The 144,179-nt window shown below is 39.6% G+C and overlaps 3 protein-coding genes and 1 pseudogene across 4 annotated transcripts; 2 read left to right on the forward strand and 2 right to left on the reverse strand.

The window, feature by feature from the left end:
* The first annotated feature begins 13,509 nt into the window (after window positions 1-13,509).
* On the forward strand, window positions 13,510-22,391 carry LOC131244400 (uncharacterized mitochondrial protein AtMg00370-like; annotated as a pseudogene).
* Window positions 22,392-24,697: 2,306 nt separating this feature from the next.
* On the forward strand, window positions 24,698-44,598 carry LOC131242728 (uncharacterized). Of its 2 annotated transcripts, none has more exons than XM_058241558.1 (8): window positions 24,698-24,932; window positions 30,322-30,390; window positions 31,052-31,174; window positions 34,163-34,245; window positions 34,330-34,405; window positions 37,335-37,520; window positions 40,910-41,038; window positions 43,921-44,075. In XM_058241558.1, the coding sequence occupies exons 1-8, from the start codon at window positions 24,858-24,860 to the stop codon at window positions 43,954-43,956; spliced, it is 777 nt and encodes a 258-aa protein (XP_058097541.1). In that variant the 5' UTR covers window positions 24,698-24,857; the 3' UTR covers window positions 43,957-44,075. The 2 variants fall into 2 exon arrangements, with proteins under 2 accessions (XP_058097541.1, XP_058097540.1); XM_058241557.1 differs by lacking the exon at window positions 43,921-44,075 and adding an exon at window positions 44,165-44,598 and having other exon boundaries at window positions 24,703-24,932.
* A 1,893-nt stretch (window positions 44,599-46,491) lies between these two features.
* On the reverse strand, window positions 46,492-64,342 carry LOC131244401 (probable beta-1,3-galactosyltransferase 8). The gene is made up of 9 exons (XM_058244012.1): window positions 64,244-64,342; window positions 51,438-51,722; window positions 50,859-50,923; window positions 50,520-50,722; window positions 49,510-49,767; window positions 48,727-48,814; window positions 48,320-48,445; window positions 47,490-47,599; window positions 46,492-46,990 (listed from the first exon to the last, which is right to left on the reverse strand). The coding sequence occupies exons 2-9, from the start codon at window positions 51,615-51,617 to the stop codon at window positions 46,842-46,844; spliced, it is 1,179 nt and encodes a 392-aa protein (XP_058099995.1). The 5' UTR covers window positions 51,618-51,722; window positions 64,244-64,342; the 3' UTR covers window positions 46,492-46,841.
* A 10,153-nt stretch (window positions 64,343-74,495) lies between these two features.
* On the reverse strand, window positions 74,496-80,218 carry LOC131242729 (protein NRT1/ PTR FAMILY 4.4-like). Its single transcript, XM_058241559.1, has 5 exons — window positions 79,840-80,218; window positions 79,028-79,245; window positions 78,015-78,455; window positions 76,455-76,609; window positions 74,496-75,629 (listed from the first exon to the last, which is right to left on the reverse strand). Exons 1-5 carry the CDS (start codon window positions 79,964-79,966, stop codon window positions 74,735-74,737), a joined length of 1,836 nt encoding a protein of 611 aa, XP_058097542.1. The 5' UTR covers window positions 79,967-80,218; the 3' UTR covers window positions 74,496-74,734.
* Window positions 80,219-144,179: the final 63,961 nt, after the last annotated feature.

A 144,179-nucleotide genomic window follows, 5' to 3' on the forward strand; every position in this document is an offset into this window, starting at 1 on the left:
AATTTATATATTTTAGGTGTAATTGTTTTTAGTATGCCCCATTAAAGTTCTGAATCAAACTGATTTTTGGAATGAAGAAACAAAAAGAAGGGATGTAGACGGAGTGGATTACATTCATGTTAAGTAGTTTCTCCCAAGTTGGTGAAAATAACCACAGCAGCCAACCAGCGCGAGGTACCCAAGTGTCTTCCCGGCTTTAAGCTGTGTCCGAGATTTTTGACGGTGCCTAGCCATGATTCGGTAATCCAAACCACTGATCTCGCCCGCATCAGGTAGAATATATTAAATTCGCTTTGGTAGGACAGTATCAAAGCTTTTTGTTTGTGGCCCACAGATGGACGGCTAAGAGTAGATATATACCGACGGTGCACATTTAACTGAAAATTCGTTGATATCGACGCGCATGATTTTCCAATTTCGAAGAATTTTTGCCACCGATGGTTTGGGTTAATGAATCACGGGCCCACTCTGAGAAATTAAAAAAATAAGTGTACTATACAAGGACATGAGACACGTGCTGTCTGAATTATATATCAGCGAGAGGTATGGCACGTGCTTGCACGTGGACAAAACAAGAAAGAGAGAGGAGTTCCGTAGCGAAGCGTGCTCCAGGCCTAATGCGCGTGGTCAGACAGAAGACAAAACGCGTGAGGGAGAAAGTGGATGAGATCCAGGCCGTCCATCTTACGTGGTGCCTAATTTTCACCATGAATACCAAAAATCGGGTCGGTTCAAAGCTCTTGAGTGGGCCGCACCATAAGGAAAGAATAAGATGTGATGCACAACATTAGTTGCGGATGTCTCACAGCCGTTGTTACATGTCTTCTAATGCTTTCATATGATTCTTCTTACCAAGACCAAGATACTCTCCGAAAATTACGCTATTCATTTCTAGCAGTGGACCGCTATATATTCTAGAACTGAGTTGGACTACAGTATGTAAAATTTAGAGGTTTTGGACCGACTATACACCGTTTACTACTGCAAGGCCTACCAAAGTTTTGAATCGAGATGCTCGCGATTAAGGGCTGACATGGTGGCATACATAATGAACGGAATGGATCTCATCCATCCATCCACCTCAGCGACTAATCAGGTCCTTCATATGGTTATGTGTAGCTGCACACCATTCGAAGGAAGTACACTGGCATTACTTAACGAATTTCATGATTGTGGGCTACCGCAGAAATCTAAGCTATAACTATTTTAAAATAAAAATAAAACAGTAGCATGGATAATGATTGTATTTTTCACTTTCTAGTATACCCAAGATTTTATTTAAAATATATTTCCATTGCATTTAAATATTCAAAGTTCTTCTTTCTACGGAAACTAATTCTGACGTAAAAGTATCCATCGTAGCCGTGTTATACGTGGGTAATTTTATTCCCGCAGTTTATCCTCAGAGAGTTGAACTTTGGGTTTTAAAATGTCACGGGAAAGTATTTAAGATAATATGAACAGTAATTGGGCCCATCTTAGAGGTGTGTGGTTGGTTAACAAGCGGTCCGTATTTTACCTGCGAAAAAGTTACGCAGTGGATTAGATATCATCGTGATACATTCGTGAAACCATTAGGTAACTATTGGAAATTTGGCAGCAGGGCTAAAATAACAGGTAGATTCTCTTGATTTAGCCGAAGGTTTTAATGGTGAAAATTATACCCATACTTTATTTATGTGGGTCAAACCGAATGACCAAGTTCACCATCTAAACTGTGTCATTTAGTTTGGCCCACATAAATCAAGCATGGGTATAACTGTTATATCCCCATGTATGAATTTTCTTAATGATGCTAATGGTTGCAGTGGATTTTACATAAAAAGTAAGATGTATTGTGTAAAAATACAATAATATGCATCCATTCTTCCATTATTTCCTTTAGTGTGGCTCACTTTAATCATAAATCTACCTATCATCTTAGCCTAACAGCTAAATTTCCAACAATTACCTAATGGTCAGAGTAGATTTCACGTACACATCACTATAGGGCCCACCTATCTAAGTTCAAAGGATGGGGAGGTGGATTGTACAAAGGACGCGGAATAGATACTGTTGAGTAGTGAGACTCGCTACGAGAGTTACGTCACCAAGTTCTATGAACCCCATTATAATGTATGTGTTATATTCACAATGTTCATCCATTTGGAGATATTATTTTAAGCCATGAGCCAAAGAATGAGGTGGATCCAAAGCTTTAGTGGACCCCACCACAAAAAGCAGCCAAAACATTGATGCCCATCCTTGAAACCTTTCCAAGGCCCCACTATGATGCTTTTTCGAAATCTAAGCTTGATCGAAAACTTTTTGTGGCCTTTAGAAGTTTTTAACAGTGGCACCACTCTTCCCACTGTTTTCTGTGGCGGGGTCCACTAGAGCTTTGGACGCAACTCATTCTTTGGATATTACTCTAAAATGATCTCTCCAGATTGATGGACAGCGTGGATACAAAACAAATATCATGGTGGGGCCACAAATTCAATAGCAGTATTGCTATTCAACCCATCTGCTGCGCCCATACAAAGGTCTCTTGTGGTGGGAATTGGACCGCACTAAGGTATCCTGTGGGATTATTCGCAGGGGACCATCTCTCTCTCTCTCTCTCTCTCTCTCTCTCTCTCTCTCTCTCTCTCTCTCTCTCTCTCTCTCTCTCTCTCTCTATATATATATATATATATATATGGAAATGTTAATATGAGTTCAACGTTGGGGAAGCTTCTCATGTGACCGAACCGTGTGGTCCCATGTTGTGCATTTGGTGGATCTCCTTTAACTAAAGGATATCTAAAAAACAGCCTTATCTGCCACTCAAGTAGGACATATCATTTGGAAGGGTGTAAAATCATGCCTAAAATATCTAAAAGCACTTCATGTGGCTCACTTAAGTGTTGAATACAACTTAAACTTGGTGTGACCTCTTATCCAAGTGGGACACAATACATGAGTTGGATATGTGTACCAGGTATCAGTGGACTATGTAAATGATTATAAAGGTTTTAATGGTGGGTGTTCACTCTCAAATGTTGTGTATAATGTGGCACACCTAAGTTGTGATTGGCCAGAATGTTACGCCCATGGCCTACCATAAAAGAGTGCATATAACTGATGGGGGTGGATGTTCTATGCACATCATGATAGGGCCCGCACAACCTGATCTCGTCGGAAGCTTCGCATGAGGTTGACCTCGCGTGTGTGTGTAGAGAGAGAGAGAGAGAGAGGTCAACCTCATGGGAACTTCCCACGAGGTCGAGCTATGTGGGCCCACCGTGATGTGTGTTGAAGATCAACGCCATTAGTCAGATGCACCATTGAATGGTTGGCCATGGGCTTAAAAATCAAGTCAGGCCATAATTTGGGTGAGCCACACCACATACAACAGTTGAGAGGGGTTATCTTTCCATTAAAACATTCATAATTATTTATTAGGCCCATTGAGCTGTGGTTCACAAATCCAGACCATCCATTGTGTGTGTCCTACTTGGATGAGGGGTCAGACCAAGCTTCAGCTGCATCCAAAACTCAAGTAGCCCCAACCAAGTGTTTGTATATGTTTTAAGCATGTCATCACATGGTATTAGATGGTATGGCCCACCTGATTTTTGTACATGGCTGATTTTTGGCATATCTGGCCCGTAGCCTAAAGGGGACCCATCTAATTCACGGTGTTGATCTTCAACACACATCCTGGTGGGGCCCACATAGCTCGACTTCACGGGAGTTCCCATGAGTTCGATGTAGATAGCGTGTGATGAGTTCCGACGTCAGTGAGAATTCCCTTATGTGTGTGTACAGGAATGCTCACCGCACCTTAAGTGAGCACCGTGTGCACCTTTGCACATGTGTCATGAGCACATAATCTAAATGGTCCACGTGATGTGGCACTATTTAAAACCTTACAAGCCCAACTTTCAGCCTGGTAGAAAACTTTGGTGGTCCATTGAAAAAGGAAACAGTTTCCTCCCTTTATTTGCATTTCTCTTTTCTATGAACCGCTAGAGTTTGAATTAGGCTGAAATTCAGGCTTATAAGATTTCAAGGGGTGCCGCATCACGTGGACCATTCAGATTATGTGCTTGTGACACATATGCAAATGTGTACACGTGAGCAACCAGAGTTTGGATTAAGCTGAAATTTGGGTTCCCGAGGTTTCAAGGGTGTCGCATCACATTGACCATTTAGATCATGTGCCCATGACACGTACAAAGGTGTGCACAGGTGCTCATGCAAGAAGATGCGCAGGTGTGTATGTGTGTGCGCATATATATATATATATATATATATGGAAAAGGTACTTAGCATTCCGTAAGGCAAAGCACAGTCAGATTGCTGGTCATCGGCTGGAGCAATTTTGAAATAAATGGAAATGCACTAAAGGGGAGTTCAAGGAATGAAACGGTAGTTCCAGTTTTTGTTCTGTTTTTCTAACCTGGTACGGAAAGATATAACTGCCAAAAAATTAAGTACCAGTTAATCATTTGCAGCATAAAAGACAACACAAAAAAAATTAAAAATAAATCCATTTTTATAGCTGTAACTACTATGTATCAATTAAAGACAAAATAATAACAACAATAGCAACAAAACTTAACATCATCCCAATGAGAATTACTAAGACGTTGTTCAAACTTTCTATTCCAGCAAAATTTCCAATCTGGCCATTAAAACACTAAACACAATTTAACTATTTGAGAACATAAATATCCATTTCAAAAAATAAAAATAAAAATGATTGCGTTGCTCAAATGCTACTTGCACAATGTTACCAATCCAACACTTTTTTTTTAGGGGGTGGTGACAGCCATGGAAACTTTTTAACTTATGATTTAATTTTCAATTCCAAAACCAATAGATTTTCTTCTTATCTGCTCACCAAAGAAGGAAAATGTAGTCAATTCGACGGACCAAATAACATTGAAGCTGAAAGAATAACGTAAAAGACAGACAAGAATATTCAAAGCAAAATGAACAATGATATCTGCACAAGAGGCCCCACTTGGTAGAGCTCAAGGTTTTCACCGAAATCCTTTTTCTTTGATAGGTGTTTACCTTAAGGCAGCAATTCAAGATCCCAGAAATTGATGATCTATAGCGTTTATGCTTCTCTCTCATCCATTCAACATAATTGTCCAAAACCAAGGGCCAGGCATGGTCTGGATCATAGTTGTCAAGGCTTGGGAATTTTATCTCATTGCAGAATCGGAAAAAGCCCATCCACTGGTCATATTAATTACATGGTAGTCATTTTGCTTCTTTAAATAGTCAATCAGCGAATCAACCTGAGGATGGTATTGGAACCCTAAAACAAGATCCAGCAATACACAGATCCACTCCAAAACTATGCTTTCCATCGGAAGCAAGGGTCCAGCTTTCCCGTTGGGCTTTCTTTAATGCTATAGCCCATTTAGTAACTAGGCTCTACAAATCTCTACACATGCCAATACATGCAAGGTTGTTCATCAGATGGACCCACCTTACATGTTCCGTGAGCCAAGACGTAAAGCTCTGCTTGGGCATTTTCTCAAACAAATGGTAAGTATTGTCCACTGAACCACATTTGGAGTACATATCTAAGTTCTTGTTATAAACCCAGACTTCAACTCTCTTTTTTTTTTCCTTTACAAGAGAATCTTTTATTCTTCTTTTTTTAAAAAAAAAAATGGCTACATCATATTTTCTACCTAGGAATCAAATTACTTTCAACTAAAATATCGTGAAAACCACAATGAAGATGAGTGTGTTGAATTTTCGATTTTCTTTGTAAACCAATAAATAAAAATATCAAATCAATAGAATATCTAATTTTTTTTGTAAATGAAACAACAGAAAATATCATATGAATGGAGGTGGAGGCGGTTGCGGCTGGTGGTACGGATTGAGGGAGGGATTGAGGGGGAGAGAGAGAGGGTAGGACGGCTAGGTTTCCAAAAAAGAGTAAATTCCTATATTTAAGGGCCGTGTGTATGCTCGGCCTCAATAAAACCAGAACGACCGGTTTCATTCCTTAACTCCCGGTTAGTGCATCTCCATTGATTTCAAAATTGCTCCATCCGACGGCCAGCAATCTGACAGCACTCGACCTTATAGAATGCTACGGTAAGGTCGAGCACGTAGTACCTTTTCTCATGTGTGTGTGTGTGTGTGTGTGTGTGTGTGTACACATGTAGCTTGCTACCTCTCCATTTCTCTGCATGGATCCCTTACCCTTCTCGTCTCAATCTCTCTTCCCCTTCCTCTCTCCCCTTCTTCATCTTTTAGATGTGAAGACTCCTTATGAATTTAGCACCACTTAAAATTTTTACCTATCTTAAGACTTTCTAGATCACTTACGATGGAGCATGATGCAAGATTTGTGCTGAAAATATCGTAACCACCACCTTTTTTTTCACTTGGATAAATAGATGATATGCCCCTTTAAATTCTTACTAGTCGCAATTTTAATTTTGATTTTAACTATCCATTTTGATAGCCATTGATCAAGTGAGTAAAATTGTTTGATCAATGTTATCTCATAGATATATTTTTATCTACATTGGGATTTGCTAACAAAGTGGGTGTACTTCAATGAGATGAATTTATCTTATGTTGGGAGATGTGGAAGCAAGCTCTGGATTCGAATCACACAAACAAAAGATAAATGCAAATAAAATAAATAGAGAACCTACGATTTTACGTGAAAAACTGCTCGCAATAAAAAACCATGACACAAAGCGACAAGCAATCCACTAGGAAAACAGAAGTACAAGAGATAAATCAAGTTATCATTTCAAAACCCTATAAATGATTTAACTCTCTTTGTTCTACCTAAATCCTGTATTACAAGTATATATATAATGTTACACATGAAAATAAAAAATAAAAAAATGCATAAGTAAGCAAAACCGCATGCGCCATCGATCAAGCTCTCATGTTTGATCAATCGAACATGCTCAAAAGTGTCCAGAAAGTTAATATGTATTTTTCAAATTATCTTGATCACTCAAACCTCCAAGGTTGTTTGATCAAACATGTCCAAAACTATCCAAAGACCAATTTGTTTAATTTGAGGTTCTTTCGATTGATCGAACAGCCTGTTCGATCGATCAAAACCCCCTTATTTTTGCACAAATTGAATAAATCCAATCAACAATCTCTACAATGGCTTCAATTATCATGATCCACAACTCCAGGCTCTATCTCTAATTATCTCCATCATAGTTCAACCATTATATCTTTTCGTGCACACTCCGTCTTCATTAAACCTTTGTCAATCCTATAAAAGTTGAACAAAATATGAACTACCATGCAAGAACCACCTTCATAAGCATATCCGTCGAATTTACGCTCATGTTGATATTCTCAAGAGTAACATCATCTTCCTCAAATACCTATTGAATAAAATAATTATGAGTATTAATATGTTTAGTTTCATAATGGTAAACTAAGTTCTTGGCCATCTTGAGAGCATTTTCATTGTCACAATTCACAAGCACGGCCTTCTGCTGAAGACCCAACTCATTCATCATTTTTTTCAATCAAATGCCTTATTTGAATGCCTCTATTACTGCCATATACTCATATTCGATTGTGGAAGAGAGACCATAAAATGAAGTTTCAACATTCAAACAATCGCTCCACCCGCTAACACAAACGAATAAGCAGAAGTCGACCTTCTATTGTCCATATTCCCTACATAATCCGGATTCACATAGCTTATAAGTTTTCCCTATGATTTTTCAAATATCAAGACGTGGTCCATCATACCTCATAGATATCGAAGTACCCATTCCATTGCCTCCCAATGTTGCTTTCGAGATTTGACATGTATTTGCTTGCAACATCAACTGCATGTGAAATATCCAGTCTCGTAGAGATCATGGCATAATCAAATTGTTAACCGCGCTCGAGTAAGGTACACAAGACAAATTATTTTTTCTTTATCTATAGTGGGGCATTACTTTGAAGGAAGCTAAAAGTTAGCAGCACAGGGTGTACTAACCAGTTTAGCATTGTCTAACCCAAACTTGACCAACACCTTCTCAAGATATTCTGCTTGAGACAACTGTAACATGCTCCTCTCCTTATCTATGTGTATATCAATGCCAAGAATGTTCTTTGTAGTTCCCAATATTTCATCTCGAATGTCCTTGATGATTGAGTCTTCAATATATTAATATTAGACATGTTATGCTTGGGGATAAAGGACGCTGCATCCTAACCCTGCTCGGATGCTTAAAGAGACGAGCGGGTCATGTTCACTTCCTATTGACTGAAAGTGTAGGGCCCACAAAACTAATATTTAAGAGGAGTTGACGCCATCGTTGCAAGTCGTTAGGCCGTGTAGAATTTGACCAAAATAATAATAATAATATATATATATATACATATATATATATATATATAACCCTCATTCAGTGGGGCTTTCTCTCTCTAATGAAAAGAAAGCACTACCATTTTGAAGATGTTCGATCTCGCCTCCTCCCTCTCAGATCTCTCTCCCCTTCCCTCTCATAATTCTTTCTCCTTCTCATATTTATCTCCTTCCCGCCCTACCCCTCTATGAGAAATGCCGCATTGAATCATCCCGGAGAAACGCCGACCAAATCATTTCTCTCACTCCACAAAAAAAAAAAAAAAAAAATCCCTCAAAAGGTAATATACAAGGTTTTTGATATCAAAAAATTTAGGATTTGTGAAATCTACGGGTTTAGGGATTTTAAAATTTGAGGGTTTGGGGATTTAAGGAATTGGGGGTTTATGGATTTAGGGATTTGAATGTGTTGGAAGAGGCTAGCTATAATTTTTTTTATAGATATGTTTGCCTTATCCGAATTACTTTTCAAGTGCATATTTTTCATCTCTTAAAATAAATGGAACTCAGTGACACCCTGATTTCTTTCCTTAAATCCAGATAGTAAATCCATCACTTTAATGCTTAAACGTGATCTTTTAATGAAAGTATAGTTTTTCCCTTTAATATGTTTATCTTTGAAGATAACATTTTGTAAATTTTCATTTAATCATGGACCTCCTGGATCCTTTCAAGGACAACTCAATAGAAAGATGCTTTAACTTTAACGTTGGCCTCATTACTCCAAATGTGGTTTTTAGTGTTTTTTATTTCATCCAAACGTTTTATGATACATAATACTTAATCCTAGTTTATTTTTATTTGAATAGATTTTTTGCTCATTCATGCAAGACATATCGACTATGAAATAGAGATATTTATTAAGACTTTTTCCTAAGACATCGTAGATTGGGTTACATGGAAGACAAAGTCAAGTTTATGTATATGTATTATAACTTCACTCTTAAGAGTAGAACCTCAAAACTTAGATCATGACTATTGCAGTTTCTTTATACCCTCCCAGCATTAATGATATACACTAAAAAAAAAAGTATACATCTTTTCACACCCATGAACAAAGGTAGGAGCAGGTTAAACATTAGTTACCTGATGAGATTTTATCAATATACTTAATGAAAAATAATGATACGAGATTGCATCTTTCACATTTGCCAACTTTTTACAAATTATATCATGGTAAATCTTGATGCTTATATCATTGCAATGTTGACTCAGATAACAATATATTGATGAATATTGTAATCCTAATTTTATTATTTATGGTTTAAATCTATTATATCCATACACTTCGAGCCTATGTTTAACACTTCAAGGCACATGTCCCTGCTATGCTATTCAAGTAGTTGGGTTGGCACAAGTACATGATGTGCATAGTACTAAAGCTTCCATACTATCGAAGTGCATTTTTGACACCCTTTTGGAAGCATGAACATAAAATAATGTCTGGGTGACACCACTTGATCACCTTATAGCATGTATGTATTGCACTTTGAAAATGAATATATTTAAATATATATATATATATGTGAATAATGTCTGGGTGACACTAGTCGAGAGTGTGAACATAGAATGCGTGTGTGTGTGTGTAATTCTTCTTCTGTTTTATATGATTGAGGGAGTAGAAATTTTTATATTAATATAATTTATTGTATGCATTGTAATATAACTTCTTTGCATTGTTGTATTACAATTTACATGTAGGTTGGTTTTAGATTATGATAACGACATCATCTCGTGAAAGTGCTTCTGTAGTGGAATGACGGCCAATTATTTGTGATTGCGGATCAATGGTACCGAGGCCTTGCTGAGAGAGGAAATCACGCGCCCTGTTTGTTTCACCAAGGGAGGAGTTGTGTACTTGGTTGGTCCAATTGAGAGAGAAGTTGTGTATGGCGTCGGTTCAATTGAGGGAAGAGTTGTGTACTGAGTTGGTTCAACTGAGGGAGCACACAACAAATACATTTTTTAGAGGAATTCCCACAGGCGAATATCCATATTGTACTTTATATGTTTGTCATCATAGTTGTAGCCGTTGTGAAAATCAATTGAAAAAAAAATTTAGAAGAAATGAAATTAATTTTAATACACTCGAATTTGATGCGAATGTTCAAATGAACATGATTTTATGAAATGCTATTTTGTGCAGATTTTTATTTCTTTTTCTTGTTAATTACCTAGAAATGATTTTGTAAGTCTCACAGAATATAACTCTCATTTGTTTTGGCCTTCTTACAATTCACAATTAACAATCGGATTCACTTTGGAAAACATTATTTTAAAGCTTAAGCTTATCAGAAAGCTTATGTTTCTCCTTATTCCAATGTTTTTACAAGTGATTTGCCATGTCACTGTTAGAGGGGACAAATCTATGCAACTTATTGAGAGTAGGTTGAATGTGAAAGAATATGAGCTGTTGAGAAGGAACCTCAATGCCATTCGGCGCTTTAGCTTTGGTATCCAAGAGCTCAGAAGCTCATTGATCCTGGAATCAAGTATTATCCATCAATGGGCATTTACAACATGGACTTCTATGTAGTATTGGAATCTTCCACAATTTCTTTAACAAGTCGCAAAACACAATTTCCTATAAATAATTTTTAAAAAATATAATTGCAAGTTACGCTTGTATGATTCCGACAAGGAGATGCAACTCTTTCTTTTTCTCTTCTTCTCTTCTTCTTCTTCTTCTTCTTCTTGCTTTTTTTTTTTTGGTGTGTGTGTGTTTGTTCTTTGCGGATATTTAAATAAGGCAGAGCTGTTTTGTAGTTGCTCAGTTGGAATTAGTTTTATTTTCCTAATGATTTTGTTTGTGTTGATGGTAAAAATAAAATCCTATCTGGAACACGAAATCAGTAGGGCGGTGCTATCCTTAACAAGTCACAAAACACCAGAGCTTACTAGAAAATAATCCATTTATTTTGATTTTTTCAAGTTATGCTTGCATGATGCCAACAAGGAGATGAAACACTTTCAATAGGCAAGTAGTCAGAACATGACCAATCAACCAACAAATTGCCGACCACCCTCCACGACTTGCCGACCACCCTCCATGACCACTTCGAGTTTGTTAATTGTGTTAGGTTGGCCTAGCCTGGCTAGTACGTTGTGTTTAGTTCTAATGAGCGAGTGATTCATATTCATGTGAGAGCTTGGGTTAGGCACTATTGATTTTTGCATTGGAGAACCGTCTAATGTGGAAAATTCACACGAGAGAGCCTGGGTTAGGCACCATTGAATTTAGCAGAGGAGAATATCCTGATGTGGAAAATTGAAAAGTGAAGGTGACTTAAAGGGGCCATACCATAGATGTGGCAATCAAATGCTTACATTCTTATCTTACCTTTTATAGATGTATTTTAAGTGCTACACCCAATACCATTTACATGCGACACATCTGAGCCATGCAATAGCTTGAAATCCCACGGGAAGTAGAAAGAAAATCAACTATGCACATCAATTCTCAACTTGTTCCCTATGTTGTTGCCAATGCCCTAATGAAAAAAAGAAGAAGAAGAAGAAGAAGAAGAAGAAGAAGAAAGAAAAAATGTTGCTGATGCCTCATTGAAAAATAGAGAAAAAAAAAAAAGGATCAGGCATTTCTTTGTAATTTTGTTTATTTGAATTCTTAATATACAAGCATTTGGTTAGGCACTACAAAAAGATCACATCTCACCATCATATATCGCAAAATATTAAAGTTTCCATGTATATAGGATTAAAAAAAGTTGTTGTCATCCCAACAAAGACCTTTATAAATCTCGTCTACAAGAAAAAAATATTTTTCTCTACAACCAAACAAATAGGCCATTGCCAAAAAAAAGGGGGGGGCCCACACCTAATCAAGAATCATTCAATTCGGGCCCTTGGCAAAAAGAGGAGGGCCACACCTAATCAAGAACTACTTAAATCGTTCAAATATACAACTTGCTCGACAACCGCAGCTCACAAAAGATCTCTAAGACATTCACCTAAACTAAACAACCATAGAAACAACTGCAATGCCAACAATCTGAAACATTCACCTGAGCCAAACAACCATAGAAACATCCTCGACGCTAACTGTATAAAACATTTACCTGAGCCATAAAGTGGAAACCACATTTACTTGAATTTATTTGCATTTCATATATGTGATTGAAATTAAACTATCTAAATTATTACATTGTGGGAAAAAGGAATATACATTGAAATTAAATTATTTATAACTGTCATATTTTTTTTCATTCCTTTCTAAAACTCTAATATTAATTTAGGTAGAAAAACCATCTGGTGTGCCTGCCTTGGAAAATCCAAATAAACTCATCGATAGACCTTTTTCATAAATGCTTGCAAAGCTATAATTGATTTGGAGGGATATGGCTGTTGGAAATGAAGTAATATATTACATAACGGAAGATAGAAAAAGTAGTAACAAGACAATCGGATCTATTAGGTTCAAGGCTCGACTTGAATAGTCAATTTCTTAAGACAAATTTGCTTCCCTTTTTCTGGTAATTCTAGCAATTGCAAATAACGAAAATTTACAAATTGTCTTCAGAATACAATGAACTCTTAATCCGAATTTTAACACAAAAAATTGCACATTTAAGTGTTAAATAGATCTCTAGTTTTGACACCGATATGCCTTAAAATGTTTAGAAAAAATATAGCAAGAGGTTAGATTGGAGAATATAGCACAACAGATATTTCATGAAGAATGAAGAGTAGTTACTTCTAAATTCTAGTATCTAGGATTTATAGCAATCGAAAGGTCATGGAGATCATCCTGAAGAGATGCTCATGTGCCTCTTCAAGACATCCATACCCATTCATAGCAAATAATTTTATTCCATGAAAAGACATGACCATTTGTCTTATGACAATTATTTTTGTACTCTTTCAGATAGAGAGAATTATCTAATAGTATAAAACTGTAGCCACATGTCCTAATCATCCTAACTGTTGCCACATGAGTGACACATGTCATAGGTGTCACATGTACAATCATGTCACAGTCACTCTCAATTAATACTGAGGTTAAAATACTTTGTCATTAAATTAAAGAAGATGGTATCATTGACATAAGAGATGTCATTTCTAGTTTATCTGTTTCTATATATGGAAAGTTAAGAAATCATTATATAATAATAGAGAAATTGCAATAGAAAAAAGGGAGGTTTGTGATGATTTAGAAATCTTTTCTACTAGGTAATCTATTATCTTTATGCATGAAGATAATAAATTTAGTCATTGTGGTCGGACTCTATTATGGATTTCTAACTACATTCTCCATAGGGCCCTCTTATCTCTTCCTTCTTGGTGCTCGAGTTATGGAAGAACGAACTGAGAAGGAGGCATCAACAATAACTAGTTTTATTACGGGACAGCTCATGATGTTCATATTGATCTATTATGCACCTTTGCATCTAGCATTAGACAGGCCTCATACAATAATTGTCCTAGTTCTACCGTATCTTTTGTTTCATTTCCGGAACAATCACAAACACTTTTTTTTTTTGAATGGATGTTCTACCAGAAATTTAATGTGTAATCTCAACGCTTAATGTGTATTCCTGAATAATCTTATTTTTCGATTATTCAACCATTTTATTTTACCAAGTTCAATGTTAGCCGGATTAGTCAACATTTATATGTTTCAATGCAACAACAAGATGTTATTTGTAACAAGAGGTTTTGTCGGTTGGTTAATTAGTCACCATTTCTTCATGAAATGGGTTGGATTGGTAATATTCTGGATACGACAAAATAATTCTATTAGATCTAATGTACTTATTCGATCTAATAAGTACATTACGTCTGAATTGAGAAATTCTATGGCTCGAATCTTTAGTATTCTTTTCTTTATCACCAGTGTCTACTATTTAAGCAGAACGTCATCGCCTATTGTCACTAAGAAACTAAAAGAAACCTCATATATGGAAAAATGAGGGAAAAGTGTGGAAGAAACAATTGTATAAATAGAAAAAACTTCCGAAACGAATGAGACTAAACAGGAACAAGAGGCATCCATCGAGGAAGACCATTCCCTTTGCTAGGAAAGAAAGGAGGATCTGGACAAACTAGATGGGAATCAATGGTATTAAGAAAATTGGAAGTTGGAAATACTCAAAGATAAAGAGGATAAATACCTCATTTGGTTTGAAAAACCTCTTGTGACTCTTCTTTTCGATTATAAATGATGGAATCGTCCATTGCGATATATAAAAAACGATCGCTTTGAAAAAACAGTAAGAAATGAAATGTCACAATATTTTTTCACACATGTCCAAGTGATGTAAAAAAAAAAGAATATCTTTTACATATCCCCTTAGTTTGTCGACTTTTGGGGAAATGATAAAAAGAAAGATGTTTTTGCGTACGACGGATAAATTATTACCTTCAAAGGATCTGTATAATCTTGGGTTTATATCAATGAACAAAAAAGGAACAACTTGAGCAATGTAAGTATTACTTTATACCCTAGTTTAATTCAAGTTGCACCATGGCTAAAAAAGGTTTAAACCAGTGCCAAAAAGACTAAAACTCTTCTGGCTCCATGCGACGATGCGCACGCGCAAAGTGCTAAGTGCGCCTAATAAAGCACCAAAAAGTCCTACAGCCCACGTCGCACACGAACAACGCCATCCTATAGGAGATTTGAACCCTGGTTGCAGAAGCAAAAATTCTTTCACTTACCATCAAGCTATATACACTATTTATTGAAAGTTTTAATAATCAATATATTTATTTACTTATTAAAAATAAACTTTTATTTTTGATTTTTTTTTTTTTTATTATAAAAATACAACAATGACATGGATTGACATTGAGTATCATGTCCACTATACAGATGTAACAACTATTGAATGGTCCTGAGCCTAATAGACTGGACATATCTTTAATTGACGATGATGCCCTTTCATTTTCACATGCCACCAGCTCTATGGTTTGGATCATTTGATTGGCATGCTTTTGTTAAGGTAGCCCATGAAGAATGGACTGGACCTAATGAGCCAATAGGTGATGTGGATGCCACCGTTTTAACTTTGGAGGGGTTTGAATGCCCATGAAATTCATGACCATTTTGAAAATAGTGAACCTTCAACTAGCATATTTGTGTATATGCTTATCTAGACCCACTTTCTCCCTGACCCATTTGTGGATGGGGTAGTTTCCATCCAAGAACCAATTTACCATATTCAAATTCAATAGTTTTAACTTAAACCTAAATCTAAAATCATCATTTGAAACTTTTATCAATGTTAAAGGTCATTTATCATAAGGGAATTGAAAATAAAACATACAACTATCATTGTGGAAACCTATCACAATCCATTATATATAGTAAAAAACCCATGCTGAGATGATAAGTACATGTGCCCTTCAATCTGCTCGCACCAATGTTCGATGATCTTCAACTACAACTTAACCACAAAAAAAAAAAAAAAGGGTACAATAGTGAGAAAAGAAAAGGTGTTGGGTCTATATGCAAATATTTTTATCTAAAAGCTGATCAAGATAATAGATAAATATATTAAAGGGAAAAACTATACTTCCATTGAAAGAGCACATTTGAGCATTGAAGTGGCGGATGTACCATGTGAATTTAAGGGAATAAATCAGGGTGTCACTAAGTTCTATTTATTTTAAGAGATGAAAAACATGCACTTGAAAGGTAATTCAGGTAAGACAAATATATCCATAAAAAAATTATAGCTAGCCTCTTCCAATACCTTCAAATACCTAAACCACCAATTCCTTAAATTCCCAAACCCCCAAATTTTAAAATCCCAAAACCTCTATATTTCACAAATCTTAAATCTTCTTATTTCAAAAACCTTGTATATTACATTTTGAGATTTTCTGCAAAGTGAGAGAAATGACTCAATCAACGTTTCTGTGGGATGATTTGGTGTGACATTTCTTGGACAGAGGTAGGGAGGGAATGAGAGAGAGATCTGAGAGTGAGGAGGCGAAATCGAGCACCACTAAAATGGTGGTGCTTTCTTTTTGCCAGAGAGAGAGAGAGAGCCCCACCGAATGAGTTTGTTTGTTTTTTTTTTTGTCTAGGCTGAGTTCTGCATAGGCTGGCAGCTTACAATGGTGCCGTCAACTCCCCTTGAATATTAGTTTTGTAAGCCTTATGTTGTCAGCCAGTAGGAAGTGAACACGACCCGCCCATCTCTTTAAGCATCCAGACGAGGTTAGGATGCAATCCACGTCCGATGATAAGAATGTCATTAACATATAATACCGGTACAATGAATTATCCATCACTTAGTGTCTGAAGTAGACACAGTGATCATATTCACTTCTAGTAAATCGTTAATTTACTGTGAAATAATCAAATCTTTTATACAACTGCTTAAGTGACTGTTTCAGGTCGTACAATGACCTCCTCAACCTGCAAACCTTATTCTCTGATCCACATATCTCGATCCCTTCTAATTGCTTTATGTAGATTTGTCATTCTAATTCTCCATATAAGAAACAAACTTCACATCCATTTGTTCGAGTTCCAGATTGTATTGAGCAACCAACGCTAAAACAAATTTGATAGATACGTGGTTGAACACGTATGTAAAAATCTCACCAAAGTTGATGCCCTTATTATACGTGTAACCATTCGCTATCAGTTTGGCCTTGTATCTATATTATTTTTCTTGTAAATCCACCTATATTTGATCTCTTCACACCCATCAGGAAGCTCCACTAACTCTCACATCCGGTTATTGTACAAAGAATCCATCTCATCTTACATCATTGTCATCCACTTCTCAGCATCTGTGGCATCCAATACTTCCCGAAAGGTAGGAGGATCTGCCTCATCCGCAATGAGAACGAATGCAGCATTCGAGTCATCTTTATATATTGCCGGTAATTTACAATATCTCGATGGTGTCACAAGTGGTTGCTCCACTTGCTCTTGTACCTCTTCCCGTAGCTTGCCTTCTATCTGTCTCTCACATCTTTTCAATTTCAACATCAATTATCACTGACTTTTTCATTTTCCTGTACTCATCCACACGGAACAAGGAATCCTCATCAAACTTGATGTCATGGCTCCTTATGATCTTTTGTGAGACCCGGTCATTCAACTTGTATCATTTTACACTATCACCATAGCCCATAAATGTATACTTATTTGCCCATTTGGTCTAACTATCTCTCTTAATATATGAGTAAGCATTACAACAAAATACTTGCAACCTTGAATAGCCTACATTATGACCACTCTACACTTCTTCTATAATTTTACAATCTATGTTGTTGATGAAGACTAATTCACTAAGTAACAAGCCATATTGATGGCCCCAGTCCATGGCTGCTTACCCAATGTAGCATTGCTCAACATGCTTTGGGCTCTCTCAAGGAGTGTCTGATTTATTCGTTATACTACACAATTCTATTATGGTGTACGCCTTCTTGTATCGTGCTTCATAATCCCTCCTCAATCTTTACAAAATTGATTGAATTAATTTAAAGTGAGTTGTCTACCATTGTCTATTCTCAATACTTTTAACTTCCGCCCTGATTATTTTTTTTTTATCATCGGCTTCCATATATTAAAAGTGACGAAAACATCATATTTATTTTTTAGAAAATAAACTCACACTTTTATAAAGAAATCGTAAATGAATGTGATAAAGAATGACGATCATCTCTCAAAAACCACGAGTGACGGTCCCATATCTCCAACTGCATATAATCAATCACGCCTTTACTTACATGTTTTCTAGACTAAAAATACAATCATGATTGTTTACCATATATGCAATCCTCACATGTATTAAAATCAACACTTTTAAATATAAGATTCAAACAACAATAAGAAAGTACTTTCATAACGCACTCACTCATATGACCCAATCATGCATGTCACACACGTGTTAATATGGATTTCTCCACTGATGTTGCATCTTCACCCATTTCGGTATTCTCGATCAACTTGTAAATGTTACTGCTCCATTGTGCCTTCATAACAATGAGTGCCTCTTTTGAAACTTTTACAACACAATAAAACTCGGTGAACTTGCACCAAGTGTCTCGATAGCCCCCAAAGATATCATATTCTTTTTTAGATTATGAATGTATCTCATGTCCACCATGATACATCCCATCCCCTCAAGTATCATGATGCGCATTGATCCGATACAATGCTATTAATATGTATGTTTAGTCGAGTATTTATTAAGTCCTGTTCATCTAGTATTTTTTGGAAGTTAGAATACCTCCATTTTATCATCAGTCTCAATCAGATCACCAGGCTCGAAATGACCGTAACAATTCCTTACATGTGTCCCTTTATCCATTTTGGGTTCGTTACTCCCAATCAAACACATACGATAGACAAATTGTTAATAATCTTCTTTAACGAACACTACGGGGAGGCTCGTCACCTCAACATAGGCTGACAATACGAACATGGTGTCCTATACCACCATGCTTGACTTATGAGTCATGTGGATCGTATCGCTAATAATTATAAGTACACTCGTTCAATGGGAATAAAGTATCCTATATATAATCATTTGGTCACTGGCATACATTGTAAATATACACGATTAGTCGGCCATTAGACTAATTTGATTGATCTGAGAGAACCCCGGTGCAATCGGAATTGGGTGCAAGCATCCCGTGTAGTCCATCTATTATCGGTCATCTGTGTTCGACCCGGGTCGATCGAACAAACTTAGGGTTGTCGACCTTACTTGGTCCACTCCTTAATTCGGGCGATTTGCTCATTGACCTAACATCATAAGCAGTTTTAATAATCCATTGATGACTAGGTAATCGTTAGACAATCATAATGAGATTGTGCACAAACCCTAAATTTAGTAACTTATTCATCCAAGCATTTCATCGAACATGTGAGTATTAATAAGCGTGCAATAGCACGATTTGCAATTGTAATCGAAATGTAGACATATCATCTTACATCAAGCCATTCGTAACAAGTAATCATTAACTGAGACCTCCCAATGATTGATATTATTGTTGATAATTAAAACACTACAATCACGTGCTTACAATTTTTTTTAATAAATAGATTTCTGGTGATATCAATACATTGGTGAAAATACTGTCGATATATTGGTGATATAAGTGACACCTGAAATTTACATAGTTGAAAATATCAACAACGTAGATACGTTGGCAATACAAGCAATACTTAGAATTTATATAATAAAAATTATTAGCGATACATTGGCGAAATCAATATAGTGGCGATACTTAGCTATTCATCTTCGATACATAGAGTTTTGAGTCAACTAGTATTATCGGTGTCGGTTCTAATGTTATTGGTACCGCAAAGTTAGAGATAGGGATAATATCGGGGATACTATGAACAATGCTCACAATATAATCTTTTCATTGTCTAAGTCATTTACCATAAATCTACATCTTATGTTGATCAAATATGTGGACTAATTAGATATGGGCTTTCGGATCACTATCACTTACAAAGAAGCAAGATTTTAATAACTGAAAACTTTTTTAAAGTCGAATAAGTTTTTTTTAAGTGCTAACTCAATTACAAAAGCCACTTGACAGGTCATTAATTTTATCGGAGCTAGATATAAACATTTCCCTAGGTAAACCTAATCGATCCCATGTTGGCCACATGCAAGAACCAACTAATCTTGATAGACACACATAACACTACTCACTTTTAATAACCATTATTAAGCTCAATAAGATGAGCCAAAGCTTCTCAATTAAGATCCAAGACTTATATATACCCTTAGGATTAAATATTGATCATCTTTCATATACCATCGAGTCATCCATCGCATGATCATATCCTAAGTTAATAAATTGCTAGGCCATTCTCTCAAATGGGTTATCCAATACAAGTGGATCATACTCATGTGAATTTAAAGTAAAGGCGTGATTGATTTCAATGATAAATATTTTATGTCGAAGCCTAAGCTACTCCTCATGACTGTTCACTCCCCAAGTATATGGTTGTGATGTAGTAATAAACTCGGTGAGACCGAGGTCGAATCCCAAGGGACTGAAACTTGTACGTAATCTAAAACTAAGTAGAAATAGAACTAGACTAAGATGAAATCTATATATATTGAATTTAAGGAATAATGTCGAAATATTTATCTAAAATTTAAAATTCAAAGGTAGGAAACTAGGGATTCAGAGGATCCACTTGTAGAGATCGGGGAGATCTTATGCCTGCATCAAAAACTCAACTGGACTTAGAGTCTATCTTCATCTAGTTGAAGGGTGTAACCATAAAAATCATGACTGAACTTCCTTTGATGTAGTTTTCAAGAAATGAAAGGTATATGAATTAGAATGGATTCCATCACCAAACCATGCCCAGGAGACAAAGTAAACAACAAAATTAAACTAATTAAAAACCAATCAACATGATATGAAGGTTAGGAAGGGTACCATCATCCAGCCATGCCCAGGAGACGATGGTGAAAAATAGGGCTTCCTGACGTCATAAATATAAAAAGGAAAGGAACATGCTCAAAGCTATCGCAGATCCATTGTAATTTTAGTCACAACAGACCATTAAAAACTAAAAAAATATTCCCTTAATTAAACTAAAATCAACGTCAGTTCAGTCTAAACAAAAGGCACAAGCAAAAAGTTCTCCTATCATGCTACAAGCTTCACCTCTTAGCCCCAGTTAAGAGGTTTAGCCCAACATGATTAGGCTATCCTCAAATATCATAAAGAAATTAAACAGAAAACTAAGAAAACAAAATTCCGTAGAAACTGCTTCACGTTCAGGCTTCTCTGCTCCACGCTCAGCACAAAATTCGATGATTTTCTCTATCCTTTTCTTTTCCTTTTATAGAGCAAGGAGTCGGTGGCAGCTTGCGTGCGTACCCCTTACACATAGCAGACAAAGGTGCGAAAGTTTCACGTACTATAACAAAACGTGTAATAGAGCTTACGCTGGTTGTTTGGTGGACCCCATTCCTGACGATCATCAAGAAATCCAGTCCATTCATTGGATTGCCCTTGAAAATTCAGTAGAACTGGATGATTTCTAGACCGAATTTGGTGTGTCCCACCCGCCTCGTTCGTTGTACCGTCAGTCTCTGTTTGGACGAATGGGGATTGATCTCTGCGGTTTCCTAAAATGAGTTACCTAGGTTAGGGAGAGAGAACCCGTGGGCTCCTGATGGACGATCTAGATTAGACCTATGGGCCCTGATGGGTGAGGGGTGGGCCCCACCGCACAAAACCAACGTCTGATTGCGAAACAGAGCCGCCGCAAGTCGCTGTCATGTTTGGTGGAGCTCACGATCGATGTCAGGTGGAAAATCCACGTCGTCCATTGAGGTCTACTCGAAAAACCATTTGGATATGGTCGTTTTTGGATTGAATTCGGTGTGGCCCATGAGATTATCTACTCCGCCGTCCATCTTGTGTTTGAACGGTAATCTGCCTGTCCGTACGTTCATGGGTCGAAAAGGACACCTAGGTGAGGGTTACTTCTACTCAAGAGATTCAATGGACGGTTTGGATCATCCATTTGGATGATGAGTGGGCCCTACTACTGAAAAACGGATGGATAACGTCCGTCCGCTGTTACTTCGCAAGAAGAGGACGGGTCAGCCCGTCTTTGACTGGGCTGACTGTCCGGTGGACGCGCACCTACGCACTGTGCACACTCAAGTGCAGGTGCGGTCCACTATGATATTCTCGAGAAATCCGTACCGTCCATCCTTTTCCCCATCTAATTTAAGATGTTGAGTCCAAAATTGAAGCGTATCCAGAGATCAGGTGGGCCCCAAATCAAGGATTTATGGGTTGATCTGTCCGTTGGGACACTTGCACAGGGATTGAACGAATGAAATTCGACGTGTACGGTTAATTTATGGTCCTCAGGCAATGTATGAATTTTCGAGCTGAACGGATAGTTGGACCCCTGTGATCTTGCATTCTGGATGTCTTTCGGGCCACTTGAGCTTCAGTTTCTTGATTTTCTTGGATCCCTAGTGTGCAAATCTGTCGATCTTGGTCTCATGGGGTCCGTCGCTTGCCTTGGTGACTTCAGAGCGTTAAATCCATGCTTTTAGTACCCTTTTCCAGTCCAGGCTCGTAAATACGCCTTGCATCACAAACACGATTAAATCGGGCCGTTAAACAGTACCATGTTTGTAAAACCAGGCAATAACTGGGGTCTGATATGCAATATTTGACCCTCAACACAACCCTCAACCAGCATCTTGCTAGTCCCGAGCAAGGTATGCGGAAAATAAATTGACAATTACAGGACAATTTCTTTAAACTCAAGTGATTTATGAAAAACAATTCAGATACTAGAATTCTAAGATTCATGAATGTTGGCATTACTTTTTCCTAAAATCAAGCTCACGGTAAACTTCATAATCAAGTTCAAATATTAATCCATTAATTAGAACAATTCTAAACATTGAGTTCCATGAGTGTATAGTGTAATCTCGGCTTAACACTATTAAAATTCACTTCTCTATTTCAGGATATCATTGGTAATCACAAGAGAATTCATGAAAACCAAAACCTAAATCAAAACTTGATTCATTCTTCCAGCTTTTGATATTTTCACACTATGTCAACTTTTTAAGAGTAAAGCCAAGGGGGGAAACGAATCCTCACCTATAGGGAGCAGACCCATGGTGAAGACTAGTCGCCCAACTTTTCCCAAATGTCAACCATGGGGAATCGAATCTATACTTATAGAGAGCAAACCTATGGTGAAGTTCGTTTGCCCAACCCTTTCTGCAGGCAGCTATCTTGTAGCTGAGTATTTTCTTCTTTTTTTTTTCATTCTTCTTATTGAACATGATGGACAAATTCCCAGGTTAGTTCCTTCCATGCTTAATGATCACTAAGTTACACTTTAATATTGAACTGAAACCGTAATGTGCAAGCGAGATGTGTCTTGTGAAATCATGACTCAATCAATGTTTAAAAACCTCTAAATATGGATTAATAGTTCGAACATAACTGTGAAATCTAACAAATAGCTGAATCCAAGAGTCATAAATTTCTAACATCACTTATCTTGTAATTCTAATTCCAAGATGGCCGTCAAAATCACTTCGAATTCACAAAAATTCCTAAAAATAAAAATAAAATTTTCACAATTTTTCGCTTAAGACTAAGAAAGCACTGATTAGGTAACCTAATCTCCCACCCCCAATCTAAAATCTACATTGTCCTCAATGTAAAAGAAATAAGCATGCAATGCACATGAGACAACGTAAGTAAAGGAAAAGTGATGGAAAGATAAAACTTAAATGAAGAAATCATGAGACTTTCCAAAGATATCTACGTAAGGGCGGGTTAGCACAAGAGAGAAACCAACAGAAATAGAACAAAAATAACAAAAATAAAATCCTACCTACACCACTTCCGCAGGTGTTCTCGATTGTATTTGGATAATGAGTGGGCCCTACTACTGAAAACGGACGGACAACGTCCGTCCGCTGTTACTTCGCAAGAAGAAGACGGGTCAGCCCGTCTTTGACCGGGCTGATCGTCCGGTGCGCGTCCAGCATACCTACACTATGCACACTCAAGTGCAGGTGCGGTCCACTATGATATTCTCGAGAAATCCGTACCGTCCATCCTTTTCCCCATCTAATTTAAGATGTTGAGTCCAAAATTAAAGCGTATCCAGAGATCAGGTGGGCTCCAAATCAAGGGTTTATGGGTTGATCTATCCGTTGGGACACTTGTACAGGGATTGAACGGATGAAATTCGACGTGTACGGTTAATTTATGGTCCTCAGGCAATGTATGAATTTTCGAGCTGAACAGATGGTGGGAACTCTGTGATCTTGTATTCTGGATGTCTTTCGGGTCACTTGAGCTTCAGTTTCTCGATTTTCTTGGATCCCTGGCGTGCAAATCTGTCGATGTTGGTCTCCTGGGGTCCGTCACTTGCCTTGGTGACTTCAGAGCGTTAAATCCATGCTTTTAGTACCATTTTCCAGTCCAGGCTCGTAAATACGCCCTGTATCACAAACACGATTAAATCGGGCCGTTAAACAGTACCATGTTTATAAATCCAGGTAATAACTGAACTCTGATATGTAATATTTGACTCTTAACAATGACCATACATATAAAAGGGTGATATCCACTTATGTGTTATGAGCACATGCATTTAGATATGCTACGGTGAAGAGATGATTTGGAGGGCGGGCATCACCGTACACTTATTTTTATTCCAATTGTGCCGTCCACCTGAATTAAGTATGAGTTTGATATTTGGGCCATCGACATAACATTGGTTGACACATAATGATCGGATTGGATTGCACGTACGCCAAGGTGGTGGGGTCCACCCAAGCCGTCGACCCCTTTGCTCGCACAGACTATCTCCCTCTGCAGTGCTTGCAGGACTCGGAACTCGCTATAATCTCTCCCCTGTAATCCCGTTTTATTTTCGCACACAAGAATTTCTCCTCGCAGTTTTTGTACTTATTCTCGCGCTCAGGCTTCAAAGTTTCCTCCCTGGAAAAAGGAAAACAGCAAAAGAAAAAAAGAAAAAGAAAAAAGAATGCAAGGAGGCGAAGAGCTTAGCATCGAAGAACTCGCTTCGAATCTCGACACTTATAAGGACCAGCTTCATCAGGTATGTTATTATAATAATAATAATAATAATTATTATTTTAGGGTTTTTGGTTTCTGTCTCCTTCATTTCTAGGGTTTTATTTCTTTCCTGAGCTATGAAATTAGGGTTTTGTTTTTCTCTCTTCCGCGGAATCCACCTGTCTCTTAATTTAGGGCTTTTCCCCTCCCATTCATTCACTTGACTCTCTCTGCTGTAAATTAGTTTTTTGGTTTCTCTTTTCATTTTAATCTCACTCCAACTTTGGCTTTTTCTTTATTTGGTCAAGAAAGTAGGGTTTGTTTTCTGAAAATCTTGCTACGAGATTTTCGTTTTTTTGAAGTTGAGATCTTTCTTTCCTTCTTTCGATTCTTTTTCGTTTCTTTAAGTTTTCTTTTGGCTGTTCTGCATTTTTTCTGAAATTTTCTTTAACGAATTCAGTTCTCAGTGGCTTTTATTTTGAGTTATTATACAATTCTCGTATGGAGAGATGTACAGTGCTGTTGGAGCTTTCAGTTTGTATGAATGGGGCCTGTTGTCTGGTTCTCGAAACTGTTGATGTTTTGGGCCCCAATGTTTGTGGTCCATGCAGCAAACATCTTGGTGGAAAAATGCCAGGCCTTTAAATAAGTGTCCAGCAAAGAAATAGTTAAGGAGAATGGCAATGGTTTCTATTCAACCAATAAAAGGCAAAATATTCCATAGATAGAGTCTTCAGATGTGGAGTTTTTTTTTTTTTTATTCCACAGATGAACCATTACAAGGCCCACCATACCAACGTTTTAGATCACTTAACCATTTGCGCCACATTTACAAACTGAAGGTGCGAAGGTACTGGATTGCTTGATCATGCTAGCAGTTTTGTGGAACATTTGGAAGGAATGATATAGGTGTTTCCAAAACAGTAGAGGATGGTGGGACGGGGTAGTCTGGAAGAGATGTGCTAGAGTAAACAGTTAACAGTAGTCTCATATCCCCCAAGCTGAGACGTATTGAATAAAAAGATGGCCTGCAGTTTGGCACATGGTACAATTAACCCATACTGCAATTCCTTTTCTCAAGGTCAACCTGACTTCCTCTACGGCCATCGTATCATTGTAAACATGATAGCCACCTCCATGGCATTCATAATTGGATGAGGTTTGACGACCCTTTTCTATATCATTTGTCATCACGTGCAACTCCTGTTTTGTGATAACAAGCAATACCATCTTCACTGTTGTCGTAGCCATCATCACCCTCTCCGCTGTCATCATAATATCCCCATCAATGCTATCAGCATCCACGTCATCACTGTCATCATCTGCACTATCGCGGTATCGCTGGGTGCCTGGGTCTCATACTCAATTTTATAACAAGCTTTGGAGTCTTATAGTTTGTGAGATATATCTCAATCTCCATCGGACGTTGGATTGAATCATTCATTTCCAACCATTCCTTGTCATTCCACACCAGCCCCATGGAGTCTTTTAACTCTACCCCAAATATTCTAGAATTGATTGTGATTGTTGCATCCTTGCCATCACCACATGCCTCTATCAGATCATTCGGCAAAGATATGGATGATGACATATCTATATTCAAGTCAATAAGCATAGACTTCTCACCCACATACTTGCATGTATTCTTGATGGATGGACCTACCACCATAATATATTATGATTGGTCTCAAAAAATATCATCCTAAGCATAAAAGCAAATACGACCTTACCACACACACACACACACACACACACACAAAAGGATACACAGCAGCTAATTCAAATACAAACCCATCCTCCCATTCAAGGACAAGCCTACTCTACTATTGGGTGCATAACTCAACAAAATATAAGCCCATCCATCATGGTATACTATACATAACAACAAGTTTAACAGTAATTGATTATTACTGTTGGAATCACTGAACTAGTTCAATAGTAATTGGAACCACCAACAGTTCATCTACAGCAATTGTAACTACTGAAGGTTCATCAACAGAAATGCTACTAAACAAGTTCAACTCCAACCAACCAAAAGCTCAAACATACTAAATAATAATTGAAGCTACTTGAAATTGCTTGAGACCTAAACGAATGGAGTTTGAAATTGGTTTGAAGCATGCTTTAAATCTAATGATAAAATTACATGATTTCTAGAAGAAAATACAAGTCCCAGTTGCAGATGCAATCAAATAACTGTAGAGAGTAGCAAAATTGGTAAGATTAGTACCCTTGAACCTGAGTTTGTACTTGGTAAGAGTATCCAGCCTATAAAAAATTCTAATACTGGAACACCCTCATTTGAGGCAAGCCCATCAGATCAATGTGTGAAAAGTTGAAACGTGTGCTCATGTTAAACAAACACAGGGTTCCATTCAGATTGTCCAAACCATTAATCTGATGAGCCCAATTGTGAATGGGAGCTCCTTATGTCTTTGCCCTAAATTTTATTCAAAGACCCCAAATCACATGGGCTAACATTTTACCCTGGTTACAAGATTTCCGATTCTAATGAAAAGGTTAACAAGCTTGCTGATTAGAAGAGGGTGTAGTAATCAGTTCCCTGATAAAATCATACTGTTTGATAAAATCATACTGTTTTAAATAGCTTATGCTATGTAGTGTGTAGCTTACGCTAATAGCGTAGCTTAGCCTTAATGCAATGCAGCTCATGAAATAAGCTCAAGTCGCATATAGCCTATGCTACATGATAATTTGTATGCACCATTTGCTACATGGACTATGCTACACGCTTCGTAGCTCACATTATAAGCTATTTTTCACTACAACATTAAAATCTATTAATGTTTTCAATGATTTGTTACATTTTTCCATTTTCAATAAAAATCAGTTCATTTTTCAATGCTTGTAGTAAATAATATAAGTAAACAGTCTTAAATAAATTCTGTTGTTCTTTACCTTTATACTTAATCATCGCCCTTTCTTATTACTTTAGGTTGCACCAAATATCATGAAAGCTCATTAAATTCCATTATTAATCAGTCTAATTTGGTGCAAAATATCATGAAATTGGTGCAATCAAGCACAACCCTGATTAAAAACGTGGAAGTAGCGTGTAGCTTAAGTTCCACGCTATGTAGCTCAAGCCTCATGCTTCAGAGGGGTGAACACTATGCTACATGGTATTTGCTATTTAAAACACCATAAAATAGGGAAGTGAGAGGGTGCTGGGTTGGCTTAGCCATTCTACAAGTTGGCACGGGCCACAAATCCCATCCATCAAATACCGAAACCTACCATAGATAGAAGAGAAATGTATTAAAGTTAGTAATGAGTGGTTCCATCTAATCAGGCCACACATTTCAATAAAAAAAATAATTCTAATTGGTCCATAATGCAGGTGTCTGTACATAAAACCCACTTTTTCTGTCTACTTTTTTTTTAGAGGACCAGGAGCATATATCCCAGAGCCAGAAGTGTCTGAAATTCCGCTTCACAGGATCCTGGTGCGCTCGTAATATGGTAATCAGAACTGGTCAAGTAGGCTTCTCAATGGATAAGCCATGGGGCAAGAATCATCGATTTGGATGATCCTAATTGTTCAAAAGAATCAAAGTTAGAAAAAGGCAATAGTACATTTGACAACAAAAACCCACTGGTTGAATGATAATCCAAAATGTGATTTTCCATCTGTTGACCATCAACTTTGGGGCCCGTGTATGGTTTTTAATGTAGGTGGATGATGCACTAAGGACTTCTCCGTGTATAGGGCCTTGGCAAAAGGGATTGTTTCTGCGAAGCCATGCTTTAGCGAAGGGGTTGGTTTTGTGATTGGGGATGGGGAGAAGATTCGATATTGGGAAGATGTGTGGATTTCAGAGGCAATCGCTATTCCTGAGAATTGCTCGAATATCTGTGGACCAAAATATTTTGGCAGCACTCTATTTCTCAATATTCAGCTACTCTGTGGTGTGGTCCCCCTCGTGTCATTTATTTCTTTCAGATGATGAGGTGGTAGAATTGGCTTCATGACTAAACTGCATTCACTTATGCTGCTTGGTTAGTGGGGAAAGGGAAGTGATGACATGGTGAAGGGATAAATTTGGTTGTTTCTCCGTGCGATCATTTTATAAGATGCTCCATAAGCAAGGGATGGGCTGGGAATTCAAAAAATACTAACCATGTTTGGTCCTACGGTGCTTTCCCGAAGATTGCAGACTTTGCTTGGCTAATGGCTAGTTAGAAGGGAAGTGGATGGATGATTGTACTTTTCTTTTGTAATTTGTTGGGGTGCATGGCTGTCCCCTTTCCTCTGTATAGTGTTTTGCGCCAGCTCTGCACTCCTTTGCTTTATTGAAGTTACCGTTACCTTTCAAAAAAAAGAAAGAAAGAAAAACTTTGGGGCCCACCTTATCACTAATTCTGTCTATGATCCTGCTGAGAACAAATTTTGGCACTCAGGTCTACCTGCCTTATCCCTTTAATTTCATTTTATTGGTTTGACAGAAATTAAGAATAATTTCCTGGTGGAATTGGTGAATTCGATGATCAATTAAAAATGTGGAATTATACAATGCTCATCCCACCATTAATAAAGGAAAATAAAAAATATTAAAAAAAACATATTGCTGATCTCAAATTAGTGGCATTGTTCATTTGGGCCAACATATCATGGAGCCCACGTTTCATTGATCCTGTTGGTGGACTCTCCATGGATGGATGCTGGACCCTCCATTTATCTCGGTCATCTAATTGGTAGACTTCTTCTAGTTGCATATGGGCCATTCATTGATCATCCATTTGCAGGCCAAGCAATTGGATGCTGATGATTTTTTGAAGGAGCATTTTACAGGATTGTCCATCCATGGTAAGGACCACCAGATGTATGACTTGTATAACTGAAAGGTGGTCCCACTTGTATGAAATACTGGCCAAAAGACATCCCACTAGTCCAGACCGAGCAGTGTATGCTTCCTAAAACTAGCCCATCTAGGAAAATGAAGACTGTAAAATTGGGGCTGGTTAAATTTTCTTGAGTTTTTCTTTACTTTTTTCCTTCTTGTCCCTCCTTTGGTGTTGTGATTCTGATTTTGAACTTGTTTCTCCTTAGATTTTGTTTTGTAGATGTTAAAAATAAGGCTATCTTTCTTCAAATGTTTAACTTGTCTAGATTTTTTTTTTTTTTTTTTAAAACTCTTTATTTTTATTTTTTATGATATGGGGTATTCTCATCATGCTTTTCAACATTTGCTTTCCCCTTTTACTGGTTCAGGACTTGGGCAATCAGTGCAGCATATGACCAATCATTCATTTGTTTGGTGCTTTATGCATTTCATCTCTTAGTCTTTGCTTTTTAGTTTTTCATTATGAACAATAAGCCTTTTTTATCCTTCAAAAAAAAAAAAAAGAAAAAAAAAGAAAAAAAATGAAAAAATGACAAACCCTTTTGTTTTTTGGTTTCCTGTGAATAGGTTCGCAAACTCTTGGTTGACGATCCTGGGAATTCTGAATATGCAGACATGGAAAAGGAACTTGCGGAGGTGAGGAAGCAGTTGTAATAGTTTGTTTCTTCTTTTTTCTTTTAATATTTTCTTTTTCTTGTTTTCATTTTTTGTCTAGTGTTGGCGTATTATGTATAATTGATCTCCCATTACATATCTCAATTGAATTTTTTCAAAATCCAAATTTACAAACAAAGAAGAATTGTTATTTGGTGAAGAGAAGATTGCAAAACCCTTTTGTAGATATCATTATTGGAGTTTCTGGATATTGGAGTGTCTTGTTTCTGTTTCCTTTTTAAAGAAGTCATCAATGTTGTTCGAGCAGGGCAGCGTGATTCGGCTGCATAATGGCAGAGGATTCTCATGGAGTTTTTTGTTTTTCTTTTTACTTTGAAAAGGTGAGGGTGCTTTTATTAAATCATAGCTCTTACATACAGACAGTGAGAGCTATATGGAGTTGAAAGAGCTATATCTGGAAATCACGGTTTTATCGAGATGCCCATCACTCCTATCTTGGTTCCTGTGCAGGTGCTATGTCTCGTGATGGCCTGCCTGCTTGCCCCCTCTCCTGATTTCAGATGTTCACGCTGAGATTCTAAGTTTGAAATTCGAATCCGATGTTCAGGGATTTTTAATGAGAAATGGATTGATTCATTTTTGGTTGTTTAGTCTGATTCTGGTGAAATTTGTTGGGTTGCAGGTGATTGCTTTGACGGAGGAACTCTTGTCAACAGCAAAGCAAACTGAGCTTTCTGGATTGGGTACAGATGCAGATGTTTCTCCTGATCAACGTCAGCCTGATGAGTCATCCATACATGAGATGGTAAATCTTATGCTACAATGTTTCCTTTTCAAATCTGCATCTTATCAAGGATTGCAGAATCTTGCAATTGTTCGTCTATCTCTAGAGAGTGATAACTTGTCATTAGAGTTGTTTGGAACATTACTCTGTGAATTGGTAAGAAAATAGGAGGTACGGAACAATATGGAACAAAAATTTCCCTACAGACAGATGAATATTGATGAGATGGAGCATAAATAAGAGGTTCCTTTTGGATGCTCACTAAGTTGTGCTCCGCCCAAGCTTTCCTGCACATATTGTCTTGGGCAAGCTATGTAGGTCATGCAATGTTGGACTAGCTGTACTGTACCTTATTTGTCAGACACCTTGAACAGGGATTGGTGGGACGTGGGGAGCTTAAGATGGTTGGTGGCACCAATGTTTTCAATATTGTTATGTATCGCAAATCACATTAAGGGTTGGATTGTATCAAATTGTAAATTGTAAGATTTTTCCTGATTCCTTAAAAAACATCAAAAACATCTGAAAAATTATAAGAAAATAAGAAAAAAGATACCAAAAAAGTAATGCATATCATGATATTATCAATTGAGAACATGTACATGGTATACCTATCATGATAGTAAAGGATTCTTGTTTTTTTTTGTTTTTTTTTTCTTTTTTCCTTTGTTGTCTTTTAGAAAATTTACCTTAAAAAAAATACAAGAGTCCTTTAATAATTTTGTTCTTTTGTAAATTTCTTGAGCATAGAATCCTTTTAGAAGAAATGGCATTTGCTTCCATCAAGTGAATAAAAAGATATCTTGATTTCTTTGTTCTGGTTTTTTGAATATCAAAATCCTCAAAGCTCATTTCTGCTCGTTAGATGAGCTGATGGAGACACTGTAGTTTGTGTGAGTTGTTCAATCCCTAGTAGTGTTACCTTTCATCACAAAAAAAACCAAAATTCCTCTTTCTGCTCTCTTTCTCTCTCTCAAAAGAGAAAATGAGGATATTTTTAATAGGGGAGTGCCTTTCTCATGTTTTATAAGCAAAAAAGGTAAAAAGAAAGAAGGAAAAATTGAATAAAAATGATCTTAAGTAATTTTTGGGCCCATTAACGCAATCTACGATTATCATACGATTCATACGATTACTGTACGATTCAATACTACTAGCATACGATTTGATAGGATTATTTTAGATTTGCAATTTGGTGTATGATTCAAATCTAGTACAAATCATATCATGAATCGTACGATTCTAAAAGCCCTAGGTGGCACATAACAACATTTAATAGTACATGTGCACACTAACATGTGCTACATGTGAGACACTTGAAGATCGATGGCAGTGGATGTGGGTGCTCGAACATGAGTGGTTACATATGTGGAACATTTGGCATATGTGATGCATGTGTATGGAATATTATATTCTTGCATGTGCCATAGTAGGAATAAGCTATACGACGCTTTAGCAAGTATGGACTATCGTTGCATAACGGTCATATTTTGATTACAGGGTGTACCTTGGACCTCCGTCCATGTGCAAAAATGAGTTTGAAAAACCACATACAATCTGTTTAGCCGAAACAACTTGTGCAGTACATGATTATGTGATCATCCAAATGACCCCAAAGAAACGATGCTATTTGCCGTTGCATCTCCACAATCAACAGATACACTGAAAACATGCATCATATATTAAGGGGCTGTTTGGATGGGAGTAAATTCATGGAAATGAGCCTACAAATGGCAATAGATGGGGTGAAATGCCTTTTTGTGCTCCCTTGGAGAGTCACACGACTAAACAAAGGCGTTGCTACGCACGTGTCCTCCATACACGTGACATGCTTATGATATTCCGAAACTATCCAATTATCGACTAAATTACTAAAATCACACCAATAGAATGATCCAAAGCGTCCAAAGGTTGGCCATCTATATCGATGGTTAAATAACGTCAGCAAGTTGCTTGCTTGTGATCCTTACGTTTGTGGCCTACCGGAGGCTAGAAATTTTGTCATTTTTGGCAAAAGTATATATTTCAATGGGCTTATTACAATCATTTTGTTAAATATCACATATGTACACTAATTTGGGATATTAAAGCTGATTTGCGATATTACATATGTTCCTATGAATATATGGAAAAATTATAATGTATTATAATTCCTCCCATTTACTCCCATCCAAATAGAATATTTGGATTTCAAATGCATTTCATTTACTCACATCCAAACACAACTAAGTAAGCCATTTACTCCCAATTCATTTACCTCCAATTCCATTTCCCATTTACCTCCATTTACAAGCTCCCAAAAGAGTCCTTATGGGAAATAGCTTAATACAACTTGTTGTATGGTAGGCCATAGGCCTATGATACAACTAGTTGCTTTGGATGCCTGGACAATCCAATCATTGATTTGGACTGTTCATTCATTCAAGCTGAGTAGTGGCAGCTGATGATGCAAGTATCCCATTATTTGGATGATCCTAATGACCAATCAATAGCATGCAAATGTCCTTAAAAAAAAACAATAGTTGAATGGAGAAAATAGGTACACTCAGAAACATGGAGCGTCTATTCTATGGGATCCGCCTTGGATTGCACTTTGAATTGACTGTACAGGTGCTGACCACTCAGTCCATGACCTGTAACAATTGATAGCTATAACAAATTGACCAGCATTTAAGGGGCCAAGATCGTCCAATTGGTATCGCTCTCCGCATGGTGATCTGCCAATGCTGGGTAAATGGATGGATAGTCCGGATAGTCTGGATTGATGATTGAATGGTCCCACTATCCAATGCAACTAGTTGTATTGTAAGCCTATGTTACAATTAGCTGTATAAATTCACTTCCATTTATCATTCACATGCTTGAATGTCTACTCCCAGTGCAGATCCGTTGGATATTTACTCTTGATTTGATTGCATTTATGAACTACTTTCCAGTTTTACCTCTAGTTATATGTTCCCAGTCCGGATATTCTCTTCCAATGCTCACTTGTCTGAAATTCTTGTTTAGGAATCGAGCAAACTTTCAGAACCATATGAGAGGTTTTCCGTTGGTACAAAGGTTCAAGCTGTCTGGAGTGAAGATGGGGAGTGGTATGTCTAAAAAAAGGAAAATCGCTTTATTCATTTTACATGTTGAATCAATTTTCACTTGTTGTACCTTTTCTTCGTTTTCAGGTATGATGCAACCATCGAGGGTCTCACTCCAAATGGATATCATGTCTCCTACGATGGATGGGGGAATAAGGAGGAGGTATTATTTCTATGACCACCACACTTTTAAATAATGTAGTTTGGTGTATTTAAATGCTATTTCTTGAAAGGTTTATCACGTTGCCATGGGCATTTAGTGCGACTCACGACTCACGAGTGATTAATAAACACGGTTTAATATGAACCAAGGCAGGTGTATTAGAGTTTGGTCAGTCTCAGGCCTTGGGTCTTTTAGTGTTGGGCCATACCTGGCCAAGCTGGCCCATTGCATCCCCTGTTTGAGAGCCATAGTCATGTTGCATCCTAACACTTTTTTCTTAAAAGAGTTGTTAGATTAGCTGGTAGAGTATAATAGAGATACACATGCAGTTGGCCATCATGCATGTTTCATACACGCAATTAAATCCAAAATGCCCAAATAGGAACATCTCCCAACACTGTAGATGGGGCATACTCCCAACATCAGATGATTAGATGATCACGACCTTTGATATACGAACATCTGCTTCTTGAATTTGTACGTTGGTCTACTTCTCATTTTAACCATCCATCATGTTTGATGAGATATCAAGAAAGCCATCCATCATGTCCACCAACCAGTCATTTATGATTGTACATTTTTTTTTGGGATTACGCTAAAGCATACCATCTTGAATGCACTGGGTACCTGTATAATACGTTTACAACTGCTGGTTTCATGTCTACGGATTCATCACACTCACTCAAGAGTATTACAGTTATTCTTTTCTTCAATATAATTTGAACACTGAAGAGGAGAGAAGCTTTCGGAAATTTCATTTATGGCTAATTGTTTGTCATGAAATCTGACTGTACGACTTAGAACTACGTCCCTTTTGAAATCAATTCCTAACTTTTGGAGTATTTCTAGTTATGCTATCACAAGAAATTTAGTTTGTTCACTATTAAATTGGTTTTCTTAATAGTTCTAAGATCCATCCAGAGGCATTCTTTAGGCTTTCAGCTCTGTAAACTGGGCATGCTTTGTGGTGCACTTTCTTCATTATGCCTAAGGCCTGCAGTGGATATTTTCACCAATGCATGGCATAGAAGTAAAATATCACTCACCTCTGCAACGGCCTTGTTGCTTCTATTTGGATCCTAGAGAAGATGACTTTTGGTTTGTTATCTAAACAGTACCAATGCATGACAAAAGCATGGCATTTGCCAAGTTGCTTGCATTTGGAACTTGTGCCCAAGGCCAAAACATTTGTACCTAAATTCATGAGCTATGGATGGTTAGATTATTGGGCCCGGATGCCTGTTTTTCAGATGGTAGTCTACAGATATTGGCTCAACCCTTTCAGACATTTATTGATTTTTATGGCAGTTTAATTAAATTAAGCTGCAAAGATTTGCAATGAAATGGATGGCTAAGATAAGGTTGAATGTAGGCTTGAGATGCTTTAGAGTTTCAGGTTCAGTATAAATGTGTTTGCTTGAGGTATTGTCAGGAGTCTTTTGGTTATTCCCTTTTGAGCTGAGTGCAGGTTGATCTTGGAGGGGTTACGATCCCTTGAAACTGTTATATAGGGCCTCTCCAATGGCTATGGAAGTCAGAAAAAAAATGAATACCTAAAGAACATGCTTTTATGGTATGATAAGCTCCCAATTTATGATGCCTGGATACTGTATAAGTGGGCAAACTTTGAGAATTGATTTTAAAATTAGGATGGAATATATTGGTAATATGTAATATGGATTTTATACCAAAATGTGTACCTTCAATCTCTCTGTATAGGTTAGGGATGTTCATGTGTCGTTCTAAAGAATGTGCTTTTATAGGATTTTATATTCTCAATCTATGATGCCCGAGGAGGGTTGTCATATGCCCTGGGTGTGGATTTTAGAACTTAAAATGATGGATCATACTCTGACTGAACTTCGGGGATGCATCTTCCTTGAAATATCTTGAAATATCTGTTTTTTCTTGTTCTTTTTTTTTATTTCCTCATTTTTTCCCTTTCTTGTGCCCCAAGTGATTTTGGAGGCAAGTGCTTTATGGGTTTCTTACTTTCGGCAGTTTCATCTCCATGAGTTGTGTAGATTCTTGAGTTTCAGTTACTCATATATAACCAATTGGTGAACAAAAGCCTATTTTGTTTGTTAGGGGAGTTTCCTATTGACATGAGGAAGAAAGGGGAAGTTGTGAAGCTTACTATGAGAATTACATTTGGGTTTGTAATCCAATTGACCCATTATGTCCATAACTTCAAGAGTTGAAGTTTCAATCTTATTTGTAAAAGAAAAAAGAAAAGAACCCATCAAAATAGAGATTCTGTGTTTGCGTTTCTGTAAGTATGTTATGTTTGAAACCTTCAGGTTTTCCTTCTGTTTTTTCTTTTTTTCTTCCAGCAGGCACATAATATTTGTTTTATTTATTTATTTATTTATTTATTATTATTATTATTTATTTTTAAAAATCAAATGTCCATGATCCTAATCTTCTTTCTCATGTATTCATGTCCACCTTGTATGGGTGAATGATTGTTTTGGGGTTGAGAAATAAATGTTATCCCAGTGCTTTTTATTTATCAGAGCACGACCTCAATGTGCCTAGAGAGCAGCTACAGTTGGTATGCACGTTGTCTTCCACCCACCATTTAAAGATGATTGGAGGGATGCTATAAGCATTCCAAAGTTTGAAATTATCAGCAGTCCACTTTGAAATGCATGTTAAAATTCCAACCTGTGATTGTTCAATGGTGGGAGATGTGGGGACTGACTTTCTGTGCACACAGAGCATACACAATCCTTTCCCCATTTTTAGTATCTAGAATTTAGAATGTTGTTGTTGTATTTGTGTTTTTTTTTTAATTATTATTTTTTATAAGCAAGGACTTCATTAAAGAGACCCATGGGCTTGGGTGGTGTGGTCCTGCTTCAATTTCATTATTAATTTTACTCAAGATCAGACAATCGATGTGAATTTCACAGTGGTTGCTTTTCAGGTGGATCCTGGAAATGTAAGGCCAGTCCAAGAGGGAGCGGTCAATGCATTGCTGAAAGCTGAAAGAGAAGCTGAAGCTACCAAGCAAGCCATTAAAAGGAAAATTGCACAAGCAGCCAGTGCTGATTTCCAATCACGAAATCTACCTGCAAAGCTTCGTATAGAACCTGATGACCCTGAGGATGTGGTGAGTCACATTAGTATGCAAAATCTCTCTCTCTCTCTCTCTCTCTCTCTCTCTCTCTCTCTCTCCAAAAGAACTAGACCACTCTGATTCCGATACTCAGAGGGGATAACTGATCTCCCTTCATCAATTTTGAACTTTTGACGTACCTGGTTTTGTAATCCCCAGACATCTGGTTACTTAGATTTAGAGTGAACCACACCAATCGGGCTACAAGCACAATTGCGAATTATCATTGCCACGGGGATCGCCTTAGGAACCCTGTTTCACCAGTCGTTTCTAAGGCCATATCCTTGGTTAGTGAACAAGCCTTTATAGCTCTTGTCACCACCTCAATCATAGACCTTTTTGGTCTTCCTCTTATCCTCTTTTCAGGCCCTTCAACCCCAATAAAAAAAATCTCCTCGAGCATCATAGCTGTTGTACTTTAACACACAATCTCAAATACAGTGTCCATTGTTCTCTTGCTTACTCGGACCACTCCTAGGCTGCTTCAGATGATCTCATTCAAAGCCTGCCCTTCATGTCTTCCTGCACATCATTCTCAACATCCTCCATACCAGTCATCCTCTACTAATGTTTCCTTCTAACTGCCCAAACAGGCAAGCACTTCCCCCAATAGCATAGCTGGTTACATAGATGTCTTCTAAACTTCTTCCTTAGTCTTTCTTCTTTTTTGAGTTCTAATTTTCTCTCAACTTTTGCAAGCCCAATTTGTTGATATTGTTTGGAGGATACTTTAGATGTACTTATGTTTCTGGGTATCACTAACAATTAACAACCAATCTTCACCATACCCTTACATACAAAATTTGGGGTTTAGAGGATCCCCTTTTCTACTCTATCCTTGTCATATATGATATGCATACCCAATCCTTATTATATATGATATGCATACGCATACTCCAGTCAACTACCTTTTCCTCTTCGTCTTTTTTCGTAGTCGAAATTGATATAACTTATTGGTCATAGAATTAGGGGAAAAAAATCCAGGACTATGGGGACATTACAGGTGACCTTCTATAAAATTTATAATAGTACGTATCAAGAGCCAAATGGTGTCTTTTTTATTATTATTATTTATTCTGGGCATGGTAAATAGGCTAGGCAATGAATTTGATCTTTATTGAAACTAACAGTCTAACAGCACTGGGGAGCACTGTTTTTCTCCTCTCTCTCTAATTCTGTTTCTGGGTCCTTACTCATGGCGCAGTGGTAGGCTCTTTTGAGTGTCAACACTGAGGTCATGGGCTCGAGTGCCCATTGTGGTGTGTGTGGGTGTGAGCATGTGTGTTAAGAAAAAAAAAGGGAAGAAAGGTGTGAGCATGTGTGTGTTATAAAAAAGGAAAAAAAGAAACGAAAAGAAAAAAAAAAGCACCACGGAGCAGCAATGAGGAAAAGAAGACTTTGAAGGGAAATGTGGAGCTGAATCTAGGAATTGTTGGGGTTGGTTGACTTCTTATTATCCCATCCATTCTGAATTGTAATTTTGCCGTGCAGCTCCTTTTTGGGGTACTATTATAACTCCATTACTGATAAAAAGTCCCGCACTAGAGATTTGCAGTCGTGAAATGAAAATTGGATCAAACTATTGTGAGGACCGGCTCAAATTGAACTGTGAAATCAGATTAAGGTCAGCATTTTTTTGTTCTTACATAACTAACTAGGCGGTATGGCACATGCAACACACCTGGAGAGTAGGGGAGAGAAAAGAGGTTTGCAAGAATACACCCTGACATATTGTAATACAATACATCGGGACTTTAGCAGTTGGACTTCCGTTCTTTTCAAGACCCAAACCCTTTTTTAAGTTATAGAGATCCATTGCGATGGGTTATTACCAACAAAAACTCTCAGATTGAATATTTCAACCTTCAATTATACTAAGGTTTTGGTGACTGTCTAATTCAGAACAAAAGAGCCAAATCATCAAAAGGTTGAATAAATGTAATAACTTTCATTTGTTTTATATCCACCATTAAAATGAGGCTCACCATATAAACTGTTTGGATCATTGGAATATGACCCAGGTTTACAGGCTGAACTCCTGATGTATTGTATTGCAATTTGTCAGAATGTATCCTAGCAAACCTTGAGGTGAAAAAGGAGAGACAAGGTATTCCATAATGGTAACTGTTACTGTTACGATATGGGTTGTTATGGCCCCCCCCCCCCCCCCCGCTGAAAATAAATAAAAAATGTTTTGGCCCCATACTGGCTGTTACGGGGCATTTTTCTGTAATGGCCGTTACAACCCCATAATATGTTACGGTTACCGCCATTACCATAGCTGCCATTACGGCTGTTACGTAACCATTTTGGAATACCTTGGAAGGTTGCGGCTCCACAGAGAGAGAAAGATGAGCAACTAGAATGGTATCGATGGTGGGTGACCCGTCCCTACTTCCTTTGCTGTGGCGCACTCTAGTTTTAGATCCGCCTCTTTTTTGGGCTGACATCCTAATGCGTGGCAGCGCAACAACTCTACGGAGTAGATGTCACATAGTCGTTACGGTGGGCCCTGCACAACCTCTGTTAAATTGGCTCCCTAATAATACCATTAGTGCAGGCTACACGCAAATAGGAGGAGATGGGGGAGCGGGCTACTCTCATGAAATAGTTGAAAGGAAAAAATGGCCTCAGTTGAAGAACCAGACATCCATTTTTAAAGGAGTTTATGCCCCTCTAATGACTGATTGCAGGGGTAAAATTGGCCAAATGATATTCACATTATATATGGCAGAGATAATTTTTTTTTTTCAAAGACCCAAATTAATTAATTTTTTTTTTCCTGGGAACGATGCGAAACCCAAACTTCTATCCTTCAACAAAAAAAAAACCCAAACTTATGGAAGGCAAATATATCAAGACCAAACATTTCTTTTCAAGTTTCAGGCAACTGTTGCATCCATTATGTAGCAGTGACCATACCGCAAAAGTAGAACATTTAGAACATTCAGACGGTGGAAAGAAGTCGGACTGAAAAAGCCACCTGCTGTGCAGTTCCATCTCTATTCAGTTGATGATGTTAAACCAACTCACTCTATTAACAAGCATAAAAACTTCTGTAAGTACACAACTGATTTTTTTTCCCCCCCTACATGATTCATGAATAGTTTTGTGTGGGATTTGAATTGAATGATAGGATTCCGCCCCCGCTGCTTCCCTCTTATTGTCTTTGCAAATTTATCCAAGTGCATAAATTCTTTTCTTTTCATTAACTTCTGACATTAGTGGTTTGTGCCTTTTTAGAGCTGTTCCTTGTCTTCTTCTTCTTTTTTTTTTTTTAAATTTTTTTTAAATTTTTTTTTATTTTTTTTATAAAATTTATTTATTTATTATAAATGTGGAAAAATCAGGTGCTAATGCTTGATTAACCATTCCGTTTTTAGAAAACTGCTAAACGAAAGAAGATACACGCTTTCAAGTCAAAAATGCGGTTTGAGCAACTCGAAGTCACACAAAATAAGCGGCAAAATGCCTGGCAGCAGTTTCAATCAGCCAAAGGCAAAACTAAGAAGGTAATTGTTTATTTTCTTTCCTTTTGTTTTATTTATTTTTCCTTTTTTTTTTTTGAACAATTTTAAGTGCCCTTATTGTTAATCCCAACATTTTCAGACAGATTTTGTTTTGAAAGATATTTTCAGACAGTCGACAATTTAGAATTCTCTTTTTGCTTGTTATCTGTGGCTGCAATCCCATATTTTTGGGTTTCACACTTGTAGGAGTTCCAGACTGTTCTTTGAGCAAGCTCATCATGGTTGGGTCACTAATCAAAAGTTGTACTGATCAAATATCCTAACTGTTCCATCTGAGGGGCGACAAAGGGATGGTGAAAGAAGAAATTTGATTGACAGTTCACATTAAACTGGTAGAAGGCCCCCAATTGGGGGGCTTGGATTATGCTACTGATGTTTAATGGATATAAAAAATTAGCTGATAACAAAAATGAAAAGGTGTTTCACATAGTACACTTCTGCATATGTATATTCTTATTTATTAAAAGGTGAATGACGAATGGTACCATTTTGCATGTCAAGAAAAGTGTTCATGTGGGTTCACCTTTTTTTTTCCCAAAGAAAATCCTTTTTTTCTCATGTTAATATTTCCGATTTTCCCTTCTTACCAACATGCTGGCGGTGATTGGACCCCGTATGTTGTTTTTGTCTTCCTTAAGGGTTGCAAGGCTAATCTGGGACAGCTCAAATTTTCCAGGTTATCTTGAATTTCGGACTTCTTCAGTCGTCATGCTTACGTACAGTATGCCGCAATAGTCTTTTTGATGGGGACATCACGCGCACGCACACCGCCCCCTATGCACGTACGCAAGGAGAGGGAGGGCCCCACCATCGATCTGGCTCGATGACGACGTCCAGGGAGGGCCTCCTAGTTAGAAGACGGTGTTTTGGTTCATTGGAGTGGGCCCGTTAATTAAGTAAAGCCCATCATGGGATCTCATGATCGGGGCCCACTAGTCGGATTAAGTTCATATTTTAGGTTTTGCTTATTTATGTTATTTAGAACATCATGAATGCTTTAGATTTCTTTGATTAGTTTTTATTTTAGTTTACTTCATTGCCAAGTAATAAGTCACAAGGCGCGAGTTTTTGGGTATAGGGTTTTCTTATAAATAAGCACCCCTTGTAGTTCTTTTGATTCATTGAAGTTTAATAAAAAAATTCCTGCAAGTTTTTTTTCTATTATCCGAGTTTTTGAGTTATGGAAAAATTCAAGTGGGTGCGAAGCCCTCCCTTTTCGAAGGGCTAACTACTGTGATGCGAAGCCACATCTATCCCCATCCGCCCCTACCCTCTTCCATCAATATCTCTCATTTTCTACAATCATCTTTGTTTCGAATCCACCAGTTTTTTCAGTCGTTCTTCTTCCTACAGCCAGTTTTCAGAATCTGGCCATGTAGGAGGGCCGAAACTTCGATGGAGTACGGCACACAGACCGTACGTTGGATCGCCACAAAACTTGGAGCTTTTGAAGACCCCCCCTTGGCCGATCAGAGCCAAGGAGTCCGTTTTGGAAATCGGGCCTCGCTCGTACGTGCGGCCAGGCTCGTGCGCCTGGCCTTGCCACTGTCCGCACGCGTGGACTTTCTTCGGTTCAAGTTTTTCTTCTCATTTTCTCCATTTTCATACCTATTTTCATAAACCCTAACCCTAGATTGCATTATCCTTAGGGGTCGTTTGACACCGTGGATTGGAGGGGATTGGAGGGGGTTTCAAATCCCCTTGGTTGTTTGGCAGCATAAAGTAACTGGGGATTGCCAATCCAGGGGGTTTCCAATCCCCTCTTTGAGGGGGTTTGTAATCCACGGTGAGAGCTTGGATTACACCTAAAATCATTTCAATAGTTGCAGGTGTAACATGTATGTCACTGTACACTATCATTCTATTGGGCACATGGCCCACTAATGATGATCAGCATCGTCCAAACATTGTCCATGTAAATCAGCACCGTCTAAACATTGTCCATATTAATCAACGATTAAAAATCGTTGGTTAGTCACTCAGACATGATCTTGTGCTTGCGGTCCATCCGAGCCTTGGAATTTCATTATTTTCAGGCAAAACATATATTTCAGCGGGCTTATCACAATCATAGTGTCAAAAATTATATATCTCACTAATTAGGGATATTAAAGTTGACTTAGTAATTAAATTCAAACCCCTGTAAATATACCATGCATAGGTATTTTTGAATTAAAGTTGATTCACACTCCAGGGTGCCAAACACACCGGGAGGATTGCCAATCCAGGGGGTTTCCAATCCTGGGGGTTGCGAATCCAGGGGGTTCCAAATCCATGCTCCCAAACATGCCCTTAATTTATTTGCCCTTTTTCTCACCATAGGGTTCCTTAAATTGAAATTGGTAAATCCCTTGGATTAGGGACTGGTTACTGTGCATGTGTGGATGATTTCTATTTTCTTTTGAGCATCGTTTGATCCATAATTTTACTAATCCAGTCCTAGCTTTGTAGGCCTGGACCCGCATAGATTCCCCTTGCTTGAATGTTTGAACTTTTGTGTGGGATGTGAAATTTTTATGTTATTGTTTCTGAATTAGTGTGATCTAAGCTTGAAATCTTGCATATCATATTTAAATTTCATGTCCTGCATCACTTTTTTTTCCTTTGCTCTGCGATGTCCTGTTTCATCTTTTGAATAAAATCAACCATTCATCAAGGGGGCCCACATTGCTTCTAACGAAGTATGCTTAAGTGGTTTTTGTTGAGGCACTAGGGTTTCATAAGAAGGTGAAAAGGAGTAGACAGATTTGGGCATCCTCATTCCTAAGAGGAAACCAAGGCGGGAGAGTTATCTCTCTCTCTCTCTCTCTCTCTCTCTCTCTCTCTCTCTCTGTTTTGTTTTTTTTTTTGTTGTTTTTTTGCAGGTGACAAATATGCCTCTAGCAATTATAAGTGATTAGGACAGAGTTGGAGTGTATTTTTGTTGGAAAATTTGGCAAATTATTGCCAGATGTTAACTGACGTGGAAGTTAGCAAAATCCATACATAGCATGCAAAATCCCTAGTGCGTTTTTAAATTTATATTTATATTTTTTTGAAATCCCGTCTACTTTTTAGAGATATTCTCCTTACATGAATGATTTAATCACTTTCTTTGGTTTGTTGCAGGTAGGGTTTTTCTCGGGGCGCAAGCGGGAAAGCATCTTCAAGTCCCCAGATGATCCTAAGGGAAAGGTTGGTGTGACTGGGAGTGGGAAGGGATTGACGGAGTTCCAAAAGAGGGAGAAGTACCTTCAACTCAAGGCGGGAGGGGCTGAAACAGAAGAGTAGAGATGTTGGGCATCGCAGCTCTCTCCCCAGCTGCTGTTTCTATCCCTATTGCCTGCTGCCATTTGCCCGAGGTGTAAATCCTTGACTAACGGACAGTATGTCGGGCATGGAAATCTGGCACCAACCTGCATGCTTGCATGAACATGCATGCGGTTTATGTAATTTTCATTTGAATGGAGGCAGGAGACTGCAAATCTCAGAGAATGTTAATGTTCTGAAAATGCCTAGTTCTCATGTTTCTACATATAGTTATATTCGCCTCAGTTCCATTACCCTTGTGTATCAGTTCATGTGATTTTGATTGTCCAGACCCACGCAGTAAATTACCAAGTTCCTCGTTGAACAAAATGATTAATCCAGGGCTAAGCTTCGCAGCCAACATTCGGTGAAATTGAGACAGACATCGTGTTAGTGAGTGGTGGGCCTTACCACCTGAAACACGGTGGGTCCCGATGGGGCGATATAGATTGGTTTGTTTGAGCCAGTCTCTCTCTTTCACGACAGAAGGTGGCTCTCTGCACTCTTCCGACATTGAAGTGTAGGGTTCAGTTCCACCTTTTGCACACAACAAGAGAAGGATAATGACCGGGTGCAGAAGTTCTGGAGTCTACGAGAAAGCTATTTTTTTTTTTCCGTGTTGATGTCACCAAGCTCTGTGGGCCCCACCATGAGGTAAGTGTTATATCCAAATGTCCGTCCATTTTATTCTAAGCGTTGAGTCCAAAAATAAGACAGATCCAAAGATCAAGTGGACTACACTGCAGAAAGAAGTGGGAGATTGAATGTTGAACTTCTCAGGGTCATAGAAGTTTTTGATCAATTTGATATTTGTTTTTTCTCGGACGGAGAAAAAACATCATGGTGGGGACCTATCTTGGGAATCATTGTCACCCCTGGCTATTTGTGATGTGGTTCACTTGGGCTTTGGATATGACTATTTTTTGGGCGCATGCCCTAAAATGATCTCACCAAATGGATGGACGGTGTAGATATAATAAATATCATAATGGAGGCGGATTGCGTCCTACCCCGCCCTGATCCGTCCGGGCAGGGATCTGTGGGGCCTGCCGTGATGTAAGTGTTTTATCCATGCCGTTAATCGTTTTTCTCAGATCATTTTAAGGTATTAGCAAAAAAATGAGGTTAAGTATATGGCTTAAGTGAACCACAAAGTGGGGATTTAACGTCCACCATTAAAAATTTCTTGAAAGCTAGAGAAGTTTCAGATCAAGCTGATATTTGTTTTTTCACTTCATCCACGTCTAAATGACCTTTTTAATATGTTGGATGGTAAAAAAACATCACTGTGGCCCTTAGAAAGGTTTCAACAGTGGTTGTCATTATCACTGCAGCTTCCTTTGGTGTGGTCCACTGGAGCTGTAGACCTGCTTAATTTTAATAATAAACTCTTAAAATGATCTGAGAAAAACGATTAACGGCGTGGATAAAACACTTACATCACGGTGGGCCCCACAGATCCCCGCCCGGACGGATTACGGGGGTAGGACGCAATCCGCGTCCATAAAACTTTGATCTTCTTCCCGTCGTTTGCACAGTTACAGGGCTCAGACTGCCGGGCTCTTCTACATTCGCCATGTTACGATTGACCCTTTGGAATCTTTAATGGCGAGACACTCAATTACAACTCTTTCCTGTGGTGTGCTACACCTGAGATTTGGATCTACATAATTTTAGGACCCATCCTAAAATGGGCTGGAGAAATGGATGGACGGTGGGGATATGCAAAAAAATAAAAATAAAATCATCAAGGAAGCCCCACGGTAGGGAGCCATCTTACTTCCTGGGCCTTCTAGTTACCGTTTGATCTCTGCCATTGGTTAGCCAGGTAATGGAGATACGAGAAGCGTGGTTTCCATCCCCGGCTGGTAGAGTTGTGAAATTTCCGGCCCTGGGGTTGGCAGAGTAAATATCTCAACAGGTCTGGCCTGATCGCTTCAAACTTTGGCCGTTTACCGATGCAACTTGGACCTTATCCACGTTATGGTTTGCATTGTGGCGAGATCATAAAGTTCAATATGTTAGGTGGCCATCACAGCCATACGCGTGGGACGCGAATTGCCTGCCAAAGCCTTGCGCAAGAACTTTCTGCCACGGGAAGCTAGGTGGGGCCCACCGTGATGTCTGTGAGAAATACACACCGTCAAATCAGGAAACAGTGAAGATTGAACGTCCACCATTGAAATATTCAAAGGACCTCATAAGTTTTAGATCAGGCTAATATTTTTGTATTTTCAGTTCACCCTAAGTAGGAACGACATTATGAACGGTATGGATGGCATATAAACATAGTCCCATTATTGAGAGAGATGATATAGTATTTGATGATATTCCCATACTCTTCATTTTTGACTTTTGAGATGTTGATATCAAATGCCAACTTCTCCTTTCCTTTTCTTTTTCCCACCTAAAACCCCATGTGAACCAACCAATACATATTTGCCTAATCCTACCATGTCATTTTTTTTTTTTTAAATTTATAAATATCAACGTCTCTCTAGAGAAGAGCATTCCAAACAGCTCCATCTCCTTCCCCACATGCATTATGCACTGCCTTCATTCTCTCCACTGACTTACATATCCCACTGCACGACCAATCAAACGACGCCACGCATACATTCCCTTGGTGTGTTTTCCACTCGCAGTCTGCAGCACCAACATTCCATCTTTTCATTTTCAACCAATCCAATCACTAATACTCATGTACACGACACCCCACGTACCAAAATCACCGGGTACTTGTTCTTGCCCTATTATGGATCTGGTCCACTCACTAGGTGGGCCCTGATATTAGAAACAGGTGGACTGGATGCAAGTCTTCGCCAAGCTTTTCACCACTCTACGTTTGTTTTATATACTGTGGCCCACCTGACCAGCGGACCAACCTGATTCTTTCGGCAGGGCATCCTCATGGTGGTGTCCCTAGGATGAATGGTTTGGATCTCGCACCCATGTGCCATTCTGACACACGTGTGGCGTGTACATGTAGTAGTAGAAGAATATACATTTACACCACTCCTATTTAAAAGAAACAACCCTCTTTCTATCCTGCTCAGTATAAGTGGAGAAAAGGTTGTATCTATCAAAGGGAGGGTGCAAATAGTGAATCTCCAAGTATTTGACACGTGTAAATCATCCAACGTACCTGGAGGGGTCCCACAGCACATGGTACGTTCGTCCACGTGTTGGACCTCCAAGCCAATGAACCATGAACCCAGTGATACATCCTCATTAGCATATCTGTGCAATATGGGCCTGTAAATATATACCAAAAAAGGTTACATTTTAATGAGGAGAAGAAATACCATCCACCCACTTTTATTTATTAAAAATTTACATGCATTTATCGTCCATTTTGTGAAAGTGTACCATTACAATTCTCACAGTGGCAAACGGGTGTATGTAAATTAAATGGGATGGGTGTGAATATAAAAACCCAAAAACATATGGAGAAGGTCTCAAGTCCAACCAGTTGGACCATATGTTACCGTCCGCCCTTCAAAAACCTTCCCACCTATCATATGAATGCCACATCCAACCGTTCAATAGGTTGGTTCCTTCATGAGGATCAACTCCTCATGTGAACATCACCGATTTTTCCACCAGGCGATCCTCATGATGAGAACAACCTATTGGACGGGTTAGATGCCTCATGCACATGAAAATTTGAAAATTTATTGGTTGGGTGGACGATAACTTATGGTCCAACTGATTGTACGGGAGACCTTCTCTTAAAGATAACACGTTTACGTAAATCGTGACAGTTCCTGGGCGTAGCTGGGCCCATCCAAACATGGCGGGTAGGAATGTCAACATTGCATTCCAAAATGGGTTTTGGAAATTCGAAATTTGATATGTTGCTAGATCGACGCTAACCATCTTTAAACGGTGAGAGATGATGGGCACACAGCTCTCGGTGAACTCGACTTGCATTGAGGGTCGTATGTATAAGAAACAAACGTGTGGCAAACTCACGCGTTAATGGCGATGTAGGTAGCGAGATCCTTAGAAATGGCGTAGATTTGGCCAGTGGCATGTCTGAAATATCTGTTCCCTTCTTCCCCGAATTTCCAAAATTCAGGCTCGTGATATTTCACCCCCCTGCGTTTTTATACAACACACGTATTTCTCAGATGCGATATATCTGCATTTATTTAGTGCAATTTAGAAACGAATTTTAGTGATCCAGACCGTTGATAGGAGCTGGGCCATCATGGATGGATAATAAACGCCTCCCCCCAAAATTTTTTCAGATTGGATAATCCCAGCCGTTTATTTTTTGGACCACTAATCCAAAGGTTATAATCATTTGATCAGGACTCCCCATACTAAATGGGTTCCTTCAAATCAACGGTTTGGATGCTCGTTCTTAAATAACTCACTTTTGGGAAAGCACCGGTCCGGACTTCATGCACCCAATGTATGTCCGCGGTTTGGATCGATACCGCGCGAGTGTAGTCGCAAGCATACCTGCACGGGAAAAAACAAATCCACGTCAGTTTTTAGAAGGCACGCTCGCTGCACGTGACAACTATGAAAAACAAATACCTTGCATGCTTGGAAACGGATTGGCTACTCCCCCTACCACCAGCCAATGGCTGATGGTAGGTGCTCTGTGGGACCCACCATGATGTATGTGTTTCATCCATACCATTCATTTATTTTTCGAGCTCATTTTATGACATGAAACCAAAATTTAGATGAATAAAACACTCAGGTAGGCCACACAAGAGGAAATAGTGGGAATTCAACGAGCACCGTTGAAGCATTCTTATAGCCATAAAAGTTTTGTATCAGCCTATCTTTCTGGTGTTTTGACTTCATCTCATTAGGAATGACCTTATAAACAGTTTGGATAGCATATAAACATCAAGGTGGAGCCCAGGAAGGTTTCAACGTAGGAATTTCTTTCCCCAAATTTCCCTCTTGTGTGATCTGAGTTTTGTATCCACCTCATTTTTGGAATCAAGCCCTAAAATGATCCGTAAAAATGGATGAAATACATACATCATGGTGGGGCCCACAGAGAATCGACCATCACCCACCGGGCTGATGGCAGGGGGAGTAGCCAATCCGTTTCCCGCTTGCATGTGCCTTTTGTACACGTGGCATACATTGCCTTGAAGAATGGAAGGGCATAATGGTAAAAAAAGAGAAAAGCTGACCCAAGTTAAGATGCACATCATCGTCGACCTTGACGTAGAAATCAGCATCCCACATGGCTACTGCCGTAGAGAAGTAGATTCGGGTCTTTGAAGACAGCTCATGGTATCCTTCCACGTGTTCGAGCCTCAGGAAATCCTTCGTCTTTGAATCCTCAGCGTCGATCGCGCGGTCCAGAACGCCACCTGGCGTTGCACTGTGGCCAATCACAAACCGAATAACGATACCTTTCTCTTTCTCCAGCTTCTTAAGCTTAGCTTCTGAGGAGTTACGTGCATGGCTATTAGGAGTAATAGATAGAGGGGCATTTCTGTCTTTTTATTACTAAAAAGCTTAAAGAAATATCCGCTGTTTTTTCGGAGGAATTATGTATATAGTCCATTCATTTGGTGGGCCCACACTTGGATGAGAAAATGTACGGATTTTAACTTTAAAAGATGACTAACAAGTCTACCTGATGAATTGACGGTCCTGATTTTGTAACGAGGGCATGTTCGCAGTGCACTCCACTTGATGAGTGGGCCTGCTCTCGCACACGTGTGGCACGTGACACTCGTTCCAAGAAGGCCTATGTCAATTTAGACGAGTGCACTGTGGGAGATCAGGGCCGTCCATTCATCTAGTGGGCCACACGTGTACATCAACGGCCAACCATTGTCATGTTTAAAACAGTTCATTGTCACTGTACATGTGTGGTGCACTTGATGAGTAGATCAGCCTTATTTTTCCGAGAAAATCATCTAAACAGATCATACACGGCTCCAATGTCCAACACGTACCAAGTTGGCACGTGTACCAGTGCCTGGAGGTGTTTGATTTTGATAACTTATTACTAAGGATGTGTTTGTTTGCACCAAATTCATGAAGAGTTGCACCAAATTAGACTAATCAATACTGGAAATCATGATATTTGGTGCAACCAAACGCGCCCCAAATTAATCACTAATCATATTTGTTGAGAGATTAACAGCAATTAAAAGAGAGAAAAATGGTAAAAGAAAAAGAAAAAGACCTTTAGGCATCCAAGTTTCTCGAAGAGATTCCCGGCGTTTCTTGCTACTGAAAGCGGTATTGATTCCGATCACGACAAATGCCTTCTGTCTACCGTGATTTGAACCTTTGGAGGTCCTTACGATAGAAGGTGGGCTGCCCATCCGGCTCATTCGGGCAGCCGCTAGTTCCATCTCCACCATTGAAATTGTTTTATCAAGTGACCTGAATAAAAATAAAAGAGAAAGAAAATGAGTCACACGTGTAATAAATCGTGTGCACAATATATTATTTATGTGCATTGCACGTGCCATTTACACGTGTGAATGAATAAAACAAAGGGACCAGAATGCAAGCTTACTGAATAGCTTGATGGGTCTTTGTGACTTCTCCCATTATATCTCCCGGTTTTCCTTCAGCCAATTTCTGTCAGCTAACATAATCTATTAGAAACTAATTAAAATTGAAAATTTTTAAAAGAGTGCGCATGGCTTCGGTGCGCACACCGAGTGTGTTGGAAAACTAACTCCTGCCATTGAAAAACAGCTGGTGGGAATCTTCCAATCCCTTTAAAATACGAATTTCCAAACACCCAATTCGAAATTTACGTTGAAATTCCCGCCTAGTGCCTACTACTTTCGGATGGTGGGAGATGTGCGCACCAAACCTCCATACACACTGTGCTCACAGTCTTTTTATTTATTTATTTTTATTTTTTGCATTTTTAATTTTCTTATATGGCATGCAATTTCCATATGCTTTAGATGGTTAGAAAAACTATTTACTATACAAAATAGATAATTAATTGAAGTATTTTTATGTGCAATGACACGTTTTTTTTTAAGTGGGCCCATTTTAAAGTGCACGTGTGACAAAATGGGCCCACTCAAGGCCCATACAAGCCACAAGTGCACACGAATATGAAAATCATGCCACTTACACGCTTATGTTCGCAATCTCTCATCATGGGCACCATTTTATTTTCTTCATGGCCTGAAATTATCCGAATCCCATTATCCGATTGCCCGCTCCATGTCCGATTAGTAAACAACGAGCCCACGAAGAAACATGCCATGCAGAGTCCAACGATGGCTTTGCCCGATAGAGTACGGCCACGCATTTTCTTCGGCTCGATATCAGGTCGCCACGGCCACAAGTTCGCTATCGATGGACGGACCACGTTCGCCGGCTTCTTTTCGGACAGCACCGGCCTTTCGGAGAATGTCTGCATGAGAAAAACACAGAGGGTTGTGTTTACAGTGTAAGTAGAGCAAAAAAATATAAGTTCTGGTGTAACTAAGTTGTGATACACAGGTGTTTAACGTTATTGTTGTATTTATACCATCATATTCTGTGTGGTATTTGATGTGACTTGGGTCCCTGAAAAAACAAATGTGATGAACGGTTGAGATTTTACAATGAATGTTTCTAAGATTAGAAATTAATGCCATTTTATCACCTTCTTTCTAGAGGGTTGAAGTATTCGTTAGGGGTGGCTTTCAGGCCCCTGTCAAACTCCACGCATTGAATCGTCGTGAAATACTTTGATATTCTGGCAGAGTGCGATGGACGATACGCAGGCATTTAAAAATCACTCATAAAAGGATTACGTGGCATAAAATAATTTAAAATAAACCGTCCAAATTATAGAATTCATCTTAGATTTATCATGAACAAAAATATAATATTTTTAGATTATCAAAATATTAGATTTCTTGACATTTATTGAGCGGTTACAAATGAATGATCTTATTTAAAAAATAAGTGTCCATGAATCAAACGTTACAATTTTTAGAAAACCTTATTTTTATGATGTAACTTAAGGAAAGTTATTGACTCAATTTAACCTGTTTATTTTGGATGATGTGTACACATCACGTGTACCAAATTTAAGTGCCTGTGTATCAAGCGTCCCACGCAGCCGGAGCATACAAAAACTCTCCCTAGCGTCTGTTAGAACTATATGATACGTGGCCCTGCACTTTTACACGGTGTACGTGAGTTTGAAATTCTAGAAAGTTGGCTCATGATGTAGTAATCCAGACCATTAATTTTCTCTGTCCTACATGGATGGACTATATTTGATTTTTTTTTTCCTGTATGGAATATTGTTAGATTTTCCATAGCCTAAAAATATATGGTTAGGAAGAAATATGCAAACGGTTAACAATCAACTGTAAATAGTTGAATGTTGGTCGCTAGGGTCTTCTAGTCTAGGGGAATTCGAGATATGCTCCATCCACCGTTGGAAGCAACAGATGAACGCCCTGGATTAACTAAACATGGCCCCCCCTTTTCAGAACCGAAAACCCGTTTGCACCGTCCAAAGAAGTGGGCCGGGTATCGTATAATTCTTCTAAGATCGAATTTGAAAACGTGGGACATTGCACGTGATGTGATATGGGACGTTTGAGTAGGAAAACCCAACACCTTACCTGAGTTGCTAATTCCACATACCTGTGGATCCGTACACATAAACACGTGGGCACATGTGTCACAATTTGACACGTGTACGAGATCTGAGCTTTCCATCCGACGATCTTAACTTTTGAGATCTTCTGGCGTAAAAATCAGACAATTTCAGAGCTTGGGTGGGCCATAGAATAACAAAACAAATGATAGCTAGAAAAAAATAAAATTTTAACCGTCAATTTATATTGTGGTTGTGGCCCAGGTAAAGATTGAGATTGCCTGATTCTTTAAGCGGAAGATCTAACCATTATTTTCAGCCTTATGAAAAGCTCAAATCTCACACAAGTGTTTCATATTTGCACGTGCACCCGTGTGTGGGGCGTATATCTCTCTACATGGGCGTGGGTACGGAACCAGCGAACTACGTGGGAGTCTTTTCCTAACCTTGGTTGCATTTCGTTATCGGCCATTTCTGGCCCGAAAATATCGTGGACGATTTTCAGATCTTGAAGGTTTTGGGAAAGCCTAATTTTAGATTTAATTAATATTAATAAATGTTAGGAATAAAGGTTTATCTTAGGTTACTTTGAAAATGTATTGCCGTTGGGGTGGTCCACATGCACTGTTGCGTTAATATAAAATCCACCTCCACCATCTGCATCACCCCATGTTAGACCTTGTATTTGAATGTTAGCTCTGTGTGTGGTTCAGGTGAACCACACGTTTGGAATGAGTGATAAGAAAAAATTTCACCCTCCAAACCATTTTCCTTTATATAGCTTGAATTACTTGTGGACTTTAAAGTTAGATCTCTTGCTCTGGTGGTAGACTCTTAGGAGTTTCAACATCGGGTCAAGGGTTCCAGTACCCATAGGTGGTGAAATTCCACTACAGCGTGAGTGCGTTGGGGTATGTGTGTGTGTAAGCCATGAGATGTGAGGCCTGGGCTACGAGATAAAAGGATTAATTCACCATACTTTAACAGTTTGAGTTTTTTTAGAGTAAGTGGTTAATTATCCTGCATTAAATTGGTATCAGAGCGAGAGGTCTCGTGTTCGAGACTCCTCGTCAGGGATGATTAAAAATTCATTCGACAATCACCTAATGCAAAAATCAATAAATTTCAGTAACTCAACTTGAAGCCCAACTCATGGGAACTTCCCACGAGGTCGAGCTGTGTGGGCCCCACTGTAATGGGTGTCAAACATCTACCCCATCAGTCAGATGCACTATTCCATAGTGGGCCTGGGGCCTAAAAATCAAGTCAATCCGTGCCTTATGTGGGCCACACCATATACAAAAGTTGAGAGGGGTTACCCTCCATTCAAACATTCATAATCATTTTTTGGGCCCACCGAGATGAGGTTCACAAATCCGGCCCATCCATTACGTGTGTCGCACTTGGATGAGGGGTCAGACCAAGTTTCAGACGCATCTAAATTTCATGGGCCCCACCAAGTACTTTTATATATTTAAGCCATGTCTTCACATGATGTTAAATGGTATGGCCCACCTGAGTTCCATATACGGCTGATTTTTGGGATATCCCATAATTTAAAGGGGGCCCGTAAAATGCACCGTGTTCATGTTTGACATACATCATGGTGGGGCCCACACATCTCGACCTCATTGGGAGTTCCCATGAGCTCGACCTTATAGAACCTTTTCCCTATATGTGTGTGTGTGTGTGTGTGTGTGTGGGAAATGGTTCTATGCAGTCGACCTCATGGGAACTTTCCATGAGGTTGAGCTGTGCGGGCCCCACCGTGATGCTATATATATATATGTGGGAAATGGCTCTATGCGGTCGTCCTCATGGGAACTTCCCATGAGGTTGAGCTGTGCAGGCCCCACTGTGATGCGTGTCGAACATCAACACCGTCCATTTGATGGGTCCCCTTTAAATTATGGGATATCCCAAAAATCAGCTCTATACGGAACTTAGGTGGGCCATACCATCTAAAATCATGTGAAGACATGCCTAAAACATATAAAAGCACTTGGTGGGGCCCACCTAAAATTTTAATGCATCTGAAAGTTATAGGGAGGGAAGGTGTTAGGCACCTACTCTGTCCTTACGGAGGTACGATCTTTACTTGATAAGATCCGACTAATTTATGAAGAATAATAGTTGTTCTCGTATGCTAAAAATGTAATGCAATGCAATGGTAATAGTGTTTGATTGATTCAGATTTCTAACGGGTAAGATCCGACTATATCGGCAAGCCGCATAGCATACGTTTGAAACGATCAAGTATAGAGTGCGAGTATGTATGTATGGATGCTTAATGCTGTATGGATGCTTATGATAAAACGATGGCCAATTGGCTAAGGTTTCTGGTGGACCTACTGCGATTATATCGGCAGGTCTCAGAGCATACATTCGCTAGTCAGATACGATGGAAACGATGCAAATGCACTATAATGCTGATGTATATGAGGAGTAGGGGGTTGAGAAGGGAATAAATGTTGCACGATGCTGATGCATTGGTTTGATAAAATTGCTATAGGCTTGAATTGATGGATGAACGGTAGTGTCGCAAGGTTAGATTGAGTGGTTCAGATTTGAACTTAGGTGGCTCAGGAGACTTGGACTCTGACTAAGCTAGGCTAAAACAAGGTTGGACTCTCTCTTTCTCTCACTCTCATGCTCCTTAGTGGAGCGATGCTAATGCTAAGGTTAAGGGATGCTTGGGTGTGTATCTCTTGAAACGAGAAAAGTTGTTTGAAATGAGAAGGGGAAGCGACTAGTTATAGTCTACCAACTCAGTTTTCTAGTAATTTTTGGTGATCCTAGGGGTAAAATGTGTTTGAATGGCTATGATTTGAGATTGTCATATGACATCATTTCATGGGTTGAATGAGTTGGTAAAATGGTGATTTTGGGTAAGGAGATATGCATAAGAGTAAATGCACCTCAACTGCACACTTAAGGTTAAAAAAAAGGAGCAACCCACATGCTCAAGGGATGTTGCCTGAAAGAGGGGAAGTGCCACATAGCCGGCGGCAACTTGGCTACGGCCGGTCTCTACTTGGACTCCCTGTTTTGACAGGCAACATCCTCCAAGCATGTGAAGGCTCTGCTATGAGGGTTAGTGCTTTAAAGTTTCGACCATTTCTTCGATTGAGTTTGATTTTGGGCTTGGGTTCGGGCTTAGTTTTGGGCCTGACTAGGTGAGTTGATTGGGTTAGGGGCTTGGGTAGGTTGACCGGGTGAGTTAAATCAGTGAGTTGATTCAAGGCTCTAGGGTTTTGGGTTAGGCTGACTAGGTTAGATGGGCTGAGTTTAGGGTTTAGGACTAAGTTTCCTACGGTTTGGACTTCTAGGGTTGGGGTTTAGGATCATGGTGTGGTTGTCTATCCATCCATTTAGACTTTATCAACTTATCAGCCTAAGGTGGGGTGTCTATGGTGCCCCACTTGGATGAGGCTAAGTTTCAACCTTATCAAAAACTTAGGTAGGCCCCACCAAATTGTTTTAGATGTTATAGGTATAATTTTACATGGTTTCAAATGATATGGCCCACTCGAGTTCTAGATGTTGTTGAGTTTTGGGATATCTCATAACCTAGGGCTAACCCACCAAATGCACGGTGTGGATGTCTGGCACACATCACAATGGGCCCAGCAAGATCAACCTCATATATATATATATATATATATATATATATATATATATATATATATATATATATATATATATATATATATATATAGCCAAATGCTCAGTTGCGCACCAGTTTGTACGGAACTTGTGAGAACTTTTTTGAGAACTCATCATACGTGATGTGATTCCAAAATCTAACCGGTCCAAGTGATGTAGCACCCCATGAAACCCCAGGGCCTAACTTTTACTTTGATCCAAAACTTTGGTGGGCCTTGGAAAAAGTAAACAATTTCCTCCCTTGATTTACATCTTTCTTTTCTATGGCCCACCAGAGTTTTAAATCAGGGTAAAAATTGGTACCTTAGGGTTTCATGGGATGTCGCATCACATGGACCATTCAGATCAGATGCCCATGACACCTGTGCGCAGGTGCGTAGGTGAACATGCCTTACACACACACACACACACACACACACACACACACACACGGTCGAGCTCATGCGAACCCATGAGGTCAAGCTGTGTGAGCCCCACCATGATGTATGTCAAACATCAATCCTGTGTATTTGATGGGTCCCCTTTAAATTATGGGATATCCTAAAAATTAGTCATATATGGAACTCAGGTGTGCCATACCATCAAAATCATGTGAAGACATGGCTAAAATATATAAAAACACTTGGTGGGGCCCACCTAAAATTTGGATGCGTTTGAAACTTGGTCTAACCCCTCATCCAAGTAGGACACACATAATGGATAGGCTGGATTTGTGAACCACATCTCGGTGGGCCCAAAAAATGATTATGAATGTTTTAATGGAGGGTAATCCCTCTCAACTTTTGTATGTGGTGTGGCCTGCACAAGTCACGGATTGACTTGATTTTTAAGCCCTAGGCCCACTATGGAATGGTGCATCTGATTGATGGGGTAGATGTTCAACATACATCATGGTGGGGTCCACACAGCTCGACCTCATGGGGAGTTCCCATGAGCTCAACCATGTAGAACCTTTTCCCTATATGTGTGTGTGCGTGTGTGTGTGTGTGTGTGTGTGGGAAATGGTTTTGTACGGTCGACCTCATGGGAACTTCCCATGAGGTCGAGCTGTGCAGGCCCCACCGTGATGCATGTCGAACATTAACACCATGCATTTGATGGGTCCCCTTTAAATTATGGGATATCTAAAAAATCAGCAGTATACAGAACTCAGGTGGGCCATACCATCTAAAATCATGTGAAGATATGCCTAAAACATATAAAAACACTTGGTGGGGCCCACCTAAAATTTTGATGCGTCTGAAACTTGGTCTAACACCTCATTCAAGTGGGACACACATAATGGATGGGCTAGATTTGTGAACCACATCTTAATGGGCCCAACAAATGATTATGAATGTTTTAATGGGAGGGTAACCCCTCTCAACTTTTGTATGTTGTGTGGCACATATATATATATTTATTTATTTATATATGGGAAATGGTACTATGAGGTCGAGCTGTGTGGGCTCCACTGTGATGTTTGTCGTACATCTACCCTATCAGTTAGATGCACCATTCCATGATGGGCCATAGGATTAAAAATTAAGTTAATATATAACTTGGGTGGGCCACACCATATACAATAGTTGAGAGGGGTTATCTCCCATTAAAACATTCATAATTATTTATTTGGCCAACTGAGATGTGGTTCACAAATCCAGCCCATCCATTGTGTGTCCCACTTGGATGAGGGGTTAGACCAAGTTTCAACCGCTTCCAAAACTCAAGTGGGCCCCACCAAGTGTTTTTATATGTTTTAGGCATGTCTTCACATGGTTTTAGATGGTATGGCCCACCTGATTTTCGTATACGGCTGATTTTTGGGATATCCCATAACCTAAAGGGGACCCATCAATTGCAGGGTTTTGATGTTAGACACACATCACGGTGAAGTCCACACAACTCGACCTCATAGTACCATTTCCATTTCCGTGTGTGTGTGTGTGTGTGTGTGTGTGTGTGTGTGTATATATATATATATATATATATATATATATATATATATATATATATATATAGAGAGAGAGAGAGAGAGAGAGAGAGAGAGAGAGAGAGAGAGAGTGCCACATTGGCTCAAGCTAGCTTGAGCTACTGACCAAACTGAGCAAGGCTGGCCAATCAGGCTCGAAGATCAAATGAGTTGAGTTCAAGATGGGGTTGGTTGCTGATCAAGTCAAGCCGAGCTATGCTAAGCTCAACTTGGTTCGACTCGTATATAACTCTCTCTCTCTCTCTCTCTATATATATATATATACATACATCCTTTGGCAGGATTATTTGTTCGAGCAAAGGGTATATAGCATCAGGCTAGCGATCATTAGAGGTGGGCATGTTGGACCTAATCCATTGGATCCGACCCGACTCGGTACTGTTCTGAATAGAATCGACGGCCTAGATCGGCCCGATCGAGTTTGTTAATCCAAATTCGGTCGTTTTTCGGGTTGGGTTCGGATAGAGGTGTATCTGAACAGAACTGATCCAAAAACTCGAACCAAAATGGTCCGAACCAACCCGACCCGGGATGTAAATATATCTCTAAACAAAAGTTTCACCACCCAGGCTTTTCGTTCGGCGCCAAAAAATCCCGCCCAATGTACACCCGAGCCCCCCAACTCTATCTCTATATTTCTCTGTCTCTCTCTATATTTGTCTATCTCTCTCTCTATTTCTGTTGAAGAAGAAGGCAAGAAGAAGGTTAGATAGATGTACTGTGATAGATCAAATCCTTCTTTTTCTGCCGTTGGGTTTTGGAGCTTCATGGGATTTCTCTGTTGGAGAGAAATATATACTGAGAAATGGTGTATAGTTGTGTACGAAAGAGAGAGGGAAAGAGAGAGAGAGAGAGTTGTAGCTGAAGAATGGTCAGCATACAGCTGTTTACAGGCTGTCGTCTTGACAGTTACACCGAAGTTGACGGAAGCAGATTGGTTGGTGTACGAAGCGGATCAGCTGGTATAACGGGTCTGATCACGAGGTATGTGTTATATCCAAACCGTCCATCCATTTGGCGAGCTCATTTTAAGGCTTGAGACAAAAAAATAAGACAGATCTAACCATCAACTGGACCACACTTCAAAAACTAGTGGGAGATTGAACGTCTACCATTGAAACCCTTTTTAGGTTCATAGAAGTTTTGGATCAATATGAAATTTATTTTTCCTCTTCATTCAAGTACTTATGACCTTATGAAATTTATTTTTCCTATTCATTCAGTTACTTGTGACCTTATAAACAGATTGGATGTAAAATAAACGTTATAGTAGGCCCTACAAATTTTTTAAAGGTGAAAATCATTATCTCTACTGCTATTTATGGTGTGGTCCAGATGATCTTTGGATATGATCCATTTTTTTGGATAATGCTCTAAAATGATCTTTAAAAATAGATGAACGATGTAGATATAATAAATACATTACTGTGGAGCCCATGTAAGATGTAACTTTGATCTCCTTTGAACCGTTCTCACAACTCGGAGATCGAGGAGCATCAGTGCTGTCTTCACACGACACGTACTAAGAGTAGCTATATAGGCTAGCTGGTGCTGGCTACAGACATATAAAGCTTCTTCAAGAAGCTATATATATCAATGGTGTAAAGCTTCTTCAAGAAGCTATATACCTTTATGTTTTTATCCTACTGAGTAAATTATGTGGGGCCATCTTGAATTTTTTTAGTTTATCCACACCGTCCATCAGTTTTTTCAGATCATTTTAGGGGTTGATACTAAATTTTAAGTAAATTCAATAATTAAGTAGATCACACCATACGAAATATTGATAATAATGATTTCTACACCGTTGAAAGAAATGAACGATCCAAACCTTGCCCAATCCGATTCGACTTGGTTCCTGACCGAGTCGGACTCGTATCGATTCAGGCCAGCAAGAGTTCAGATCTATTCGAGTTAGATGACTTGGACTCAATCCCGGATCAGATCGAGTTTGGGTCAGGCCCTGCAAATTTCGATCTGAGTCGGGTTGGACCTAATCCTATCCGACTCGGTTCGATGCTTAGCTCTAGCGATCGTGATGTGTTTTAGAAATCCACTCTCACCATAAGGTGCATGACCCCTTGTTATGCATAGGAAGGGGATGCCGAACATGTATCACTTGTGACAACCTGCCACATGAAGTTCCTATGCTCAGAAGCTAGGTGGGGCCCATTGTAATGTTCACGAGAAATACACCCTGTCAATCCATTTTGCTAGCTCAAGTTAAGACTGTGAACGCTGGGAAATCGGCGCCCACGTTGGTTTGGCGTTTTATGGCAGGGGTGATTGGGCTGACTTGGATTGTTGATGTGATAGTCTTGGAGTTGCCACCAGCCACTTAATTCAAAATTCCATGGTTAGTTAGAACCTGCAGAATGTGTAAAGTCAGAGAATCGAAGGACTTCTTGCTTTAAGTTGACTCCTGATTTGCGATTAGAGATTCTGAGTAAGGGACCTCGGTTATAAAGAGGGAAAGTATTAAGTACACTCTCTGCCCGTACGAATGTACGGTGTCTACTTCGTATAGTAAAATAGCCTTAATGGATAAGATGACAAGATCGAAATGAGACTAGGCAGGCTTATATTTCTTATGTGGCAAGGTCCGGGATTTCGGCAAGCCACAGAGCATACGTTCAAAGAATGTCTAGAGGAGTTTTTGAAATAAATGTGATGATGCTAAAATATCATTAAAAGAGGACTAGGCTACTATGAGTTTCTGATGTGATAGGATCCAATGTTTGGCAAGTCATAGAGCATACATTCAATGGCAACTTAGAGAAGCAGGGGAGTAGAGAAGGGAAATAATGATGCGTTGAATGCTAGTGATGATAGTGTGATCTTTGGCTTGCACTTGAAATAGCTAGGATGTTGGATGCACTATGGTTGGAAGTGATTGACTCAAGTAGGATTATAAGAGCTGAGGGTTTCTTGAAAGAGGCTAGGGGGAGGCTAAAAGGATGGGGCTTGAGAATTCAAATGCTCCCTCCCACTCTCACTCTCTTGCTTTCTCTCACTCTCACTCCTCTTTTGATTTTGGTATGTTGTGTTGTGTTGGTGGTGTTTCTTGGGTGTTTGAAATGAAGAGAAGTGAAGGCTATTTATAGCTTTTTGGGATGACATTTTGGTAATTTTAGGGTTTATAGAGGGTAAATGTTGACATGGTGGCTTGTGATTGACCGATGGGAGAGTAATGCCACGTGACACTTTCTTATTGGTCTTTAGGCTTTGGTAAGATGGTAAATAGAGTGAAACTTAGGGGTAATTCTTTGAGAGAGTTGACTTTTGGAGGGGAGATAGCTGTGTGCTCAAAAGATACACCTGTTGGGAGAGGGCAATAATCTGATTACTGCCAGCAGTAGTCAGACTACCATTCGTGGTAATTAGACAACTGCTCGGGTATGGTTGTTCCTATGGTTTGGGCCGGTGGTCCTATTTCGGGCCCTGTGAGCGGCCTAAAGCCTATTTTTGAATATTTGGCTTAAAATGGTTCGAAATTGGCTTGAAAATAGCTCGGAAATGGTTCGAGAAATGGATTGACTTTTGGACACCTTCTAGCTCGGATGATGGTTCGAGTTAGGGTTTATGGTAATGTAATGGCTTAGGTTTAGTTAGGGTTTGGATTAGGTTTGAGAAATAACTGCAGTTGAGGTTTAGGATCAGCTCCTAAAGGTCATCTATGCTTTATCAAGTTGCTAGTTTGGGTGGGGTGTCTATAAAGACATGAGCAAAAAATAAGTCAAATCTAAAACTCAAGTGGGCTACATGATAGAAAAGGTAGGTGAATGATCATCACCATTGAAACATTCATGGAGCAATAGAAATTTTGGATCACACTAATAATTTCATGTTTTCAGCTCATTCAGGTAGGAATGATCTTACGAACTGTCGGGATGATATATAAACATCAGGGTGGGCCTCAAGGAGGTTTCAACAGTAGGAATTTTCCTACCCACTTTTTCTTGTCATGCGACCACTTGAATTTTGGATTTTCCTCATTTTTGAGCTCGTATCCTAACATGATTTGCCAAAATGGATGGATGGGTGGATTTCTCACAAAATTCACAGTAAACCTTTTGACCAAACTTCTTACGATAGGGTGTTACAAGCAATCTGCACGGGGATGTCCACCCTTGATTTTTGATGGGCCCACCATAATGTGTATGCGAAATTCACTCTAGCCATTAGATCATCCCAATTCTCAAATTAGGCCCATGGCAAAAAAATCAGGCCGACCTATGATTCTCGTGGGCCAAACCATAGGTTTGAAGAGACACATCCTCCATAGATTTTTTTATAGGGCCCACAATGTAAAGAGTGTGTGAAATTCACTCCAACAATTAAATGTCATACAAAAATTAGGCCTGCGGGCCAAAAATAAACCCACCTGAGTTCCATATGAATTAAGGATGGGTCTAGTTTTGAGCCCTAAGTCTAATATATGATGACATACCTAATGGTTGGAGTTGATTCTACATACACCTCATGATAAAGCCCACCCAATGCTCCATGCGTAAGTCATTGTGCTCCTGGTTGCATTCGTTTGCATGGACAATTCGATCCATCGATCCCAACTGTCCATTAAATTGTATACATTTCTCAGGATATCATACAAAATTCATATTTATCATGCAATCCAATCTATCTTTACTTTGGTTTTATTTTCTACGGTCATCTTTATTGAAAGCCATATATGGGATGGTTACGATTGTCTAAAAAGGTCATCCTTATTGAAAACCATAGATGGGATGGTTACAATTGTCTCAAAAAAATGATGCTTTGAAATCATAAGCATTTCATGAAAAGCTCTAACATATGGACGGATCAAATTGTCAGTTAGACTTATTTATCTGTAATTGACATTACCCGTCCATATTAAATATCATTGATCAAATGGTTGATACATGTCAGATTGGTGCCATGTTTGTATAAGAGCTCTTCAAATTCCTATTGAACCCAATGAACAGTATAGATCAATGGACCAGACAATCAGTTATCTCAATGCAAATAAGAGCACTATAACTTATAGTTCTCTGAGAGCACATAACCATCTCTTAAAATGAAAATACCATGATATTCTAACGATATTATCATTTTAAGTATTTTTTTCATAATCATTCAATATTTTCAAATTTTAACAAAATTTGTTGTAATACATGATACATTTATAAAATATATTTTTACTGGTCCACATCAGACTTACAAAGTATTTATATAATATTAGCTTGAAAAAACATCTACTAAGTAAGTAGATGGACCACATGCCCAATGAGCACCGCTTTGGACCATTGTTATGGTATGATTGATGGGACTTTGAGAAATGGACCCTCCATGATCCACCTGATAACTATATGGTATTTTCATTGTGCCTCACAAGCACTTTTTCTTTTTTGCTTCCCCCCTCTTAAACGGTCATTTTCTTGTAATTATTTCAAAAGCCTAGCATGGGATGCTATAAATTCCACATTAAATCAATATCTATAAAAAACAGTAAAACTAAATCCATAAATAAAGACAAAACCCACTTTCTTTTTCCATAAATTACAATGATAGAAAATGATTATATTATCATTTTTTAATAAATTTTTAATCAATAAATTGATTTTGAATGATAAAATTAACACCTCAAGTCATTATCTTAGTGAAAAAAAAGTATGGTAAATTACTAAAATTTGCAAAGAGATTAAGTTTGTGATGATACCTTCTTTCAGGCACAAGCCAGCAACAAATCGCCTCCGAAAATGAGATGATATTGACTGTAAACGGGTCGAAAAATTCAAATTTGTTAAGATTTTTCTATAATAATAAGGTTCTCTTAGTTTATATTAATTTGGAAATCTCTCTCACTTTCTATTTAACGAACGGCTCTGATGCAGTTAACTCATGTAGACAGCATGGGCTAACGACGTTAATTGTAGGAGAAAAAGAGTCCATTGATTAGTCGGGCACGAAAATAAGAAAAAAGAAAAGCTAAAATTACTACTTGCACTCGCTCAAGTTCACTTTCGAATTGCACCCAAGACACTCAAGGAAACGACTCGTGTGTAAGATCAGAGCCGGTCGTTAAGCGATCCTCACTTGATAGACTCTACCCATCTAACATAAAGCCAATACGATCATCAGGTGGGCCCCACATGAATAATGATAGTTTGGTGAATTTCTCTCGAGTTTTATTTGTTTTGTACAGGCGTGGCCCACCTGATGATCATACAGGCACACTACATTGTCGGGACCGACTGACAAGCTGATCAGATCTCCCGAACGTGTGCCTTTCTTACACGTATGAGGTGAGTGCATTTAAAACTGCTCTGCCGAGCGAGTGAGATTACCATCTCTCTATCTAAACGGGGCGGCTTTCGCATGAAGTTTTTGCGCTGGCAACATAGGTGGGGCCCACCGTGATGTTTGTGAGAAATCCACCCCGTCCATCCATTTTTTGAAATCATTTTAGTGCATGGGGACAAAAACGATCTGGATCGAATACTCAGGTGGGCCCGAAAACGTGAGGATTGAATTTCCACAGTTGAAATATTCCTAGGGCCACATAAGTTTTGGAATCAGGCTAATATTTATGTTTTCAGTTCATCTCAGTAGGAATGACGTTACGAACGGTATGGATGGCATGTTAACATCACTTTCGACCCCAGGAGGGTTTCAACTGTAGTAATTTCGTTACCCACCTTTTCCTTTAGTGCGGCCGACTTGAGTCTTGGATCCTTCTCGTTTTTAGTCTTATAAACTAAAATGAGTTCACAAAACGGATGAACGGGGTAGATTTATCACAAACATCACGGTGGGCCCCACCTAGGTTTCCAGCGCAGGAACCTCTTATGCAGAAAATCCGCGTACATCTACACGTGCGTGTCCTCGTTGCTCGCACGCTACCAAAGAGAAATGATATAGTGGGCAAAGTGCATAGAAACCTTCGTGTGCACCTAGCTGCATTTGGACTCTTAACTCATACAAATCACCTATCCGGTCCATCAATTCGGTCCGACCCACTCTTAATATACTTCATTATAAAAATAAAACAAGTCGGATGATCATACACACCAATGAATAGGCCTATATTCTAATGATCTTGTCCATCCATTATTTCATGCCATTCAATAGAGGGTTTAGGTCATCCGATCAGGTCAATTTCTATATCTCAGCCTATGAAGAGGGGACAGGACCTAATGGACGGTCTCAGATAGGCGATATTGTATTAACAAGGCCAAATGCAACTAAGGTGTATGCGAAGTTTTCCGTACATACGGCCACGTAGATAATTTGTCAGGAATAGAAGTGCAGATGTGGTAATGGCATATGATTAAAGTCATGGCGAAGGCATGACCTAACTACATTAAGTATACACTTACGTGTTTGTCATTTTGTCATAAATAGGCTTCTAGGGCCTTTTTCAGGAAGGTTAGCCAAATCACGCTAAGGTGGGGAGATTCACAACACACGTGTTGACTTTGGACACGTGCATGAGATCCTTGCCGTTTATTTGGATCCGATGTGGGCCTTTAAATTTCACATATATGGTAAATGGGATCGCTTATCCCTAGTTCTTTTTTTTAGAATGGTGGCCCGCTTGATGAATGGTTCGGGCCATTTTTCATTGGATTGAAGGCAGGTACTGGCCGGGAAACGGATTGGCTACTCCCCGCTGCCACCAGCCAATGGCTCATGATCGGTTCTCTATGGGCTCTAGCATGATGTATGTGTTTCATCCATGCCGTCCATCTATTTTTCTAGATCATTTTATAATATGAGACAAAATGAGATATATCCAAATCTCAAGTGGATCACGTTACAGGAAACAATGTTGAATGGACGTTGACCATTAAACACTTTTTGGGGGTCATAAGAGTTTTGGATCGAGCTGATCTTTGTTTTTTTTACCTTTATCTGGGTCTGTATGACCTAATCAACAGATTGGATGTCAAATAAACAGTATAGTGGTCCTTAGGAGGATTTTAATGGTGGATATCCAATAAATATTGTTTTCCTGTGGTGTGGTTTACCTGAGATTTATTTCCCACTCATTTTTGGGACCAAACCAAAAATGATCTGTAAAAATGGATGAATGGATTGGATGAAACACATACATCATGGTGGGGTCCACAGAGCATAGACCATCAGCCACCGGGCTGATGGCAGCGGGAGTAGCCAGTCCGTTTCCCAAGTTTAGGGGTTCAGGGTGGTGGCCGTGCAGGGAGCCACGTGAATGCTTTGTTGCCTCTTTTGTACATTTCTTCAAGTACGTGTGCGGTTCATTGGATGCTCCGGTGGGTCTTCATGTTCTGTGCAGGGTCTGTTCATGAATGGCCCAGATCTCGCACAAGTGTACAACGATGGCACATGGACTGGACATATGATCCTTGATCCGAGCTTATGCCCATTGCATGGTATACTTGAGTCGTGCCTGTACAAGTGGGCTTATGAACGGGTGGCCCACACCGTTGATGAGTAGGACCCTAAAGCTCCACCTGGCAGCCCTCAAATGTGATGTAGAGTGGGCCACTGACACCTTCATAGCAAAGATGGCCCAGAGAATCCAGACTGTCAAAATCTTAAATCACTTGTATCTTGTATATTGGGATAAGTTTTTCGACATGTTATATATGATTTGAGGGTAAGATGACTTACTTAAGCCAACCAACCCGTTATGCTGAGTTATCCTTGTAGGATTTGCTATATTCTATCAGATCAATTGTCAAAAACACCATTCAGTTTCATTTTTATTATAAATAATAAGTTTTAGTTCAACGTGTAATTTTTGATTCTTTGAGTTGAAGAAGTCGTGTACGAACATGAAAATGGTTAAGAGAATAATGCCATGAAGTCTAATAACAGGAATACAAGTCCTCCATAGTAAATTTGCAATTTATAATAAGTTTACTATTTATAGAAATTTATGTTTTTAAGATGTTAGAGTTGGAGTCTAAGTTTAAAATTTTATCCTATTTTTGAGTTCCTTATTTAAAGAGTTATATTTATTATTATTATTATTTTAAAATCATCAAACAAGTTATTTGGAATTTATTAAGAATTATTCGTGCTTTTATCCCTTGCTCGCTTAAGGAATCTAGAGGCCTCCGGAGATTCAGAGTAGTCTTCCACAAGGAAGATGGGCCCCACTTGCACAAACTAAAGCCCATGTGATACTATGCATATCTTGGGTGGAAAGTTATGAATCCTCTTTCGTAGGGCTATTTGGCCATCCTGACAACAAAGATCCTCGTTGGACTCCGAGTAGGATTGTCAATGGGCCTGACCTGAGCCTAGCAGACAAAATCAGGTTTTGCAATGGGTAGGGTCGGTCCACAGGTCAACTGGTCCGGCCCATTTCCAATGGGTTCGGGCCAAGCTAAATGGATAGCAGTTCGGGCTTGTTCTGGAAAAGGTGGCCCATTCTAGTTCATGAGTCGTGCTTGGGTTGCCGTATAGGCTATCAACGGGCTGGACCATTGACCTGAACCACCCCAAAATCCGAAGTTAAGTGCAGAACATATATCAGGATCGGACAGCTTTTGGCCCATATTCCCCTCTTAAACATGAGTTTGGGTATGGGGTAGGGTCGAGAAGGATTGGTTAAGTCCAATCCGATTACAATTGAATGAGTTAGGTGGGTCGGGCTTGGGCTGAGTGGGTTTTAAGTGGGCGGGTTCGGGGTCTGTGTCAGTTCCAGCCAGAATTTTGGCCCCTGCAGTAAACGGGTCTGGTTTGGGTTGACCGCGACCTGACGCAAACCCACCCGTAATTCCAAGATGTCATTATCCGCGGACTAACCGCTCAAACGTGCCAACTTGGCATACATGATGATAGATCTGCGATCCTCATGTGGTGGGCCCTACTAAATAGACGTCCTGATCAATGATCCTCAATAGATTTAGAGGCGTGGTCCACCAGATGAAATGGAGTAGCATAACATTTTGCCTTTGGCATCCAGCAATGCGGCGCCTATTTAACGGTTTGGATCTAGCACATATGTACTTAATAGAGCCACGTGTTTTTGTTCCAACTTAATCTAAACCGCTGGTAGATGCGGCTCGAGCAGAGGTTTTAGGCAAGTTGGTGTGCTGACCTGGCCAATTCCAAATCGGTTGGTACACCCACATGAGATATCAGATGAGTGTGATCTGTAGCAGGTAGCCATGTAATGGTGGGACCTTATAAATGTACGGTCTGGATCATGATTTGGTGGTGTGAGCAGCCTGGTAGCGCTTGTACCGTCCATTTTGGTTTGTCATTTCATAAAATGGGCGCGGCTTTGGTGGATCCGGTTGAGACCCCTGACTGTGGGGCTCACAGTGATGTATATGCCTTAAATCCACACCGTCCAACCATTTTGAAAGCTCATTTTAGTAAATTATCCCAAAAATGAAGCTGACCCAAATCTCAGGTGTACCACACCACATGAAACAATAGTGATTGAATCCTCGCCATTAAAAAATTCATGGATTCTACTGGAATGTTTATTTGCCATCCAACCTGTTGATAATGTCAAAAAGACCCAGATGAAGAGACCACACATATATTATGTTGGTTCAAAGCTGTTGTGGCCCACAAGAAGTTTTTAATGGTCAATTATTACTGTTTCTGTACTATGGTCCATCTGAGATTTAAATCTTCTTAATTTTTTGGATGATGCCGTAGAATGAGATTTCAATATGGATGGACGGCGTGGATGTAGTTACATACATCACGGTAGGCTCCATAGTCAGGGGTCCCACCTGCCTTGGTGGATCCGATCCGAAGCCGCGCCCTCATAACCATGCTGATCTAAACCATTGAAACGATGGGGCTCACGTTAGATGGTCTATGCATCAAAAAATTCCCAATTGGAATATTTGGCCTTTTCTGGGTTTAATGTGAGCCGTTGCCGTATTTTCTTTCTTAACTCTCTATTTTTCGAGCCACCTAACGGAGGGTTAAGATCGTTAGGTCCAGGACATTATTTGATGCATGGTCTATCCTCTGTAGGTTCTGTAGTATCAACGGTTTGGATCGCAGGGTCCTTGATGCGAGTGCATATGTTAAAAAAAACAACGGTTTGGATCCCTGAACCAGGGTCCCACTTGTACAAACTGAAAGCCAACCGATGCTAGATGATGATCTGAACCGCTCATGTTTTCGTCACTGCCTTACGGAAACAATGACTTTACAATTATGCTTTTGTGATGATCCTAACCTTTGATTCTTTCATTGGAATGTGAGCCGTTCAATTAGTTTTCTGTGTTCCAATTTCATCTTCCTACACAATCATCGGTCAACAAATGTTTGTTAGGATGCCCCCTGTAGCATAAAATCCATAATATGAACGGCTCAGATGATCAGTTAAGATGCAACTCGGGCGGTGAAAGCCCAACCCAAACAACAGCTGTGGTACGGCAGGCCTATTCCGCCAACGTACCATTGTCTAGTACATCAATACCACGAAAACTGTAGGCCCTACGTGAATATCACTTCTGGAAAAATACAGCTGTTCCATTCATTCGGTAGGCCACACCGTTTGGAATCAACAGAAAACCGTAGATCTGACTCAACCTACACTTGTGGCCCACCTAGTGAGTGGATCAGCCTGAATTTCGAGAAGGTTGATATTCATAGTGGGGCCAGCTGTTTTACTGATACGGATGTTCTACACGTGATCAATTCTCTTCTAATGACATGTATAAGACATCTCAGCCATCCAAAAAGAAGTTGGGCCCCGTGAAGAGCATCTGCCTCCAGGATACGGCAGATCCACTCATTAAGTGGGCCACACCTTTTTTAGGCCTGGCAATGGGCGGACCCAAGGGTCGATTTTGAGCTGGTCGGGTCGAGCTTTGACTTTGCTGGAGACAGGCCTAGCCAATTGCCAGCCTTGTTGGGTCAGCCGTCCATTTAGAGAAAATTACCACTGTAGACCCCACGTTTTATCCAGCGTGTTTTATGAAAATCCAAAACTTACCTTCTCAGCTTAGACATTGCATGTACGGACAGACCATTTGAAGCTGGATATACTACGGCTACGCAACCTATTGCTGCGGTATAATCCGTAGCTATAGGTCTACAGAAACGAAAACTCACTTTGAAAAGCAGGGGTATTTTCGCCCTCAAATGCTCTGTCCGTACGTGCAAGGTCTAAGTTAGGAAGGTAAGTTTTGGATCCTTCATAAAATACGCTGGATAAAAGGTGGGGTGTACAGTGGTAATTTTCTCATTTATTTTGATCCCACAGCTTGCCTGATGAGTTGACCGCTGTGGTTCTTTTTCGCTGCAGATGATCTTCATGGTGGGACCCACCATCTCTATGGCTCGGGTTGAGTGGTATCATGAACCCAGAAAGTATATGCTCATTTCATTCCCTGACTATTAGATTGGTGAACTGTTAAAAAAGAGAATATCCAACGGTCCTATTTCAACAAACAAATGTCCACGAATCATTTGTTCATGTTGTTCGAACAATCTGATTTTGCAACTGTGACTCACATAATTTTAGTGAATGCATGCCTCATGCACCATTTCTAAGTGCCTGTGTATCAAGCATGGTAGGCAGCCAGAGTATCAAATAACTCCTCAGGTGGAAAGTAGTGCTGTCACTGAGTCACACTAGTCCGTCCGGCCTTTGGGCCCTGTCACGTACTCGATTTGGATACGAATTTTAAGCCCATTTGGTCAATCTCTCTCTCTCTCTCTCTCTCTCTCTCTCTCTCTCTCTTTCTCTCTCATTTATTTTTTATTTTTATTATATATATTTTAAAGATGTCCTCCGTCCATAACAAGTCCCAATCATATCAATGGTTTCGATCATTGAAACATGACCCCAAGGGCCAACAGGTGCCTTTAAACTACACCTGTAAGTTGGATGAAAACTGCTAACAAAAGACTCTAAACCAACCATACTTTGTGTACAATAGTGGTCCGCTTGGTGATAGAACTGGGGCCATTCATCGTTACCCGGGCCGAGTAATGTAGAGGTCGCCGATATTTTCATGGCAAAGATAGACTAGAGAAGGCCCGATTGGAGGTGGAAGTGACCGGGACCATTGGAACCTTAAAATAATCGTATCTCACAAACTGGGATGAGTTTTTCAAAGAATCATATATGATTTTGGGGTAGGAGAAGCTACTTTAGCCAACCAACTTAACTATGCGGGGTTGCTTGTGTTTGCGAGAATCCATTAGATTGACGGTCAAAAGCGCATTTTATTTTTGTTTTTACTATTAATGGTAAGTTTTAATTTGATCGTAACTTTTGATCCTTTCAATTTTAGAAGACGTGCCTAACATGAAAAAGACTTAGAAAAATTATGAGAGTAATGTGGTTAGGCCAAATTGGACACTTACTATTTTTGGCTGAAAACCATGTAGTCTAGTAAGAATCATGACCGTCTGTAAATAATAAGTTGCTTGTTTAGGGAGTTTTGAGTCTAAAACTCCATCCTAAGTTTGAGTTCAGTATTTAAATGATTGTAATTTCATTTTTTAAAAATTTATTAGAAATTATTTCTATTTTCATACAGTGGATTCGAGGAATCTTCATAAGGAGTCTAGAGAGCTCCGTAGATTTGCAGTAGTTATCCCTAAGGAAGACAGTGATTGACCTCATCAGGTCCTTCCCTGCATCACCGAACGAGGCTGCTCAGTCCATCCTTCCCCCACCGGCTTTACATCAGGTGGGCCACAACGTATAAAACATATGGATGTCTATAGCAAGTTTTCTTGCCATACATTTGTGTTGTAAACTGTAGCTTGGCTGATAAGTGGGCCGTCCTATATTTTGGCCAAATTATCTACAAGCATTCATTGTTGGTGAGGATTGAAATTGCAATCAAATCACAATTACCTTCTCCCCTCTCAAGATTTGAAATTGCAATCCAATTTGTTTGTGCATCCAAACACAGCCTAGATGTGAAACCAGTGTGAACTTCGAGGCCTTGAAAGACGGTTCAAGATTCAAATGTATGTACCTCGGCCCATGATAAAAATATAGGTGATAATGGGTCTCCCTGTCTTTGGTCGATAAAAAAACGACGGTCCGTACGCGTCGATGAAATTAAGATTTAAGTGAACAAAGGTCATATGGAAGTACTTTTGGAAGCAGGCTAAGCCAGAAGCTTTTTGATAAACATCTCATAACTAAGTACATGTGGCATATATTAACTAAAATTAAACCACCCAAATTGCATAATTTACAATGGATAGGTAAGAGCTTCAAAATCCGACTCACTGAGTGATGCTAGTATCTGATTAATGGAAAACTGTTGAATTTGGACTATTGACTATTTCAATTTTTTAATTTTCTATTGTCCAGTAAAAGTCAAACCAATGTAGCTTTTGGTTTGTGATCTATCTAAATGGGTCATGGTTTAGGATGATTTAATTTGAGTTACTTATATGCTGAAAATAATTTATTTATTTATTTTTTTGTGTGCCTGCGTATCAACCAGCACACTTTGCCAGAGTATCAAAAGTTTTTCTCTTACCACCTGAAAAGAACAAAATATTATTTCGAGGGCCTAAACATGCATTTGGCAGAGAAAAAGAAAGAAGCATCCATGGGCCAATATATAATGAGTGGAAAAGGGATATATGATATTCGGAGCTTTTGCTTCCAATGCAGTGTTTGGACACGTTGAATACTTTGGAAGTGAATAGAATTTCCATGAAATCAATTTCCATTTATAACATTATAAAACCCAAAAAAGGTGGAAATATGCTAATTGCTAAGGCCATGTTAAACAACTTTTCATTCTAATATCAATGTTTTAACATTTTCATGCAAAAATATTATCTAAGCCAAACAACAAAATTTCTGTTGGAATTCACAATATTTCATTTCCCAAGGATATTATGTTAGTTTTCTATCTCCATGTTTTGGATTCCTCTATCCAAACACACCAAACTACATAACTTGAGTTAGATGCGGCCTGAAAGGATAATAATATTAGATGAGAAATCTTTTCTTGGGTACACTAAAGTTGCATCGAAGTTCACCGTCGGGTCGATCTATGACCGGGTCCTCACTGTAATTATGATTTCACTGAGTCACCGACAAGCAAATTGCCCATGGGCCCATCTTCCATGGTAATGGCAAACACATTGGCAGCCAGAGGTAATGGGAGGATATCAATGGTGAGGAATGTTGCAGGGGTGGACCTGGCGCCGGATGAGACATGTATGGGACATGTTTCTTTGGAAAGGGGAGTTTGATAGAGAGAGGAAAGAGAACATAGGGACCTTTTATTTTGCCTAGGAGTCTACAATCCTAAACTAATTTCTTTTGTTACTTTTATACAAGTGGCTTCATTCATTCTTCCCTATCCTCTTATCACATCACAATACACTGGCATTTGCTTTGGGGAGAGTCCTTCCTTTCTTAACTAACTAAAGGGGAGAATAAAAGGACTATCATCCCACCACACCCATTTTTCTTTTATTATTTAAATTAGTAACATGGGATAAGGTGCTTTCACGTTATGAGGGGAGGAATCATCTGATCCTTGATACAAGGATACAAGTGGGAACATTTTTGGGTGATCCAGACCATTGATTCTATGAGCCCTACCTTGGATGGACCATGCCTCTAAAATATCTAAGATTGGAGATCCTAACCATCCAACCTTTGTCCTTTTTCTCTTATTCAATGGGACCAGGCACTGAATTTGGTTTCCTACCCGTCTATTTGTGGGATCGCATGGCAAGGGATAGGATTGTTCTGCCAGTCTGGATGGCCATACCGTGGGACCCACTTGTTCAAATTGACAACCTGAAATATGATACAAATCCTATGGTCAAGGGCAATGACATGGGTACATATAAAAAAAGATAAAAAAGGAATAAATGCATTGAATCTTGTAGCTGGAATTAGACCTAACATCCTCTTAGACTTCTGCAATACACACACACACCACACACACACACACACACACACACCGATCAAGATCCTTAGAATCAAATCAAAACCCTCATGACCCTTTGAAAAACCCTCCCTTGAGATAGTCAATTATTAAAGAAAGGACCCCAAAAAAAAGAAGGAAACTACAAAGGTTATATAAACCTGGCATTGCCACTAAAGTGGGCCCCACACAAGACCAACATGGTATTTCTTTCTTTCTTTACTTTACTTTTCTTTCTTTCTATCTTTTCTTTTATAGTTACAAAGTAGTCAAGATAAGTTGAGGGGAAAAATCATCAAAAGACAAGATAATGTTTTCTAAGGTATATTGTCAGCTCCAACATGCTTTGAAGAGGTGAAGCTGTAGTGGGATTCTCCTTCCCCCTGAGAATCATGTGGTGGTGGTGGTGGAGTTGGTGTCAGAGATGGATTGTGAGAATACCATCTAGACCAAAACAGATAGTTGAAGAAATTCAGGAGGCTGAGGCCTGCTAGCAACCAGTAGAAAAGGTCTAGTCTATCCTTGTTCAGGTCATTGTCACTCAGCCAACCTCCACCCTTTGAATTCGACGTGATACTGTTCACTACAGAGACCAGAAGGGAGCTCAGGAAGAACCCAAATGAGTATGAGCAATAGGTCATGGCTGTTAGGAAGGATTGCATCCCAGCCATTGACTGTGTGTAGAAGAACTCGATGAGGCCTACCGCAGTGAACATCTCCGATAGCCCGAAAATTAGGAACTGTGGTGCAATCCAGAAGATGGAGAGTGTTTCTTTGCTTGGGGATGTGGCCATTTCCCTTCTCTTGGTCTCTACCAGTGCCGCTGAGACCATGGAGAATGTGACGATGAAGAGGCCGACGCCTATCCGTTGGAGGGGTGAGATGCCAGAGTTGGTGCCGGTGACCTTCCGGGCAAGGGGGACAAAGATGGTCTCGTAGAGTGGGACTAGGAAGATGAGCATGATGTATGGGATGGATTGGAGGGAAGCAGGTGGGATTTGGAAATTGGATGTGAGTTGGGTGTTCATGGCACTTCCTTGTTGGACAGAGAATGTCTGGAGCTGGGCAAGGATGGTGTTGAAGATGATCGTGCAGGCGAAGATTGGGATGACGGAGAGGATTATCTTGACCTGCTCAACTTGGGCTACGGTGCATAGCCTCCACGGGGTTTCCTTGCCGTCTTGGAGTTTGATGCAGGCCTTATCCAAGAACCTGAAATTTTGTAGAAATCATTGGAAAGGAAAATGCATGAGAAGAATTCAGTCTACAATTAGTAGCATTGTCTATGTAACTTAAGACATGGATATGGATGTCTGATGTTGGCAACTTAAAGAAGAAGAAGAAGAAGAAGAAAAACAACAATTCCTATAATCATCCATATATATGAATTATGATAAAGATTCTAATATGAGTAGGAAAGATTTTCAGGAGATGGTCAGTCCTTTTTTTAAAGCAACTTGGCTTGAATCGATTAAGAGAGAAAAATGAAGTAAAATACAAAAGAATTTTAAGGGCTCGTTTGGGAGCTAGTAAATGGAGGTAAATGAGAAATGAAATTCGAGTTGAATGAATTGTGAGTAAATGGCTTACTCAGTTGTGTTTGAATGGGAGTAAATGAAATGCATATGAAATCCAAGAATACTCTGTGATCTGCTTTACTCTGATTGAACTATAGGATTATAAAATTTCCCAACATTAATTGAACCCATGATCTGTTTTACTTGCGCATCTGTTCATTAAATTGAAAGAGCGAGGTTATGGTGAATTTAAACAGAATCTTAAGAACCCATGATTTCCTATTTTGTGGACAGGCAATAAAAAAATCATTAGAACACTGCTGAGTTTGTTTTTGTTTTTTTTTTCTTTTTGTTTTTTTTGAATTTTAAGAACCCATGGCTAGTCCAAATATGGCAATTTGTTTCCTAAATCATTAAAAAATTTGACATTGTTGATTTTTCGAAAATTCCAGAAACACACAACATTTCCTGCTTTGGCGACTGATTGTCACAGTCACTATACAGGCAAACACGTACGCACCTGAACTTTTCGTTGTGAAGGAGGTTTCCACCATGAGAAGATGAATCGATGCCGCTGGCAAAAACGCGGTTGGCAGCATTGTTCCGGCTTCCATGAAGCATCTGTGCATTAGATGGGCAAACCTGCTTTCTCTTTGTAATTGCAGCAACAAAAACCTACAACACAACAAAGCAAAAAGAAAGAGAGAGAAATACAATCCAGTTAGATATTACAGAAGCTAAGTGTAAGCGTGATGTAACATCTAAAAATTCGTAGACTGAAAGGAATAAAGTTTGCAAAAGGCAACAGTACATTAAAAATCCACTTTCAACAGCAATTGAAGACTTTCATGTTAAAAAGAAAGGAAAAAAAAGAAGAGAGAGAAGCACATACAGATATTCCAAGAGCCATGTTTCAATAAAGATAAACTTGACCCAAGAAACCATTCTGGATTAGAGTACACATAACCCCCAAAAGTGAAAAAAGCTATTTCAACAAAAGATAACCAAAAGCCAAAAAGCTATTCTTCCATCAGGATAAAATAATCCAATTAAAATCCCTCATTTTCATTCAAAAGGAGATGTTTGCAATCAGGACTAAAACAACATATTAACTGCCCTTATTTAACATTAACAAAAACCCATATTCTAATCCTAATTAACACAACAAAAACCCAAGAAAAAGATAGCTTTATAAGTTCTTTAAGTTCTCAGAAAAGTACATATAAAGAAAATGTTATTTAATCTATATAGAATAGGGAAGAAAACTGTTTCTTATTATCACAAAATAACCCAAAAAAATGACCTTAATCACCATTATCATACCCAAGAAACACTCCTAAACAGTGTAAGCAGAAACCTGAGAAACTAATCTTTTCATGATATTTGAATGATTCAAGTAGAAGGAAGTTCTTTAACTTGTAAGAATAAAATAAAAGAAGGAAAGATCAATTCTCATAAAAATAACCAAACACAATTCTCCAATCAGCTTAAAATAACTGAGGATTAGAAACCCGAGAACAGTTCTCATAAAGAAAGAAGAAAAGGGCAATTCTCATAAAAACAACTAAACAAAATTCTCCAAACAGCTTAAAATAACTGAAAATTAGAAACCCAAGAACAGTTCCCAATCAGCATAAAAATAGCTCAAGGAAAAAGCTGATCTCAATCAGCATAATCACAATCCCAAAAGGCTACTTTTCATAGAACTGAAATGAAAGAAAGTCATCTAAGAGAAAGGAAATGCTACTTGTAAACCAAGCGTGTTCCGACGTGGCACATAAATGAGATCCAGTACATGCATCGAGTGGGCCCAACGGAGAATGTGCCCTAGTCAAATGAACATGTTAGTCCACTCCTCGGCTGGGCCACAGGTGCAAACAAACAATGAACACCTAAAAAGATTAATCAACACTCCACATTGAATATACACAAGTGGACCATCCTGATTTTTGGGCCAGAACATATTCACCATGGGCTTTACTGATGAATGTATCCAACACATATGAGCCACGTCAGCACATGTGGAGCACTTGGCGCTTGCAAAGCATCATTTAAGGAGAAGATAATGAGTCCATCTTACTTGTGCAATTGGGGTGAGGATGCTGCCTTGAGGAGGCTTGTTCCTGTAAACAAGTGTACCAGAAATCAAGCTGATCAATCCCATGGCCATGGCAGCAGCCGACACTCCAAACCCCACATCCATCCCCGATCGCGTCTGGACCCACACAAGGACGGTGAGGGCGATGAGCTCTCCAACACAGAAGCTGAAGTAGGCAGCATTGAAGTAGGTGGAGAGCTTCCTTGATTGCTGTGGATCTTCCTTTCTGAACTGATCAGCCCCATGAGAGATCATATTAGGCTTAAGACAGCCACTCCCTAAGGCCACCAGGTAGAGAGCTACAAAGAAAATCAAGGCCTTAATGCCTTTGGCTTCAATACAGTTCTGTCCTTCAGTTGCTATGTTGCATTTTGGTGGTCTTAGTTGAGGGAGATGGGCTTGGACTGATAGTAGTATGAAGCCCTGAAAGAAAAGCCCACCAAATACATTACACATGCAAGTAGTATCTCTTTCTTTTTCTCTGTAATCTTGTCTTTTCTCCTCACAATTTTTTTCAAGTAGTTTGTTTGGTTTGGTATTCTGATTATGTCATGTTCTACAAATGTTTTTTTTTTTTTTTTTCATTTTTTGTATTGATCAAAATTTCAGATTTTTTTTTTCCTTATTTATTTATTTATTATTTTATTTTTACGAATTCAACCCTCTCTCACACTCTCAATAGCATTGTCACTATCATTTGTCCTTTTTTTTTTTTTTTTTTTGTTTTTTCTCTTTCTCTTTTTATGCATGAGTTTTCGATTGATTACAAGTTCTAGTCTCATTGTCAGAGAAAGGGAGGGTTGGAGCTGTCATTTTCTTTCATAACTTCTATGTCATCCTTACGTTTATAAATCGACCCTGTTAGTAAAATAAAAGATTTTAAGTAAGACATTAATCTAAATATGAAAATAATAAAAAAGGATGCTATAGAAATTGAAATCTTGGAATTTGAAAGAGAAGACTAGTAGTAGAAAAAGGGAGAAAAGAAAACTTACTGAGAGCTCCACAAAGCCAAAGATGAGCATAGTCCAAAAGCTCCCAAGATAAGAATCAGAGAGGAACCCACCAACCAGAGACAAGAGAAAGACAGTCCCTATAAAGTTCGTGACTACGTTTGCAGATTTTGCCAGAGAGAAGTGCATATCATTGAATACATAGGTTATGAGATTGTTTCCAACTGCAGCAATTGCCATGATTTCGAATGCTTGAATGCCTGGAAAAACCAACCAGTCACAAAAAAAAAATTAAAAAATAAAATCAAAACCCAATTCATATCTTCCAATCTAAGAAAAATAAATAAATAAAATTCATCTTCCTATCTTCCTTCAAAAAGCTGCTACTTCCCCGTTTCAAAAACTGAAAGCCAGAAATAACCGCGAAACCAAAAAAATAAAAATAAAAACCCATCTGAATTTTCACTATTAAATTAAAGAAAAACCAAATTCACAACAATAACTCTCCTCAATCCACTGATTCTTTAAAACCCTTCTTAATAAAGAAGAAAATTCAGTAGGGAACTGAATCAGATCTTTGTAGGACTGAGAAAATTAATTGCCATAAAGCTAACAATTGAAAGTCACTAAATTGAAAATTACATAGAGAAACCAATCTGTAAATTGCAGCACAATGGCCTCTTATTGACGTCTTGATGACATCATTAATACTAAGTACACTGAAGGATCCAATACTTCATAAACAGGAAGTTTTCAAGAAAATTTTGAAATCAAAATAGCACTTCAAGCAGACATTTGAATGAGAGAGAGAGAGAGAGAGAGAGAGAGAGAGAGAGAGAGAGAGAGAGAGAGACCCAATACAAAGACAGCAGCTCTCATGCCTCCATGCCTATTGGGCTTGCAGGCTCTGCCTCTCCAATCAACTGAGACCTCAAGGGGAATGGATTCTCCTTTGAAATTCTGTCTTGTCTCCACATCCATCTCCTTCTCTTGGATCTTCTCTCTCTCTCTCTAGTGAAAGAATCTCTTGAAAGACTCAAAACCCAAGTAGAGAACAGAACCCAGTTCTCCTCCCAAGAAGACCTCTTTGCTGAATACCATACAAGTTGATGTACTTATATATAATAACACCTTAGACAGAGAGAAAGAGTGTGATGATGGGGTTTTGGAACTGTTATGGATAGTGCAGCTTACTGTGGACGGGTCAGAATCTGTTGTGCTTTTAAGCAAACACTAACACACGCTCACAGAGAGAGAGAGAGAGAGAGAGAGAGAGAGAGAGAGAGTTTTTTAAGAGTTTTTTTAATTTGTGTATCTTTATTTATTTAATATTTGATTCAATTGCTCAACAATTGTAGCCATTGTTAATGCTTTCAGCTATATTTACAATGGACGCGGATTAGGTGGTTTTGCCAACACCACCCCCACATTGGTGTGTGATGTGTTGGCCATTGTGGGGCCACCATGGTGTATCTGTTTTATATCCACGCTGTCCATCCGTTTTTCCAGCTTCGTTTAGGACATATATAAAAAATTGAATCAGATCCAAAGCTAAACTGGTCCACACCGCAGGAAACAGTGGGGATAGTGGCACCCACCGTTCAGATCTTCTTAGGGCATGCTATAATGCTTTTTTTCCATCCAAACCTGTTGATAAGGTCACACAGACCTGGATGAAGGTAAAACAAAAATATCAGCTTGATCCAAAACTTTTGTGGCAGCTAAGAAGTTTTTAATGGTAGATTTAATCACCACTGTTTCCATTGGTGTGGTCAATGAATTGAAAAAATGGATGAACGGTGTGGATAAAAAACATACATCATGGTGGAGCCCACATAACTTTTTTACCAGCTACCTGACTGGTGTAAGGTCACCGGCCATTCCACATATCCCGTTTTAGTTTGTCTTTATCTAATTTAAAATTTGATTACATTGCCTAACAATAGTAACCAATGTTAATGCTTTCAGTTCCATTCACTACAAACAATCATAAAATGACACGTGTCTTTCACACCTTTGGCTACGGTCCCACCTTATTCATATCCAACGCCGATATGAGGCCCACCATTTTTTTACTTGATGATCGTATTTGATTAGTAATTGTTTCTTGTGGTGTGACCCACCTGAGCTATGCATCCGGACGAGAGAAAGGTGCGCATGACAGAGTGGATGTCTCACAGAAAACATTGTGGGTGAACAGACGATCCATCAACTTCAGTGCCCAAAAATCTCTCACTCGTGAAGTGGCCCACTTGAGTTTTGGACCGACCTTTGGTATCATGGAGTGAATGTTTACCGTTGAAAACTTTTTTGGGACCCTAGAAATATTTATTTTCCATCCACCCTGTTCATGAAATCATGTAACACTGTACGAAGGTCAAAGACAAATATCAGCTTGATCTAAAACTTTAGCTGCAGCATGCAGGTGTTCAATTCCTGAAGCGGATTGCGTGGAGTGTAACTCCCTGCGCTAATTTGAGGTCTACCATGATTTATGTATTTTATCCAGTTCGTCCATCCATTTTACCATATAATTTTAGTGATGGAACCAAAATTGAAGCATATAAAATCTTCAAATGGACCACACCACAGGAAACAGTTGAATTGAATTTCTACTGTTGAAAATTTCTTGGGGGCCACAGAAGTTTTGGATCAAGCTTATATTTGTTCTTTCTGTTCATCCATGTATGTATTATCTTATGAATAGGTTGGATGACAAATAAAAATCACTGTGGGGCCTAGAAAGGTTTCAACGGTGGAAATCATTATCCCCACTGTTTCTGGTGTTATGATCCATTTGATCTTTGGATATGCTTCAATTTTGGGCTCAACCACTTAAATTAGATGGAAAAACGGATGGACTGCGTGGATAGACCATATAAATTCAAGGTGGGCCCAATTGAGTTTACTCAGTACGGTAATAGCGTACTGACGCAATCCGATTTCTTCAATTCCTTCTGCTTTCTGTGCTGTGGTCTGCTTGAGCTTCGTGCTCTAAAATAGCTAGCAAAATGGGGGCAGACCGCGTTGGTAAGACACATATATCATGGTAGGGCTCACGGAACTTTTCCACCGGCCACCTAGCTAGTGTACGGATTACCTGCTAATTACCAACGCGTTTTTGTTTGTTTGTATTTGACAGATTTCATTGCTCAACAATAATAATAATCAATGTTAACGCTTTTAGCTATATTAACTCCTAGCAATCACAGAATGACACTTGTGTCTTTCACATCGCTGGTCAGCTTATTCATCTCTCAACCCTGTGTCTTTAATCTATTTGAAATAAAGTACGTTGATGGCATCGACGGATCACTCGATCAATCCCATCGACCGTCTACTTAATCCTGTTGAGAAAATATGAAATTCTTTTAGTTATTTGTTGGATGGTTTATAGAGTGCTACTTGATCTATTGAAGGTGGCTTTGATTCCATTGGCAAACTCTTAACGGCTGTTAATCTTATCGAAGGTTCTATCAACCGACGTGCATGATTTTGTTGAAGTTCATTTTTTGTTTTCTAATTCAGTTGTAACTTTATATACAGGGTTATATACGGGGAATTAGGGTGAATCATATACAAGAAGTTTCTAGAGCAAGAGGGAGAGTAAAGTTAGGGTTTTGTGAAGAAATCTTGGGGTTGTACGAATCAATAAGTATATATATCCATCTCTTGTAATTTCACTTTCATAGTGGATTCGCCGTCACTTTGTGCCATGATTTTTTCCCCAAGGATTTTTTCATGAAAAAACTGTGTGATCTCTGTGTGTTTGTGTTGCATTTGATTGTCTTATTTGATTGAATTCGTGTTTGCTTTCGTGCAATCCCAACAAGTGGAATCAAAGTAAATGTTGGGGTTTCGAGTTCTAATATGAAATATGTTGACAAAAGAGTTCAACGTGAAGTACGAAACAGAGAAATTCACTGGTAGAAACATTTTTAAACTATGAAATGTTAAGATGAGAGGATTTATAGTTAAGGAAGGATTGCAACATGCTCTCCTTGGTAAGGCGAAGCGTCTTATATTTATGAGTGATGAAGAATGGGATGAACTTGATGTGTGGACTACAAGCTCGATCTAATTGTGTTTAGCGGACAATTTTGTTTACAATGCCCTGTATCAAAACACCTCCACAGGAAGATGGACGAAACTAGATAGTTTGTACTTGAAGGAATTCTTAGGCAGTCGTTTATATCTTAAGAAACAATTCTATAATTTTAAAATGACAGATGTGTCTGATATCAAAGAACACATGGGCATATTTAACGAATTGCTTTAATTATAAACTGATGAATGAGGATGTTAAGATCGGAGAAGAAGATCAAACCATAATTCTGTTGAATTCGCATCCGCCGTCTTATGAAATCTTGTAGACACTTTGATTGATGGTAGCGATACCATCGATGTTAAAACTACTATCTTAGCCCTTCATGAGAAGTAGTTGAGAAGGAAAGATAGTGGTAATAGTACTTCTACAAATGCGCTGATTGTTAGGGAAATGAATTTTTAATGGGATGAAGGGGAATTTTCAGTCTAACTGTAAATCGAAAGGGAATGATAAGATGAAGTGCTGGAATTGTGGAATGACAGGGCACATAAAGAAGGATTATTGGAATCCTAAGACACAAAAGGGAGAGAAATATGATAATATGCCGAAGGAAGCTAACATAGTAGAATCCAATGAGGAAGCCGATGGTGGTGATGTTCTAACCGCATTAAAATCCGAGTATCTCAGCAACGAGTGAGTTTTGAATACAGAGCCCTCATATCACATGGCTTTTCAGTGAGATTGGTTCATTAGTATAACAACGAGTGAGATGGTGGACATGTGTTTATGGGCAATAATTTTACTTGTAAAATTGTTGGTGTTAGTTCAGTGCGCCTTAAGATGTTTGATGGGGTAAAGCTTATCCTAACAAAGTTGAAACACGTTTCAGACCTCAGGAAGAACATGATCTCTCGTGGGTCATTAGAGACACTTGGGGTACAAATTCATAGGTTTTGATAAAGTCTTTAAAGTTTCTGAATGACACTCATAGTAATGAAAGCACAGTGGAGCAGCAACCTTTACAAGTTGATCGAGAATACAGTATCGGGTGGAGCTGCAACGTCTGTTGTGGAGTCTACATTGACACATTCGTGGCATGCACGTCTGAGCCACATGAGCTTTGATTCTTGTATTTGAAAGTGTTGATTTTAATATATGCGAGCATTATATATATGGTAAACAATCATCATTAACTTTCGAGATTGGAAATGATCATGTTTATAAGGGTGTAGTAGAGTATGTACATTCAGACTTATAGGGCTCATCGCCCATTGTTTCTGCTGGGGGTCATTGTTTTTTGTCTCATTCATAGATGACTACTTTATGAAAGTATGTATTTATTTTTTGAAAATAAATCTGATGTGTTTGCCACATTTAAAGTGTGGAATTGAATGGTTGAGACATAATACAGTGAAGCACACACCAGAGTAGAATAGTGTGGTAGAATGAATGAAACTCTCTTAGAAAGAGCCCGAAGCATATTAAGCAATGCTGGATTGGACAATGAGTTATGTATTAAGTCCGTTAACATGACTTATTATTTGGTAAATCGATCCTCGTCTACACTGATAGACTGTAAGATTCCAGAAGAGATATGGAGTGGTCATGATGTTGACTAATCATAGTTGTGGGTTTTTGGTTGCGATGCTTACTCTCATGTACCATCAGTTGAGAAATGTAAGCTCAATTAAAGGGCAAAGAAGTGTACTTTTGTAGGCGATAGTGATGGAGTGAAGGAATACATGTTGTATAACCGGGTCACTAGAAAAATCATAATTAGTTGAGATGTCAATTTTGATGAAGATTTCTTGTTCTACAAGGATGAATACAATGAACTGGAGAAATTAGTAGTCATTGATGTGAAGATTGAAAAAGTTGATATACATGCAAAGCCTGAGCCATAGGTAAAAGTACATGAGCAGATGGAGCAACCACCTCCCAGAAGGAATCCGTTAAGAGGTCGCAAATTACCAATCAAATACAGAGATGACTTGAATATTACATTCACCTTCATTTTGGATGAAGGGGATCCGTTTACCCTCCAAGAAGCACTGAATGACCCAAATACTGATAAGTGGATGACGACCATGCATAACTAGTTGAATTTTTGCATAAGAATGAGATATGGAGCTGGTGGAGCTTCCACTGGAGTGTAAAATAATCGGTTGTAAGCAAATTTACATCAAGCAGTAAGAGTGGTTCAAAGTAAAGGGGTTAAAGAATAAAATTTGTGGATTAAGGAGGCCATTATACAGCCTAAAACAGTCACCTAGATTATGGTACAAAAGGTTTGATATTTTTATTATGGGTTAGCAATTTACTAGAAGTGAATATGATCATTATGTAGGGGTGCACACGGGTCTGTTCGGTCCGGTTCTGGGGTGAAACCGAAACCGAACCGTTCTTAATGGTTCTACAAATTATGGAACCGGAACTGGACCGTTAGACCGTGAAAAACGGTTCAGTTCCGGATCGGTTCCACGGTTCTAATGTCGGCGTAAACACTTGTGGAAGAATTTTATTACAACACAAGGATATGATTGTCCCATCACTTTGATATTGGTCTTTTGTTACACCTTCATGGTTATATCTGATGAATGAACATTACATATCATCGTACATATGTCACATGTACGGTATAAACCAAGGAGAATAAATGACCAAAATAGAGGTGATTCTTATCTATTTGCTACAACAACCAAGCCCCAGACTGCAATCCTGCACATTTCATGTAGGACCTTAAACAATGAAAATCACAAATTAGGGGATCTTCTCATGTTGCAAAAGTAACAGGGCCCTTTTGGGTCATTTTGGCTATATTAAATGGAACAGTACAAATCTAATTATTCAAGCTTACCTGTTTTGATCTTTACAAAGAGAGAACATGATGAAGAAAGGACAGAGGCAGGGGCAGGGGTAGGGGTGCAATCGGCGAGAGAAAGGGCAAGCAGGGGCGGCAATAGTCGGGCTAGAGAGCAGAGAGATTAGATATTTAGGGTTTTTTATTTTTTATGTTTTTTAAAGTAAAGGTTCGGATCTACGGTTCGGGTCACGGTTCGGATCAACGGTTCGGTTCGGTTTTACAGGGGCTTAAACCGGAACCGATCCGTATCCAAAGGTTCTTGAATTTTTGGAACCGGAACCGGAACTGGTGCTGTCTAGAACCAGACCAAACCAGACCAATCCAACGGTTCCACGGTTCCGACGGTTCGATGTGCACCCCTATCATTATGTCCATTATAAGATACTAAGGGCCCGTTTGGCCACCTACATTAAGTGGGATTAGATGGGATTGCATTCGTCGTCCCATCTAATCCACTGTACAGTCATGTTTGGAGATGAATTTTCAAACCGGGATAATGTTCTTTGGGTCTCCCGCCCATATCGTGGGTCAAGGGGAAGGATTTGGCAATCCTTCATGGATTGAGAGAATCCTACAATTATTTATCCAAAGGCATGGGTGGTTTGCATCCTACGGTGGTGAGTGAAAAGGCCCGGCTCCGTGGGTCTTACCATGATGATAATGGTGGAATCCATGCCATCCAAAATGATGTTCGGGTCATTTCAAGGCATCTACTGGAAAAAGAAGTTGAGTAGGAAGTGGAATGGACCACTACCGGGAATGAACCACTGCATCCTCTGGTGTGGTCCAATGGATCTGTGACCTGCCTCATTTTTTGGGATCATGCCGTAAAAAAATAAATTGGAAATAGATGAACGGCGTGGATATTTTTTATAAGACCCGTGTCCTAGTCTGTACCGTTCCGTTGGCTTTCGCGGTCCTTTCGGTCAAATTCCGGCAACATTTGCACCATATCCGTCGATTGCGCGCAATCCTAAGCCAAGTCCAGCTTACCGAAGTCGGCTCGAACCGAAACCTATACCTTGGCGACCGCGGCGTCACCGCGGGTCCAATGCCGCTACTCGTGTACTGAACCGATGCCCAGGCCAGGAGATGTGGGCTAGCGTTCTTTTGGAAGAAAATGCCGCGCGTTGTGAATTTCGAAGGAATCTCTATGATATGTCCCATCAATCAATCAATCAATTAATGTCAAGTACAACCATACCTCAAGTACAACACCCATCCCTCCTTTTCCATAAGTCAACTCTCTATCTCCCCTCACAATTCCTCTTTAACCAAAATTTCAACCTAACCCATACCTCTCCTTACAACCACCACTCCATCCATCCCTTCATCCATTAATTCTCCATTTCCCCTTATTTCTTAAAAACTCTCTCCCAAGCAACAACACTCTCACACGTCCAAGCTCTCTCCCTCCCAAATGCCAAGTGTGGCCCACTTTCCCTACCCTCTCATCTCCCATCTCAACCATTCATCTTTCATCAACCACCATCAAAAGGCAAGGCAAGGAGCATAGAAGGCTAAGGGAGCAAGGAGGAGGCCTAGAGGTGGGTGATCCACTGTTAATTTCAAAATTTAGGATCCACTTGTTGTGGGACCCACTTAATGTATGTGTTGTATCAATGGAGGGCCCATAGTGGCGGGGTCCCTCCTCTCCATCAGCATCCCTCTTGTTTCTTTCTTTCTCTCTCTTTCTCTCTCTCTCTTTCCATTGTGATGGTGTGGATCCCACCAAAATGTGTGATATCTACTCTGTTTATCAATATCAGACGGTGTGGCCCACCTTATTGTAGGTGATGATCCACACCATCCACTGTTAAAATGGACCCAATGCCCTTCTTGTTATATGTTATATTTTATATAATATATATATGATATATAATATAATATATATTATGTATATATAATATAAGATATATATATATATATATTATGTATATAGGTGTAGGTGGGCCACGTACATGTGGGACTCACCATGATGTTGTGTCTATCCCAGCCGTCGAACGTCTCTGGACACTGGACGTGAGGCAGGGGTAGTTAACGTGGAGTGCATGTACTGATATGGGTGTGTACTAACAAAAAAAATTGCTTTTAAGGTGGGCTGCTCATGTAGGCCCCACCTTGATATATGTATATAATCCAAGCCATCCATCCTCTTCCTCAGATCATTTTAGGTGTTGAACCGAAAAATGAGGTTGATCTGATTTCCTGGCGGGCCATGGTATAGGAAACAGTGTTCCCACCTTTGATTTACTCCCTAATGCTCCTGTACATCAAAAACCACCCAATATTGGACTGGTTGGGATTGTATCGAGCCACAAGGACCAATGGCTAGGATGGATTTGTCTGAGGTGAGCCCCACCTATCAAAAACCATTCGATTAATGGTTTTTAAAAAAAAACAAAAGAAAAGGGGCAGTAGCACCTACTACTGCCGTTGTCAGTGGGCGGGCGGACTACCTGGCAGGCCCTCACGGCCCTAGTTGTGGGCCCCATTGTGATGCGTTTCGAACATCCACACCATGCATTTGATGGGTCCCCTCAAACTAGGAGGCCGCCCCAAAAATCAGCTATATACGGAACTCAGGTGGGCCACACCATTTTAAATCATGTGAAGACATGCCTAAACATATAAAAACACTTGGTGGGGCCTACCTGAAATTTGGATGTGGTTGAAACTTGGTCTGAACCCTCAGTTAAGTGGGACACACATAATGGGTGGACTGGATTGGCGAGTGGGCCCCTAACCGTGACCCTATGAATAGTTTAGGTGGCAAATAAACATCCCAGTGGGCCCCGCATTTTTCCTAGGTCCACGTGACCTTTTAAATAGGTTGGACGTCAGATAAATATCACGGTGGCCCCATGTATACGTTAGATGGCAAATACATATCACGGTGGGCCCAGGTCCACGTGACCATATGAACAGATTGGATGGAAAATAAATACTACAGTGGGCCCATTTTGGATGGAAAATAAACATTACAGTGGGCCCATTTTGGATGGAAAATAAACATTACAGTGGGCCCAGGCTGGGTGGAAAATAAACGTTAAGGTGGGCCCCACATGGGACCCATTGATGTATGTGTTATAATCCACACCTTCCATAGTGTGGGCCCCACCATGAGGTATGTACCTCATCTTTGCCGTCCATCCTTCGTATATGGAATCCGCCATGATGCATGTGTTGCACCCAAACTGTCCAATCATTTTCAAAGGATCATTTTTAAGACTTGAGACAAAAATAAGACAGATCTATTTATCATGTGGACCACGATGCACGGTGAGAATTGAACGGCCACCATTGAAGTCCCTTGGGACCTTACGATCAGAATGAATGGGAAATAAATGTTATGGCAGGCCTTGGGGATTTTAATGGTGGGAATCATTATCACCACTTAAATTTGGGCGTGGTCCATAAGATGTGGCCCACTTACCTTAATTATGACCCATGTTATGAGGTCCATTGTGATGTATGCAAGGCCCATGTGACTAGGCCCATCTTGATGCATTTGTGGCCCGTCGTTGAGGCCCACCTTGATATATATATATATATATATATATATATATATATATATATATATATATACACGAGACCCATGTATGAGGCCCATTTGATGTACTAGAGGCCCATAGGTCAAGGCCCAATAGGAAGTATTGAAGGCCCATTGTAGTGTGATTCCTCCATGGTATATGTATTGATCTTATAGCGGGCTTGTAACACCCTGAAAATCGGGGGAGTCGCACTTACGCTCGACTCTCGAGTTCCCGAGAGCCACTTTTAACCGATTTCATTAATGCATTTAGTCAGGTTTAGTTGCGCAGCTTGGAAGTTCTTGGAGCATGGAACATAACCACCAGTCTACTGAAATGAGTAAAAAACATACATACATTCATATATATGCCCAAAAGTACAAAAGGGGCGCATAAGACGCTACTCAACAATATCTCAAAAGAATAACAAATACAAAAGAATAGGACTGAGCCTCCTGCTCCATGACCCAATCCCGCCAATCAAGCTGGCGAAGAACCCTCCATCAGTTGGAAGTACAATAGCTCATCCTCCTCGTCCAGGCTTGACTCGCCAGGCTCCTTCAGTCCCGAGCCACCTGCATCTATGAATGGGTCTGGTTGGTATTTTAAAACACCATCCTAGAGTGGGAGTGAGTGATCAACTCAGTGGGTACTATTAGTCTCAAGTTATCACAGGCATCAACTATAATACGGTCTTAATGAAAAGTAGACAATCATATACGTCTAAGTAATCTTATTAATACGCATGAATGCAGCATGACATGATGCATGCCCTCACCACAACGCTCCCTCGTGCGACACCATCTAACAATCGCCAATGACAACACTCCCTCAGTGCGACCTCGATTGCCGAGTCGCCACCCTAACTAGTGCGATGCAATGCGATCGTGTTAGCCGTGTGATTAGTTAGGTCCATTCATCCAGCAGATTTGAAAATCTGGTACACCCCATGTATCAATGCCCTAAACGGGTTGCGAGGCCAAGACCCCCCAATGCGTGAGGCCATGACCCTGCGGTCCGTGATCCCGTTGGGTTCCTCATCCCTGACTTCAAGCACATGAGGAGTACCGTGAGAAAGGGATTGCTCGCGGTCACTACAGGGAGGCGCGATACCCCAGCATAGGCCGACAGCTCGGATACAGTGTCCCATTCCACCATGCTTGGCTCACGAGGCTGTGGACCAATTTCAAGTGGGTTATTGATGAGCTATAACGGTTGTAGGGTATCCCAGGTTCCATACAAGTGTGAACAAGCAGGATTAACAATCAAGGTTGGTCAGACAGTAGGCTAGTCCTCTCGAGTCAGGCGAGCGTGAGGCGTGTGACATCGGGCAGGAGGGTCCCATGTAGTCGAACTACAGCCACCCGATCACACCCGCCCAAGCCCACAAGTCCAATCATAGCGTAGTCCTACCGATGGGACTGCCGTCTCTCCTCAAGTTCCTGACCAACCCATGGGTAGGGATAGTGACTCATAGCATGCCAACAACCAATGCCGCATCAAGCATATTCAACACCTTGATCTCATGTTGCTCAACATACAATTCAAATTTTTTTACAAGCAAACCATTAATATTATAAATAAAGTGTATGTGTGTGGTGTGGGTTAGTGAGGAAATTAACACTTCCTCCATGTTGAGAAATCCTATACACAAGAGTAATGACATCATACGTAATATGAAGCAACAACGTATAAAAATCAACATGGCATGAGCATATGATCATCCATACATCAAATCATGTGAGAAACATAAACGACATCATGAGAGAGAAAGTCAAACATATAAATCCATACCATTTCAACCAACACACAATTCCTAGGATTTCTTAGGCTTTCAAAAATAACATCCAAGCAATCAAAATCATTAATCTCGTATTAAAATTGGTGCTAGGTCACCTAAGAGTAATAGTCCACACCTATGGTTCGTTGGAGATTTGAAAAATGCCCTAGGAAAGAGGGCTTTCGGGTCGATCGGTCGGAATTCCTAAAACAAGCTCTTGCATGTTAGAATTCCAAGCCAATCCCATCTTACTACATGGATTTCTAAAAGAATGGGTGAAAAACTTACCTAGGCAACCCACGGACGGTTGTTGAAGTCAAGGAGGAGAGTTTCTCCTTGTAAGAGAGGTAGGGAGTCGGAAGGGTTGACTCTCTTGGGCCCCACTTCGATCTAGGGTCCACCTTGAATCTACCTCCTTCTCTCTTTCTCCTCTTTACTCTCCTTCACTCTCCTTCTCTCTTGGTGGTTGTAGGAAATGAGAGAGAGAGAGTTATGAGAGTAAGGGTTTATTCCCTAGACTTGGGCCCTTTGGCATTGAGTTTTCCCAAATTCTCGAAATAGCCTACTAGGTCTCATTTTTAGAGTTGGAGTGGCCCTAACACTCTTTTGGCCACTAAATTTGGTGGGTAGGTACCCTATGGCCCGATTAGGGCCTGTGTAAAATTTAGGAACAAACGGATGGACGATTATGGGGTTTGAGTCAACGGTTCTGATCTTTAAACAGCCCTGTGGGTTCCATTCTGGTGATTGGAGTGGTTCTGGTGGCCCTCTGGCCATGAAATTCCTATGATAGATGCTTCATGGCCCGATGAAGGGCCATGCAAAATTTGGGGATGATCGGATTTGGGGTTTGGTCGTACGGGTCTGATTTGTGATTGACGATCACCATTCCACGATCGGGTCCCAAAATTGGTGGACGGGTGTAGGAAAATCCATTAGACCTCCACCATAAATATGGAAGAGATCCGATGGTTGGATAGCCTGGTATCTCGGTTTCATTTACAAGCGCCAGATTTCGGTCCCGGCATGGGTGGGGTGCATTTAGTCAGTGCCAGATCCCACTTCTGGGTGTCCGCTGGGTCCATAGTCCGTGATGGTCCACAAGCCTAGTGAGCTCTATGGTTTTCTAAAATTTTAGATTTTTCTGACCTTCCCGCGTCGCGGTATAACCCGTACGGGCTGTTGCTCAGTGTAAATGGTCATCCGGCTTGGCGGCCCGCACTTGGTCTTGTCATGGCCTGTCTGGTTTATTCCAATGGGCTAATCCTAGGTTGATTAGCTTATGGTACCCCCACCGCATATATTTTAAACGATCGGTCCTGTGGAAAATCCTACGTGGACGCCCCAGGACACTGTACTAGTTGGACGGGTTGTTACAGGGTTATACCTTGGGAGCAATGATGGTTTGATGTCCACATTGTAAGGATGATGTTAGTTAAATGTTCGCATTATCACTCTCTCTAGGGCCCATTAATAGGCCCATATCTGTAATGTGTAAGCCGTCTAGGCCCATCTTCGTTTTGATCAGAGCCCATCACCACATAACATGTTTAGTATAGATTCATGATCTATGATCATACGCATCATATGTATGCCTGATGTGAGGATTGACTGATCATTGCACATGTCTTCGGGTAGATGGTTTATGGACTCCTTGATAGGCGGAGTTACCCTACATGAGCGCGTGGTACGTGCAGGATTGTTGTATGTCTGATGGTATGATTCATGCACTTGCATTTGTGTGATTGTGATCATTGTATGCCCTAGCGACATCAGGGCCAAAGCCTCCACAGACACATCGTGGGTGGCTGGATTGGATACCGAAAATATTGTTACTAAGCATCGGGGTGCCATAGATGTCCCTGAGTGAAAATTTCTAAACCCGATGGTACCAGAGGACGACTCCAACGTCGAGACCGAATGGATATATGAGCGCATGAGGGCCGAATACCAGGAGGCTGCGTCTCACACTGTGTCGTGGTTGGTTGGAAAGGGGTGTGGCCTTACTCGCCCGAGAGTAGGGGGCAATACTAGGCTGAGTTTGATCAGCTCGTGAATAGGTCCGTTATCGACATGACGAATAGGCATTGACAGACTATTGGTTAGGCAAATAGTGAGGTTTCTTACGCTCACTTGGACTGTGCGGCTAGGAGAGTGGCAGTGCCACTTGGAGTGTACTAAACCCCGGTGATTATCCAGAATGAGAACTATACTGATATATGATGAGGATTGGCATGCTTGAGTTGCACTCGCATCGCATGGCCGTATTATAGCCGATAGCATTCATATCTTGTACCGCATAGCCTTGGTATGGTTGATTGCATTCATGTACTCATCGCCATGATTTCACACTACTCTGACTTTGCATTCTGAGCACGCTTATATTGTACACACACTTACACCACCCTCTAAGCTTTTTATAAGCTTATGCACGATTGATGCGTGCAGGTGACGCCAGGACGCAGTCACAGCCATAGTCTCGCCGTAGTTGGAGCGTGTAGCCGAGCTTCTGGAGTTTTGTTACTTTTGTTACATTGTGTTTTCCTTTCATACGCACTGTATTCAAAAGTTTTTGATCATAGTGGATTTTGTGATGGTGTTCTTGTGGTTATTGTTCGTGGGTTATGCTTTTGGTTATGCTCGTTATGAATCAGACTGATGATTATAAATCTTCCTTGTAATATCCCAGGATCGGAACCTGGTAAATGGGTGCTTGGAGCCGAGAATGGAGTTTTACGGAGGCTGTCGGCGCCGGATTCTGCGATCGGAAATTTTGTGAGCCCGGTTTTCGAGTTCGGGGCATGACATTTTTTACTTAAATCACAAGGGGCCGCAGCAACGTGAATCTATGTCCGATATTATCTTCTCACATGAGTTTGATGTAACTCGCTTCCACTTCCCCAATTGAGTGACATCCACATGAATCAAGCGACTTGGGTATGACGCTTGATTGTGGGCCCCCTATGCTGTATGTGATTACATCTACTCCGTCCATATAATTTAGAAGATAAGTTTAGATCGTTAGCCTAAAACTGAAACATATCCAAAGCTCAAATGGACCACACCATCGGAAACAGTGTGAATTAAACATCTACCATTGAAAATTTCTTGGGGACCACAGAAGTTTTGTATCAATTTGATATTTGTGTTTTCACTTAATCCATGTCTTTGTGATATTATGAACAGGTTTGATGAAAAATAAACATAACTGTAGGCCATAGAAAGGTTTCAACGGTGGAAATCATTATTCCCATATCTTCTTATGGTATGGTCCACTTGAGATTTATATATACCTCATATTTGGTCTCAACCACTAAAATGATCTAGAAAAATGGATGGATGGAGTGGATAAGACAAATAGATTCACGGTGTGCCCAACTGAGTGTACTCAGTACGATAAGAGCGTACCGAGTAACTCAGTACGCAATTTGATTTCACGTGGGTTTCCTGTGAAAGCCTTTCGCAGGATCATCGTGCGAATGAGAGCTAGCTGGGCCCACTGTGATGTTTATGGGAAATCCAGCACGGTCATCAGTTTTTCAACAATATGTTAGGACATGGAACCAGAAATTACGAAAATCTAAATTTCATATGGGCCACACGACGGATGATTGAATGTCCACTATTAAGACATACGTGGGGCCACACAAGATTTGAAACATGATAACCTATAAGTTTTTACCAATATGTGTATAGAATTTACTTTGTGAATGGTATAGATGGTATATAAAAACACAGTGGACCCAGGAAGGTTTCAATAGTAGGAATTTACCTACACATGTTTATCTGATGCACGGCTCACATAAGTTTTGGATTTAGATAATTTTTGGGCTCATCACCTAAAATGATATTGCAAACCTATTGGGCGTGGTGGATTTCCTGTATTCATCACGGTGGGTCCCACTTAACTTCATGTCGCATGAAGTTTGTACGAAAGTGGTTCACGGGAAATCCGCATCTATATTCGAAGGAGATTCAGAACCATTCGGTAGGACGGCCGAATACAGAAAGAACTGTTTCTCTCTTCTCACGGACAAAGAAGAGCAGGGCTACCTTCGGGTTCTAGATGTCCTATAGGACGCACGGTTCGATACGTTTTACAACCATATCGTCAATGGGAGTTGATGTTGACGATACATCTCGCTTCCTCCATTGTAGTCAAGTATGGAAGGAGTTAGACGTGTATAAAGGGGGCTTGGAAATGGAGGCAAAAGTGCATTTTGGGCCCATCCTAGGCTAAGGTATGTGTTGTATGTCTTTTGTAATGGGTTTCTCTTTCCTTCCTCTCGCCACAGTATCTCTCCCACCCAACGATAATGGCGAGATGGTATCTGTAAACCATGGTGGGCGTTCATGTGTGTTTGAACTTCATTTGGGGAAGACTCAATCAAATGTGTATAGACCAAGTTCCATTTTCAATGTCTTGCTAATGATCTTAACCGCGTGCAGGGTCATATGTAATCCATGGTGGCCAACCATCCATTTGATTATTTAACAAATGGATGGTATGGATGAACAAAATTAGTTATATGTTTTGAAATACTCCATTCCTAGTGTTTTCCACCACGTACTAAAATATTTTCATTTATATTTTCAGTTTGGAAGACACTTTGAATATCCTTCTTGTTATCATCAGAATTACAAGTATGTTGTGATCACCCCTTATCGAATTGCTTTTTTTTTTTTTACATATTTGTGATTATTATTTTTCCATATCACTTCGTTCTATATGGATCTATTTTATGATTGTATTATCATACAGGGTGTGTGTACATGAGTGTCTTATTAAAATATTGGAGATTAGATCTCATATATGGGTGTGTATATGGACATGTAATAAGGATTAGATCTCATACATGCAGATGACCCTTTGGTCAGGGTGAAACCTTCCTGGGCATACTTTAGCGATATGTGTGCTTACTGTTGAGGGTCAAATATTGCATATTAGACCCTAGTTATTGCCTAGATTTATGAACATGGTACTGTTTAACGACCCAATTTAATTGTGTTTATGCTGCAAGGTGTGTTTAGGAGCTTGAACTGAAACAAGGTGCTAAAAGTATGAAATTAATGCTCAGAAGTCACCAAGGCAAGGGAGAAATTAACGCTCAAAAGTCACCAAGGCAAGGGACGGACTCCAGAGGACCAAGATCGACGGATTTGCATGCTAGAGATCCAAGGAAATTGAGAAATTGAAGCTCAAGTGGCCTGAAAGTCAGCCAGAATACAAAATCACAAGGTTTCCACTATCCATTCGGCTCGAAAATTCATACATGGACTGAGGACCATAAATTAACCGTACACATCAAAATTCAACCATTGGATCCTTGTAGAAACATCCCAACGGTCAAATCAACCCACAAATCACCGATCTGGGGCCCACCTGATATCTGGACATGCTTCAATTCTGGTCTCAACCGTTTAAATTAGATGGCATAACAGATGGTCGGAGCAGATATCTCATATACCTCAAGGTGGGACCCACCTTACATGGTGCTTGTGCACAGCACACGTGCATTGGATGAGCATCAAATCAGAGGAATCGGTCAACAGAGCTTTGACCGATTCTTTCTAAAAAGGATTTGAATCCTTCTCTCCCGCCGCTGTGAATGCTCGTAACATAGCTTGCGGCCCTTTCTTGTGGGCCACCACCATGATTCGACGGACCAATCTGAACCGTCCATAAGACTTGCACGGCCCCTCTCACTCAGTCCTAGGTGGCGGAGTTTCAAAAGAAGATCAAAGATTGGATCTCAACAGTCCAAACGTAGGACAGACGGTGAGAAGATTTGGTATAGCGGGCGGCGTCAACGAACATTAAAAACCGTCCATCTCCGACCGTTTTTTCGTCACGCATCTAATGAACGGAGTGGATTCCTCCGTAGACATCAATAATGGGCCCCACCAAGCATCAGCGTAAGCCAAGTTACACATCAGTTACGCGGGATTTGGAGAGAACGCACGTTGCAGCCGTTCTGTGATCATGGGGATGATCGGACCATCCATCTAGACCGTTCAAACTTTTCCCGAGGACCAACTGACCGTCGCCAAGGATGCCGAACGGATCAGATCTTCAAATCGGTTGGCCAATCTGCGCCAAACAAGGGTCCAGCGCAAGAACTTCCTGCATAAACAGGGCATGTGCAAACCGGATCCGCTCTCGCTGTTGCTGCGAAAGAGGAGTGTGTAACTCCTTGTTCTCCTATCTGACTTACGCACTAACGCATCTAGACTACCTTCCGTACATTGCCTATAAGAAAGAGAGAGAAAACGTGAGAGAGGGGGAGCTTGGCTTAGGCTGGACGTGAAGCGGGACGTGAAGCACAATTCCTGAGAGAGTTTTTTTCTTGTTCTTAGTTTTATTTTCTGTCTTTAATTTTTTTATTTGTTTAATTTGAGGATAGCCTAACCGTGGTACGCTAAACCTCTTAGCTAGGGCTAAGAGGAGAAGCTTGTGATATGATGAGAACGATTCTATGGTTTTGATTCATATTATGACGTTGATTCATGTTAGACTAAATTAATGTTGATTTAGTTTGTTTAATAGGAATGCTTTCAGTTTTTAATGGTCTGTTGTGATTGAAATTACAATAGATCTGCGATAGTTTTGAGCATGTTCTTAGCATTATAGGGTTTATGAATTTAGGAACCCTGTTGTTCACCATCGTCTCCTGGGTATGGTTGGATGACGGAACTCTTCCTAACATTCATACATCACTCAGATTGGCTGTGAATTGGTTTAATTCTGTTGTTTGCTTTGTCTCATGGGCATGGTTTTGTGATGAAATCCATTCTAATTTACACCCGTTTAATCTCTTGAAAACTAGATTAAATAAAGTTAAGAATTGATTTTCAGGTTATATCTTCCAATTGGATGAAGATGGGACTCGAAGTCTGTAACGACCTTGGAATTTTTGTGCTAATCTTTCCTTAAGTAGTTATTTTTGGGGTAATTAGCGCTCTACTTGATTGCTTGTGAAATTCGCATCAATCACTTTAAATTGTATCTGCATGGCTCTAAACGTGTAGATTAGTGAGCGCTACGTTACTCTGAAATCTGGGATCCATCGCTAAATCCAGTTGTTCTGGGGAATTTTTGGAAGATCTGGATCGGACCTAGACCGCGCGTCGAAAGTCCGATGGCGATGATCTTAGGCTGTTGCGGTCACTGAGTTGGGCTTGGTCTTCACCTCGAAAATCAAGTCGATCTGATGTTCTGGGTCGATTTGGTTGAGTTCGGAGTGAAGAGTGTGAGAACGGTTGGAATTTAATAAGCTTTTATTGAAATCTGAGTCGTGTCGCTTGCGCGACGATTTTAAGCATTCTGACCGTTGGATTCTGACCCAATTTCACCCTCTGATCAGGATGGTTGGCCCAGGCATATCCTAGTACGTTCCTGATCCTTCGCATATTATCAGTTGGGAGCAAGTGCAGTTAAGTGAGGATGCCACTTATGTACTGCAACCGACACGTATTCTGGATAGAAAGGAGCAGCTACTGCGTAGCAAGGTTATCCCTCTCGTGAAGGTGTTATGGTCGCATCATGGCGTAGAAGAGGCTACTTGGGAATCTGAAGCTGAGGTCAGGAAGACCTACCCTCTGATCCTCGAGGATTATATGAAGGTATGAATTTCGAGGACGAAATTTTCTTTAAGGGGGGTAGATTGTAACGACCTTGGAATTTTTGTGCTAATCTTTCCTTAAGTAGTTGTTTTTGGGGTAATTAGCGCTCTACTTGATTGCTTGTGAAATTCGCATCAATCACTTTAAATTGTATCTGCATGGCTCTAAACGTGTAGATTAGTGAGCGCTACGTTACTCTGAAATCTGGGATCCATCGCTAAATCCAGTTGTTCTGGGGAATTTTTGGAAGATCTGGATCGGACCTAGACCGCGCGTCGAAAGTCCGATGGCGATGATCTTAGGCTGTTGCGGTCACTGAGTTGGGCTTGGTCTTCACCTCGAAAATCAAGTCGATCTGATGTTCTGGGTCGATTTGGTTGAGTTCGGAGTGAAGAGTGTGAGAACGGTTGGAATTTAATAAGCTTTTATTGAAATCTGAGTCGTGTCGCTTGCGCGACGATTTTAAGCATTCGACCGTTGGATTCGACCCAATTTCACCCTCCGATCGGGATGGTTGGCCCAGGCATATCCTAGTGCTTGTGGACTGATCGAGATTCTGTGACCGTTGAATTGAGTGTGGTCCGCCACGGCGATCGAAGAGCCGGTCGATGCGAAAACCAGGCTGACCTAGATCCATGGTCAGTGAGCTTAAGTCCGACCTTTCGTGGTTATAGGCCCACCAGAAGTGCTTCGTTGGATCGAGAAAGGCGTACTTTGGTTATAACCTAAGTATACCTTGACCCTGGGGTTATTTCCATCATTTTAAGGCCTATATATAGTCCTTAAACCCTAGCTCTCATTTCTATACGAATTTTCTCTAACCCTAGCTTGGAAAGAGAGTGGAAAAGAGAGAGTTAGTGAGAGAGATTGATTGGTGAATCACCTTGATTCTTCCTTGTTCTTCTTCACGTTTGAATCTTCACTTTGAATCGTTCCTCTGACGATTCTGAGTTCTTTTGGGGTAAGTTAACCTAACCCTAACCTGTGTTAGAGCTTAGATTAGACTTGGTGTTGTTGTATCTCATTTCTATCCTTATTTTAGGGTATTCTTGCGCCGTTGACGAAGGCAACTCGTCTAAATCAGTTTGGCGGTTCTTTCTTTGCTTAAGGTGCGGACTTTAAGTGTATAGGTTATGGTTTTCAAGGCTTTCAATCCCAGTTAGTGATTTATTCTTGTTATGGATGAGATTTCACATGTCAAATGTTATGTTTACATTGCTTTCCTGATATGCATGTGCTATATTGAGATTTGTGTATTCTAAGTGTATTTATAAAGTACCGTATACGTATAAAATACGCACTTATGTTTGCCATGATTTTTGGTCATGTATGTATGCTAGATGCATGTATGACAACTCCTTGATAAAAGGAATTGTCTAAGTGCATGTATTTCAACATGCGTCATGTATGTTGTTCCATGAATGCTAAGTGGTTGTAGAAATGCATGAATGATCTACGTGTAACTGATTACACTAAATGCAGGCGTTGAGAAGTGATTCTCAATACTTCTATGGATGCGCATGATTTCCCTTATGCATTTACATTCCAAGTTATTTAAATTCAAGCATTCCTATGCTTACATTTATGTTAAGTTGATATTCTTCAGATGTGTATGCACCATGATTTGAGTGGTTGTTCCATTACTGCTTTACATTCCATATGAATATCTGTCGTAGTGTAGGATGTTTGGGACTATGCCTTAGTCCAGGAAATCGGTAATTGACCCTTTGGTCGTGGTTGAGATTGCTTTCACCACGTGAGACGCATTAGACGAACCCAAGTCGTATTAGAGTTGGCGGCAGTGGTTTGGCCACGCGGAGTGTTTGCGCACTCTATGTCGTTCAATTCAACGTGCGCTCGTGCTAGTCGAGTTCGTCAACTAACCCGATTGTCCAGTGTATGTTAACCATGTATGGACACTACTGCTTGAATCTAGGGTACCGAACTTACCAGTGAAATCCTAATAACCATGGTACTGATCATCTAAGTCTCATGAGCCGGACTTGGTGGTTTGGGACACCGTGGTCTAGCTGTCGGCCTACTCTGGGGTGTCGAGCCTCCCCGTAGTGAACAGTGAGCAACTATACTCGTGAGCCGATTATGGTGGTATGGGACACTATAATCTTTTTCTCGGCCTACATTGATTGGTGACGAGCCCTTTGTAGTGACCTCGAGCATACCTGGATACCGCAAGGAGGTGACGAGCCGATCTGTGGTAGTAAGGGCATGAAAGGCGTGCATTGATTGGTGACGAGCCCTTTGCTACGACCTCAACTATATGATCGTATGAGATGTCTAGGATTGACGACCCTAGTATGGATCACTGTTGGATGGTGATATGAGGAAGGTATCTTAGCTTCCCAATCCTGCTGTATGAATTGGACTAATAACAACTTGGTAATCATATCCATGCACCGCATTTGCATGTGCTTTGTAGATGTGGCGCACTTTGAGGCGATGTCCTGCGTAACGTAAGATGAAGACGCTGAGGGTGTACGCGTGAGGGCACGCATCATACCGCATTCATACTTGCATTAATAAGAGTACTTAGGATTTATTTAATTGTCCTGCTTTATCATTACTGTTTGATTGAACTGATAACATGTTAACCAGTGCCTTATTGTTCCACTGAGTTGATCACTCACTCCCACGTTTCTGGGGCGGTGTTACACACCCACCAGACTCTGTCTTAGGCCCTGATGTTGCAGATGTGGATGTGACGTCTGAGGCAGAGCGAGAGCTGGATGACGACGAGGCTGCCTTCTCCTATATGCAGTTTTCAGACGGGTTCTAGCGAGCCTCGGTCTGTTGCGCGGGATCTATGGGATTACTATTTTGGGAACTGAAATGATGTAACTTGTACTTATAATTTTGATAAATAACACTTTTACACGATCTGGTTGTATATGTAATTCAGGGACTTACACTTGTACACATATTTTACTATAAGTCTTCCGCTTGCTTTATTCACTTATCCCTGAATCATATCTGCGTTTTGGCTTAATCTATCCCATGTTTATGTGCTAATACAGTCAACATACATCATTCATTAATTATGTTGCATAAGTGATGTTTTGGAACTCGGGAGCTGAGTTATGCTCGACCCCCGAATTTCAGGGCGTTACAAAGTCCAGTTGAGTATATGAATCGACTGTAGATCTCCCTGATCTCTACAAGTGGATCCTCTGAATCCCTAGTTTCATACCTTTGAATTCTACATATTTTAGTTTACTATTTCATCATTATTCCTCAAATCCACCTGATTCAGTTTTCATCTTTTTCTAGTTCTAGTTTTAGTTATTTTCAGATTACGTACAAGTTTCAGTCCCTTGGGATTCGACCTCGGTCTTACCGAGTTTATTACTACATCACAACCCTATACTTGGGGAGTGAACACTTACCCGAATATGGGTTTCTAGTTGTTTCTGAAATGGTGGTGTCCTATCTACTGTGCATGTTGCATGAATGTTTGTCAATCTAGACGGTCCAATTATCAAATCGAAATGCAGAAAGAGTAAATAAATGGACAGCTTGGAAGTTCTTAACCTTCAAATGTCAGTTTTTGAATTTGGAGCGTTCAGAATCGTTATGTTAACGATCCAGGTTGTGTCATAAAATGCATGATGTGGGCATTACTTTTGGATGATTGTCCATCAAAAGTAGCCCTATGACCTTTTTAATGGGTTGGATTTGAGGTAAGTGCACCCAGCATGTATGGTGGCTCAGTAACCAACACGTTAAACTGACTGAAAACGCAGAGAGAGCGTCGAACCGAAAATAAAATTGGAAATAAAGTGGAAGAAGGGTGTTAGATATTATATATGGGACAGTCAATCGTGGATCAGGACCGTCCATTTGTTCTGTGCCACTATTTTCAACCTACCTGATGGCCCAGTACAATGGGATTTAAACGAGGCTTGGTTGGATACTGATGACATGATGAATGATAATGTTGATCTATCTTCGGATAATTTGGGTGATTCCGGATCGGATTTACGCTACTCAACTGACAATCACCATTTTACTACTAATCGATCATTTCACAATAGTCCAAACCCACCTTTATCTTCTGAGACTACTCGTAGTGGTAGCTCTTCTAAGAAAAGGATGTGACCTGTTCATCCCTATGAGGAACTCCGTGTATCTATAGATAATGTTGCTAATGCAATGCGTGATTTAGCATTCGCATGGGTGGCGGTAAGGAAGCCAATCGAATGGATAGAGTGTTAAGTGCCTTAGAAGAGGTAGAAGGACTGACACAAACTAACCTATTCAATGTCAGTGAATTACTCTCAAGGGATGAGCGGCTTGCTGCCATGTTCGTTAACCTACGAGGACAAGATCGTTATGATTGGCTGAAAAAAGTTGCCCAGAATGTATGGGGCCTATTTGATGGAAATAATTCACCTTAAGTTCACACACCATTCATCTTAGGATTGAGATGCTACATTTTCTCTATGTTGGTCAAGACAATTCGCATTTTCAAGTTTAGTTTTTGTATGTTTGAATAATAGACTTATTTAGGATTTGCTTAAATGGTACGTTGGATATTTGGATATGGTATTAGCATAGGTGGACATGTAATATTTTAAATTATCATTGTGATGGATATGATGTTTACACTTTTTGGACTCGTATGATTTTTTATATTATCTTACTATTTTTTAATTATTTTTATTTTTTATTTTTACTATCTGCTTACTTAAACTAATTGAATGCCCATTGGTATGACATATGTCTATATCTTTGTATTAGCAATATTTTATGTTTTAATTGTTAATGCAGATGCCGAAGGAAAAGTATTATGTTGTATATATTGGTTGTCAACCTGACATATATACTTCATGAGAGGAAGCATGGCTGTAGGTCAAAGGATTTCGCGGCAATAATCATCGCTCATTCACACGTTTAGAAGACGCGGCGATGGAATGAGAGATTTTTTTTGAGGTCCCGTACATCAATTAGGTCAGGCCAGAGACGAACGATGGAGGCGTCTCCCCTTGTCGACATAGATTTTTACGTAAATATTCGAACTCCAAACTCAGGCATTTCAACCCAACCTCAACGTCGGACGTCAACAACAGTTACATAAGGTACATCAACGGAAGACTTGAATATGACATTCGGGACGCCAACAACGGTTTTAAAGGGTACATCCATGGATGACTTAAATTCAACCGTTGGGATGACCTTTGTTTTCTTTTTCGTTTCGATCATAATTCTTATTTTTGCATTGTATGTTGTGATCAAACTGTAGGAACTTCATTGACGCTGTCTGCATGGACATTATTATGTATTGCAACTTTTAACTTGGGCGACAGTACTCTCTCTCATATTACATGTTTGTGTTCAAGTTTAGTATGTCTGCAATCCATGATCTATCATGTGATGGTGCACAATTTTTCTTCAATTATCCCACATGCATTGGGTGTTAATATAAAGTAATTGCCTAGGTGAAGCGATAGTGTACCACATATGAATAACAGGCGTGGGTCATGTTCAATCCCATCCAATCCCGAGTTTATTTGCAAACATGTATAGGGAGAAATGAGATGTAACTTTTGCAATCCCGAGTCCACTTTCAAACATGAGTTTAACAATCCCGAGGGTATTTGCAAAATGACTTTTGCAATCCCATGGTATCTTTCCCAAACATGACTTTACTCTAATCATGCGGTATAAAAGTTACTCCCATATCTTCCAAACATGGCATTAAAAAGCATGGGATACACCCAATCTAGAAACAATACCTTACACATGCATTAATTGCTACCTTTTCAATTCCATCCACTTTAATCCCACCTAATGTAGGTGGCCAAACGGGCCCTAAATGTAGACAGTTCATCGCACTGATATTGTATGTAGATGACATGCTTACTGCCAACTATAACATATAAGCATAAACTTAGATTATAACTAACGATTACTACTATTAGATTATTACTACTCCTAAGATAGAGCTGAGTTATGATAAGGAAAGATAAAGATAATTTGATTGGTTTGTTGGATTAGTATAGAATAATTTGCTTTGCTAAACTCTTGTTATTTATAAATATCCATTGTGGCTTCTCCCTAAGCATTTTTCTTCTTTGGTTCAATAATTATGACAGCTGAACTAATATTATGTCGGTCTTCCAAATCCTTTTATCTCTTCATGTCCTTTTAACCATTATTTTATAATTAAATGCTTTTCACCTCTTGTACTTCTCGACTGTGCTTCGTCATCAAATGATGGGCATCAGCGTCTGCTGTACTTCCATGAAATACACTCCAAATATCTCTAAAACTCTTATATATGCTATTTCTTTCCCGTAGTCACATGTGTCGTTTCCTCCTTAGTTATTTAAGGAGCCCTAAAAAATAGGGTAAACCAACGTTAACCATTGAAACCTTCCTAGGCTACAGTAAAGCTCATAAGTAATCCAAACCGTTCAGAAGGTCGTTCCCATCAGGTCTGGGACTAATGTAACAACCAAGTATCATACTGATACATAAACTTTGGTGGGCCACGAAAAGGTTTAATTAAATGGAGTAGCGGCCCACTTGAGCGTAACATGACGTGGCATAAATGGTAGGAGTGGATATCACACGCACATCACATTGGCCCCACATAGCTTATCGTTGCACGGCTCTCCACAACCCTTGTCAGAAATTCGTGTCCAAGCATTCTGCACACGAGGCGAGGTCACCTCACCGTCAGATTCGTGTAGGGCCCACCTAATCCATTGCTCTGACGAGCCTCCAAAGGATGCATGGACGTTCGAACAATTATGCTATTCCAAAACATATGTGGGCCACACTACTTGAATAAGAGGTTTTAGGCATGATATTACACTCTTCCCTTCTTGGTTGCCCACCTAATCTTTGGATCGGCTAACCACGGGCTGGAGGACCTCATGGACGGGGTGGATCTTATGTGCATAAAGTTGTTTGTATACCTAAACGAGTCACGCTAACATGCACATGGACATACATGTATGCGTGCCTATGAGCAACGGATGGTGTAGATGGGAGACTCATCGTACGGTTATTATACTTGCAACCCTATGGGTGGCTGGGATGGTGGATCGGGACGCACTACCTTCTGGGTCCTTTCATGGATGGATCACAAGCCGAAAATCACATCAATCAGATCATTCTAGCGAATGCTTTTACAAGCTGAATGTCAGCCGTCAAAAATAAATAAATAAAATAAAATCGCAAGCGCCAAACGTGTTGTTTACAAAACATAAAATACGTGGTGGGACATGCATGCATGCTTCTGGCATGGGACTGTGTACATACGCAACTGCCTTCATATGGCTGTGGTGGTACCAGGCTGCTCTGGGGCCCATCTCAACTGTGCATCTGATCCACACCGTTCATTAGATTTGCCCTTTGCTGTTAGATCATGTGCTACAAATCAGACCGAACAAAAACTCAGGTAAGACAAACCATAAGGAATAGTTTGGTAGTGGCGCCCAATCAATAAAACCTTCTCCACTGTTTGTGGGCCATTGTGTTATGTATATGCCATCTAATCGATTCATCAGACGGCCCCACTAGGAATAAGGTGGAATACAAAAAATCAGTTCATTTCAAAACCCATGTGGGCCACACCATGTGAATTTAGATATCTTAGTCATGCTTTTACATTGTCACTGTGTTTTGGCGTACCTAATTTTTCGTTCGGCGTGATTTTTGTTTTCGTCCATGAGCACAAGGGAGAAAACACGATAGACGGGTTGGATTGCTACAAAGTTGATGAGGGTCCCACAGGATCCCTGTACGGCTGTACCACCACAAGTACATAAAACATAGGAGAGACGTGCATCAGGTGGGACCCATGTACAAAAAACAATACGAGCTTGAGCAGCAAGCGCCAAGAGATTACAGGTCGTCCATACGATGGCACATGGCAGTATTTAGAGGGGCATGTGACCCACATTCCAAGAGATTCCGCTAACAAAAATGGGGAAATGAAGTTATTGCATGTGCATGCAAATACGCACGCGTGCATATGTGTGTGAGTATCATGATCCTCCAGTTCACATCTAATACAAGTGTCACATCTTCAATGTGATCAAAGCCGTCGATATAGTGGACCACATGATACACCATCAACAATCCAAAGATAACATTGCTATTGGAGTTCTCTTCGTCGTTGCATCAGTGGTCTGAGATCGCATATTCAAATATCAGGTGAACCTTCAAAGAGACGTTTGAAACAAAAAACTTGGTATGGAGCCTTCAAAGAGACGTTAGAAACAAAAAAATTCTTCACATTCATCATGTGAAGATGCGTATATAAATGACGGTTACGATTGTCCGATAGTATCTTTTCCCTGTAAAGAGAAAGGGAAGGTATCTGGCCCTGACTGGCTAAGTGACAAATCGCACATCTTTACTTGGTACCGCAGCTGTACATGCAGTACAAGTGCAAACCTGACAACAGTGTCGTACATGTCAGTCTTGTACCCGAGCGGATTAGGTGCCTGTTCGGCCTCACGCAAGTTGGCGCGGCCATGACCGTGGAGTCGGCGTTGATGCGTGTATTCAACGTTAACGCGGTATCATATCATTTTAAGACATGATCTCAAAATTGAAAGATATTTAAATCTAAAGTATAATAGTGGGATTGAAAGCCCTTCATTAAAAATTCTTTAAAGTCTACTGTAAGGTTTTGATAATATTTATTTGCCATCCAATTTTTTGAGAATGTCATGTAAACCTGGATGAAAGGATAAATCAAATATTAGCTTGATCTAAAACTTTTGTAGCTCAGTAATGGTCAATCACGACTACCTCCTAAGGCATGATTCACTCGGAAATTAAATCTATTTTATTTTTGGTCTTATGTTATAAAATGATTTGACAAAATAGGCATAGATATAGAATAAATATATTAAAGTGAGTGCCATAATAAGGGTGGTACTGTTTTGGGTAGGGCTGAAAGTCGAGTGGGTTGGTGCTCAACCTTAGCCCGACCCAAGGTTCTTATACTTCAACCTTATCCCAACCCAACCCAACCCAACCCAACCCTGGGTTGGAATTCTCAACCCAAGCCCAACCCAAGTGGGCTTGGCCGGGTTAGCCAGGTGGATATATGCTAATATTTTCATGATTACACTAACCTATTATATTTTGATACACGTCCTAATTTTTGCATCTATGCTGTTATTAATTATATATATAGTTATTTATAATAAAGATTTTTTTTTTTTTAAACAAACAAGTTAAAATATAAGACAACTATTTTAAAAGTCGTGTTGCACCCAATTTAATTGGTAGAGAGAAATCAGGCATATCTTGCTAGCTTGAGTCATCGGAAATAATGTGGACCAATAAGACTCGATAATATTAGAATTTCCTATGCCTTCAACACAAATAATCCACACTCAATTATAATTTATAAGTAACTTATATATTGATCGGGTTCGGATTTGGTAGGCAAGCCCAACCCAAGTTTTATTGCGTTGGTGTTTGTATAGCCCAAGTTTGAGACCGAACTCAACACATTCTGCCCAAGCCCAACCCATTGTCATGTCTTTTAGGTTGGTCGAGTTGAACCAGCCCAACCTTCAGCCCTGATCTTGGGTGACCTTATCCTCCTGGATGAGGTTACCTTAACCATACTAACAGCCCTACCAAGAAATTAGGTGAACCAGCTTATTAGACTGACACAAAATGGCTGGCGAGAAGTTCACCGCTCACCTCTGCAGTTGAATGATGTATCAAGATTTGATTGATAGATCATCTTTGAAACGTATGGCTCACTAATTAAATCTCACCATGTTGTATCATGATCCAAGTGGTTGGTGAGGAATCTACTCCCTCACCAGACAGTCTACATATTTATATTGATTGTGTAACATTTTATGTCTCAGTAGGGTAGGTATTGTCCCACCCAAATTGGGCTATAGACTGACAGTATTTGATTGGGCTGCAGACTAAAGATAGCTAGAGTCCAAGTATATACTTGTTGAAGAATTTCCAAACATGTTTTGCATGACCAATCTCTGACAACTTGTCGCATCATATCCTGCTATGTCCTATGTTACAGAGTACAGCTGTATTAATCAATCTACATCTATAGAGCGACACAAATAAAGACTTAGATTGGAAATTACCCATTGTGTACACAAATAGCATGGTAAGATTTGATTGGCGGACAGGTCATTGTTAAAGATAGAGCCATCCAAAGTATAGTGAAAAGTTATTTCAGTGTCACAGCGATCTGCTGTCCAATCAAATTCTATTGTTATTATTTATATACATTGTCTATAAATAAACAAAAGTGATATTTATGTAAGAGGTTTTACGCATCTAGCCGGACCATAATGTTTTGGTTCAACTAGTGTATAATTACAAATTTGTCATGATTTTATGAGATACAACGCTTATAGATTGGCCACACCTTGATTATCACCTACTGCAAAAACAAGGCTAATCGTAGTATTGTTGGATCACATAAACGGTTTGGATCATCGGAAGATGACTCAGATTCAAAGGCTAAAACAGTCCCAACCGATCCAATTACAATAGGAGCTGGATTCAAAGGCTAAAAAGGTCCCGACCTATCTTTATTGCAATACGTAGGATGCACTGGAGCAAAGCCTCTAGCATTTTTATATGGTGAGGTGAATTTCCAACCGTACCTGTTACATGGAGCTCTTTTCGCAAAGACTTTGTGGGCCCACCGAGATGTCCCTCTGACATCCACTCCATTAACATCGGACTTTTACACGTGATCATGTCTGATCACATAGATCCATGCTTCAGGTGCACGGCCGAACCTCACCACACGTATGGGATCCTACCTACGTACCCATGGATGCGGTTTCGGTGGATCCTTGGATGTGGGGCCACCTTGATGTATGTGCCTTACATCCATGCCGTCCATCCATTTTGAAAGCTCATTTTAGTGCGCGATCATAAAAATGAATGAAGCAGATCCAATTCTCACGTGGACCAAACCATAGAAAACAGTGGTTAATGAATACTCACCATTAAAATATGTTGATAATGTTACAATGACCTGGATGAAGGGACTACACAAATATCACCTTGATCCAAAAGTTGTGGCCCACAAGAAGTTTTTAATGGTCAATCACCACTGTTTCCTGTGGTGTTTTTCACAGGAGATTTGAATCTGGTACATTTTTTGGACCTTGCCCTAAAATGATCTGTAAAAACGTATGGACGGCATGGATGTAAGGTGCAGTATACATCCCGGTGGGCCCCACAGTTAGGGTTCCACCAAAGCCAGGGACACCGAGTTCATGACCTGAGTTTTTCCATCTGGTTCAGTGTTTAGATATTTTTATTGAAAAATCGGCTACTTTACCATTCGGTTGTCCACAGTCTACAAAGTAAACTGACGGCTTTTTTTGGCAGCCATCCTTTTTTATTTTTTATTTTTAATGCTGGGACCTGATCTGATTTTTCGTGCCAAAAGATCCAATGAATGTATCCCACCTAATAGAACAATCATATCTCATACATTGTCATCATTTGACACGTGTGAGGGTCACACGCATGTGAAATTGGCAAACCTCATTTAAAAACTGAGAGGGGCCCAGCTTGATGTCTTCCCATTTTAGGACAGCGCAGCTTATTAATAATGTTTGTGATTTTGATCGGTCCAGTTCATGTGCATGCCATGGCTCAAAATGTATATAATTGCATAGGGCGAGAGGTTTGCTGGCCCCGCATTTACCTTTACACGCAGCAAGCACAGATACTAGCCTGCCAATGTGTGAGACATTTGAGCCGTGCATTTAAAGAGTATATATATATATATATATATATATATATATATGGGAAAAGGTACTATGCGCTCGAGCGGATGGGAACCTCCCATAAGGTTGAGTTGTGTGGGCCCCACCGTGATGCGTTTCGAACATCTGCCCCATTAGTCAGGTGCACCATTCCATCGTGGGCCTAGTTCTCAAAAATCAAATCAATCCATCACTTGTGTGGGCCACACCACAAACAGAAATGGGGAGGGGCCGTGCACCATTAAAACATTCATAATCATTTTTTGGACCTACTGAGATGTGGTTTGCAAATCCAGCCCATCCATTATATGTGTGCCACTTGGATGAGGGTTCAGACCAAGTTTCAGCAGCATTCAAAACTCAGGTGGGCCCCACCAAGTGCTTTTATATGTTTTAACGGTGTCTTCAAATGATTTTAGATGGTATGGCCCACCTGAGTTCTGTATACGGCTGATTTTTGGATATCCCATAATTTAGAGGGGATTCATCAAATGCACGGTGTTGATGGTCAACACGCATCACGGTGGAGCCCACATAGCTCGACCTCACAGGAGCTTATCGCGAGGCGCCGAGGGCATAGTACCTTTTCCCTATATATATATATATATATATATATATATATATATATATATATATATATATATATATATATATATATAAATCGGCCTTTCCATTTAAAGATGTGTGACACATTTCCGATTGACCTAACCCACCTGAAAAACAACCAACCATTTACACAATTTCTACAAAAGTCTGCCCTGATGGTGGGATCATTACCTCAACTTGATGGATCTGACTTTTTTACACGGTTTGTTAACTATGTGGACTGCCTCATGGGGATCATTACCTCGTCTTGATGGATCTGACTTTTTTACACGGTCTGTTAACTATGTGGACTGCCTCATGTACTGATCAAATTAATTTTCATGTTTTTGTCAAGTTGCTACGTGTGTGGTAGGTATAAGTGCATGTGAGGCTAGAATTCCCTACACCACTTCTTTGCCATGCACACGTGCAATGTGATAGTGTTGGTATACTGATTTGTGCATCTTACTTGTCAATCACGTAAGTCCGTGTGTTATATAGTTGGTTGAACTCTTAATAGCTTAAGACTGAAGACACAAGTGGACATCAGCATGAAAGAGTCAGGTAAATGATGTACGTTGGTGACCCTAACCTTTGATCCAAAACAACCCCTTAAATTTCTAAATGATTCTACGTAAATAGGTAAATATTGTTGATCATCCTTTAACTTTAGAAGCTTAATTGGAACATGATAAGTAATGTTAGTAGAGGTGTAAAGATGCCGTGAAATCATATACTTAAAAAAACAGTTTTCGAGTGGACTTCGATCTCATCACCAGGTTGTAATGGGACTCGATCCAATCGAAGCTTCACTCGATCAGATTAAACAATGAGTCCAACAACCATCAGATTTTTATTTTTTATTTTTAGATTTTCTCGATGGGATCAACAGAGGTTTTGAGCCAATCGAAGGATCATTCGATCTTATCGACAGAGTTGGTAACTAGTCGTTGCAAATTAGTTTCTTATAAAATTGTTGAGATGTGGAGCCACATCTGGACAGGGCTGCTCGACCAGTCGAGTGTCTTGCTCGACCGGTCGAGTGGCCCTCTCGACTAGTCGAGGACTATCTCGACTCAAAGTCCAGCGAGCATCAGTTTTTTCGTTCCGAGGTGCTCGACCGGTCGAGGCTTATGCTCGATCGGTCGAGGCCTATGCTGGACTAGTCGAGGTTACGCAGATTCATTTTACAAATTTGATACAGACTGCGGAAATTTGAGTCGGTTTCGCAAAGGTGCAAAAGGGAAGTTGCCTAAACTATAAATAGGGCTCCTAGGGTTATTCTACGGTATGAATGAGAGTTATTCTTAAGTGTGGGTAAAGGGTTTTCTTTATACATCCAAGGGAAAAGGTTAGTATATTGCTTGTAATCTCGTTTTCTTCATAGTGGAAGTTTGCACCCGTGGTTTTTTATCCTTGTTTGGAGATTTTCCACGTATATCTTGTCTTGTGGTTTGTTTGATATGCTTTGATTCTACTTCTATATTATATTTCTTTCTGTTTATCGTCTTTGGGTGAGACCGAATATTGGATTTAGGTTCACTGCGTTATTGGCGTGTTGCGCAACAACTGGTATCAGAGCTATTGGTTTAGTTCTATTGGGAGTGATGACGAAAGAAGAGAAGACTAGAATTGAGAAGTTTGATGGTTCAAACTTTGCTTTCTAGAAGATGCAGATAGAGGATTATCTGTATCAGAAGGACCTTTATATTCCTCTAGGAGGAAAAGAGAAGAAACCAGAAAAGATGACATATGATGATTGACCTTTATGGATCGAAAGGTTTTAGGAACGATCCGACTCTCTTTGTCTAAGAGCATCGCTTTCAATGTATCCAAGGTAAAGACCACAAAAGAATTAATGGAAGCCCTAGCTACAATGTATAAAAAACCCTCAGCATCCAATAAGGCTCATCTTATGAAACAGCTATTTAACATGAAGATGTCAAATGGTGGGAGCGTGGCTAAACATCTAAAAGAGTTCAATACAGTCACGAGCCAGTTGGAATCCGTTAACATTGTTTTTGAGGATAAGGTCAGGGTGTTATTGATCTTATCCAGTTTGCTAGACAGTTGGGATGGTTTGGTGATTGCTGTGAGCAATTCTTTAGGGTTGACAAAGCTGAAATTTGATGATGTAACCGGTCTAATTCTCAGCAAAGAATCTAGAAGAAAGACATCAGGAGTTTCAGGGTATGCTATAAACATTAAAGGAAAAGGAAGATCGCTGAACAAATGAGGCAATAAACACGGATATTCTAAGTTGAGGAAGAAGTCTAAGAGACCGAAAGACAAAGACGGGTGTAGGCATTGCGGCAAGAAGGGGTACATGAAACGTGATTGAAGGGCGTTTAAGAAACAAGAAGGATGCTCTTAAGGCGGGAAGAATTTAGTGAATCTATTTAAGGAGAGTGACACAGAGGTGTTGATCTTGTCTCTTGATGTGAGGAATGAGTCTTGGGTCATAGACTCAGGTGCTTCATTTCATGCCACTTCGTGTAAGGAAGTTCTACGTGATTATGTGTCAGGTGACTTTGGGAGAGTCTACCTGGGTAATGATGAGCCATGCAGTATTATTGGAAAGGGAGACGTTCATATAAATCAGAAAGATGGAACGACTTTGAAATTGAAGGATGTAAGACATGTACTAAGTTTAAAGTGAAATTTGATCTTAGTGGGACAGTTGACCGATATCGGATATGTGACGACATTTACTAATGATTCCTGGAAGATCATGAAAGGTGCTTTGGTGATATCTCGAGGCAAGAAGGAAGGTACTTTGTACGTGACTTCAGGATTGTATAGTTCACTCGCAGTCGCATCAACTGGAGTAAATGGCAGTTATGGCATCAGAGGTTGGGATATATGAGTGACAAATGGATGAAAGTGCTACTATTAAAAGGGAAACTACTAGGGCTGAAGTTTATTGACTTGGAATTCTACGAGGACTGTGTATATGGCAAACAGAAGAGGGTAAGTTTCAACAAAACAGGATGTGCTCCAAAGATACATCTGTTGGAGCTTGTACACACTGATGTATGGGGATCGACACAAGTATCATCTCTTGCTGGCTCACGTTATTTCATTTCTTTTATTGATGACGCTAGCAGAAAACTGTAGGTTTATTTCTTAAAGCATAAATCTGATGTATTTGATGTATTTAAGAAGTGAAAAGTAATGGTAGAAAACAAGATATGTAAAACAGTAAAATGTCTTAGATCAGATAATGGGGAAGAATATTGTGATAAGAGATTTGAGGAGTATTGTACAGCAAATGGAATCAAACATCATAAAACAATTCCAGGAACACCGTAGTAGAACAGTGTGGTTGAGCATATTAATAGGACCATCCTTGAGCGCGCCAGGAGAATGAGATTATATGCAGGGTTGCCTAAGAGGTTTTGGACAGATGCTGTGAATACTGCTAAATATCTCATCAATAAGCCCCTCAACACCATTGGATGGTGGGCTACTAGAAGAAATGTGGACTGGGAAAAAAGTGAACCTTGCACATCTCAAAGTGTTCTGTTGCACTTCATATGTTCACATTGATGTAGAGCACAGAAACAAGTTGGATGAGAAGTACAGGAGGTGCATGTTTATACACTATGGGCAGCATGATTTTGGCTACAAGTTTTGGGATATAGAAAATAAGAAAATCATCAGAAGCAAAGATGTAGTCTTCAATGAAAAAGTGATGTATAAGGATAGTGTCCAAGAAAATATGGCCGAGGAGAAAGAATTTGTAGAGTTGGAAGAGTTACCAGACACATGTGTTACAACGCCACAAGATGATCATGCAGAGGAGCATTATGAGACAGAGCTACAGACACTGGTTGTGAGGAGGTCTACTCGGGAGAAGAGACCCATCGTCCGATACTCACCCTCCTTATATTATCTACTGCTGACAGATAATGGTGAACCAGAATATTTTGAAGAGGCATTATAGTTAGATACACGAGTTAAGTGGGAGCAGACTATAGATGATGAGATGGACTCTCTTGACTCAAATCTTACGTAGGAGCTAGTCACTCTACCTAAGGGTAAGAAAACTATTCATAACAAGTGGGTTTACAGACTGAAGGAGGAGCATGATGGTTCGAAATGGTACAAGGCTAAATTGGTTGTGAAAGGGTTCCAACAAAAGGCAAGTTTCGACTTCACCGAAATACTTTTACTTGTGGTGAAAATGTCTATGATTCGTATAGTCTTGAGTATAGTGGCTACAAAGGACTTACATCTAGAGCAGCTAGATGTTAAGACAGCCTTTCTTCATGGGGACTTGAAGAAGAGATATACATGCATCAGCTGACAGGATACGTGACACCAGGAAAAGAGAATAAGGTGTGTAAATTGAAGAAGAGTCTATATGGCCTGAAGCAGGTCCTGAGGCAGTGGTATAAGAAGTTACAGTTTCATGTCAGGAAATGGTTTTAGGAGATGTCATGTAGACCATTGTTACTATTTGAAGAAGTTTGTAATGTCGTACATTATCCTTCTTCTGTACGTTGATGATATGCTTGTGGCCGGATCAAGCATGAAGGACATCTCAGATCTCAAAAGACAACTGTCTAGAGAATTTGCCATAAAAGATTTAGGAGCTGCAAAACAAATCCTAGGCATGAGGATAAAGCGTGACAGAGAAAATAAGAAACTTATTTTGTCACAGGCAGAGTACATAGCCAAGGTACTTGATCGATTCAATATGTGAGGTGCTAAGCTGGTTAGCACTCCATTAGCCAACCACTTCAAGCTTTCTAAGGAGCAAGGTGCAAAGACGCAGCAAGGTGTGGTCCACTTTAGCTTTGGATCTGCCTTGTTTTTGGGCTTGTATCCTAAAATGATCTGAAAAAATAGGACGGTGTGGATCTAAGAAATACATCATCATTGGGCTGACGTAAATTTCACGCCTAAAGAAATTCTGTTGCTTGCCGTGTAATTGTAACGTCCCAGATTTTTGCTATTTTGGATTTTAAAAAATTCATGAAAATTTTTCACTATAATTAGTTCACGTTGTCACTGACTAACCCTTAATGCTCGAGGTGAGCCTATACGTAAGTGGTGCAGATAAAGAACCACACAAATCTGATAAATCAACTGTAGGAAGCCAACAGATCTACATGATCACTTAAACATCGAGTTTAACCACGTGATTTACTTACATAGAGCCCAAATCTAGTTGACCTATTACTAACTAATCAAGAAAACCGCAATTAAATAAAAATCTACCTAAATCCGAGACGATTATGGGTCAGATCTTAATTAATAAACCAAATTGACTTAGTTACTCGTCTAGCATAAGAATCGATGTTTTAGGGTGATTATGAATGAATAGTCATTTCCGCTAGGTGTGAATAGGCCACACTATGAACTTAGCTAATCCAAATCCTAATAATTGCGCACAAGAAATATTCATACCTAATTCATTCTAGAAATGCTTTAATTATCCAAACAAGCTTTAGACCGCTCGTTAGTGGGTCACTAGTCCCGAAACTATAGAATAATGCCCATCTCACTGGGCTCGATGCTCATTGCGGGTAGCGAACCAAGAAAGTACCCAGAACTAGAAGTGGGCAAGACCCGACTCGACTCAGCGGATTCGACTTGATCGACTCGGTCAGATCCGACTCGACCTGCACCGAATGCCAGGGTCGGGTTCGGATTGAGTAGACCCACCCGGATCCAAATCCTGACTGAGTCGAGTTCGAGTTACATAATAACCCGATCCCACTCGATTTGAAATTCGATCTGACTCGATTCAAAATCCAATCAGGTCAGATCCGATCCGATCCGAAACCTAACTCGGATCGTAATCAGGTAGTATAAAATAAACTTTTTTTAATTTTTTGCCATTATCATTTCATCTACCCTAACCCTACCCGCGTCGGCGCTGCACCGAACCCGATCGAAATCCAGGCCAGCCAGCAGCGCAACACCCGATCTTTACTAGTCATCCTTGTCCATTCATCAGGTATGTTTATTTTTTAAGTTTTTTTTCTTGTGTTTTTTCGGGCTCGGGATCTCGGGTGCAGGCCGCTAGTGATCCGGCTGAGCTTGGGACCTCGGTCGTGGCCCGCCCTAGCTCAGGATGGACGTCGATTAGCTACTAAACAAGACAGTAGTGAGTCGACTACTAAAGTAACATCATCATGTTCTTTGGGCCTCACTATTTTGTGATTATTCCTAATTGGACCCAACCTAACTTTAAAATGAGTCAATGACCCATTGACCTAAACCAAATCGATCCAACTCGGTTTCTCTAAACGAGTCGGACTCGGTTCGGGTCAGCCCAGCCAAGATTTGGTTCGGATCGAGTTAGGCCTGCTGTACTCCGTCCCAAGTCGGATCGAGTTTGGGTCAGGGAGTTAGCAAAACCGGATCGAGTTGAGCTGAACCTAACTTGGTCTGACTTGACTCGATGCCCACCTTTACCTAGAATGCTCAACTTGAGCCTGAAGTCGAGTGCTTGGAATACGTGAATGCCCTAGGTTGAAACCTAAAATTTAAGTAAAATAAACCTCCACTCTTTTGCAAAGTTGTGGCTTTCTGACCATTAGATCGCAACCAAACTCAAGGTGCGAGTTAAAGATATTTCCTCACTCAGTCATATAGCCGTGACCCCGATCGATCACTAACTATTGTTGATCGTAAGTGGGGCCCCCACGGCTGATCGGAGTGTTCGATAGTCACCCGATTGTGTCCAAATATAGATCCCATAGCAAGGCATCTGTCTCATGGTATAGATAAGCCAGTGGGCCCCCGGAAGGCCTTGTGAGTTGAGAACAACCTCCCAGGGTTGTTTTATTGAGAAAAGAGTCACTGGGGTGATCTGTGTACATTCTGGCACCATAAATAACCCCAATTTTCACCCTCTCACTCCCATACGAATTTCCCATTTGTAATTTGAGAGATAGATAGAGAGAGAGAGAGAGAGAGAGAGAGAGAGAGAGATTAGAAGAAGGGGAGGAAGTGTGGGAGAGGGTTGATTGGAGCATTTGCCCCGTCCCTACTAGCTGACAACATAGCTGCGGCCACACCGCATTTCTGGAGTTGCCCCGATGGCCATTGGAGGGCATCAGTGACCCGTCTCATAGAGTCCTAGCCCTATGAGCGAGTTCGAATTTGACAAATACTTAGGTTTCCATTTATCGACTCTTGAGAGTCTCAGTTAATGATGTCTTGTGGTGAATGGTTTGTAAATAGCTAACATGACTATATTTCAAGTTTGGTTTCAATGTGTTATTGATTGTTCATGGATGCTTACATGCTTGATAAAATTCGTAGGTGATTAAATGTGTTATTTTAATGATGCTCACATGTTTGGTTGAATGCTCAATTGAATATGTTATTTTGTTGATGCCCATATATTTGATAAAATGCATAAGTAGATGTGTTGTTTCATTGATGCTCATATGTTTGATAGAATGCTTAAGTAGGTCTGTTGTTTTTATTGATGCTCACATATTTGGATGAAATGCCTAAGTGGTTGTGTTGTTGAATTTATGCTCTGACAACATGACGAATTGCTAAGTCTGTAGTGTGGTTTAGGATTGCTTATGATGTTGGGTTAGTTGGTTAACCACTCAAACTAAAAGGGTGGCCCGAGTTAGGGTGACCACCCTAGGCTTGTTCGATCGACTCGTATTGAACACGGACGGCTGACAGTAGCTGGACTATACGAGATGCTTGCACCCAATGCCGGTTGCATCGGAGTTCTCACAGGTCAATCAAATTAGTCCAGTAGCCGGCTGATCATATATGTTCACAATGTATGACATGACCAAATCGAATATATGCCTTGTTCCTAATGGATGAGTCCATTCGTAACCGTTAGTGCGTTCGGATGTCACTAGGATTCATGGGCTGAGCATGGTGGTATGAGACATTGTGTCTGAGCTGTTAGCCTATGCTGAAGTGACGAGCCTCCCCATAGTGACCAATGAGTACTGATAGAGGTGATAAATCATTGTTCGAACGACCCCCGTCAAGTTATCCGGCCGATGGTTTCGTGTCAGAGTACCGTTCGAACGACCCGAGCATGAATGGAATTGGGTGACAAACCATGTTCCTTTGTGGTGATTTTATTTTGTGTGATAAGCCCGCACCTCAAAACTGAGTGATCATACTTGGTGTTTGGGTGACGACCCATACCGAGTTGATCCTCCACCTTTGGGTATCATGCCGTACTTTTAGAATAGTTGATTTGTGAGATAAATAGGTGATACCTACATTTGGATTAAGAGACACTGGTGAGGAGCCGCAACGAGCCACGTGAACCAAATAAGAACTCATCATTTAACATCGGTATCCTAGCTTCGCCAATCTGTTGTATGAATTAGAATCAATAATTACTTGACTAATCATGCATACTATAGGATAGGTTGTGATTTGGTGTAGGAGTTGTTTATGAGGGAGTATTGGCATTTGCAAAATAGGTATTGAAATCACTTGTGAGGGAGTGTTGAATGTAATGCGCATGTATCATTTCATAATCCCATTTGTGCATTTACAAGAGTATTTAGGAAATGCATAATTTCTTATTTATCATTAACTGTGCTGATTGATTCGATAACATGTGTAACTTAGAATAATGAAACCATTGAGTTAGATACCCAGATCTATAGCTCAACTGGCAGACTGAATGGAGATACCTCGTTTCAACAGTTGAGGTCTTGGTATCGATCCCTAGTAGGGGGTGGCTAACATGGAGTGTGTGTACTAACATGGGTGTGTACTAACAAGCTAACCCAAAAAAGAAAAAGAAAAAGAGTTAGCCACTTAGTCCCACCTGAGATGGTGTTTTAAAATACCAACCAGACATCATTGTTGTTACAGGTGCTATTGAGGCATCCTGCAGGTAGGCTTGGGTTGGCTTGCACTTTCGCCATGTTGCCTTGGGAGTGTCGGATGAAATTAAAAGACTTTACTTTTATTTTAGTTTTGTGTATGTATATATTAGAGCCCTCGATCGAGCGTGCTTTATGTGTAAATTTTATTGTATGTTCATTGTGCCTTGTATAATTCCCATTTTAGGCGATCACTAATATTGGAATTGTATTTTTGATTCTTAGCTTTATATTTATGAATTTTTATTATCTCTACATCACTTTGGTTCCGCTAAGTTGAATTGTGCTACTCTGATTATTCGTGTGTTGAATAAATGTGAATTTGAATGAGGACACATGTGCTTTTTATTAAGTTAACACTTGAGAACTTGGGATCAGAGTCTATGTACTATGGTGCCGATTTTCAGGGCGTTATTGTGGTGCAGGACATTTGAGAGAAGAAAACCCCAAGTGTTGACTTGTGGAACTTCAGTTGGCTCAGGTTAAGCTGATAGTTGTTTTTTCCCCCCATGTGTGACTTTATGAAGAGGTTAAATGACAAAGAAACCTCGCAGTAAAGTCTAGGAAGGTTTTAATAGTAGTTGTTCAATCCCCGCTTCTTTCTTTAGTGTGGTCCACTTGAACTATGGATGTGCCTCATTTTTGGGCTCATGATTTGAAATGATATGTAAAAATTGATGGGTGGTGTGGAACTAAAATACAAATAATTTTGGAGCCTATGAAAATTTAACATGTTAAAAGTTATGTTGTGTATGAACTTGCTTATTTAGGATAGAGAAATGCTACATATCTTGTTAACTGTGGTAATCGACAATGATTGCACCAATGAGAAGCTCTCAATGGCACTACATTTTCCTTTACATTCAACACAAATGAATTGCACTCAATAAATAAAAGTGATATATATATATATATATATATATATATATATATATATGAATGTTCAGCTGTGAACAAGTTTGCATGGAACTTGTGTGAACTTTTTTGAGAACTCATCATATGTGATGTGACTCCAAAATCTGAATGTTCCATGTGAAGCAACACCTCATGAAACCTGTCGTGCCCAATTTTTACTTTGATCCAAAACTTTGGTGGGCGATGAAAAATGAAAACAATTTCCTCCCTTGATTTGCATTTCTCTTTGCTATGGCCCACTAGAATTTTAGATCAGGGTGAAAATTTGCCCCATGGGGTTTCATGGGATTCCACATCACATGGACCATTCAAATTAGATGCCCATGACATGTGTGCAAAGGTGTGCACCTACACAGGTGAGCATGACTCTCTCTCTCTCTCTCTCTCTCTCTCTATATATATATATATATATATATATATATGTGGGGTTATGGTAGTTTTGGATTGAGCTAATATTTTTGTATTTTCAGTTCATCGCAGTACGAATGACCCTGTGAACAGTATCGATGGCATATAAGAATAAAGGTAGACCTACCTCATTATTTTTCCCACGTCCTAACATGACCAGAAAAAATGAATGAACGTAGCAGATTTCTCGCAAACATTATAATGGGCCCACCTATTTTTGTGTAGATAAAAGTTTTTTCCCACATAATCCAAACGACTGGCGTCTGACTGTCTACATGGACAACCACATGGGGAGTGTATTAGGTGCGGCTCAGGCCTGACCCAAGATGGTATGGCCCTTAATGTAGGCCCACATTGACATATGAATTTTATATCCACTCCACCCATCTGTCTTTATAGATCATTCTAGGATATGATTCAGAACCTGAAGCAAATCCAATTCTCGGGTGGACCAAACCATAGTAAAAGGCTATGATTGACAATTAATGGGCCACTTATATTTTGGATGAAGCTGATATATATATATATATATATATATATATATATATATATATATATATATATATATATAGACTTCATCTAGGTTTATGTAACATATCAACAGGTTAGATGGAAAATAAGCATGATGTAAACGTTACAGTGGGCCATGGGAGGTTTTTAATGGTAGAGTATTCAATCACCACTGTTTGCGATAGTATGGTTCACCTCAAAATTGGATCTTCTTTATTTTTGGAATCTGGACTTAAAATTGTCTTCCGAAACAGATGGACCGTGTGGGTGTACAATATGTAGATGAAGTTGCCCCATCGTAAGGGACGCACTGTCGTAGGTTAGGCAGAGGCCACAACTAATCTGCTCCCCTCCGCGTGGGAAGTAGAATGGCTGGTGTGCCACACGCCACCAACCTTGGTGGTGTGTTGCCGTTGCCAAGTTCTGTGGGCCCCACCACGATATAAGTATTATATCCACACCATCCATCCATTTGAAAAAAATCATTTTAAGGCATTAGCACAAAAATTAAGCAGATCCAAAGCTCAAGTGGACCATAACATAGAAAGAAGTAAGGATTGAATGCATACCATTGAAAACTTCTTGGGGCCACAAAAGTTTTGGATCAAGATGATATTTGTTTGGTCCCTTCATCCAGTTTTGTGTGACGTTATGGACATGTTGGATGGAAAATAAACAACATGATGGGCCATAGAAAGGTTTCAACAATGGGCATCATTGTCCCCATTGCTTTCTGTGCCGTGGTCCACTTAAGGTTTGGATCTGCCTCAGTTTTACTGTCAAGCCCTAAAATGATATCTCAAAACGGATAGACGGTATGGATGCAACACATATACCATGTAGGACCACACATAATTGGTGACGGCAACACACTCCAAGATTGTATAACGCCGATTTATCCGGTTTTGTCCTTTTTTTTGGGACATCTCCATTGTATATTTTGAAAATTAATCATCCAATGGCTCGGACTAAGACACGACTCGACCTTATATATATATATATATATATATATATATAAAAGGTGGACCTCATGAGAACTTCCCATGAGGTCAAGCTGTGTGCCCCACCGTGATGTGTGTTAAACATCAACACCGTGCATTTGATGGTCCCCTTTAGGTTATGGGATATCCCAAAAATCAGCCACATTTGGAACTCAGGTGGGCCATACCATCTAAAACAATGAGAAGACATGCCTAAAACATATAAAAGCACTTGATAAGGCCCACCTAAGTTTAGGATGGGGCAAAAACTTAATCTGATCTGGGACACACACAATTTATGGGTTGGATTTGTGAACCATAACTTGGTGGGCCCAATAAATGATTATGAATGTTTTAATGGGAGGGTAAACCCTCTCAACTGCTGTATGTGGTGTGGCCCACCCAAGTCATAGATTGACTTGATTTTTAAGCCCGTGGCCCCACCATGGAATGGTGCATTTGACTAATGGGGTAGATGTTCTACAAACATCACGGTGGGGCCACCAGCTCGACCTCATGGGAAGTTCCCATGAGGTTGACCTCATAGCACCATTTCCCATATATATATATATATATATATATACACCCACGTTAATAGAACATTTATATTATATTAATTTTAAAACCAATTTCAAAAAATCTCAACCGCTAATGCACAAGCCATCACATAAGCCAGCATTGCACGCATGTGCGCCAAGCTTTGCATTTGCGGCGGCGCTGCCTTTTCCACGCCGGCAAAGCACTATGTAATTTAACTTTCACTACTCGCGGTTGAGGTAAGCAAGGATTCGTGGGACTATAGCCGTCAAATCTGGGTTCGTATTCACTAATCCAAACCGTTCGTAAGAAGGGCCACGCCATCGATGGATGATACCATGTATCCAAACTCTCTGATTAGAATACTTTAGCCCTATGATTTTTTATTTTTTATTTTTAAACTCTATTTCGCTGAGAATGCTAAGTGACCTGAGGGGATTATCTTAGCCACGTGGAATCTGTCACACCTGAAGAATATCCAAGCCGCTCATCAAGCAAGTGATGAATAGAATCATCACTACCCCACACACGTACATCACATGCTGACTTTTAGTCAATTTACTCCAACCATCCATTTAATTTTAATATTGTGTCCCATCTTGTTACTAAATCGTGCTAATGTTTTTACAATATATATCTAGTAAGTAATTATAACATGCTAAATGGCTCAGATCAAATGTGCCACGTGGTTCAAGAACGAGTGCCGAAACCTTTCAATGGCCAGTGGTTACAAGGACCGACGTCACGCATGACTCACGAGGAATGAAGGAATACAGAAATGGCAAAAAGAAATAGACCTGACGCGTGTACACCGCGTGTACGTGGCAGCTAATGCACATGCCATCTAATACGCCAGAGTGGGAGATAGGTGGAATATCCAAGCCATTCATCAGTTAGGTCTCGTTGCATGGATATTCTTGCCAAGAAATAAATCCGGTCCACTCATTACGTGTCCCATGATAATAGAAATAGTCCTACGGGTGGGAACATCTGGGCCAAGATTTCACAGCCGTAGATTTGTTTCACACTTAGCCAGATCTTGGGTCAAGGCATCTAGGTATTGGTATATCTCTGATGGACGGATTGGATCTAACACGTTTGTCAAGAGGGCCCGTGTGCAGTGTGTACACGAGCTTTCCCATGCACGCGCGTGGCTTAGCAAAGAAAAATAAATATGAAACATGTGTTTGGTAAACAACTAAAATATGGAAATGGTAATAAAGTAAATAATAATTTGCGAATTTTATAAAATGGTACTTGATTTTTTTATAGAATTTATAATCTCATATATTTTAAAATGTTTGATGTAAACTGACCCATTAAGTAAGTCTTCTTAAGCTGCCTTCCGTTAATTTAGCAAATAATAGATATATTATATAAAAATATTCTTAAGCTATCCTTTTATGAACGACTATTGAAAAAGAGGCGGCATCCAGCTTTGTATATTAAAAAAATAACTTACAATGCCACAATATGTGCCCTACCCATTCATAAACAACTATTGAAAAGACGGCAAGCTTTGCATCCTGGGAAAACAAGGAACAATGCCACTGTTTATTATTGGGTGTCATCAGACGGTTTATATTTTTAGGTATTAGCTTGAGTATCCGCAGGTTGTGGGTTAGTGCTCCCAGCGAAGAGAAATTTACGACTGTTGACCCCACCTTTTATCCAGCGGTTTTATGAAGCGATACAAACTTACTTTGCGAATTTAGACCTGCACGTGCGGAGACCAAATTTCAGGACGAAAATACCCCTCCTTTTCACTGTTGTGGCTTTTCATCTCCCTTTCCACTGTTTGCTTTTCCTCTCCCTTTCCACTGATGCTTTCACTGCCATTGCTTTCACCCCCTTTCCTCACTCTGTTTTTAGTAAAAATACCAAAAAACTCCATTTTTTAGGCCCCCCTTATCAACATTTTGTCTTCTTCTGAAAATAGTCGGTCCAGTGAAGAAAGCACGCACCACAGGTATATTTTAAACTCAGTTAGGCCCACATTGAATGTATGTAGTATATCCAAGCCGTCCATCCATTTTTCCATCTAATTTAAGGGGTTGAGCCTTAAATTGAAGCATATCAAAAGATCAAGTGGATCATACCACGGGAAACAGTGAGCATAATGATTTTCTAGTTTGCCCCGCTGATTTCATGTTTCCCCAACTCAATTTCATGTTTGCCCCGCTAATTTTCTAGTTTGCCCCACTCAATTTCATATTTGCCCCGCTGATTGTCTAGTTTGCTCCGCTGATTTCATGTTTCCCCCACTCAATTTCATGTTTGTCCCGCTGATTTTCTAGTTTGCCCCACTCAATTTCATGTTTGCCTCGCTGATTGTCTAGTTTGCCCCGCTGAATTTCATGTTTGCCCCGCTGAATTCCTAGTTTGCCCCGCTAAATTTCATGTTTGCCCCGCGTATTTTTCAGTTTTTTCCGCTGAATTTTCTGTTTCCCCTGGTGAATTTCATATTTGCCTCGATCAATTTGCAATTTTTCCTACTGAATTTCATGTTTCCCCCACTGAAAATCAAGTTTGCCTCGATCAATTTCATGTTTTCCCCGCTGAATTTCATATTTTCCCCTCTGAATTTAATATTTCCCTGCTGATTTTCATGTTTGCCCCATTCAATTTCATGTTTACCCCACTCAATGTCTAGGTTCCCTCCCTCAATGTCTAGGTTCCCTCCCACATATGGAGTTTTGGTGTATACATAATCCGATGAAAACAGAGGGGTATTACGTAATCCGATGAATATGATGTATCACAAATAAAACATCATTGTGGGGCATAGCAAGCGTAATCGGATTGCGTACTGAGTTAGTTAGTACGCTCCCATTGTACTAAGTAAACTCAGTTGGGCCTACATTGAATGGATACAGTATATCCACACTGTCCATCCATTTTTCCATCTAATTTTAGCGATTTAGCCCCAAATTGAAGCATATCAAAAGATCAAGTGGATCATACCATAGGAAACAGTGGGCATAATGATTTCCACCGTTGAAACCATTGTGGGCCCAATAGTAATGTTTGTTTGTTATCAAACTTATTCATAAGATCATACAGACATGGATTAATAGAAAACACAATTATAAGCTTGATCCAAAACTTCTGTGGCCCTTAAGAAATGATCAACATTAGAAGTTCAATTCAAAATTTTCATGTGGTGTGGTCCAATTGAACATTGAATACGTTTAGATTTTTGGTCTCAAGCCATGAAATTATCTGTTAAGTTTACCCCACTGATTTTCTAATTTACCCCACTCAATTTCATGTTTGCCCCGCTCAATTTCATGTTTGCCCCGATGATTTTCTAATTTGCCTCGTTGATTTTTTTATTTCCTCCGCTCGATATCATGTTTGCCCCGCTGATTTTTTAGTTTGCCCCGCTGATTTTCTAGTTTGCCCCGCTTAATTTCCTGCTTGCCCCGCTGATTTTCTAGTTTGCCCCACTGATATTCTAGTTTGCCCCGCTCAATTTCATGTTTCCCCTGCTCAATTTCATGTTTCCCCCGCTAAATTTCCTGTTTGCCCTGTTGATTTTCATGCTTGCCCCGCTAAATTTTTAGTTTACCCCAATCAATTTCCACTTTACCTAGCTGAATTTCATGTTTTCCCCGCTCAATTTCATGCCTGCCCTACTCAATTTCATGTTTGCCCCGCTCAATTTCATGTTTCCCTCCCTCAAATTATTGCCTGCCTCGCTGAATTTTCATGCTTCCCTCACTCCATTTCTAGTTTGCCTCGCTCAATTTTCATGATTGCCTCGTTTTATTTCTAGCTTGCGTCGCTAAATTTTCATGCTTGCCTCGCTCAATTTTCATGCTTGCCTCACTCAATTTCATGATAGATAGAGTCGCTGAATGTAGCGAGCACCACATGAAGTCATTCGTATCTTTGAAGCCCTAATGTAGGATATTTTGGGTTATTTCTCTCTTGAATGACTGAAGTAAATGCATTTAGCCAACCTGCATGTATGTATGTATGTTTGTTTGTATTGGTATCTTTTTTCATACAATGGTGTTCTAATCTAGAATATTTTCGAGTTATTTCTACCTATTGAATGTTTCTTCTGAGCAACTTGCGTAGGGTGGTACAAATTGAGCGAGGGAACCGAGGAATTTCCAGTTTGCCCTGCTGAATTTCATGTTTGCCCTGCTGAATTTCCAGTTTGCCTCACTCAATTTCTCGTTTGCTCCATTCAATTTCCAATTTGCCCCCCTCAATTTCATGTTTGCCCCACTGAAATTCAAGCTTGCCCAGCTGAATTTCATGTTTACCCCGCTAAAATTCAAGTTTGCCCTGCTTACTTTCATGTTTGCCCCGCTGAATTTTCAGTTTACCACGCTTAATTTCATGTTTGCCCCGCTTAATTTCCAGTTTGTCCCGCTCAATTTCTAGTTTACCCCGCTTAATTTCTAGTCTACCCCGCTCAATTTTATGCTTGTCTCGCTAAAATTCAAGTTTGCCCGGCTCAATTTTATGTTTACCCTACTCAACTTCATGTTTACCCCGCTCAATTTCATGTTTGCCCCGTTGATTTTCTAGTTTGCCTCGCTCAATTTCATGTTTGCCCTCCTGAATTTCATTCTTGCCTCACTGAATTTCATATTTCCCCCACTCAATTTCATGTTTGTCCTACTCAATTTCATGTTTGCCCCACTCAATGTCTAAGTTCCCTCCCTCAATTTCTAGCTTGCCAAGCTGAATTTTCATGCTTCCCTCACACCATTTCTAGTTCGCTTTGCTCAATTTTCATGATTACCTTGTTCAATTTCTAGCTTGCTTCACTGAACTTTCATGCTGGTCTTACTCAATTTTCATGTTTGCCTCATGCAAGTCCATGATAGACAGCGTCGCTAAATTTAGCTTACCTCATGCAATGTTCATGCTTGCCTCACGCAATGTTCATAAGATCATACAGATATAGATTAATAGAAAACACAATTATAAGCTTGATCCAAAACTTCTGTGGCCCTTAAGATTTGATCAACAGTAGAAGTTTAATTCAAAATTTTCATATGGTGTGGTCCATTTGAACATTGAATACGTTTAGATTTTTGGGCTCAAGCCATGAAATTATCAGTTAAGTTTGCCCCGCTCAATTTCATGTTTGCCCCGCTGATTTTTTAGTTTGCCCTGCTCAATTTCATGTTTGCCTTACTGAATTTCATGTTTGCCCCACTGAATTTTAAACTTGCCCCGCTCAATTTCATGCTTACCCCGCTCAATTCCATGTTTGTTCCGTTCAATTCCATGTTTGCCCTGCTGAATTTCATGTTTGCCTCGTTGAATTTCATACTTACCCCGCTCAATTTTCAGTTTGCCCCGCTCAATTGCATGCTTGCCCCCCTCAATTTCATGTTTACCCAGCTTAATTCCATGTTTGCCCCGCTGAATTTCATGTTTGCCCCACTCAATTCCATGTTTGCCTCGCTGAATTTCATGTTTGCCCTGCTCAATTCCATGTTTGCCCTGCTCAATTCCATGTTTGCCCCGCTGAATTTCATGTTTACCCCGCTGAATTTCATACTTGCCCCGCTCAACTTTCAGGTTGCCCCGCTCAATTTCATGCTTGCCTCGCTCAAGACCATGAAAACCTGAGTGAACCTGACCCCATCTCAAGTTGGGCCAGTTGATCCAAACCCAAGTTGTAGTGAGGGGTAGGTTAGGTTGGGTTGAGGGCAACCTGAGCCCAACATGACCTTTAGAGGACCCAACATATCAGTTGTGAAACCTGAAGAGAAAAATTACAATGATTAGTAAATCAATTATTTTTGTCATTCCTTTGAATTTCAGATGTTCCAATTGTGCAACTATACAGTTCCTTGTTTGATATTTATTTGTCAACACATCAACAAACAATATCTTCAATAGGATGTATCAACGATACAAATAGGCACTAATTTTGAGTAGGGAGGTGGACCCAAATTTACAAATGCCATGTGAGACTCAACCATGGATAGACTTTCAACTAGTATCAACTTCAGCTTTGGTGTTGTAGAAAGTCACATGATCCACTACTTCCCACCTCTTGTGATGAGTGCAATCATACAATTGATGAACTGATCTTCTATTGATCTGTGTACTTCGTATCTTCTGCAAATGTTTAATGTGGTTAACTGTTCAATGTGTGTTTAATGTGGTTAACTGCTCAATCTGTGCAACGTTCTTCAATTTCCTTTTCTGGTTGCTGGTCTCTCTTGTAGGAATACTTGGTTCCTCAAGAATACGTACAGACAATGAGACAGTCCATGCTAAATTGATGCCCGGTTTCTTCTTACAATCAAGTTTGTGAAGTGTTCATGAAAGAGCTTAGAAGTATGCCACATGAATTATGTTCTTTTTCTTTCATTGTTTGTTAAATTCTTTGTTCATATCATCTTGGGTACATGAGATTTTTGTTATAGTGGCCTATGTTATACTCTATTTTTGACTATCTTTGAATTAACAAATTAAAAAATAATATATGTTGTTACACTAAGGAGAATATAACATGCAAAAAAAAATCTTTAAAAATATTTGGAAGAATTTTTATGGAAATACAATTATTGATAAGCTGGCAATACACGTCATATGATGATAGGGCACAACTAAGAAATCCAAAAGGTGGAAAGCGGTCGAGAGAAGTGAAATAGTTAGATGAGACATAAAATAATCTTTTAGCCTTAACAAATTCATTCAAATTTATCTTATCTTATCTTAGCGTAATTATTCACCCTTTTTGTTCTATTTTAAATAAATACAGATTTTTATTTATGTATTATTTAATCAATTAGTTATAATCCAAGTCTACACCTATTCTCTTAACCCTAAAAAGGGCACTGATTCTCATGCGATTGTAGGAACTCCCTGCAAAATGTGTTGCAGGAAACTCGCGTCAGCATCTGATTGAAGGCAATCTGGCCTTACGTGGAAAGGGATTGGCTACTTACCCTGACACCAGCCAATGGTTGGTGGTCGGTGCTCTATGGGCCCCACCATGATGTATGTGTTTCATCCATTCCGTCCATCTATTTTTTAAGATCATTTCACAGTATGAGACAAAAAATGAGATATATTCTAATCTCAAGTGGACCACATTACAGGAAACAGTGTTGAATGAGTCAACCATTAAAAACATTTTGGGAGCCATAAAAGTTTTGGATCAAGTTGATTTTTGTTTTTTCCCTTCATCTGGGCCTTTATGACCTAATCAACATATTGGATGTAAAATAAATAGTACAGTGGGCCTTAGGAGGATTTTAATGGTGGATATCCAATCATTATTATTTTCACGTGGTGTGGTCCACCTGAGATATATATCCCTCTAATTTTTGGAATAAAGCCCTAAAATAATCTTTAAAAATGGATGAACGGAATGGATGAAACACATACATCATGCAGGGGCCACAGAGCACCGACCATCAGCCACGGGGCTGGTGGCAGGGGAGTAGCCAAAACTTCCATGTTCTTGTCTTTGATTTTTTTTTCCTTCTTTTTTATTGTGAAGAGTAGTTTTATAGATTGATTAAATGCTCAATTGGTGCAAAACTTTCCAACTGAATGAAGCAATCTTTTTATGAAACAGATTTTTGTTGAGTTTGATCTTGTTCCACTAGCAAGTGCTTCCCTCGCAAAGGTTTATGTTGCTCATATGCATGATGGCAAAAAAGTTGTTGTAAAGGTTTTTTTTTTTTTGGTGTTCTTCCATTTGCATAAGCAACTAGAGCTTCAAACTCGAGATTGGAAATCTCTATGGCATAAATTTGGAACTTTTCATATTAAAGTTTACATTCTCTATGGTGTCCTAATGCTTTGTTTGTTTAGTTCTTCTTCTTTTTTTTTTTTTTTTTTGTTTTGTTTTGTTTTACTTATTTATTTTTGCATCAGGTGTGAAGAAGTAAGTTGATAAAGTAATAGTACTTGTGGGGAAAGGAGGTGAGAAAATGACCGTAGACCTATGGCTATGGATTATAATCGTAGCCTATATTGTTGATAATATCGACCACAGTTCGATAATATCGAAGATGAATGCCAAATTGTCCAGCAACAAAACTTGAAAAATGGATGCATTATTGAAGATGAATGCCAAGTAGTCTATTGCCACAATAATAAACTTATTCCCATTCGAAGACGGAGGCTTTATTATGCCATTCAAATACATGGCCCATCCTCGAAAAGGACATGTTTTCACAATTGGGTGTAATTCTGTTGCTGGTACATGTTGCACCGGACCATGTTGCTGGCAAGGTCGGCAATCATGTGCATACCTAACATAAAAGTTTGTCATGTTTAGTCAATAATACTTGTATCATCGAATTAACATCATTAGTTTCCTTCTAGATTGATGTGTCCCACAGACACATACATGAACTTTGGCTATAACTCTTAATGCTTCTGTGGTACCCAAGCATTTTAAAAGGAGATTATCATACCCCTTTCTGAAAAGTTCATCATTTATTAAGACGTAATTGCATGCCGTTCTATCAATATTTTGTTCAACTTTTATACTCGGATTCTTTAGGTATCTAATTATGGGTATCCACCAGTCAACTTGGCTTACCTTCATCTTCTTGATGCTTACGAATAGTTTCCACCCATTTATAGATGGCAACAATCACATTTGAATTTTTACAGTTCTTTCGACAACTGCCTTTGGTAGCCTGAGGCTTGAAGCTAACTGTGCCATTTTGTTGGATATTATCTTCCCTCGGGCGTTATTCCATTGTAGCCTTATCAAAACAACTAAGCAATTTCCAGGCCATAGCCAAGTAAGGGGTTAACCTTTCGCTTTTACATTTGTATCCCATATTGACCTGGTTAACCACTAACTAGGAATTCTCGAAGATATTTTTTTAACCTTTTAATTTTCTCAATATGTCTAAATCAATAATGAGAGCCTCATGTTCAGCTTAATTATTAGTGCAATCGAATTCTAAATGAAATGTAAATTCTTGTCTTTCATCGGTAGGAGCAGTAATGACAATTCCTGTCCCTGCCAACTAGTCAGTTTTTTAACCGTCAAACAAGAGCATCCATGAAGATATGTCCACATGACACATTTCAACCATCTCTTGTGACATTAACATATTTTTAATTGGATGATTAACTAAGAAGTCAGTTATGACCTATTCTTTGACAACCTTTTTAGAAACATAACTGCAACTAAGTTCCGATAAAGTTAGAATTCATTTTTCAATTCGGCCTCTTAAAATATGCCAAGTTAGCATATACTTAATAATGTCAATAGATGTGTTGAGTGTGAAACATTGCATATTTTCCCATAGTTATACACTGGTTTTATAAACATAAATGTGCTTAATTGATCTAATTACACATGTTTTTCTTGCGAAGTGATTTTGAGGGCTAAGAAAAAAAGTATATTTAAAGCATGGATTTAATGCTCAAAATATTATCAAAGTAAAGATTGGATATATGGAGGCCAAGATTGAAGAATTCAAGGGTCCAAGATCCATGAAAACTAAGTGAATAAGGAAGAAAATTGAAAATTAAAAGTGCAGAAAATCGGATATGTTGAAATCGACAATTCGATGCCATTGTAATATCTCAATGTTATTGCATGTCCTTCGATGGCATCGAACTTGGCTTCGATGACATTAAACATATCCTCGATGGCATCGAAGAATGCTCCAAAGTGTCCTGCCACCAAAATCATAAATTCATGATTTTTACGATGGTCATTGCTAGGATTGCAATGGTGGGGGTATTTGTCTTTATTTGAGATTAGGTTCAAAGGGTTTTGTAGAATCATTAGGGAAGGTAATCTATTTCTTGTTCCTTATAATCTCTCTTTGCCATGATAAATTATTTTCTTGTCGGATTGTCTATAGAGTATCCTAAGTGGCGACCCACATAAATATCTTGTGTTGTTGTTTTTTGCATTTTTCTTCAATATTGTGGACAAATAATGCTTGGATTATTTTACGAGTCTTCGAAGCCTATTTTAGGCCGTCTTAGTGGCAACAATGATGATCGATAGTGGTGGTGGTGACTACAACGACGATAGTCGTTGTGGTGACCTTGATGACCATACAGCGGGTCCCTTGTTCAAAGTTCCAAACCGTGGATTCTATCAGCCCCATTGAAAGATCATGATGTTCGGACCACATTATTTTTATATAACTATTTTATTTTATTTTTTGGCCGGACATTGACATCCAAACAGTATTTTTCACTATTCCAAGAGAAAAATATGGGAAAACAAACATCTTCATCCAAATGTTCCCATTTAAAATCAGCCTTCGGAAACTCGATCTGGTCCCAGAAAAGAGTTTCAAGATTGTCATACAAACAAACCTTGAAATATTTGAGGGTAGAGAGGTTTTTTAGTCCCACTCGACCTCACCACAGAACACTCATACCATTTACATCAAAAGCACATACACCAACTTGGCTAGTGTGTGCGACATTACATGAGGTAGGCCTCATCTCGCCTGGTGCAAAAATCAAACGGGTCTACTCATTAGGTGGCCCACCCATATACTGAAAAGATGGACGGTTTGAAAAAACCCTACCAATTGTCAGCATTTAACTTTCGGTGTCACCCACCAGATGAGTCAACCACACTGATTTTTGCACCAGGACTTAACTGCAGAGCTGGCCCACCTTACGCACCGAGCAGATGTCCCGTCATGGGCCCGGTTAGCACGTGTGCCACGCAGAGATTTGCCTGTTCCTGCCTTCTCCCGCCTAGTGAAGTTCAACGGGCATACTTCCCAGTTCCCACTTGCATTACAAGTGGACTTGGATTGCCTATCCCTGGCCACATGAAGTTCCTGTGGTCGGAAGCTATGTGGGGCCCACAGAGATGGCCGTGACAAATCCACCTCGTTCATTAGTTTCTAAAGATCAAAATAAGATAGTATTCCAAAAATAAGGCAGATTTAAGATTTATATGGACCACACTACATGAAACAGTGAGAATGAAGATGTCCACCGTTGAAACCTTCCTAGAGCCGACAATGATGTTTATATGCCATCTAAACTGTTCATAGGGTTATTAAAACTCAGATAAAATGTAGGAACCAATATCATTCGGATAAAAGTCTTATGTGGCCCCCAAAAAGTTTCCAAAGGTCACGTTCAATCGACACTGTTTCGTGTGGTGTGGCCCGCCTGAGTTTTGGATTTGCCTGATTTTTAGAATTATGTCCTATTGTGATCTTGAGAAACGGATAGACGAAGTGGATGTTTCATGGGAATCTTTGTGGGCCCTACGTAGATTCCGGCTACAGGAACATTGGCCTATTTTAAGAGGGAATGCGACGTAACACGTACATACGATTCAAACTACAAAGTATTTACAGATATGCATGAAAGAAAGCGCCTTTTCTTCTATCCGCTCTTCACGGATAACTAATGAGACGGACCGCACTTTACATCCGTCGCACCAAACTAGATCATGTTTTTTTGCAGTGCATGTGCGGCTCAGATGAAATCACAACCTTTGGCTCTTCTTAAACACGGCTCTTACTTGCTGGCCTGCAATTACTAGGGACTTTTAATGAACCTCGCCTCCTCTCTCTTTCTCTTCTCTTTTGTAGAATAAGTGGACCTTTTTGAAACTCAACTCTCACAGAGATAAAATGGCACGTGTGTGAGATCAGAGCAGTTCATCAAGAAATTTTATTAAATAGATGCATTGTCCAAGAACATCACGCGGTTTTAAACGGCAGGAAGTCCACATGGCCGTATGAAAGAAATAAACGGTTAAGAGAAAGGGTTCAAATATTCACGTTCATGGTAAACAAGTGGTCACCCTATGCTCATATCAGCCTTCAACTGGGCCTGCCTGATGAGTGGTTTGGATCATCAGGCACGTTCCCCTTTCACTTCTACAGCATCTGGCGTTGTATGAACGTCCGGAGCATATGTGCATTACCATCCTTAAAGAGGTGCACTCCAGTGGTACACGTACCACCACAACTAATGTTGTGTGGGCCACGCTATGTTTGCATGATATCTAACCCGTTCATCAGATGCGTCCCACTCTTTTCCCTTTAAGGCTAAAAATCAGGCCGATATAAAACTCAGGTGGGCCACATCACTGGGAAGAATTTGAGAGTGGACACCCACCATTGATTTGAGTAAGGGGCCCACCGTGTTGTATGCTTTATCCAGTCCATCCATCTGGCTTATATCCACCATACAACCCAAAAAATCAGGGCATTCTAGAACTTGAGTGGTTTGCCAGTGTGAATCATCATTGTTGTTGCTGATGTGGTTCACCAGAGGCTTTAGATCGGCTTGATTTTTCGACCTTTTGTTAAAGGTAAGGACCACGTCTGATGGATGATTTTAATGTCATATACCTCAGGTGGGCCAACAACAGCCTGGTACCACTATTAGCTATAGTGGGGCCTGTACCACTGAATGTCACCTCAATTTATACATAGATGGAAAATGCACATACTTTTTTTGCTCCTAAAGCTTGCTAAAATATTATTGAAAGGTGGATTTTTATTTATTTATTTATTTATTTATTTTTGGAGATTCTCCACTATCCATACCATTAGTTAGGAGTAGATTTGCAAATCTCAGGTGCTTGGACATTTTTATGCTCGACATTACCACCAGAGCATGCCAAATCTCAGGTGCTTGGACATTTTTTGGAAAATTATCTCTAAGAATGACAACCTTTGAATGAAATGGTTACATGAGAAATGCATTGGCTCATAATCAATTTGGACCATTAGCATACCCCCTAATTCTTCTTTGACCTGGCGCATGCAGCATTCTTAGTGTTCAAGACATATGTAATCGCCCCACTGGATTCCTCGTGGATAATGTGCAATCCACTGATTTTTGGTATGATCTCTGGCTAGGCGACTTGAGCCTTTTTTATTGCTTGGGAGCCTATGCCATTCATAATCTTGGATTAGATCCTAATGCTTTTATTAGTAGTCTAATTCGTCTAATTCAAGGTATTGAATGGCTTTTCCCTTATCCTTCTTCTCCTGCACTTGCCCAGCTTTTCTAGAAAATTAACCAATGCCATATTGTTCCTATTGAAGATGAGATCGTCCGGACCCTTTTCTCAAATCGTGCTCTTACTTTTGCCTATGCTATAAGGGCTTGTCATATGACCCACTCTGTCTTGCCTTGGACTGAATTACTTTGGTCTAGTGGTTTTATCGACAAACACTCCATTATGGCTTAGATGATCTTTCTTGGAAGATTGAAGTGAATGACCTGCTCTTTAGCCTCAATATTTTGGATGATAACTGCTTGTGTTTTTTTATCAACGTGGTGTTGAATTCATTAATCATTTGTTCTTTTTCCGTAGGTTCATCCAGTGGATATGAGACAATTTGCACTCTTAAGCTTTTTATTCATATTGTTCCTTAGCCAACTATTATCCAGTCAGTTTCTTATGCTGTGAAAAATGCTAACAATCAAATTTTTGTTTCTCTCGCGAGGGTCTCTTTCTCGGCCCTTGTATGACATATTTGGATAGAGAGAAACTGTTGCGAGAATCGTAGAAGCACACAGAGATGAATCAAGAATAGCAATCCAAAAGTAACAAGTAAAAGGGAGATGAACATAACAATTAAACGTGAAAAACCCCTTTCAGAATACAATCACGACACAAAGCAACAGATGATCACTATGAAAGCAAAATTACAAAGTGTAGAACTTATCTGATTCGAACAACCTCAAATTTCACCCTTGCTACACCCCTTTGAAACCCTTGGATGATTTGAAAACACTAGAACACTTGCATTCATTCCCAATTCCGATTGCACTCCAATATATTACCTTTGGAGAAAACCCAATTAGAAAAGGAAACAAATCCTGCAAATTCACAACTTTGCGAAAATATGCACCAATTAATTCAATGGCATCGAACGCCCTTCGATGTCATCGAACTAACACCCAAACAGTTTAGAGACAAAATCCAAAATTTCAAAATATTACATTTGTGCGACTCTCTAGAAGCTTGACGCTATTTTTATGCATTGCTTCCGTTGCCTAATCACTAATTGAGATTGCCTTCTTTGATGCTTGGCCCAAGCTATGGGTTTTCTTTCCCCTATGGCTCTCTCTCTCTCTCTCTCTCTCTCTCTCCTTTCTTCTTACACCCGAGGTGTGAGTTGCTTCTTTTTTTTTTAAATTTCTTTTTCCCTTGCTCAGAGGTTCACACTACTATATAGTATCTTTTCAGGTTTTGCATGGGGTAGGTAATAAGAAATTAAGTATTTCAAGCTTGCTTTTTAAGAAAAGAAAAAAAAAGGATGGAAAATGCACAAAAATAAATAGAAGGTGGGATAATATGGTTATTTGCAAATGTTTTATTTTTTTGGGGTATTTTAGAAAAAAAAAAAAAAAAAAAAAAGTAAAAACATACTTACCTAGTGATTCTCTCCCTGCAATCAGGTTTTGCAAAATGAACGGTGAGATCTTCCGTAAATGGAAAGTCCAATCATCAATTCCAACCCTTGATCGGGTAAGGCCCACCTTGGATTATTCTCAAGAATCATTTCAGAGGATCCTAACCAACCAATTTATGGCTTGGAAAACGAACGGTCATAAAAACAAAAAGGGTCAAGATTTGCATTAACGGGATCATCCAATCGGTATGTATTTGAATTTCCCATATGGAGGCCCGTAAAGAGTTGGCTTTACTGAATGGACGGTCCAGATGGTCGACTCAAGTGTAGCAATAGTACCCAGGTCCCCTCCACCCCTTTTCTGTAGTCCAAAATTCTTATTATGCATTTAGACTCCTGTGCTAGTTTTGCACCACTCAAAAAATGGTGGCGATTCTTGGCCAAATCGCTGACCAAACTTTGGATGGATCATAACCAACAAATATCATAAGAAGATATATAACATTAACGATCTGATGTTGTCTTTTGAAATTGGACCACCCACTATTTAAATTTTATCCATCAATTTGATGGCCATTAATTGATGGTTAGGATTGCTTGAACAGTGTGATCTTAGATATATGCAGCATCCAGAATGGGACCCACAATTTTCTTGGTCTGGATATCAGAAAATCAATGCCCCCATGTGTGGAGGATGAGTCACCACCGTTTTAAAAGAACTGATTATTGTAGAGAAATGCTCATTGGGACACTTAGACAATCTAATCACTTGATCTAGACTATGAATTAGATCCAACAAAGATCAATCTGTTTTCAAAGCAAATACGGAGCTAATATGATAATTGTACCTACCAGGTCATCTGACTTTCATTTGGACGGTCCAGATCATTTACACAATAGGTCCAATCGACAATTTAATCAATCCATTTGTTGGAGCCCATCTTAGAATGCTCATGATTCAAAACAATCACTTGTTTCATGCAATCCTAACCATTCCATACATGTCTTTAAAAAAGAATGGCTACAAAAATAAGGACTAATCAGGGACAGATTGGATCATACCATCAGTGTGATTTTTTCCTTATAGCCATTAAAAAAATAATAATTTGTTCTAGACTTAATAGACGGTTCAGATCGATCGATTGAACTATCCAAATGACAGATACAACAAGGAGCACTATAACTTAGTTACAGTGCTCTGGAGTATTTCTCACTATTGTAATCCAAGCAAGTAGTGCGGCCAAACGCGGCTAGAACTTTTGACTGGAAACGGACGTGGAACTGCTTTTGACTCGTTTATTGGACTTTCTGTGTTGACTCGTCAAAATACCGAGTCAAACCGGATAGATTTTGAGAAGATTTTCGTTCCTACCTGTTCTAACGTGGCACAAGGCTATTGGCCCGCCGGCTGCTGTGGTAAGTGCCATGCAAAAAGCTACAAGGCCAGATGCACGTCATGAAAGGGGTTGTGTTAGGCTGACTCCGAAAGCTACTCTCCACGCGCGTGCAAACCCAAGTTTGTGTTCAGGTCCCAACAGCTCGGTGAATGTTTGTTTGTTGGAGGAAACTGATGTGAGCCCAACCCAATATCATGTTGATTTGATGATTATAATCTTCACCATAAATAATGATGATCAAGTGTCCAGTATAGATATTGTTATATGTTATTTAATATATAATGTTACTTAAACTTTCATGAACATGTGTTAAGTATATACTATTATATATGATTTAATATGTAATGTCACTAAAACTTTCATGAATATGTGTTAAGTGAATGAGTAATTCTTCTAGTTCTGCATGCAAACTTGAGATTGGACACCATGGTCATTGATCAAGGGAGATTCATGGTCTATGAATCTAGGTTCACCATCGGGCATGACTTGGTGTTGGTTTGCTTTAGCTCCTATCTCACATGAGAGTGTAAGATGTCATATATATTAGATTATTAGATCTATTCGACACTTGTATTAGTGGATCGAAATTAAGTCACTGGTATAGGGGTGATTTTGCTTGAACTATATTAGACTTAACGAAGCATTAAAATTTGATCAATCTTTAGACTTGAGGACATGTGAAGCTCTAAGGTCTTGGTTGCATATACTTGACGTTATTGTGTGGCCAATGAAAGTGATGTGGTTGGGTGCATTTTTCAGGTATTGTTAATCTTTATATAAGTCAATAAGAGATTTACTAATTTCTTAAGGATTGATTTATGGTGAAGATTTAAGAGATCATAGGTTTATCAAGCTTTTTTTCCCCACATTTAAATGATTTTAAGTTTTACAAAGGTTTTTAACATTTAAACTACTTTAAACATACTTATAATAATCTGATGGTCCAACACCTAATGAATGGCTATACCAGTGGAAGGATTAAATCATTAACATATGCATGGATAAAGTATGTTTATAGAATTCTAGTTATATGAAAAATTGTAGGATAACAAAATATTAGAAGTGGTACACCACTCTAACTTTAACCCCTCATTATAAATAAGTTCATGTTCCAAAAAAGAAAAAAAAAAAAGAAAAAAAAAAAGAAAAAAAAAAAAGAGCATGGATGTCCCCCCCTTAGGAATGAGTTGCAAAGTGAGAAAAGAAAGAGGAAGAGATATTTGATCTCTCATCTCCTTTATCCATCTTCATCACATATGAAGTGTGAGGTGTTGGGGAACTGCAAAATAAAATCCCGAATTCATGATCACACAACGATAAATAAACGCAAACAAGGCATGCACAACAGTACACTAACTTTAAATGGAAAACCCCTCTCGGGAAAAAAACCATAGCACAAAGTGATGAACAATCACTACAAAATCGAAAAGTACAAGAGATTGATGCACTTACAATTCTGAAAAACTTCATTTTATCCTCTCTAAATCCTGAAAACGACTTAGCATTGATTAGAACACCCTAATCCCGCATTACACTCTTATCTATAATGTTACACTTAGAATAAGAAAAAAAATCCACACAATTACGCGAAATTACATGTGCCGTCGATCTAAGCATTAATCGAGTAATCCTCGATTGATTAAGCTCTCAATCGAACATGTAATACCCAGTCCATTCTGTACTAGTTTCTATGCATATATGTACGATAATCAACACCCTTAGCTAGACCTAGATTAGCCGTTCATAGTACACACCCAACTGACCGGGACCTCTAGACCTTGAAACCTATCTCATATCAACCGCCCCATCGCCGCGATCGTGGCGGTACCACCCGTGCATCGGTATGATACTCCGTTAGTGAGATACGCCGTGAAGGATAATAAGTGTATCATGTGCACATGGCACCATGTATTTCATTTCACACATGTGCACAACACATGTCATGCACACATGTACATGCCACACATGGGTGAGAGAATCTCTACCCATGTGTGTGATGTCACATACCCATACCTCTTCTCTCTCATGTGTATGAAAGTCAACCTTTCTCCATGCCATACACTATGCATGACATCACCACACCATGCCATCCCATGCTCCTTTAATCCACCATTAATTACAAAGCATGAATTAAGTACCATAATCCTAACCTAAGATAATATTATTCACATTAGCTTAACTTAACCAAATTTTATCCATTTCTTTATAAATACCCTTCCATCCCTTAGCATTTCACCATTTTTCCATAAGAGAGAGAGAGAGAGAAAGAGAGAGAGGAGTGATCTTGGTGGGCCATCAACTCCATCAATCCCATACCTTTCATCAATCTCAACCATCAATTCCATCCTTTCCATACATCTCAACCATCCATCTAATTCATCAAGGTGAGTACACCCACCCTACTCATTCTTATTTTGTTTTTGTTGTGTTTTTGTATGGTGGAGATGATGTTGATCATAATGATGTGATTAATGGTGTGGATGATGAAGATAGTATGATTGATGGTGATGATAATTGCAATAAATGTTATGAATGGTGTGGATGATGAAAATAGTATGATTGATGGTAAAGAAAATTGTAATAATGATAAGATGTTATTGATGGTGTGGATAGATAGGAGAAAACATATAAAAATAAAATAAAATTAATTTATTATAGAGTTCATGTGGGACCCATTAATAGTGGGCCCCACAAAAATGTTTGTATGACATTCAAATCATCCAAGTGTGGCCCATTAGGCTAGCCACACACTCTCACACACACACCCCCATGCACACATGTGCACAAATATATATATATATATATATATATATATATATATATATATATATATATATATATATATAAAAGAAAATAAATAAATAAATAAATTTAAAAAGAAAAATATACAGAGGGAGTGAGACGCTACTGCCAGCGTCCAGCGGACGTTGCAGCAGCAGCATCCCAGCTGCATTGTAAAGGGGCAGGGGCTGTGGGTCCACAACGGGCCTCACCCATAATGTATGTATCAAATCCACGCCGTCCATTCAATTCTTCATATCATTTTAGGCGTTGAGCCAAAAAATGAAGCCAATCTAGTTCTCTGGTAGGCCACACCATCATAACTCATGTGAAAACATGCTAAAACATATAAAAGTACTTTCTGGGGGCCCACCTGAAATTTTGATGTATCTGAAACTTGGAATGACCCCTTAACTTAGTAGTACACACGCAATAGACGGACTGGATCGTCCCGTTGTGGGCTCCAAATATGAAAAACAAAAAAAAAAAAAGAGAGAGCAAAACAACACTGACGCTGCATTTTGCAGCGTCAGCGTCTGACGCTGGAAAGAGGTGGCCCCCACCACAGGCCCCACCATGATGTGTGTCGAACATCAGTCGCATGCACTTGATGAGTCCCGTTTAACAATGGGCCACCCCCAAATTCTAGCCATACACGGAACTCAGGTGGCCCACACCATCAAAAATCATGTAAAGACATGCTAAAATATACAAAAGTACTTGATGGGGCCCACTTGAAACTTTGATGCATCTGAAACTTGGACTCACCCCTCCACCAAGTGAGACACACACAATGGATGGACTGGATCTCTCAAGTGACCCACCTTGATGAGAAAATATACAAATAATAATAACAATAATATCAAAATAAAATAATGGTGCGAGGAAGTGACGTCCACATTTGGGGTAAAATTTTGTAGGCCGATCATGGCCACACCACAATGTATGTGCTAAATCCATACAATTCATCCATCTTACTAGTACCATTTATTGTATGGTCCCAAAAATCAGGCCGATTAGAAGTTCATGTAGGCCATGCCACTTGGACAGTGAAAATTGTATACAAAATGCTTAGATTTTTTTTTGGGGCCCACCTTGGTGATGAGTGGTATATCTGGGCCATTCATTCACTCCTTTAGACCATTTTAAGTCATGAGTAAAAGAATGAGGCAGATCCACAACTTAGGTGGACCACACTATAAGAAACAGTAGGAATAAAATTCCCTACTATTAAATCATTTGAGTTCTACTGTGACGTGTGACTGCCACTAAAGTTGAGTTAGCCATTAGATCATGGAGCCAACTCGTTACATGTATTTTACATCCCATTCGTTCATCATTTAGACCATCCATGTGTCATAAATCCCACTCGACGTATGTACCTTATATCCATGTCATTCATCTAGTGGGTGGTATCAGCTATGATGTTGTTTGTCATATGAACTGTTCATGGGGTGAACCCCACCATGACAATGAGACCCACAATTATACAAAATAATAATAATAATAATAATAATAATAAGGAAAGGGAATTGTATGCTTACCAATGAAAGCTTCCCTGAACATAATGTGAAGCATGTGAAGCCCACCTAGGTGCATGTGTTATATACCTGACACTGCCTATGTATTTTCCAGTCACTTAGGAAGTGAGCCCACCTCTTGCCCGTAGACACAAGATGAAGTAGAACTCAATTTTAGGTGGTCCAGGCCATGCTACAAGTAGAAAGTGTAATAACCATTAGAAATCCTTAGGCTCTGGTATGCCCTTATATGCTGGGATGCTTCCTTGGCCACGGACTCCACTTTGTAGTATGATGTAGATGTATGCCTTTCATCAGTTTATCCTCATCATTTTAGGGTGTGGTTCCATAAACTAGTCAGATTCATATCTCATGCCACGGGAGCAATATTGATCACTTATCCTCCGTTAAATATTTCCTAGAGTTACAGTAATGTTTGTGAGAAATCTATCCATCTATTCCTTTTAATCAATCATGGACCATCTAATATACATGTTTTACCAGCCATTCATCTATTTTGATGAGATCATTTTAGAGAGCGGGGCTTCCTATATATTTACGGCAATCTAAGTCGTTTTCATGGTGCCTATTGTAATAGTTATTTCTCATTTAGTCCGCCAGTTGGTAGGAATCATGTCGATCACTACACTATAGGAATTTGGGATCTTGGGTGGCCCAACTAATAGTGTGAATTGGTGGAAGTTATGTGGACCACCACATATGAGTGCTTGATCTTTTATAACCCACCTAACTGTATGAAAATTGGGGTAATCGTGTGACTA

Source organism: Magnolia sinica, chromosome 4, assembly GCF_029962835.1.
Source record: "Magnolia sinica isolate HGM2019 chromosome 4, MsV1, whole genome shotgun sequence".
NCBI classification, from domain to species: domain Eukaryota; kingdom Viridiplantae; phylum Streptophyta; class Magnoliopsida; order Magnoliales; family Magnoliaceae; genus Magnolia; species Magnolia sinica.

Coding starts and splice junctions, on each gene's coding strand:
- LOC131242728 (XM_058241557.1), top strand. CDS start 24,858: ATGCAAGGAGGCGAAGAGCTTAGCATCGAAGAACTCGCTTCGAATCTC. Junction 31,175..34,162: donor AGTCATCCATACATGAGATG/GTAAATCTTATG, acceptor ATTCTTGTTTAG/GAATCGAGCAAACTTTCAGA. Junction 34,406..37,334: donor GATGGGGGAATAAGGAGGAG/GTATTATTTCTA, acceptor GTTGCTTTTCAG/GTGGATCCTGGAAATGTAAG.
- LOC131244401 (XM_058244012.1), bottom strand. CDS start 51,617: ATGCGTGGCCGTACTCTATCGGGCAAAGCCATCGTTGGACTCTGCATG. Junction 50,723..50,858: donor AAGACCCATCAAGCTATTCA/GTAAGCTTGCAT, acceptor ATTTTTATTCAG/GTCACTTGATAAAACAATTT. Junction 49,768..50,519: donor AGAAACTTGGATGCCTAAAG/GTCTTTTTCTTT, acceptor GTAACTCCTCAG/AAGCTAAGCTTAAGAAGCTG.
- LOC131242729 (XM_058241559.1), bottom strand. CDS start 79,966: ATGGATGTGGAGACAAGACAGAATTTCAAAGGAGAATCCATTCCCCTT. Junction 76,610..78,014: donor TCCTCACCCCAATTGCACAA/GTAAGATGGACT, acceptor GTTGTGTTGTAG/GTTTTTGTTGCTGCAATTAC. Junction 75,630..76,454: donor CTTCACAACGAAAAGTTCAG/GTGCGTACGTGT, acceptor ACAAAATTTCAG/GTTCTTGGATAAGGCCTGCA.